A 131,897-nucleotide genomic window follows, 5' to 3' on the forward strand; every position below is an offset into this window, starting at 1 on the left:
CTTAAACATTTCACGCATAAATAAAAACAATCCAGTTCCTGATAAAATCAGTACGAATAGTTTTTAAAAAGTGCAGGTAAAAAAAGTAACATTAAAATACAAGTAGAGAAAAAAAAAACAAAAAAAAAACACACTGAACTTTTTTTCTCATTCACTATTGTGTTCAGTGTACTATGTTTACATATTCTGTATATATATATGTATATATATATATATATATATATATATACAGAATATGTAAACATAGTACACATATGTTATATATATATATACACACACACACAGAACTTTTATTCTAGTTCACCATTGTGTTCAGTGTACTATGTTTACATATTCTATATATATATATATGTACACACACACACAGAACTTTTTTTCTCGTTCACTATTGTGTTCACAGTGTACTATGCTTATTCTGTTGTGCTGCTGCAAGTACGAATGTCATTGTTCTATCTGGGACATATGACAACACTCTTGAATCATGACCCCATCCCGAAGAGACTCGGCTGTTTCCGTCGCTGCCAGTGACAGAGCCGAGCCAGGTGCCGAAGGCGCTCGGGTGTTTCCGGCGGCGAGTGCGAGTGCGCCGAGCACGCCGGCAGTGACCGTTCAGCCCAAAGCCCGGGATGGAAGGGAACCGAGATGAGGCGGAACGCTGCACGGAGATCGGTTTGAACGCGCTGAAACACGGCAACAGGGAGGAGGCGCTCAAATACTTGCGGAAGGCCCAGAAGTTATACCCGACGGACAGAGTTAAAGGTGAGAGTGGCGGAACTACGCGAGAGCTAGGATAAAATGCGGCCTGTCTAGCAAGCCGCTCGCCAGTGCGCATGTGCCGGGGCCCAGGTGGTTTGTGGGAGTTGTAGTCCGGCTGTGTATCGGGTCTTGTTGTCCGGCGGCCAAGAGAACTACAACTCTCGAGATGCACCTCTCCACCCCTGACAACAAGCTCCCCCATCCAGATAGTGTCTCAAGTGTAATTACGGGGTAAAGGGCTGGTGAACATTGTAGGCCGGAGGTGAAGAGTTAATACACTTTAAACTTGAAAATAAAAAGAACCCCCCTCCAAATCACATGCCTGACAAGTATCACTTTACTCTGGACTTTAAATGTAGCTGTCAATCTTCAGATACACAAATGTTTATATCCCATTCACTGATACTTTCATCACCTTCTTGCCTTGAGGGTCGAAGGTCCGCAGATGATTAGTTATGTGGTTTAGGTTTTAACTTTAACATGAGGCAGGCACTCTAATCATAAAATCTAGAAGGTTCTTAATGCCATCCTGATGTTATTCTGGGTACTAATATGCTTTTCTGGGCTGTACAGTAAGAGAGAAAAAAAGCTAAATAGTTTAGGGTGCATCGTTTTCTGCTCTTGTGCTGAACACATTGTAGGTGCCTGAGTACAATGCCCTCTGTGTGGTTAATTCAAGGGCAAAAGGAAGTACTGGAGGAACTCAGTGGGTCAGCAGCATCTGCTGAAAGAAATGGACAGCCAGTGTTTTGGGTCGGGACCATCCGTTAGACTGTGAAGAAGGGTCCCCACCTGAAACATGGTTCGTTCATTTCAGGTAATTGATGCTGCCTGATCAGCTGAATTCCTCCAGCAGTTTTATATTTTACTCAAGATTCCAGCATCTTCATTTTCTTGTGTCTCATGTGGCCGATTAAAGATGTTTTCAGAATTCTAGAACCATGGGGTGGGGGATACAAACAGTCTCTTCCGCTCATTGTGTTCATGACCAACATCAAGCGCCCATTTTTACACTGATTCTAACTTAACTCATTCCCATCAACAACACAGATTCTACCATTTCTTTATCTACACTAGGGCCAACTTACATCGGTCAATTAACCTACCAACAAGGAATGGAAGGAAATTAGAGTGCTTTGGGGACATCCGAGTAGTCACAGATCTAATCGTTTCGGGTCGGGACCCTTCTTCGAATGGGTGTTGAACAGATAGTTATTGTAGCATATAAATGCCACCATCAGTCTCACCTCAGTCACATTCACAATTCTAAGAGTTCGTAGTTTTTGCATTGTGCCGTGAACTTTGTAACAGAAAGGTGGTGCAGCTAGTAGACCCACTGCCTCACAGTTCTAGTGACCCAACTTACAGATGCTGTTCAACACCCGTTCGAAGAAGGGTCCCGACCCGAAATGTCACCCATTCCTTCTCTCCAGAGATGCTGCCTGTCCTGCTGAGTTGCTCTAGCTTTTTGTGTCTACCTTCTCAAAGAAACCTCCTTTATTCAGGGGCAGTGGATAAAATGAATTAACACCAACAGAGCAACAAGTGATTCACACAAAACGCTTCACTTGTCCCAACCAGACAGTTCTTGGATTCCCAGCAAGGCTAATCTGATTCACGATTCGTATATAATCAATATTCACTGTCTTTAAAATACAAAAATATTAAAGTTGATTGGTGCATCTCTGGAGAAAAGGAATGGGTGACGTTTCTGGTCAAGACCCTTTCCTTCCCGCCAGAGATGCTGCCTGTCAGTTCCTCCAGCATTTTGTGTCTTATCTTGTATTGAAAGGCTTTACAGTCTGATATGATCCCATTGAAAGAAATATAGCGAGACCTTTATTTTTTACATAGTGAAGTGATGCCTAGAAGCAAAATTAGCCTTTTAGACAAATTTCTGCTTTAATATTTCGGCTTGTATTTGAATTGGTGTTAGTGCCTTCCATAATGTTTGGGAAAAAGACTCATCATTTAATTATTTGCCTCTGTACTCCACAATTTGATATTTGTAATAGAAAAAAAAGTCACATGTGGTTAAAGTGCACATTGTCAGATTTTAATAAAGGCCATTTTTATATATTTTGGTTTCACCATGTAGAAATTACAGCAGTGTTTATACAGCGAGTAGTTCTCACACACACACAACCAATTTCACATCACAACACCTGTCGACTCACTCTCTCTCCGTCCCTACCCTCCCATCCTCTCTTCCATCCTCCTGACCACCCGGAGTGAAAGCGCCCCCCACCCCGGTGCCGCGGCATGTGTGAAACTGAAGCGGGCTGAGAGCGGCTTCGGCGAGGCGGTGCTGGAGCGGTTTCCTCGGGAACCCAACGGCGGGCGGGCTGGAGGAAAGCGAAGCATCAGTGGGGTCAGTGAGGAATCCGCTCACAGACATGGATCCTGGCTCCTATGCAGGACAAGGTTGCCGACCCCCGCTTTAGCAGTATGTTTGGGATCATTGTCTTGCTGTAGAATGAACCACCGGCCAATGAGTTTTGAGGCATTTGTTTGAACTTGAGCAGATAGGATGTGTCTATACACTTCAGAATTAGTTACGCTACTACCATCAGCAGTTGTATCATCAATGAAGATAAGTGAGTCAGTACCTTCAGTAGCCATACATGCCAAGGCCATAACACCCCCACCACCGTGTTTCACAGATGAGGTGGTATGCTTTGGATCTTGGGCAGTTCCTTCTCTCCTCCATACTTTGCTCTTGTCATCACTGATACAAGTTAATTTTCACCTCATCTGTCCACAAGACCTTTTTCCAGAGCTGTGGTTGCTCTTTTAAATACTTCTTGGCAAACTGTAACCTGGCCATCCAATTTTTGCAGCTAACCAGTGGTTTGCATCTTGCAGTGTAACCTCTGTATTTCTGTTCATGACGTCTTCTGCGGACAGAGATCATTGACAAATCCACACCTGACTCCTGAAGAGTGTTTCTGATCTGTCAGACAGGTGTTTGTTTGTTTTCTCTTTATTATAGAGAGAATTCTTCTGTCATCAGCTGTGGAGGTCTTCCTTGGCCTGCCAGTCCCTTTGCGATTAGTAAGCTCACCAGTGCTCTCTTTCTTCTTAATGATGTCCTAAACAGTTGATTTTGGTAAGCCTAAGGTTTGGCTGATGTCTCCAACAGTTTTATTCTTGTTTCTCAGTCTCATAATGGCTTCTTTGACTTTCATTGGCACAACTTTGGTCCTCGTGTTGATAAACAGCAATAAAAGTTTCCAAAGGTGATGGAAAGACTGGGGTAAAGACTAGGTGCTGAGAGCTCTCTTATACCTGCATTAAGGAGGCAATTAAACACATCTGAGGAATTACAGACGCCTGTGAAGCCATGTGTCTCAAACATTATGGTGCCATGAAATGGGGGGGGAGACTATGTTTAAACACTGCTGTAATTTCTACATGATGTAACCAAAATGTATAAAAATGGCCTTTATTAAAATCAGATAATGTGCACTTTAACCACACGTGATTTTTTTTCTATTACAAATCTTAAATTGTGGAGTACAGAGGCAAATAAATAACAGAGGCTGGATAGGTTTAGTCCCTTATCCTTGGAGCATAGGTGAATGTGGGAAGTCCTTATGGAGGTATATAATATTATGAGGGGCATAGATTAGGTGAATAGCCACAGTGTTTTTCCCAGGGTAGAGAAGTCTAGAGGGCATAGTTTTAAGGTGAGAATGTAAAGATTTATATAGGATCTGAGGGACAGCTTTTTTATACAGTGTGGTGTGTGCATGGAACAAGCTGCCAGAGTGAGTGGTAGAGGTGGGTACAATTTTGCCATTTAAAAGTCGCTTGTTCAAGTACATGGTCAAGAAAGGACTGGAGGGCTATGGCTCAGGCGTAGGCAAGTGGGACTATCTTGATTAGGTCACGATCAGCATGGGTGAGTTGGGCTGAAGGGCCTGTTTCGGTACTGTATAGCCTTATAACTTTAGTGGTTACATACTGACCCTTATAACTCAGGTCTTGAAGTCCCTTTGGAGCAAGTTGGAAAACGGTTAAATTACGTTTGGTGATAGAAATTAAACCATAAAAGTTCTGGATTGTTTGTTTTTAAATACAATTTATTTGCCAATGAAGCACACAGGAATCTACCTGCCTCGATGGGGCTAAGTTACTTGGCTGTCTTTATCGTGCTTGGGATGGTCAAAAAATATAAATTCCCCACTGGAATTATCAAAATTATTTTAAAATGTTCCTGGTTTTGCTGTGCCTTGTCACTCTGGCCTATCCCAGGTCCCTATGCCTCCACGTACTCCATCCTTGTGTTTTCCTCTGCTCTAACCCTCAATTCACCCGTATTCAGTCTTCCCTTCGCCTGTTTATGTCTTTTAAACAGCAATTCCCTTCCCAAACCACTCGCCTTCATCATTTCCCTGTACTCCATTCTATCAAGTCCACCTCCGTGCGTGGCATTTGAGACGTGATCTAACATAACAACAAAGGATAGGAGAGAAGTAAATCCTCAATTATACCTCCAAATAATTTGATCAGGGACATAGGGACAGGTTCCTAATAAAAACAAATCTAATTTAACTCTAATGTAAGGAATCTCCACACATTATCTTCTGATTTTTACCCCTTTCGGATCTTGTGAGGCGTCTTAGCGTGGGACTCTTTTCATGTCAAATGTATAACATAAGTACAATTTGTCATTTTCGTTAAGTAGGGAATCTTCAATGATATTTCTGTGTTTCCTGAAATAGCTTCAAATAGATCAGGGAGTTCTCTGTGGAAGGACATTGTCAATGTTATTGTTGGAGAACCCAGAGAATTTGCTACTTGTATCATTCTTTACACCCAGTGATGCAACATTGTAGTTAGCTTTATATTCAGTCTATGTTGTATGGTAACATATTAACAAGAAACTGTGACAATTTATCTTGAGCTGCTGGTGTCTGTTCAGATGTTATTAACCACATTACAACAATATGTAACATAGTATATCAAATGTTGACATAATTTAGTAAAAACTAACAATATTTGAAAAGTGCTGCTGTACCCGCTGAGTTTCTCCAGCATTTTTGTGTACCTTCGATTTTCCAGCATCTGCAGTTCCTTCTTAAATATTTGAAAAGTGCTGGGATTATCAATTGTTGATCTTTAGAGGCACAGTGTGAAAACAAGCCCTTCGGCCAACCGAGTCAGCACTCACCAGCGATCACCCCATACAATAGCACTACCCTATGCACTAGGAACAATTTACAACTTACAGATTGACCACCAAACCTGCATGTCTTTGGAGCGTGGGAGGAAACCAGAGCACGCGGAGAAAACCTCCGCGGTTACAGGGAGAACGTACAAACTCCGTACAAACTCGGTACAAGTCAAGATCTCTAGTAATGATCGAACCCGGGTGTATGGAGCTGTATCGTTGATGAGCATGTCTATGAGCAACTCTACCGTTGCGTCACTGCGCCTCCTGTTTTGTTGGAGATGCTGACTTTGGTCAGGTGCTGAAACCGTCCACAATTCAGATGGAGATCATAGATCCTGTGGTAGTCACAAAATGCTGGGGTAACTCAGCGGGACAGGCAGCATGTTTAAGAAGGAACTGCAGATGTTGGAAAATGGAAGGTAGACAAAAATGCTGGAGTAACTCAGCGGGTGAGGCAGCATCTATGAAGCGAAGGAAATAGGCAACGTTTCGGGTCGAAACCCTTCTTCAGACTGGGTATCCTCCATCAGTCTGAAGAATGGTCTCGACCCGAAACGTCACCCATTCCTTCTCTCCAGAGATACTGCCTGTCCCGCTGAGTTACTCCAGCATTTTGTGTCTACCTTCGATTTAAACCAACATCTGCAGTTCTTTCCTACTCATACGTCCTGTGGTTCCATTTGAAGAAGAATAAGAACTTCCCCACATTTCTGGACAATATTCCCTTTTAACCCCAACTGCCACAGAAGGTAGTTGAGGCCAGTTCATTGGCTATATTTAAGAGGGAGTTAGATGTGGCCCTTGTGGCTAACGGGATCAGGGGGTATGGAGAGAAGGCAGGTACGCGATACTGAATTGGATGAAGAGCCATGATCATATTGAATGGCGGTGCAGGCTCGAAGGGCCGAATGGCCTACTCCTGCACCTATTTTCTATGTTTCTATGTGTCTAACCCATATGACCAAACAAAAATTAATACTTTATGAAGACCACATAACTTGTCTTTAATGTACAATATTTTGAGTTATGAAGAAAGACTGGAGAGCCAGGAGATAGAAGTTTCTCGTGCGTCACAAACAGTAACGTAACATAGAGTCATATGTATTGTAACATATTCAGACAAACAGAATTTCAGAAAAAAAGTTCAACTAACATAATTAATTATTAGTGTTTTTTTAACATATGTAACGGAGGTCAAATTTCGACCCTGGACTCATTTCACCCTTGGAAAGGTATGCTTGAGAAGTGAAGTCCATTGTACAGAATAATTAAGAGTACAATATGTAGAGGTAAATCCAGAATATTACTTCCAGTTAAAATTTATGGAGGGAGGACAAGAATACGTAGATACACTCCAGTCTTAAGATTGCCTTTCGCCTCTAGGAACTTTTCACACAATATATATAATCCACTCTTGTATCAGATTCCCTGATTATCAACACAAAAACAGAATGAGATTCACCTCCTGAAACTACTCCACCATTCACTTGGATCTATATCACGTCTTTGCTACATGTCCATTGATTACCTATCCATAAAGCATCTATTCTGCAGTCTTTTCGGAAAATATGTTCCTGCTTTCCACAACCTTTGTGTGGAATATGTCCCTGGTTTCACCCCAAGGCACCCTAACTTTAAACTGGTTCATGACATGTATTCGGAATTTTCTTTAGGTGAAATTGTTAATTCTGTATCTCCCCGATCCAGCTCGTTGTTTATTTAAAATACCCAGATTAGATCTTGCCTTCAATTTTGAACCTTGGGTAATACAAGACATGTTTTCCTTAAACGTGGGTCAGCGGAAAGAGTGGCTGTGGAAGGAGAACTAGAATTAATGTTTTAGGTTGTAGATCCTTTCTTACAACTAGATTTTATAAATGGTTCTCATAAGTGATAGGAGCAGAATTAGGCCATTCGGCCCAACTCCATCATTCCATCATGGCTGATCTATCCTTCCCTCCAAATCCCATTCTCCTGCCCTCTCCCCATAACCTCTGAGACCCGTACTAATCAAGAATCTTCATATCTCTGTCTTAAAAATATCCATTGACTTGGTCTCCACAGCCTCCTGTCTTAGGCCTTTAATCATAAAAGCCATGGAAGCAAAAGCAAAGAAAGAGTTGCATTCTTTTCCAGCCTCTGGAATCCCAAAGTCTTTCTGAAAGTGGAATCTCTGTAGTAATGTAGAGAATTCAGCAGCCAGTCTGCTCACAGCAAGCTGCCACAGTGGCAATGTGAGGTTTTCTGGATAATTTGCTGTGGTGCTGATGTTTACATGATTTTTGGCTCACCAGTTCCCTGTTTGTCATCAAACAAGTGCCATTTGATATTTTACACCACCCGAGATTAAATGGAATCCGGGTAAAACTGGTTCATTGAAAAGTTGGACTATATAAAATATCCCATTCCTTCAGTATAGAAGTATCAGTCTCTGAATTGGAGCTCACAGCCGCTCCCATTTGACACAATTGTCACACCCAAAACTGCAGACTGGAGATGAATTCCATATCATTGCAAACATCGCTAATTTTTGTTGAATGTGGAATGTTTTTAATAGAAAATAATTTATTTATGAATGTTCTGCTCTGGATGCTGAACCAAAAGTCTAGACTAATAACAGGGTTTCAGATTAAATAGAGATGCAGATTAAATAGAGATGCATCAGCTGCTTTCATCTGACAATGATATTTGCTTCAATGCAAGCCTCTGCTCTCAGTACATGGTCTGTGCAGTCTACAGAATCAGCACTAAGTCACACAGGATGCTGGGAATGTGAAACAATAGATGTCTTTATTTTGGAAAGTATATACTTAAAAAAGTAATTTCCCAATTGGAGCCAAGGCTTTGGTTTATTTGTAACTAAATGGAAGCTGTGTGCATTACTCAACGCATTCCTAAGCGAAACTCCTGAACTGGTTGTTTTTCTTTTCCTGCAGTGTCCTAACCCATATTGCATGCCTCAAATTCTTAAGTCAATGAATAGCTTAGTTTAGCTTAGTTTAATTTATTGCCACGTGTACCGAGGTACAGTGAAAAGCTTTTGTGACTTGCCAGCCAGTCAGCGGAAATACAGTACATGATTACAAATGAGCCATTCACAGTGTACAGATAAACCACAGCTGAGGTGATTTCTCCTAAATATTTTTATTTTCGGAAACCTGTGTGAGCTTCATTGGAATCTAAAGTGGTTCACCTGCACCTTTCAATGGGAAGGGAGGGTTGCTAGATGTTAAAATTCAGATCTGATGCAAATTGTTCCTGGTCTACAGTAGCCCCTGGGATTGGACTCAAGCCCAACTCTTCAAACGCTGACATGGGTAGATTTGTTCACTCCATGCACGCTCAAATGTCTTGCTATTTAAAGGACAGTCTAGATTCCACTGTCTAGGCTGTTCAGAATACTGCTCGAACTCTCAACTTCTGATTCACGCAGAAATTGTTCATGTAGGCAAAGTGCTCATTGTTCCTGTGCACAGATGCAGTTCATTTGGAAAAAGTGCTTGTAGCTATTTTACAGTAGTCCTCGCATTCCCTCTCTGTCCATCTCTTCCCCACCCTAGTCGTCTCGCTAGTTTCAGTATTTGTGTCCCTTCATTATTTCCTCTTCCACAGCTAACAATGGCCCATTGTGGGCTCCACCTTTCTTGAGTCATCGGTGCCGGCTGTGATCTGTTCTATACCTTCTCATACTTCTAGCTTCCCTCTCTCTCCTGACTCTCAGTCTGTAGAAGGGTCTCTGCCCAAAACTTCACCTATTCCTTCCAGAGATGCTGCCTGACCCGCTGAGTTACTTCAGCATTTTGTGTCTATTTGCTTGCTACTGAAGATGGAACAATCACGTTCAGTGATGTCAGTCCTGGAGGAAGAAAGATATCTGAAAGGGTAGTAGGATTAGAGGTACATGTAACAAGGACTCTATTATTAATCTATTGTGATATATTGGTTGAGTAATCATTTATTTATTTGCCTCTGTACTCCACAATTTGAGATTTGTAATAGAAAAAAAATCACAGGTGGTTAAAGTGCACATTGTCAGATTTTATTAATGGGTATTTTTATACATTTTGGTTTCACCATGTAGAAATCACAGCAGTGATTATATATAGTCCTCCAATTTCAGGGCAACATAATGTTTGGGACACAGCAATGTCATGTAAATGAAAGTAGTCATGTTTAATATTTTGTTGCATATCCTTTGAATGCAATGACTGCTTGAAGTCTGCGATTCATGGACATCACCAGTTGCTGGGTGTCTTCTCTGGTGATGCTCTGCCAGGCCTGTTATGTAGCCATCTTTAGCTTATGCTTGTTTTGGGGGCTAGTCCCCTTCAGTTTTCTCTTCAGCATATAAAAGGCATGCTCAATTAGGTTCAGATCGGTTGATTGACTTGGCCACTCAAGAATTGACAATTTTTTCGCTTTGAAAAACTCCTTTGTTGCTTTAGCAGTATGTTTGGGATCATTGTCTTGCTGTAGAATGAGCCGCCGGCCAATGAGTTTTGAGGCATTGAGGAATTGAGTTTTTCCCCACTGTAGAGACTTCAGAGATATGCTGAATGAATGTGGTGTTAAATGGTTAGATCTTGATTTAATCTCTATGGTGTCCTTGCACCACAATAGAGAAACAATTGTAATTAGTTAAAAGCCTCCCCCCCACCCTCCCTCCTGTTGCGTTATATGACTAAATATGGATTGGGTAAATGTATTTTCCAAGAAAGAAGGTCAGGTGTCATAATATTGTTATGTGCCGTGTGATTAAATTTCAATGTAAAAAATTAATTGGAGAGATTATTTGTGAAGGTGCTGGCAGTTCCACAAAGCCAGAGGCTTGAAGACATGCATCGCCCTATAAAGAGGCATTATAGTCAAAACTTGTAACTGGGTTTTTGTAAATCAGTGAATTACTATACAATGAAGAAGTCAAGGGAACAGTTTTGGAAAATGTTCGATAGGTCAGGCAATGAGTGTAGAGAGAAAAACCAGTACAGTTTCAGATTGATGACTTCACCAAAGTACAGAAAGCTTTTCATCTTAAAGGCTGCGAGTGTAAAACATTTCCTTGTTTTAATAATCTAGTGCAAATGAATTTTGACTCACTTCCTCTTTGTTCTGCTTGTGACAAAGGAGTCTCCATTTCTTTGTTACCAATTCAGTATGGTGATAAAAATCTAGCATTATTTACTTACCAAAAGCTTTCATAATTTTGAAGAGTTTTGTAAATCAGCATTTTCAGTTCCTTGTTTCCAAGTTTTCACATGTACTTTAATTGCCTTTGCAGATGTGATAGAGTCTTTGACACAGAATGGCTATCCATCTGGTAACTTCAAGCCAACAGAGGCCTCAGAGTCATCAGAATGTCACCAAAGGAAGGGAGGCAAGTTTGCTGGCTCCAGACCTGGAGAGGCGGCAGGAGAAATGGGTAAAACCTATACAGTCGACCAGCTCGAGGCTGTGAAAAGGTACAGGCAAGAGCTGGAATGTCCCGCTAAAATGCACAAATAATCCTGATGGTTGATGATGTGTAGTTCCCCAGGTTTACCTTTTCCCTCATTGAAACATTGCAGGAGGCCACGGACAGAAAGTGGGTATGGGATGGAGAATGAAAGTGGCAAGCTTGGGATTTCAACTGGGCACTTGAATGTGCATACTCCACAAACTTAAAATCACTTTTTATCTCTCCCACTCCTGATGAAGCATCTCTCTCTTTCTCATTCCACAGATGCTGTCTGACCTGTTGTGTATTTTCCAGCACTTCCCATTTTTATTCCCAATTTCCAACATCTGCAATTTTGTAATTTTCTTCAAACAATGTTTTATGGAAGGGTTTATTTTAGATCTGGACTCGTGCAGTGAAATATGATTAATTGATAATTCAGTGTCAAAGATCCTCTGAGTAGAATAAATATATTTTGATAAAATTCTGTGTTTAGTTGCCAAAACTTTGATCTGAACTTAGTGCCTTAAACTTAAAACCAATCAAAAAGATATTAAGGTGGTCTGGAAAAATAAATGTTTTATAAACTGTTGCAGACAGAGATTAATGGTATGAAAGGTATTAATGATGTGTATGAAGGGACTGTGTCTATGGAGCCAGATTTGTTAATGACGAGAAGAGAGATGGGAAAGCAGGTTGTGAGGAGAATATAGCGTCTGCGAAAAGGTCCAGGAAGTGGCCAAAGATTTGGCAGGGTAAAATAAAATGGGATATCTAAGATTATTACAATGCTAGGAAGATTAGATAAGTAGAATATTATTTAAGCAGAGGGAAACTAAATGCTGCACAGAGAGAAATGTGAGTAGCCCCGCAGTTGAACACAGGATGTTAGTATGTAAGCAAAGCATATCATTAGGAAGGCAGTGGCATGTTATACGTTATTGGAATGAAGTATGATACAAGATACAAGATACATTTATTTATCACATGTGCCAGTTGGCACAGTGAAATAAGATAACCGTACAGCCATACAATAAAATAAAGAACACAACACACGATAGAGTTAAACATAAAACATCCCCACACAGCAGAATCAAAGTTTCCCACTGTGAGGGAAGGCACCAAAGTCAGTCTCTTCCTCTAATGTTTCCCCAATGTTCACCCGTGGTCGGGGCCTCCCCGAGCCCTCCTCAGTCGCTGCTACCGGCGGCCCAATGTTCAATAGGGAAGTCTTGCCACAATTGTACAGGGCTTTGATGATACCACACTGCACACAGTTTGGATCTCCTTAGTTAAGAAGGGATGTACTTGCATTGGAATGATCACAAGATTCATTCTCAGGCTGAAGGGGTTGTCTTGTGAGAAGTGTTAGAACAGGTTAAACTTCTACACATTGGAGTTCAGAAGAATGAGGGATGACGTTCGTGATTCTTGGTTTTGAAGTCCACTATAAAATCTCCTCTTCATTTTCTTTCCTCTCAGAGAAACAATCCTTGCTTCTCGACTCTCTCCACATGACTGGAGTGCCACAGTCTTGATGCCATTCTAGAATCTTTCTAAGCCTTGATATTATTCACTTAGGAAGAGATCATAAAGACCTGGCGTAATCAATGATTAATGAGAGTTTAGCATATCTTGATCATTTTTTGTTGTCCAACCGTCTTTAGAATAGTCTTCCAAACCTGTCCAACTAGTTTCTATTTTTTTGTGTGTTCATTCAACATTTTTGTTTCTCTGCCATTCTTAAAAATGCGTCATTTAATTTATACTGCCGCTCCTATAAAATTGCATCATTCCTATCAAATTGCTTTTGATCATTGTGCAGATAGATAAGATTAGTTTATCTTGACAATATGTTCAGTGTATTGTGGGCCGAAGGGCCTGTTCCTGTGCTATGTTCTACGTTGTTCACATTGAGCATGGAAGTGTTTACTTACTGGAAACTGACAAGTTGCTCTGCGTTCTGTCCTATGTGCAGAATAAAAAAATGTAAAGATTACTATGAAATCCTGGGGCTAACCAAAGAAGCCTCAGAGGATGACTTGAAGAAAGCCTACAGAAAACTAGCTTTAAAGTTTCATCCCGATAAGAACCGGGCACCAGGAGCAACAGAGGCATTCAAAGGTAAGTGCAATGGCACTATCGTGTCACATAGGCAACTTAAATTGACTCCAGAAGCAGAATAAATGGATCTACTGGACTGAAACATCATTTAAGTTGTCAGGTCTCACAAACATTTCACAGTAAATTACTTGAACTGTACTAACCAGTAGATGGAAACAAACGTGGTATTGTCAAAATTCCACAAACAGGACAGGGCCAACTGGTTCTTTCAGTTTTTCCGTCCATTCAGTAATATCATGGCTGATCTAATCTCGGCCTCAACATTGCATTCCTACTTTTTCACCATACACCTTAACTCCATCTTGAATATTTTCATTAACACTGCCTCCAGAGCTCTGAGGTAGAGATTTCCAAAGAGCCATCACCCTCTGAAATAGAAATCCTTCCTCCTCATGTCTTAAATGACATATTCTTTAACTACACCTCCTGGTTCTTGATACCTCACAAAGGGAATCATTCTCTCAGCATATACCCGGATCAATCCCCGTTAGAATATTTCACGCTTCAGTAAGATCAATAAGATTGAACTGAACTGTTCTGTATTTTTGTTTACAATACTCTGTTGTGCTGCAGCAAGCAAGAATATTGTCATGTGTCCCAGATTCTTCCTATCTGGGACACATGACAATAAACTCTCTTGACTTGACTTGACTTGACTTGAAGATAGACACAAAATGCTGGAGTAACTCAGCGGGTCTGGCAGCATCTCTGGAGAAAAGGAATAGGTGGCGTTTTGGTTTGAGAATTTTCCTCAGACTGAGAGTCAGGGGAGAGGGAACTAGAGGTATCATCTCTCATTTTTCTCAACAAATAGAGATGAATGATGAGATTATCTTTTTTTAATGGCTCATTAGAAGGAAGGCTACTGATCAAGGGCATTGGAAGAATCCGTTATTGACCTCCAGATAGTGCTGTGGAATCTCGTCCACCAGAACAAATAGGGGGACTTTTTAATGTCTAATCCAAAGGCGGAATCTCTGACATTGCAGCATTCCTACTCCACCACGGATTTGACAGCAGTGTGTCAAAATCCTGGAATGTTGCCTTGAACAACAACCTTCTGGATCAGATAGACATGTATTTCCCAGTGAACTAAGCTGCACAGATCCACACTTCTTTCAGGTATCGTCCGGTGTAAGATGAAAATACTTCTTGACGATGATCGTTTAGATAGATCTATCATTCAGATTTTACACACCAGTTCCATTGAAGTGGAATATTTGCTTTGATTTGAATGGGTGCTGCTTGTTCCAAGCGCAGTCACCTGTAACAGTATAGGAGAGAGAGAACCTGAGAGATCGGACCGTAATATAGTGTGAGAACAAAAAGGGGGCTGCAGAATTTTTGATGTTGGATATTTCACTCGTTTTTTTCTCATCCCTGAACAAATTTACGTGTGATGGTTAGGAACACACACAATTCATGGGTGTAAAACAGACCAAGATTTACTACCGTGGACATGGTGTATCGTGGTTCAACGATAATGGAGGTGTTGATTAAATGTACCATTTGTTGTCGATTCTTCAGTGAATAATAGATCAAGCTATGAGTTGATGTGAAACCCTACTCCACTGCCCCAGTATTGGAGAGATTTGCGAACTTTCCATCCAAACTTGCATGATGCCTTCAAACGCACTGCACAATACACACATCGTGGCTCAGATGACTCAAATAAACCACATTTCATTCATCAAAGGAATAATCTTAAAGGTTATGAATTATAAGCACATTTTTAATGACACTATTTAAATACCACTGGTCAACCTCATTAAAACCTGAGTTGAGACAAATTAATCGTCTTCTCCTGAGACATCCACTCATTTCAGTTACAAAATGTTAAAGCAAGCAATTATCAGAAATCTTTCCCCCAGGCTTTTAGGATTTGCTGAAAAGCACTACTAATTTAAAGAATATGTTATTTCTAATGTAGTACGCCGGGTGATGCGGGGACTTTTGATTTTCTAATTCTTGCACAAAGGATTTTTCTGATTTAGTAATTAGTCCAGGAGTATTTGGCCCATTAGTTCCCACTCTTTGCCATCAGTGAGTCAATGGGAGTCTGAAGTGTGTTATTCTTGTGGAAGAAGTACCTGATATTGAAGCTGCTCCCTCTGTCCAGAGCAGCAATGCCAGTATGCAGGAGCCGGCATGTATGTATAATTACACTGGAAACTGGTATATTGTACCTCTGGATGCAAAGATGAGATGTTAACCTACTCCCAATTATTTTCCTTAATTTAGAAACTGTTAGGTGCCATGATATGGGACACCAGTATGGTTTCTGCCCAGATTCTTTCTCATTCATATCCATTTCAAGGTCAAGGACAATGGGGATTCGGCAGACTTAGTAAATAGGACACTTTAGTAACTTTGTCAGTGCCAAAACGTGCCACACTTGTGTATTGCCCAGATTGTCTGCAACACAAAGCATTACCCTGTAATTAGGTACATGTGACAATAAAGTAGCATTCATTCATTCATACATTCACATCTCTGCTTCATAGTTTGACTGTTGGAAGAAACATGGGGCAAAACTGCTCAGGTGCCATTTCATAATAGGAAAGAAGCTTTGCAAATTATTTTGCTAAATCGCATGGTTTACGAGAAAAAATGCACCTGGGTAGTTTTGTTCCATATTTATTCCATCAGCCAAATTATGAAGCAGAATTGTTTGATCTTGAAAGGTCATAAGCCTGTTCTGAAATTCAATCCAATTGTTATTTAATATTACATTTCCTCCCAAGTACCTGAGAGTCAATTCATGAACAACAACTGACCATTCACGCTGCCTCGGAAAAACAGCCAACGTAATCAATGACTTGTTCCACCCCGGTTATGCCTTCTCCCTGTTCCTGTCAGGGAAAAGGTGCAGAAGCTTGAAAGTACACACCACTAGACTCAGGAACAGCTTCTTCCCCTCTGTTATCAGGCTTCTGAACGGTCCTTCCATAAGCTAGGGTACTGTCCGATTCACCTCAACCCCATTGCCGACATTGGACTTTGTCTTTGGAACTGATGCGCTACAATGCTGAGAACTATATTCTGCACTGTATCTTCCCCTTTGCTCTACCTATTGTAATTGAGTTTGACATGATTGTATTTATGTATAGTATTATTTGATTTGAGTGGATAGCATGCTAAATAAAGCCTTTCATTGTACCTCGGTACACAATAAAATAACAAACAACCTGAACCGTTTTCTGAAGTAGAAATGTAATTTGAAAGCTTACTATTATAATAAATCATACTCCTAATACATCGATAAAGACTGTTCTGCCCACCTAGTCCATGCTGAGCATCAAGCACCATTTATTCTAATCCCATTTTCTTTCCCCATACTCTCATGAAGTACTCCCTTCTCCTGCCATTCGCCCTACAACTAGTGTCAATTTACAGTGGCTGATTAACCTCCTAATCTGCACGTCTTTGCCATGAGAGAGGCCACCGGAGCACCACGAGAAAACACATATTCTCAGGGAGAATGAGCAACCTCCACACTAACAGCTCTAGAGGTCAGGTTTGAGTCCGGGACACTGGGCTGTATGATGCAGCAGCTCTACCAGCTGATCCATAGTCGTTCCAAAAATGTATCAAATTCTGCAAAGTTTTTTTTTGTGTGGGATTCTAGCTGGTGCGCACAAAATGATGATAAATTAATGGGATGTTTTGATTTGAATGTGAATGGCTGAATGCTGATGCCAAGCACAGCATGGGCATGGTTTGGTCTGAAGGCACTGTGCTGTTTCTTGCATTTGTTCTGATTCTACCCCTGTTCCTGCAGCCATTGGGAATGCATATGCAGTGCTCAGCAATCAAGACAAGAGGAAACAGTACGACGTATATGGCGATGAACGACAAGCTACAAACAGGCACAGTCACGGTCCCACGGACTATCACAGAGGGTTTGAAGCAGACATCTCACCTGAGGACCTCTTCAATATGTTCTTTGGTGGCGGATTCCCCTCTGGTATGTAATATTTGTGGTTCAGAATGTATTTCCAATAACTTCAGTAAATAAATACTCCATATATTTCGCTTGGGAAGCTTATACCCCAGCGGTATGAATATTGACTTCTCTAACTTCAAGTAACCCTTGCTTTCCCCCTCCCTCCATCCCTCCCCCCTCCCAGTTCTCCGACCAGTCTGACTATCTCCGAGTTCATTTTATCTCTGTTTACTTTGTTCTAGCCTTCTCCCAGCTAACAATAATCTATTCTACATTTTCCTTGATCATCATCCCCCTTGTCCTGGTTTCACACCTCGCACTTCCTTATCTACGTATCTCCCTCTCCCCTGACATCAATCTGAAGAAGGGTCTCGACCCGAAACGTCACACATTCTTTCTGAAGATGGGTGGGTTGGCTACTAGAAATTGCCCTCATTGTGTAGAAGAGTGTTAGAATCTGCGACATTGATGGGAATGTGAAGAGAATAAGTTACAGGAAAAATGACTTGGGCTCATGGGATTTTTCTGTGAGCTGGCACAGACTCAATGGGCTGAAGTGGCCACTTTCTATGTCATAAAGGTGAAAGAAAATCCTTACATCTTACATACACCGCAGAACGTTAAGGTGAGGAGGAAGTTTGGGGAATTCAAATAACAGAAGAAACTTAAAACTTAAGTCCTTTTCAGTTGGAAGTGTTTCAGGCTGATTTATAATGAAATCACATTTGAAGCAATTAGGCACACTCGTCACCCACAAGGTTCAGCATGAAGGAGATTATCCGGCCAACATTAATATGCTCATTCTAACTTCTCTATTTAACTGACTAATCATATTAGTTTGCTCGTCCCTTACCCTTCAACATTTTTGCCTCCGAGTCTTTATGTTATTACTTTTTAAACGCTAATTGGGCTTCAGTTCAGTGCAGAATGTCAATTATGCAAGTCTAGCTATAGGTTACTAGAGCTGGCAGAAAGTTGTGGGTTGAATTCTGCTTGGGTGGGAGTAATATTACCTGAAGGGGATTAGGTTCAAAGCTGTTTTCAAAAGTAGGAACTTTATTAGCATAATATTCAAATTTTAAATGTTACTCAACTTATTAGGATCTAAATTGCTGGTATTAGTTTTATTTGATTCAATGTTCCAGATATTTATTTTGTTTTAGGATCGAATGGGCTTTAGTATTCGATTCTAATCGGGTATTCTGCATTCAGAACAGCTTCTTAACTGAGTTGGAGTTGATTTTTATTTCAGCATCTTCTTGGTTTCCTTCCCACCACTTCTTATGACATGCATCCATCTGAACCCCGGGTCTCAACTGCTGAATGTTTCCTCTGTCTCAAAGGAATCATATTTGAAGTGCATTTTTTGGCAGTTCCAGCTTGGTTTCCAGGGAACACGGGCATTTAGCCTAAGCCAGCCTTGGTGCTGATTGACATTAAATTGACATTGTGACTTGGGAGTGCATGGGATTTGTGGAACGGTAAATAAAGATATAGCTGTTGCTCTATTATTAGAGGAGCTTTATTGGACAGATTTGTATGAAGATATATAGTTGGGTAGACTCATGCTACATCTGAAGTAAGATCACTAGCACCAGGTTCATTCTGCATCTGATGTAAGATCACTAGCTGGCAAAAACAAAAGCATGTTTCATTATCCAGCATTACAGTTCTTCACTTTAAAGACCCGTAATACATTGTACAAAATTAGTTTGCCTGGATTACCTAATGTTTTTGTACCGTTCTACTTTATTGCAAAGAAAAAAGGCACCTTAATATCTTATTAAGTCTCTGCAAAATACTCAAAGCAGTTCACAATGAATTACCTTTGAACTGCATGTGCACAAAACAAGCTGTTGTACTGTTTCTTTTTCCATGTCCTTCCTCTCTGGGACTCCTTACTCCCTCCTTGGCCTTGGTTCTATGATCGTGCAGGTTTTGGAAAATCGGTATGGAAAGGCAGTGATCAAAATGAGGGTTGATACACAAGAGTGGCCCACTTGTTCATGATAACCACTTACAGTAGGATTAAACTACCTTGAATTTGGAGCCTTAGCTGTTGCTTTGCAAATCTCCTCTGGTAACAAAGCAACAGCATTGTCTCTAGTGTGGCCATAAGAATGAAATTAAGAATGTATAACTATTACTGAAAATCGAAACACAACCATGTGAGAAGATTCACATAACTGTCCAATCTCTGATAAATAGGATTAGATGCAGATATGTTTCTCTATCCAATATCCAGCTTCGTGTTTGTTGTAAATATACCTTTTGTAAACTGTAATTTTATTTTTGTTAGAAATATAGAAATAGCCGCTCTAATTTCACTGCACGTCTGCAAGTTGAATGTCCTCTTTGTATTAATTGATTCTGTTCTGTCTACCCCTCCCAATCCCTGCCTCAGGTAATGTACATGTATATAGTAATGGGCGAATGCGTTACACATACCACAGACCTGAGCGACGAGAACAACATGGCGACGTGAGTATATAGAACTGTACGGTGATTCAGCTACTCAACCTGTTTTACCTGTGCTGGCTTCCTGAAAGAACTGTTCACCCAACCCCGTACCATTTGAGATAGACACAAAATGCTGGAATTACTCGGCGGGACAGGCAGCATCTCTGGAGAGAAGAAATGGGTGATGTTTTGGGTCAAGACTCTTCAAGGGTCTCAACCTGAAACGTCACCCATTCCTTCTCTCCAGAGATGCTGCCTGTCCCGCCGAGTTACTCCAGCATTTTGTGTCTTTTGCAAATGGTCTATTCTCCAGAAGAAGGGTCTCGACCCAAAACATTACGCATTCCTTCTCTCCAGAGATGCTGCCTGTCCTGCTGATTTACTCCAGCATTTTGTGTCTTATTTTCGATGTACACCAGCATCTGCAGTTCCTTCTTACACATACCATTTGAATATATCTTTAAATAACATTTTCATCGTACTTCCTTAAGAAGCTATTATGGCTTTTGCTTCTCCAATATATTTGTTCAGTTATTCCGAGTACTAACAATTTCTGCATAAACCAGTTCATACTCGCCTCACTCTTTTATCTTTTAAATTAATACCATACCAGCACCCTGGACAGTTTTCCACCTCTTATGTTTTAAACGAATAATCTTGGATTGCTCTAATGTCCAATTTGTTTACTGTGTGTTCTATTTCTTTGGGATTTGATTAATACATCGAGATGTTTCTCTCTTTAATTTTTGCACAACCGCTCAGGAAAGACTAGCTTCTATATTAAGGCTATGAAATCTCACCATTATCCAACCTACTTGTGCCATTGAACCCATTTCTCTCCTCCTTAGAGAAGCAGTTCAGTTTAAGAGATAAAATATGGGATACTTTCTCCATGAACACAGAAGATGATCCAACAAACTCTAGTGCATCAGTTTGCACTGTCATCCCCATCAGCTTTGTGTACTTAATATTTATAAGAATGCTCTGTTTTGTTATGAACATTTCTGCATTGGAAATAATTGAGTAGAAGTTAATAATACTTTATTTTTGATCAACCAAAATAAGACAAAATCTTGCTTTTCATCTGCCATGTATTAAAGTTATTTCTGATTCTTGGCATGCCTTGCCGTGTAGATTATTGGGTTGCAGTTGAAAGTAATACTCAAATTCACCACAACCCTGCTAGAATATGTTTTAGCTTTTCAATTATCAGATGTTCATTCATTCATTCATTTGTAGGGAATTATTTTTTGCATTCACCAGCACTGCACAACAATCTACTGATCTAAGTAAAGGGTAGATTAAATGCATTACCTAAACGGGGATTTCCACATGCTGTGGATTTAGATTAACAGAGCAGATGTCCAAATGCATTTGTTTCATATGATCTGTAGTTTTGTTTCTTTACAACAAAACTACACTTTGACTGCACCTCAACGTATTTTACACGGTACAGGGAAACGACAGGATTGGGTTTAAGGAAAGGTCTTAAACTGGTGTCATGGGAGCATATTTGCTTAAGAGGACACCCCAACTGCACCAATTTGGTGTAAAAAAAATGGACAATGTGGTCGCGTCTTAAAGGTTTTGTATTATCAAATGACTGATGGTATATACTTTTCTACACATCACAAAGTCTGTTATAATAATTAAAAATGTAAAGCATAGCTAAATCTCACAACATTCCCTCATGACCAGGTTGCATTTAGTAGTGGATTAGCAGCTAAAATCCAGTGGCCAAGACTGACAATTTTGAGACCGGGGTTATAATCACACCCTGGTTCTTTTGAATTTAGAATTAGGATGATATTGGAGGATATGATAACCAATTAGTAATAATGACCATAAAAACTACTGGATTATCATCACAGTCCATTACTAATTCGTCAGAGAAGAACAATTGCTCTCTTTACCCTGTCTGGCCTGTATGTGACTTGAGACCCACTTAGAAACATAGAAAATAGGTGCACAAGTAGGCCATTCGGCCCTTTGAGCCTGCACCGCACTTCATGTGGTTGACTCTTTAAAGGCCTCTGAAAAGGCCCAGTTGGCCACTTGGTCCATTTAGGAATAGGCAATAAGTACTGGCCTCAAACACAATGTTCAGATCCTTAAATGTGAATTTTAGAAAAATGTACGGACATTGCAGGAATTTTATTTGATGTGTTTCCTTAGATTCACTAATGCTCTTTTTTAGAAGGAGACATTACTCGTCCTGGGTAACATAAACCAGTCTCATGTAAGTGTGGCTGACTCTTAATCTCACTCAGGAACAGACCTGTGAAGTACTCAGTCATATCAACCTATCTAAAGTAACTAGTAATTTCCAATCATTGCTTGTCTTCCCACGACCTTCAGCTACTTAGAATTAATAATGAAACAAAATAAATAATCATGGAATTCTAGATGGAACTAACTGGTTCTTGTCAATAAATGGATAGAGCGTTAATAGAAAAAAATTCCCAACAAATATTATGGATAATAAAATGTTGTCTGTGCTGAGTTAATGAAACGTGATTTACAAAGACAGAGAGTTAACATTTAATGTCACCAAACTTCTGGTAGAACTCTTGATACCATGTAGAAATAGTGCAGTGCCTATCTATGTGTAGTATTGATAGTACATAAATGTTACCAATCTGTGTGCATTATCCAGTTTAATTCTGTGTTCATTTTTCCAGGGTGGGTTGGCACTCTTTGTGCAATTAATGCCAATCTTGATCCTGGTCATTGTCTCTGTGATCAGTCAGATGATGGTATCAAGCCCTCCCTACAGTCTGAGCCATAGGCCGTAAGTACATCCTGAATTCTTTGCATGGGGTTGCTTCGGGATAAGAGTGAATAAATTGCCCTCTCAAACAAATGTGGTCACAACACATGGAACAAGAGATCAATTATTTAGCTTGAAAGCTTTAATTAAAGTGAATAGGTTTATGAAGAAGCATGTTTAACAGGTAAGAGGATTAAAGCCATTTGATCTGGCATCCAAACAGTTGACAATGGAGATCTTCACATTGACAAACATTCACATAAGAAATCTTCAGTAAACAAAAGTTTTGGTTTTAAATTAATGATATGGAACCTAGTTGGAGACTTTTTTGATTTACGCACCATATAAAAAACAGTAATAGCCATCTTTATGGTTGCATTAGTAGGAAGGAGTCTGTGGGCGGGAAAAAAACCCAAGCTATTTAAAGTGGTCTTTGTAAAGGAAGGGTTTTGAGAAATGTGTCAGTTCAGAATGAGAGAGGTTAGCAAGGGTTTTCTCATGGCAACAGGTCATCAGGTAGAACAGAATGGAGTGGTAGAATTTTAGACAAAGTGCCATTTGAAGAAATCAGAAGGGCAACAAGGAGTGCGAGGAAAGTCAAACAAGTAACACAAGCAACAAGTGGGAAATCAGAAGCCTTAGAGGCTGCAACGGTAGTGCTATGGAGTACAGAAGATATGAGAAATTAAGACCGGGTCAGGATTTTGTGTCACTGCAGAAACTCCACTAACACACAACAAAATAAGTTGGGTATGAAATGCTTTTCCCTCCTTTTAAAAAACTTTTCTTTTTTTTTAAATTAAATAATTTATTTATTATAAATGTACTCGTATGTGAATAACTACCAGCGGGTTCTCCAGTTAGTAGTAGTACAAGGCGAGTTCACACCTATTATTGCCCAGAGTTACTGGTGAAACTGACCGAAGATGGCCATGTGGCAGAGCATCATAAGCCAATTGCTTAAGATTTATCTCAAAATAGATATGGCAAAATAAAATGATGAAAATGCACCGTGTGTACACCAAGACCCGCTTGTAGCAATAATACTTAGCACCTATGAGAGCATTCTAATTGCAGGCTATTATGGTTTCCAGGTCCATTGGTCACATTCACAGAAGGGCAACGGAAGTACTGAACGTGCATTATTTTGTGGCAGAAAAATTTGCAGAAGAATATACAGGACAGAACTTGAAGATGGTAGAACGGAATGTAGAAGAGGACTTTATTGCAAATTTACGGAATAACTGCTGGAAAGAGAAACAACAGAGTAAGTAATAGTGGAGAAGATGGGATAAGGAGGTTGGTTGGAAAATTCAACTGGAGGGTGGGTGGGCGACTGTAAAGGAAGAAGGATGCTTCAAGCAAGGATGATGTTCTTGACTTGGTCAATCAGATTATTACCTCTGAATCAGAATCTCAAAGCTTCAAGCTGCACCAAGCATACTCCAGTGTTGGGAACTGCCGAATTTTGGGAGATGCCATACTTCAGCTGAAAGGTTCAATGGCTTTATTTAAGAGGGAGTTAGATGTAGCCCTTGTGGCTAAAGGGATCAGGGGGTATGGAGAGAAAGCAGGTACAGGATACTGAGTTGGATGATCAGCCATGATCATATTGAATGGCGGTGCAGGCTCGAAGGGCCGAATGGCCTACTCCTGCACCTATTTTCTATGTTAATTGGAGATTAACACCTCGTATTCCACATGGGTAGCAGACATCCCCAGGGTATGAACGTTATTCCAGTTACAGGTAACCCACACCCTCAGTGTTCTCCCAGCCACAATCACCCTTGCATCTGATTTTCTTTTCCTTTTGTTCACCTCTCATCCTCCTCTTCTCATCTATTTACATTTGTCCACCATCTCCCCCCCATCTGGTTGCACCTGTCTCTATCCCACCCAACATCATACTGCTTTCCTCCTCCCTCGGTTCTGATGCAGTTTCAACCAAAAACATTTGACTTACCACTGAGTTCTTCCAGCAGACACAAGCAGCTACAGATGTTGTTATATTTAGTAATTTAAAAAAAGTACTAGCGTAATTCAGAAGGTCAATCAACATCTCTGGAGAACCTGGATTGAATATGTTTCAGGCCCTTCTTCAGACTCAGATTCAGAATCCGAAGAAGGGTCCTTACACAAAATGTTGCGTATCCATTTTCTAGATGAGTTTAGAGATACAATGATTCAAGCCCTTCTGACCATTGTATAACTTATTCCATACCTTTGGCTACTGTTGCTCAATTAAACAAGTCAATCCCAAAGCCACACTGATTGGTGGGTACCTTTGTTGCAGCGAATACTTTTCTGCATTTATTCCCATACTTTGTCATCCTAGTAAAATCAGTCATTTCAATCGTAACCTATCTCTGACAGTAGTCGTCTTACTTTTCCAAGACTTTCTCTCCCACACCATGCTTGATGGTGTCGGTAAAGGCACTCTCCCTTAATAAGGGACACCAGTTACAGACTCGTATCTAATATTTGTAGACACAAAGTGCTGGAGTAACTCAGTCAGGAAACATCTCTGGAGAACATAGATAAGAAAAGTTTCAAGTCTGGACGCTTCTTGCGTCTGAGTCTGAAGAAGGGTCCTGACCCAAAACATCATCTATCCATGTTCTCTAGAGATGCTGTCTGAGCTGCTGTGTTATTCCAGCTCTTGGTGCCTTTTATTTGTAAACCATCATCTAGATTTCCTTGTGTCTCGAACACTGTTTTTACATTTTGGTGATAATGTTCGCTTATATAAATAATGATACATCAAAATCTATAATTTCAGCACTTTAATATATTGTGATCTCATTAAATGAATGGAAGTATATTTTGAGTTCTTCCTAATTTCTTATTAAAAAATTACAATGGATTTTAGGAAACATGAATGGACTAAGAAAACTTATTTTTCTATAGAAGAGGGATTGTTGTACCGTGCCCGATATTTTGGAGACGTCGATCTTTACCAGAAAGCCCAGAAAATGAGCACACCAAGCTGTACCAGACTATCAGAAGTTCAGGCATCACTACATGGATAGGATGGAGTCTACCACAATAATAACCAGAGACCAGGTATGTACAATATGCACCATTATTCATTTACTACATCTGCTAAGGTATCCGCTATGAGAAACACAGTAATACATTGAAAAGACTCAAAAACAAGCTCGTGAGATTACCCAAAACAAAAAAAGGAAAATACTGGAAGTATTCAGCGGGTAAGGCAGCATCCATGGGGAAACTTTCTTTGTCTGCAATTTAATGTTTGGATCAAATTATTGTAACACGTATTCTGCTTATCTTGATTATAGAAGGACTGATAGAATAAGGAAAAGGCATCTTCAAAGATATTTAAAGGATTGAATTGAAATAACAGTTTGTTTAGAAAGTTTGAACGATATAAGTAATCTGGATTTGTGGAATGAATGCTGTTCTGTTTTCAAATTATCTCTGTTCCTTTTTTGTCTTTTCACTTAATTTAGCGATAGAGACGATTACTAAAAAAAAACTTTTGAAATTTGTCTTAACACTGGATTTTGATTAGCCAGCAACACTGCTGAAAATACTCACAGCCTAGGAGCTCCCAAATACTGAACTGTTTCACATGAACTGGATCAAGAGGCCCCGAGATCTCTTGGACAGCACCCTGCTGTGTAAACTACAATACAGTGGATTTGGTCAGAGACTGAGTCAACCAAGAGAAGAGATATGACTACGCATGAACCAAGTTTGTACATGTGCACTAGTCACTTCTAATGGAACAAATCAACAAATGTGTTAAATTAATGATTTGGAAATTATTTATAGTTGTATATACATTGTACTTTATGCGGGGGCTGAAATCAGTTGTAACTTATTTTGCTCTTCTATAGAAATAAATCTGTACCGTGACAATTGCCCTCGTCTCTGCATTAATTTGCCCACATCTATAACATTCAGTCCCTTGAGCCTGTCCAACACTCGAAAGGGTCTCAATCCAAAACGCCGCCTATCTATTCCCTCCACAGATGCTTCCTGATCCTCTGAGTTAGCGCAGCACTTTGTGATATGCTCAAGACTGCAGCATCTGTAGGTTGCAGTGACTATTCTGTAGTTACTGGGAGAGTTCAGAGTCTAAACTGCCTTATTTAAAAGCTGGGTTTCCTTTGTAACCTACCAGGATGCAAACCCAGACTGTGTGCTTTAGTTTAGTTTAGAGGTACAGCGCGGAAACAGGCCTTTCGGCCCACTCAGTCCGTACCGACCAGCAATCCCCACACATTAACACTAATCTGCACATACTAGGGGCAATTTACATTTACACCAAGCCATTTTATCTACAAACCTATACGTCTTTGGAGTGAGGGAGGAAACCGAAGAACTCGGAGAAAACCCATGCAGGGCACAGGCGAAATGTACAAACTCCGTACAGACAGCACCCGTCGTCAGGATCGATCCCGGGTCTCCGGCGCTGCAAGGCAATAGCTCTACTGCAACGCCACAGTGCCGCACTACCTTCACTACAGTATCTCGTGTTGAGTTTAAAACAGACATCAGAATTTACTATTTAGCTCAGGAAATTAATCTGTAAAAGTAAAACCAGAATGTATTCACTTAGTGTACCATGTGACATGAAAAAGACCATTTCAAATAAATCTCGAGCACAGAATTCCATGTACAGTATGTCTAATAAAAACAACATTAAAAACGCTTGTGTACATTTTTTACAGGGTTAATTTTTGTCTATTTGTCCCATAGTTTTAACTTGCTGAGAAGCATAAAGCTTTCATTGCAACTCAATGTTTCATCTCATCCAGAGGAAGGTGTAAATCCCAGCAACTGTTCAATCGGTTTGTAGCGCCATTCATCTGCCTCCAATTCTTCAACCAAACCGGCCAGCTTCTCCATCCGTGAGCACTGTTGCTCTAAGGGGGAAGAAAATTATATTATGATTGGAAAAATCGAGGTGGCGCGGTGGCACAGCGGTAGAGTTGCTGCCTTACAGCACCAGAGACCAAGGTTCGATCCTGACTACGGATGCTGTCTCTACGTTCTCCTCGTGACCTGCGTGGGTTTCCTCCAGTTTCCACCCACACTCCAAAGACGTACAAGTTTGTAGGTTAATTGACTTGGTAAATTCGAGAGAAAAAATTGTCCCTCGTTCATGTAGGATAGTGTTAATGTGCAGTGATTGCTGGTCGTTGCGGACTTGGTGGGCCGAAGGGCCTGTTTCCGCGCTGTATCTCTAATCTAAACTAAATGTTTCAGTTGTAATTTCACAATGCTTCCCAGCAGGCAGCATTATTCTGCAAACAAAGTTTCAGATGGTCGCAGCGATACTTTTCTCCAAAAATTCACTATTTAATCCAAATGACAATCTGCACAACACTGAATGTCACATTACATAGAAACATAGAAACATAGAAAGTAGGTGCGAGAGTAGACCACCAGGTCCGTCGAGCCCGCACCGCCATTCGCTCATGGCTGAACACTAAACAGACACACTTACCCACAAACAGTAGACACAAGACACAGAACACAAGACACTACCCTCCCCTTTATACCGCTATCACCCCTCTCCACCCCAAGAACCTCGTGATCTCCTGGGGGAGGCAAAAAAACGGATAAAAACCCAGGTCCAATTCGGGAAAAAAATCCGGGAAATTCCTCTCCGACCCCAATCCAGGCGATCGACACTTGTCCAGGAGATCACTCAGGTCTTACTATACTAACCATACCTAGGTCCATATCCCTGCCCTCTCCCCGTAGCCCCTTATCCCCTTGGCAGCTAAAAAACCATCTATTTTAGTCTTAAATATATTTAAAGTTTCTGCTTCCACTGCTCCCTGGGGCAGTGAATTCCATAAATTAACCACCCTCTGGGTGAAGAAGTTCTTCCTCATCTCAGTTTTAAAAGAGCCCCCCCTTATTCTGCAACTATGTCCCCTAGTTCTAGTTTCCCCGATCATTGGGAACATCCTCGGTGCATCCACCCGATCAAGGCCCCTCACGATCTTATATGTTTCAATGAGATCGCCTCTCATTCTTCTAAACTCCAAAGAGTAGAGTTCCAGCCTACTTAACCTTTCCTCATATGTCAATCCCCTCATTGCAGGAATTAACCTTGTAAACCTTCGCTGCACTGCCTCCAGGGCTAGTACATCCTTTCTTAAGTATGGACCCCAGAACTGTACACAGTATTCCAAATGTGGTCTCACTAATACTGTGTACAGCTGCAGCAAGACCTCCGTGTTTTTATACTCAATCCCCCTAGCAATAAAGGCCAAAACTCCATTGGCCTTCCTGATTGCTTGCTGCACCTGCATACTAACTTTTAGTGATTCATGTACTAATACCCCTAGATCCCTTTGCGTTGCATTACAACGCAGCTCCTCCTCATTTAGAAAATAACTTGCCCTATCATTTTTTTTCCCAAAGTGAATGACTTCACATTTATTAGTATTAAATTTCATCTGCCAAGTTGTTGCCCACTCACCTAGCTTATCTATATCCTTTTGCAGACTCTTCCTATCCTCCTCATCCCCTACTTTTCCTCCCATTTTTGTATTGTCCGCAAATTTTGATATATTACACTTGGTTCCCTCCTCCAAATCATTTATATAAATTGTGAACAACTGGGGTCCCAGCACCGACCCTTGCGGAACCCCGCTAGTTACCGGTTGCCATCCCGAGTATGAACCATTTATCCCCACTCTCTGCTTCCTATTTGTTAGCCAATCCTCTACCCATGCTAATATATTACCCCCAATCCCATAATTTTTTATTTTTAGCAATAGTCTCTTATGTGGCACCTTGTCAAAAGCCTTTTGGAAGTCCAAGTATACCACATCCACCGGTTCCCCTTTATCCACCCGGGTTGTTACTTCCTCAAAGAATTCGAGCAGATTCGTTAAACAGGACTTCCCCTTCACAAAACCATGCTGGTTCTGTCCGATGAAGTCATGTTTATCCAAGTGCCCCGTTAGTGTTTCTTTAATAATTGTCTCTAACATTTTACCCACCACCGATGTTAGACTAACCGGTCTATAGTTACCCGCCTTCTGTTTACTTCATTTTTTAAATATAGGTGTTACATTGGCCATTTTCCATTACCACATTCCTTTTCTTGGTTCTTGGTTTCTTGGTCCTCCACAATATTCCAAATGGAATTTAAACTGGAGGTGGTGAAGGGAGGGCTTAACAGGATACTTAAGGAAATTGAGGTTTATGCCAGTATTCTAGCTATCAATCCATTTTCAAATTATAGTCTCATCCCAAATCGTCACCTATTCCTTCTCTCCAGAGATGCTGCCCATCCCGCTGAATTACCCCAGCATTTTGTCTACCTTCAAATTATACACTTGCTGCTCTCACATCACACAACTTCATACAAATTCCACTGAATCACTGTAACGCAAGAACTGAAAACATGCATTTCCATCAATAAAAAGTATGTTTTTTTGTGTATGTTTTCTAAAAGAGAAGTTACTGAATAGATTGATTGACTGAAAGATACAGCATGGAAATGGTCCCTTCACCCCACTGTCCATGCCAACCATTGATCACCCGTTCACACTAGTTCTACGCTATCAAACGTTTGCATCCACGCTCTAGACACTAGGGGCAACTTTACAGATGCAATTAACTTACAGACCCATGTCTTTGGGATGAGGGAGGAAACCGGAGCACCCGGAGAAATCCCACGCAATCAAAGTGCGAATGTACAAGGACAACAGTCAAAATCAGGATCAAACCCAGGTCTCTGTTGCTACTGTGCCATCCCGATCATTTTCTTCAGAGTGCAAAAAGCATACAGTACAGTAGTCTAGTTTAAGAAAGAACTGCAGATGCTGGAAAAATCGCAGGCAGACAAAAATGCTGGAGTAACTCAGCGGGTGAGGCAGCATCTATGAAGAGAAGGAATAGGTGACGTTTCGGGTCAACCCGAAACGTCGCCTATTCCTTCTCTCCATAGATGCTGCCTCACCCGCTGAGTTACTCCAGCATTTTTGTCAACCCAGTACAGTAGTCTTAGTTCTTTTAGCTGCAGTTAAACTGCACTGTGACTTACCTCGTTTGACCTGCCGTAATGTGTGAGCCACCTGATAGCTGAAAACCGCTTCACACAGGAACCTCTCTGTGGCATCTGTCAACACAGAAACAAGGCATTTAGAATGCAGTTTAAATTATTTAAGCAACATTAAATATCACACCATTAGTATTATATTATTATTTCCACACTCTATTCCTCAACTGTTATTTTACAATGGTGAAGCTTTAGGGGTTAATCGTATATGGTACACCCAGTAATATTGCATTTACATTTTGGAACCCATAGTAATGAAAAGTTTGATAAGATGTTTTTAAGCAGAGAGAGGAAGGATTAAGAAGTAAATTACATAGCTTTAGGGATGTTTGCCAGTGGTGTGGTTTTGGAAACAGAGGACATGCAAGAGTTTGGTTTAGAAATACTATATGGAAACGGGCTCTTCAGCTCCCTGACCATCAATCACCTGCTCATACTAATTCTATGTTATCTCACTATCTTATTCACTCCCTACACTTTAGGGGCAATTTACAAAGGCCAATTAACCTACAAACTGCATCTTTGGGATGCGAGAGGAAACCAGAGATTCCAGAGGAAACCCACAGGGTCACAGGGAGAATGTGCAAACTCCACTCTGATAGTATCCGATGCCAGGATCAAACCGTGTAACCTAGCACTGAGAGGCAGCGGCTCTACCGGTTATTACTTAGCTGGACAAGAATCAGGTTGAGAAGCAAGAGGATGAAAACATGGTCAATATTTTTAAATCCAGGTAAAACAAGGGTGCTAGAGGAACATGGTAGGTCCAACAACATATGTGAAGGGAATGGACAGATGACATTTCAGATCAGGACGCTTCAGAGTGATTCAGAATCTGGGCATTGCTCATTGCAGGATCCAGTGTAGATCCACAACCGGTATGAGAGGTAAATGGAGCTTGAGACTCAGCGAGACAGGCAGCATCTCTGAAGAGAAGGAATGGGTGACGTTTTGTGGTCGAGTCCCTTCTTCAGATTCGGTCTATCTTTGGTGTAAACCAGCATCTGCAGTTCCCTCCTACACACTTGGATAGGCAACGTTGCGGATTGGGACCCTTCTTCAGATGATCAGTTGGGATGATCAGCCATGATCACATTGAATGGCGGTGCTGGCTCGAAGGGCCAGATGGCCTACTCCTGCACCTATTGGCTATTGTCAGACTGACCGTGGCAAGGGAAACGCTGGAAAAGAGAGAAGTGGATCAAAGCCAGGCAAGTGGATACATGTGGTGGTGGTGGAGGGTTGATGGGCAGACAAAGGCTGGAGATGAAATTCACAGATGCTGTCTGTCAAGTCAAGTCACATTTATTTATATAGCACATTAAAATAAAAAAAAAACTCGTTGGCCAAAGTGCTTTACATTTGTTATAAGAAAAGTATAAATAGTCTGGCCTCTAGAGGGTCCCTCTGTTAGACCCATTCCTTCTCTCCACAGATGCTGCCTGACCTCTGGTCTCCTGGTTAGACCCATTCCTTCTCTCCACAGATGCTGCCTGACCTCTGGTCTCTCTGTTAGACCCATTCCTTCTCTCCACAGATGCTGCCTGACCTCTGGTCTCTTTTGACCCATTCCTTCTCTCCACAGATGCTGCCTGACCTCTGGTCTCTCTGTTAGACCCATTCCTTCTCTCCACAGATGCTGCCTGGCCTCTGGTCTCTCTGTTAGACCCATTCCTTCTCTCCACAGATGCTGCCTGACCTCTGGTCCCTCTGTTAGACCCATTCCTTCTCTCCACAGATGCTGCCTGACCTCTGGTCTCTTTTGACCCATTCCTTCTCTCCACAGATGCTGCCTGACCTCTGGTCTCTCTGTTAGGCCCATTCCTTCTCTCCACAGATGCTGCCTGACCTCTGGTCTCTTTTGACCCATTCCTTCTCTCCACAGATGCTGCCTGACCTCTGGTCTCTCTGTTAGACCCATTCCTTCTCTCCACAGATGCTGCCTGACCCGCTGCGTGGTTACTCCAGCAATGGTGTGTCTATCCTGGGTGTAAACCAGCATCTGCAGTCCCTTCCCCACACTGTTTGTCTGCAGCAACAACAACAGCAGCAGCAGCAGCAGACGGGGACAAGCTGCAATGTGCTGGAGGGCCGGGGCCGGGGCCGGGGCTGCCCAGCGGGTCGGTGTAGGCGGTGACTGATGCCACGTCTCACCCTCCAGCAGCTCGCCCGCTCCCTTGGGCGAGGTGAAGAGAACCTTCCGCGGCGGCGACAGCTCGGACACGCCGAAGCCGCCAACTCCAACTCCCCCACCGCCGGCCGCCGAGGACGCAGAGGAAGACGCCGAGGTGGCCATGGCCCATACGCTTTACGGCGGAAGGTCGACCCTCGCCACAGAACTTTACCGCAGAAGGTCAGTCTTTACGGCGGAAAGTCCCACCTTTACGGCAGAAGGTCCTTCATGCCCAACATGACACACTGCCGTAAGTGGGCACGTGGTGACGCGCTTAGTTTACGACAGCCTCTGTGGGACGTGGAGAGAAGGAAGGACAACACTTGCCTGGGGAGTGGATCATTCATGTAAGGATAGTAGCTACTAGATCAAATAGTTAATATACTGATCTGTCACAAGGGGAACCTCTCATAAATAGGACCCCGAGTCTGTCCTTGATCCCACATTGCTGGTCCTATTTACCTTGCACTAAAGTTTATTCCCTTATCATGTATCTATCTGTACACTGTGTGTGTGGCTCCATTTGTAATCATGTATTATCTATCTGCTGAAAGTACACACACACACACAATGCTGGAGTAACTCAGTGGGACAGGCAGCATCTCTGGAGAGATCAATAGACAATAGGTGCAGGAGTAGGCCATTCGGCCCTTCGAGCCTGCACCGCCATTCAATATGATCATGGCTGATCATCCTACTCAGTATCCTGTACCTGCCTTCTCTCCATACCCCCTGATCCCTTTAGCCACAAGGACCACATCTAACTCCCTCTTCAATATAGCCAATGAACTGTGGCCTCAACTACCTTCTGTGGCAGAGAATTCCACAGATTCACCACTCTCTGTGTGGAAAATGTTTTCCTCATCTCGGTCCTAAAAGATTTCCCCCTTATCCTTAAACTGTGACCCCTTGTTCTGGATTTCCCCAACATCAGGAACAATCTTCCTGCATCTAGCCTGTCCAACCCCTTAAGAATGTTGTAAGTTTCTATAAGATCCCCTCATTTATCATGTATCTATCTGTACACTGTGTGTGACTCCATTGTAATCATGTATTGTCTTTCTGCTGAAAGTACACACACACACACACAATGCTGGAGTAACTCAGTGGGACAGGCAGCATCTCTGGAGACAATAGACAATAGGTGCAGGAGTAGGCCATTCGAGCCTTCGAACCAGCACCCGCCATTCAATGTGATCATGGCTGATCATCCCCAATCAGTACCCCGCTCCTGACTTCTCCCCATATCCCCTGACTCCGCTATTTTTAAGAGCCCTGTCTAGCTCTCTCTTGAAAGCATCCAGAGAACCTGCCTCCACCACCCTCTGAGGCAGAGAATTCCACAGACTCATCGCTCTCTGTGAGAAAAAGTGTTTCCTCGTCTCCGTTCTAAATGACTTATTCCTTATTCTTATTCAGGTCGACACCCTTCTTCAGACTGAGAGTCAGGGGAGAGGGAAAAGGGAGATGAAGATGGTGATATAGAGAGATATAGAACAAATGAATGAAAGATATGCAAAAAAAGTCACGATGATCAAGGGAACTGCTGGCTGTGGGCTAGGTGATAACACATTATACACTCATGAAACTCCCAAGACGACAGTGAAATTAGTACAACGACTGGGGTCCACTAATAAACTGAACTGAACTAGGGTGGGAGAGGGATGGAGAGAGACAATAGACAATAGGTGCAGGAGTAGGCCATACTGCCCTTCGAGCCAGCACCGCCATTCAATGTTATCATGGCTGATCATCCCCAATCAGTACCCCGCTCCTGCCTTCTCCCCATATCCCCTGACTCCTGGGATGCAAGGGTTACTTGAAGTTAGAAAAATCAATATTAATTAATTAAGTAGGCATACCTTGACATCCTGTGCTTAAGAAGGAACTGCACATGCTGGAAAATCGAAGGTAGACAAAAATGCTGGAGAAACTCAGCGGGTGAGGCAGCATCTATGGAGCGAAGGAAATGGGTTCAGAGAGAGGAGGAACTTCTTCAAAGTAGGCATACCTTGAGGGATTTCCTTCGCTGCATAGATGCTGCCTCTCCTGCTGACATCCTGTGCAATGTGTTTACAAAGCATGTCGTTGTGAGTTTGCCTTCCAGACAAATCACCAGCACTGCACCACAGATGATGTGTTCAATATCTTTTAATCCGATGATTAAAGATCAGATGTTTAATCTGCAGTTTTGATGCAGTGCGAGTCTTGTTTTATTGATCAACAGAGCCTGTATCGCATTTTGCCCACTGCCAGCTGTGCCTTTAGGGTGAGGAGAAACTACAATGGAGGTTCTTCGTCCAACACTCATTAATATCCATGGAAGGATTTACCGCAAAAACCATGTGAAAGAACAGGTGTATCCAAATGAGGAAGAAGATGACTTTACCTACTCAGGTATTTGCAAGCATTGATTATATCTGTACCTGTAAACACTGACAGATGAAAGCATTGCTGTTTTTCACTATTGACCAAAGAAGGAGGAATGTATCATATTATAGTTCTGCTATATATGTGTTATTGAAATAAATCACAATTATTATAGTTTTGGCTAAAGAAAGTCATTTTGCTTACATCTGTAATGATTTGGCACAGCCCTCTGTCTCAGTTAGAATCACAGCACAGTATTGGGCCTTTTGACCCATCTTGTCCATTCCAACTAAGGTGTCTTTCTAAGCTCGTCCCAGGTTTGTTGGTCATGGCCTATCAGAAGAAATATTTGCATACATCTGTCCCAAACCTTTCTCCCCTGAGCCTGTGTTTTTCCACTTTGTACCAAGCACTTTCTCAATGGTCTGACTGTTTTTCAGCATTGAGAACCAATCTGGACACTCCTTTCTAAGAATGGCATACTTATTAATTTAATCTCTAAAAGACAATACCTGTTATTATTAGACCAGTGACTTAGAACTACTGAAATAATCAACAAATGCAGAATAATTAATAAGAAAGACAAGAAATAGAGCTTGAGATAAAAAAATGGACTGAAATATGTGGAAAAAGTAAGTCAACAAAGTGAACAATGATCTTCCAGAAAGTGAAATTAATTTCTAGGAAATTAATAATAGAAAGCAAGGAAATGGCAGAAGACTAAATACTGTAGGTATATTAGGTAGACAAAAATGCTGGAGAAACTCAGTGGGTGAGGCAGCATCGATGGAGCGAAGGAAAAAGGCAATGTTTTGGGTCGAGACCTTTCCTCAGTCTATAGGCATTGACTGGCATAGCTTTGATCTTATTTAAGGAAGAATGTTAATGCATTTGAAATAGTTCAGATAAAGTTTATTAGATTAATATGTGGAATAGGCGGGCAATCTTGTAAATTAATGGTTAGATGGGCTAGTTTGTATCTGCTGAACTAGAAAGATATGTGACATTTTATCTTTAAGAAGGAACTGCAGTTGCTGGAAAATCGAAGGTAGACAAAAGTGCTGGAGAAACACAGCGGGTGCGGCAGCATCTATGGAGCGAAGGAAATAGGCAACATTTCGGGCCAAAACCCTTCTTCAGATTTTTATCTATTGACATTTTAACTGTAGGAAGTATGAATCAAAATGTTGGTAACATTTCCATTTGAGGATTATTACAGCTGCCCAGTTGGAACGGGAGAGAGATGTGGAGCACTATATGATGCTTAAGTACCAAGAAAATAGTGTTGCTTTATTTAACTTTGCATTCTTTCAGTCCATGCAGTGGCATGATTCCAAAAAGTCAGCCATCCTGTTTGAGATTCATGTGGCTAGATGTTGCTAACTTAACTGTGAAGTGGATGTTTGGCCTTTGTTTCAATGAGTTATCTTCTGTCTTGCAGGAGTCGTGGACTGTATGGATGAGCCTTGTGACTCTGTACTCATAGAACAGACGGAGCAAGGTTACCGATGCACCATGGATGTGCCCAGTGCACTTTACAAGTGAGTCATGACCTATACAGATTTATCAAGGGTGTTTCTATGTGTGGTTTAAGTTTGACCCTTCCACACCACCTCTGTTGGTATGACAGATAAATAACCAGCTGTGTGATCTACAGACCTGGATTAACTATTGAAGTGAGACGCAAAGTGCTGGAGAAACTCAGCGGGTCAGGCAGCATCTCTGGAGAGAAGGAATGGGTGACGTTTCCGATTGAGATCCTTCTTCAGACTAGTTTCCCTCTCTCCTGACTCTCAGACTGAAAAAGGGTCTCGATCCGAAACGTCACCCATTCCTTCTCTCCAGAGATGCTGCCTGACCTGCTGAGTTACTCCAGCATTTTATGTCCATCTTTGGTGTAAACCAGCATCTGCAGTTCCTTCCTTAACTATTAGAAACTGGCTTCAAATCCCACCACAACAAGCTGAGAAGTTTAAATTTAATTAATGATCTGTAATTTCAAATAAAATGGAAGCCTTTAGGGAAATAAATACAAGGTTGTTGTAAAAGCCCATCAAGTTCATTGATGTGTTTAAGAAGGAACTGCAGATGCTGGAAAATCGAAGGTACACAAAGTTCATTGATGTCTTTCTCGGGAGGAAATCAGCCTGTATTTGAGCAATGTAGCTGTTCTTGAAGGCAATATAGAAAATTGGTTTAATTCAGTCATTGCCATCGTATGCTACGATGTACAGAGGTTCAGCAAGAGTAACGTTCACTATTGAATGCCATGGACAGCGTTAAGATGCCCCACAATGAATTCTAGGTGGGTGTCAGGGAGGTGGAAGCAGAGGGAATTAAGGTAAAAGTGAGGGTAGGTTTTCAAATATAGACTGAGATCAAGGCAGAAATGTTTAGGGAGACAATTACAAAGTTTGAGGTAGTTCCCTTTTTGGTGGTTAGAAGGGCAGTGGGCATGATGTACAATCATGCCTCCTTATTTCCCATAAAGAAACCTAAGGACCAGAGCATTTTGATGTCCAAAACTGCACATTCAGTGCAATGCACTCTATTCTTTCTGACTGGAATGTTGAGTGACCTGCTGATGTGTCGCAGATTCTGAAAACTCGCTCCTTACAACGTTTGAATGAATCTTTAGAGATTTATTAATCCATTGTTCATCGCAAATGCAACTAAGATATTGCATTGGGAGGAGCAAAATGATCAACTTACTGTGTAGGTAGACAAAAATGCTGGAGAAACTCAGCGGGTGAGGCAGCATCTATGGAGCGAAGGAATAGGTGACGTTTTGGGTCTGGACCCCGAAGGAATAGGTGACGTTTCGTGTCGAGACCCGAAAGGGTCTCGACCCGAAACGTCACCTATTCCTTCGCAACATAGATGCTGCCTCACCCGCTGAGTTTTTCCTGCATTTTTGTCTACCTTCAATCTGAAGAAGGGTCTCGACCCGAAACGTCACCTATTCCTTCGCTCCATAGATGCTGCCTCACCCGCTGAGTTTCTTCCGCATTTTTGTCTTCCTTCCATTTTTCCAGCATCTGCAGTTCTTTCTTAAAGTTACTGTGCAGGATCAATTTATGCTTAGGCTAGTTACTGTTGGCATATTATATCATTTTGTCTAGATATTTCTAGCAGTATTATTTTGAATGTTTGGGGGCAGGCATTTGATACATAGATAGGCGCTACATATATCATAGTTGGAGAGGGAGTGGCCAGACATTGAAAAAAAATGAAATTTCCATTACATACTGCATTTTAGGAACAAGTAAATATCATTCATATTAAGTCAAAGGTCATTTACTGAGCTTTGTCTGTTATTACTTCTCCAATTGAAGTGGTACAGGTTTACAGAAAAGGAAAGGTTTTACGTTCATTGATATATACAAGGTTGTTGTAAAATCATACAAACCTGTAATTGAATATAGACACAAAATGCTGGAGTAACTCTTCAAATAAGTCGGAAGAAGGGTCTCGACCCGAAACGTCACCTATTCCTTCGCAACATAGATGCTGCCTCACCCGCTGAGTTTTTCCTGCATTTTTGTCTACCTTCAATCTGAAGAAGGGTCTCGACCCGAAACGTCACCTATTCCTTCGCTCCATAGATGCTGCCTCACCCGCTGAGTTTCTCCCGCGTTTTTGTCTACCTTTTCCAGCATCTGCAGTTCTTTCTTAAACTTACTGTGTAGGTAGACAAAAGGTGGATGTCAAGGGATATGGGGAGAAGGCAGCCACAGGTTACTGATAGGGGACGATCAGCCATGATCACAATGAATGGCGGTGCTGGCTCGAAGGGTTGAATGGCCTCCTCCTGCACCTATTTTCTATGTTTCTATGCTGCCATTTTGTGCCTATTTTGGTGTCACCCAGCATCTGCAGTTCCTTCCTACACAACATGTAATTGAGATGTGTTAACAAGTGGTTAATGTTCTTTCCTTCGTAAAGGTCAAAGTATGGGTACTTTACCATCATAAAAATGGCTGCAATTTAACATGATCTTGCAGTTCCGGAAAATCTTTTTGACAGTTTCATTCTTTTACGATTCAATGCTTCCTTCACTTGACTGTCGAGTGTATGAAAATAATACTTGGCCTTTCATTGCGCTGTCCTTTACGCAGTGTGAAGCACACTCTGCTCAGCTGGAGGACATAGCTCTGTCTCTCATCATCTGGTGCATTCCAGCTGTGTAATGATAATATACTTTTTCTTTATCACAGATATATAATTGGGAAGAAAGCAGAGACCAAACGCAGATTAGAGACTGAAACACGGACTTCCATAAATATTCCCAAACATGGAGTGGAAGGACCGATTGGTGAGCTTCCTTTGGGATGGAGGGAGGTGTTTGTAGGGAGGGAGCGCAGGGAAGGTTCTCAGTGTTGATTCCATTGTTGAAGGGATTGACGTGTAATGATAGGTTGAGCCGGTCATACCTATACTCATTGCAGTATTGAGAAATGAAAGATCTTATTGAATTAAATAAGATTCTGAGGAGGATTAGCAAGTTACTCAGGTTATCTTTCATCCAGAGCGGTTACCTGAATGAGAGGTATTGATTCAGAATAACAAATGTAAGAAAGGGGAGAAGGAGTGGGCTATTTTGAGTCTGCGTTGCCATTCAGTAAGATCGTGGCTGATTGGATCTTGGTCTGAACACCTTTACCTGCTTTCCTCCCATTCCCCAACTCTCTATGGTTTGGATGTTTGCCACACTCTACCCTGAATATATTCATGGAGTCTGCCTCCACAGCCCTAAGGAGTAGAAAATTCCAAAGATTCACAATCCTCTGAGCGTAGTTCCTCCCGCCTCCATCTTGAGTGAAAGGCAATTTATTCTGACAGCGTCCGAGGTCAGGATCAAGCCCAGGTCCCTGGTGTGGTGAGGCAGCAGCTCCACCAGCTACACTACTTGCATGATGATATTGTAAAAATAAAGCATAGCATTCTAGATGTAGATAGATGATAGGTCTATATGTGAGCCACAGTCTCTCGAGGGCAAGGATGTTAATATCACCTCATGATGAATAGTAAATCTCTGAGACTGTAAACATCTCTGGAGAGTTTAACATCATGATGATCAAAGTCCCGAGGCTTGGAGCGCCGGGTCGGTCGGTCTCCAGGAAAGGCCGCCAACTCTACGATGTTAGGCCACGGTGGGGATGGAGAACGATCGCATCTCTGTCGAGGTAAGAGATTGAAGAAAAGTTTCCCCCAACCCCCCCTACTCCCCACATAAAACAGACCAAGGAATACTAAAACATACTTTTTAACACATACTAAAAATAACAAAAAGAAGAAGGGACAGACAGACTGTTGGCGAGGCAGCCACTGCTGGTGGCACCATCAGGTTGTTATGGTTGATCTTAAGTTACAGAGGGTTGAATGCGGGAAACCTGGTGGAGAAGTGGTCAAATTTGGAAGTAACAAAGACATGGATGAAACTGGTTCTTGATTTATTGCTCCGTGTGAGTATTTAAGTGCACGATTTCAATGGAGTGATTGCAGGAGGGATCACATTACAAATGCCTATAAAACTCCGGTGCATCCGATGTTGTGCAGGTTAACGTTACCAGACTCTGGCTGATCCAGTGAAAAGCTCTGCCCTGCCACCGGTCGCAGGGTGCATCGTCTATTCACAAAGTGCAAAGTGGAAGAGATGAATTCTAACCTCGAGCAACTTTGTTTCAGTTATTACCGGGCAGCAGAGAGCAGGCGTGGCATCAGCCCAAACACGGATCGAGGTGATGCTGGACAGCTTCCGTCGGAAACAACCTTTCACCCACTTCCTGTCCTTTGCCATCAATCACCGCACCATTCAGGAACAGTTTGTGAAGTTTAAAGAGGAGGTGTTGGAAGGCCACTCGCAGGTACAGTACACGGGCTGGGCACAAGGTATCATCCTCTAGACTAGGGTCTAATGGGAGAGTTGAAGGATGTAGGTCCTTCGATGTGAAGTGCTCAGGGTCCTTCAAGAGGTTTGGAGGTTCATTTCCCACAGTGCAGTCTTTGAATACCAGTTTGCTGAGAGTGTTGAATTTTAGTTTAGTTTAGAGATACAGCATGGAAACAGGCACTTCGACCCACCAGGTCCGCATCGCCCAATGATCCCCGCACATTAACACTATCCTACACACACTAGGGACAATTTACAATGATACCGAGCCAATTAACCTGTGTGTGGGGGGAAACTGGAGCTGCCACCTATTCGATCATACCTCGAGATTGGTTACACAGTGGCACTGCTGCCTTGTCGTTGCCAGAGACCCAGGTTCATTCTTGACCCCAGATGAGGGTTGCAGTCTAGTTTGAATTTGGTGTTCTCCCTGTGACTGGCTGGGTTTCCTCCAGATGCTCCGGTTTCCTGCCACGTCCCAAGAACAGGCAGGTTGGTAAGTTTTAGGCCACTGTAAATCGTCCTTGGTGTGTAGTTGAGTGATAGAACCTGGAGGGAGGGGATGAGAATGTGACGAGATTTTTAATACTAGGATTAATGTAGGACTCGTGGAAATGGGTGGTTGATGGTCAGTTTGGATTTGGTGGGCCAAAGGGCCTACTTCCATGCTGTGTCATTCTATCCACCAGCCCCAACGCATTCATCATTAATACACAATGGTACAATAAGTAGTTCAGAAGGGTGCTGGAAAGAGAATAACTTGTAGAGAAGGTGGCAGAGTGTGATTAGCAGGATTGCTCTTGAAGAGAGTCTTTGTGCATTTGACAGGCCAAATAACTATCTCGCAGGTTGTAAAGGTTCTGTGAAATTAAGCCCCAGTTTATCCCCTCAAGTGTTCTTCCCTGGTAAGATGAACTTTCCTGAATTTGTGATCATTAAAGCAAAACATTCATTGATGTGGAGAATGAAACTTGCAAGCGAATTACCTTTTAACACAAGCAGCTTGAATACTGTAGAATTAAAAGTATCCAGACATGAGGTGTGCTTAGAATACTGACCTTCAGGGAGACGTCAAGTTAGCAGTTAAATGCCACAGTCGCAGTCCAGACAATTTAAATCTTTCAAGAGGTGATTTGCTCTTATATCTAATTACCAGTAGATGATGATATGAATATTTTAAATCATATCTAGGAAGAAATTAACACTTTGCATATCTCCATGGTATGGAAATAATTACAACTGATCAAAGTTTTTCTGATCAAAAGAGCACCACTGCTAATTGAATCAAGCCTACTACATTAAGCCTTTGATCAAAGAAGCACAGTGATGTGGTATTAATGGAGTCTAACCAATTTGAGCTCTGCTACACGTATGGATTGATCTGGAGAGCCCCGAGGCCATTCTATTGTTGCACAGGTCAAGTTGCAAGAAAACCTGAAGCTTATGTTGTGCAAACTGATATAATCACAGCAAAGCGGCCTGCAATCATGTATTGATAGCTGCCCCTTACATCAGCATTATAATCGGATCTCCATAACGGCAGTGATAAGTACTTGAAGATAAAAGTGCAATCCCTGGACCCTTAACAGTTCAAAGAGGACCCAGAAGAGCAATGGAGAGTTAGATTCCTACCTATCTCATTAGACTTTGGGCAGTATTCATGCCTCTTTCCATAATAATGCTTTTCAGTGCAAATGCTTTTATAATCTGGGAAAGCAGAATCACCACTTCAATAATATCTGAATTGTTACGGCGATAGAGATCCGGGTTTGATCCTGACTCCGGGTGCTGCCTGTAGGGAGTTTGTACGTTCTCCCTGTGACCGCGTGGGTTTTCTCTGGGTGCTCCAGTTTCCTCCCATGCGAAATTCACGGAATTCATTGCCTCAGAAGGCTGTGGAGTCGATGAATGTTTTTAAGGCAGAGATAGATGGATTCTTGATGTCTATGGGTGTCAGGGGTTATGGGGGGACGGCAGGAGAACGGGGTTGAGCGGGAGCGACAGATCAGCCATGATTGAATGACTTGATGGGCCGAAGGGCCTAATTGGGCTCCTATCACTTTATGATCTTCTGAACTTATCCCCTCCAGGACCATGGGATTGATGACAGTATTTTCCAGAACCCCGCAAAGCTACACCTAACAATCGGAACGCTCATCCTACTTAATGACCAAGAAGTGACAAAAGCCTGTGAGCTGCTGCGGAAATGCAAGGAGGACTTTATTGAGTGAGTAAAACCCACGGCAATTTTCAGCGTTCCCGTGCTCCTCCGGCATTAACTAGCGTTACACCGGATAGACGGCACTAAAACCGCTCATTTGCCACAACAGTCTATGCATCGATCGCTAGCACCTACATCTCTCAGCACAGCACTCCTTCAAGCTTGGCCAATCATCCCTTGAAAGTTTCCATCCCCCACTCACTATGATTGAAAATAGCACATTCTCACTATTTAAGTAACTAAGGTATGATCAAGCTTGTAATATCTTCCATACCTTTACTTCCTAAAAATCAAATGTTTTGTTTGCTTACTTTATGATCACCAGTTTAAGCGTTTCAGTGTACGTAATCTTCTCACTCCCTGCACCAGTTGTCAAGGCATGACAACTTTACAAGCAAGTAACCTAAAGTTTAGAACCAGGTTGTAACTTGGAATGCCGGCGGCTTCAATATTGTTTATCTGTTCCGTTTTCCCACTGGGGCTTTATTCAGAAGCTTTATTCCATTTGTTGTTCTAGGGTCACAGATATATCAACCAGACTGACTCCATGTCTGACTTTATGGTGATACAGTGGTGTAACTAGTGGTGCTGCTGCCTCATAGCCCCAGTATTGGGTCATTTTGAGGCAGAGATAGATAGATTCTTGATTAGTACGGGTGTCAGAGGTTATGGGGAGACGGCAGGAGAATGGGGTTGGGAGGGAGAGAGAGATCAGGCATGATTGAATGGCGGAGTAGACATGATGGGCCGAATGGCCTTATTGTGCTCTTATCACTTATGACATAAAGAGCTGCGGTTCATAGTATAATGGAGGGTAAATGTTTATTTGCAGATAGATGGAAACAAAATGCTGGAGTAACACAGCGGGTCAGGCAGCTTCTCTGGGGGAAAGGAATCGGTGACGTTTCGGGTCGAGACCCTTCTTCATAATGAGTCTGGGGAGAATTTATTTTATTTATTCATTCATCGAGTATTGTGGTGTTTATTCCAGATAAGCATATTTAATTAACTGATAACTAACATAATTTAGGGTGGCAATGAGTAGAACTGCTGCCTCACAGTTCCGGTATTCGTGTTTAATTCTTACAAGCATTGAACAGTACAGCACAAGTACAGGCCCTTCAGCCCACAATGTTGCCCAGACCATCTGTTATCTGTCTGTGCATAATCCATATCCTTCCATTCCCTGTATATCCATGTGCCTATCCAACTATCGTATGTGCCTCAACTACCACCCCTGGCAGCATGTTCCAGGCACTCGCCACCCTCTGTGTAAATAAGTTGCCAGGCACATCTCCTTTAAGCTATGCCCACTGGTGCTGTCTGTGTGGAGTTTGTATATTCACTCTGAGTGTGTGATTTCCCCTCCAAGGTGCTTTAGTTTTCTCCCAGATCCCAGTTGTTTAAGAAGGAACTGCAGATGCTGGAAAATCGAAGGTACGCAAAAAAGCTGGAGAAACTCAGCGGGTGCAGCAGCATCTATGGAGCGAAGGAAATAGGCAACGTTTCAGGCCGAAACCCTTCTTCAGACTCGGCGACGTTTCCCCCGAAACGTTGCCTATTTCCTTCGCTCCATAGATGCTGCTGCACCCACTGAGTTTCTCCAGCTTTTTTGTGTACCCAAAGACATGCAGGTTGGTAACTAAATTGGCTTCTGTAAATTGCCCCTGTTGGAGGTGATTGGCAGAATCTGCGAGGCGTTGATAAGTTTGTAGGTTTAGTGGAAAATTAGCAAGGAATGGGATTGCTCTATGAACTGGCATAGACTCGATGGGTTGAAAGGGTCTCTCTCCTTCCTTGAAGTTAGTGTGACCATGCAATAAGTGGTAGGATTTATCCACCACTAGGTGTCATTAATCACTTGAAAATGTTCTGAGCAATGTTAATTCGTGGCATCCTCTTTCTTCAATCTGGATTGGACCAGTTTAGATCTGTAGTGAAATAACTGCATTCTGACTGGGTTCAATAGTGAAGAGATCCTCTACTTCCAATGTAAATTCCATGTTGTTAAATCCACTGATAATACTGGTGGTGAATTATGACTGCAGTAATACATTTAGCTTAAAGAATCGGCAATAATTAGATTCATGATTTTTGTATCGATATTTTTCATACAATGTCTCCATGTCTACCTAAAAATGTCTCCATGTCTACCTTTAGCTACCTAAAAATGATTGTCACCGCCCAAGATGCCCCCTCTGAAAATCAATGGCCTTGTGGACTCCAGTGCATATGTTTTAAATCAGTGGCTTCCTGCAAAGACTAAAAATTTATAGGAATCTCACGGAATTGGCCAACATGGTTTCAGGGACTCTCACAAATAAACAGCAACACATCCTCTAGATTCTGGTTCTAATTTCAGAAAGACAATGCTGGCAAAACAAAGGGAGATACTGCTATTGCAGCAGCCAAATATATTATACATGCATGGCAATAGAACAAAAAGAACAGTAACTCAGTCACAGAAGAACACAAATATTGGAAGCCAATGCATCTGGTATATCCAGAGATTTACAAGGATGATTTTGGAACCGGAAAATTTTAGCTATGAAGCAAGATTGGATTGTTTCGTTTAGAACAGAGGAGCCAGAGACAAAACACAATTGAGGTGTTTGTAAAATTATAATAAATTTAGACAGAGTAAATAGCAAGGACCTATTTCCTTCACCTGAGGAGTAAAAAAGCAGGGACATAGAATAATAGATTTGCAGTGGTAGTACATTGGCCCAGTGATAGAGTTGCTGCCACACATCGCCAGAGATCCGGGTTCAATTGCTCTAATGTAGTATTGTAGACTTTTATGTTTGCCAAATCTACCCATTTTATTGGGTAATGGTGGACGGACTACATAAGAAGATGACTTAAAAATCTAGTGCAAATACAATGAAAGAAATTCTGAAATTGCCAAATCTTATTTGTTTTAAAATCACCAAACCCCCTTTTGTAATGACTTGCAATTATTTATATCCCAACGATAACTTTTAGCAATCCCCTCATTATCATTTATTATCACATAAATCTTTGACAAGGAACCGGGGGCTACTTATTCCAAAAGATCTATAAAGACGGGTGTAGTGTGGTGCTTCTCCCAGTCTTTATTTAATCTCTTCTTCATGTCATTTTCTCCATCGTGGCCTGATGCAGTGGTCAAGAAAGCGCAACTGCATTTTTACTTTCTTAGGCGTCTGAGAAAATTCGGCATGTAAACGATGATTGTCTCGAACTTCTTTCGGTGTGTTAGAGAAAGTATTACGGTGGCAACTGCTTTGCCTGAAGCTGCAGAGAATGGTCAGCAACGGGAAATGGTCAACGGGACCCGATGTGGGGGGGGGGGGGGCAAGAACAATGAGGGACTCGGGGTGGGGATGGGGGGGGGGGGGGGGGGGGGGGAGATGAGGATGAGATGAGATGGAAGAGAGTCCATTGGGACTATATTGAATACTTTTGTAACTTTGTCAGCATCCTATACCTGGCGTCTCTTCGCGTACATGTGCATGGTATGGAAAAGAAAGAATTTCACTCTACCAAGTACATGTGACAATCAAACACTCAATCAACACAGCCCAGTCTATAACATGCACATCATTTCCTTCTATCCAGTTCTTTTCATGGTACACTTCATCTGCAAGTATTAAGGATGCCTACCACCGTGGCCATTCTCTTTTGTCTCTTCTACTTTCTGGGAGAAGACATAGGAGCTTGAAAGCCCAGACATCTAAACAAGAACAATTTCTTCCTAACCTTTTTCACATCCCCTTCTCAGAGGTGCAGTCACGTGGCCTTATTATTAACTCGACCTCATTCAGTTATTCCGTAACTGTAGTTTTATTTGCACTACAACCGTTGCACCATTCTACTGTTTTGTCCTACGTATGGTTGTATCTATCATGGCCAAGTGCACTGTTTATTCTGTGAACGTCATGCAAACATGGAATTTCATTACACCCTGGTGTATATGACAATAAACGCATCTGAATCTGAATCTTAGGGGTTGTGAAAACAATAGCTGAACTTCCTGATGCCATATTGAGTAGAGGGGCAACAGGAAATGTTAATAAAACCTGCAAAATACTCCATTGCCACAACAGTTAATTAGTATAATGGGCAAAAGGAGGGAAGATACATACCATCTTTTAAAAAATGGGAGTATATTCAATTATTAAATTACAATCAATAATATATTAAGTTACATTAGTATGCAATAACAAAAGAAAGATATGTGTTTTAAAAGCTAACAATTTTTCTAGTTGAGAGGAGAAAATAAACTTAGTTTGCAGGTCTACAGTAAAGATAGGAAAGCATCAGAACATACAGTAGGTGCAAGTCTTTACATTTAAAAGCAAGAACAATAAAACCATTGGGAAAGAACAGGGGAGTGAGATATATTTGTCGGAGTAGACTTGATGGGCTGAGTGGCCTAATGATTATTTTATAGAGCTGCCACAGGCGCAGAGAGTTGAATAGGCTCCTGTAATGAATGATTCCAAGCATCTTCAATGTGATGCTCCTAATGGGCCTGTCCCACTTAGGCAATTTTTTTGGGCGACTACAAGCGACTGCCACAAAATTTTAAACGTGTTGAAAATTTTTCGGCGAGAGCGGCGACAATTTTTGATGTCGTAGGTTGTCGTAGGTTGTAGCCAGGTGTCGTAGGTGAATTCCATTAAAACTAGTCCCTGGCCTAAAACATCGCCTAGTGAGACAGGCCCATAATTAAGGGTTACGACTTTAAAGTCATGTTAGGAAAGCTGCAGCTTTATTTCCACAGGAAGTTAGCAGTAAAAATAAACAGGTGAATCAAGTTACCAGTGGGCTGTGATGGAACTGAGAAGTGCTTCTTATTTTCCTTCGCTTGTCAGCAAGCTTTTATCAAGCAAACTGAGCTTCAAGTTGCTGCACAAAAGAAAATAAATGAGGTTATTCTTTGCCTCGAATCATTGTCAAAGCAAAATTTGTAAACAAGCGTAGTTTAGAAAGAGCAGCCGTGGATTACGTGTGTTTTTGAACTCGCACACCGATGTGCAGAGCACTGTGCCAAGACACTCTGTGGCACAACATGTTGTTACAGCCACAGCACTGCCAAAAAATTGACCTTGTTCCCCAGCTCCCCTTGATAGCTGGAAGAACTACATCAGGGCTGATTTAAACTAAGAACAAACCGGGGCTTTGTCTTTGAATGAAAAACTGATTATTCAACAGAAACGATTTGTGCATTTAGTACAATGAGGTGCGAGCTCATCACACTCGTGATAAGGTTTACAGCAAGTCTTTCAGAAACCCTGGGCTGCCTATTAATCCTCTGCCCTGAGCAGCTTTAAAGATTTCCGCTGTTAAGGTAACAGAAAAATCTAATATTTATGTAACTTAAGGAAGTGGTTACTTTACCAAATTGTGCATTTAACTGTTTTGGTAAAAATTGCAGAACTAAATATGGAAATGAAGGTTTGACAGTCGGTTCAGTTCAATTTATTGTCACATGCACCGTGTACTGTGAAAAGCTTTTGTTGCATGCTATCCAGTCAGCGGAAAGACAATACATGATTACCATTGAGCCATTTACAGTGTCTAGGTACAGGATAAGCAAATAACATTTACCAGTCTCTGAGAGAGGAAATGTTAACATTGTTTTCCTCTGAAATGATGGTGGGTCTGCTGCGTTTTAGAAATATATATATTTTCAGTTATTCAACATTTGTAACGTTTTTTAACCTGGAGAGTTATGAAGCTATGGCTCCCTCAAGCATTTTGTCCTAAAATTCTTATGTTTAATTGCCTTCATTAGTTCACGTTTTGAGTTGATGCCCTTTCAGAGCCAAATTGTGTGTTGAATGGCAGGTACAAGAAGTCCTGCAGTCAGCTGTGTAGTTTAGAGGATGTCTGGAAGAGGGTGTGTGTGACCCAGGCTGGAAGGGGGCCTATTTGACTCTGGGAAAGCAGCTTTATGCATTGGTGAATGGGGCTGAATGGCACAGGAGAAACGGAGGCTGGATGGGGGAAATGGGCTGGATGGAGGAGGGGCAACGGGGCCGGATGGTCCAGAGGGAATGAAGCTGGGTGGAGCAAAATGGGGAAGAGGGCTGAATGGAGGAGCAGGGTGGAGGCGGGGTGGATACTGCATGGAGCCATAATGAAGGAGCCAGATGGATTAGCAGTGTGAGCCAGGTGATGAGGGGTAAAGAGGGCTGGATGGAGGTGGATCATGGTACAGCAGGAAGAAATCTGGATGTAGTAGGGGCCAAAGATCCTATAACGAGCAAGATAGTCCACTCGATGAAAAAGACATAGTACGGTCATGGGCAGATGCATGGGTAATTTTCGGCCCCATTTCCGTAACCGGCTTCCGTCTCTGCACCAAAGATCCCATAGGATACTAGTGCGGAGACGGAAGCCAGTTATGGAAACATCCTCGTAAAAATAAAAATTATTTGGGAAAAATCTTCTCCTCATTTTCAGAATTTAAATTTATTAACACAAACTGTTCCCCCGCAACGTTGATTACACTGCGAGTCGGGTCGGGTCGGGTTACGGAAATGGATGAAAAAAAGGCCCACGTTCCGTTGCGTACTACACGTCAGCCCTTTGCATTTAGCAGGAGTGGTCTATCTTGCTCCGCTAAAGGATCTTTGGTAGGGGCTATGATTACCTGGTTGTGAGACAGATTCCAAATCTGTCTACATTTGTTGGGTTTTGGTGATTCACATTTGGTTTGGGGAGGCAGTAATTGTATTCAGCACTTCCACTGAAGGGCAACACGCATTTCTATCACCAGCATCTTTAGTTAGAAATGTTTTACATCCACTCGCTTGTTTCTGTCACATATTCATTGTATTTCTCTCGGTTGAACGTAATGCAATACAACCCCTGTCTGCTGACATTCACCAGTGACATGAATACAAATGAGTGCCAGTGGATTCAGCTTCTACTTGAGTAAACACGTAGCAATAAGTTATTTCCAAGGCGAGTGTTAAGATTGGGACATTGTCTCTCAGGAGATCATGACTCACACTTAGATTAATGTTTGTTAGGAGAGCATCTTTTTGGTTTACATAACAAGTATGTGTGAGATGTGGAGTAGTTTATGTTGGTTGTTCAGTGGATTAAGCATCTTCCTCAGGTGCACTTATCACGGCAGAAGTAGAAAAGGCTTTGCATTGAAGCAGGTTGTGGGGGGTGTTTTTTGAACAGGTTCTCCATTGAAAATTGATGTCAGCTAGCAAGTAAGATGGGTATCTACATGGGCTCACAGCAAATAGGCCATTGTAAAACAAACAAAATCAGCGTGTTCAGAAAGCAGTCTAATTATAAGAGCAAGAGAAACAGAGGAATTGAATGAAGCACAGCATCTCCTCTCAATCCAAGCAAAATATTCTTGAAGCAAAAATAGTACTACCAGATTTTGTTTCATTTTGGTCCCTATCATTTAAACCAGCATGATCACTCGACTTGTTTGACTGTGAAATTACTCAATTGAGTTCACTCGTTCTTAGAATATTGTCACTGTAAAAATTCAAACAATTTAAATCCAGTGGTGAGACCCTGCTTTATCCTCCCATTAGCACTTACAGATTAAAAACAAAAAAACATTACTTTTTGTGGCCTTTCATCTCCCTTCAATCTTGTCTGTTTAATTTGATAAACTTGGCTCAATTGGTATCGGGAAGAAGGGTCCCGAACCGAAACATTGCCTATCCACATCCTCCACAGATGCTGCCTGACCCACTGCGTTACTCCAGTACTTTGTGTTTTGCTCAAGGTTTCAGCATGTGTAGTTGCTTGTGTCTCAACTGGTTTCACAGTCTCTTCCAAAGGCGGCAGGAGTTTAATACCACTTCAGTGCACGCAGTCGAGAATGATGCTGGGGGGTAGTATTAAGAGACTGCTGCACTATCAATAGTGTCCCTCTGAAATGCTTTTAAACACACTTGTGAAAAGATCTCACTGTTGTGGTGACTGTAATGTTCTGAGAGGAAGGGCACAGCAGAAAGCATCTGTAGTGAACTGAAGAAGACACTTACATGGGAAATAGAGTACATAATCCCTTACTGGGAGTTGATGGGTATGTTTTAGAGAAAGTAAGTTAGAGGTGTACAAGAGAATGTGAGAGGGAATGGACCTAATTGGGTCACTTCCCTGGGAGTCAGCATGGACTTGATGGGCTGCTGATCTAAGGTAAGCACATTGGCCATTTGGATGTTAAGATAAATGTCTTGAAGTGAAGGGCTACGAGAGTCAAAGTGCAAAATAACCTTATTATACATTTGGCTATGTCTTTTGTGTGCCATGCCAGGTGATGTTGAGATGAAGTCCATCAAACAATTCATGGCTTGTTGCCTTATTTTAGATTTTTCTGACAATGTATGTTTGCTGCTATCTTCTGCATTTGAAAATTCCATTACATCTGATCTCCCAGCCTCTGGCAGTATCAGAGTTCGAGTGGCTTACATGTCTTTGTTGCTCTGCCTGTCTGTTTCAGTAAACTCACAGATGGAAAGCCGCTCGCTGTGTGGGTGAAAGGGATCGAGTACATGAACGATGACCCAAGTATGGTTGATGTTCTTTACGGAAAGATTGAAATGAAAAATGGAACGGACAAGTAAGTAATGAAGATTCTGATAGCACGTTCTATCTCAAAGTGGTTTCTGAGGGAAGACTACATTTGAGAGAATTAATTCTTCTTAAAGCTATTGCTGTAAAATTTAATAATCCTACTCTATTTCTTATTGCATCCTGTCCTGTCCAGTGAGAACAAAACAAGGCAGTGCCTTGAAAATGACCATGAATAGTTATTCAGATGATAGCTATTTTGGGAACTTTGCTATGCACAGTTATTGTGCATAGGAATAGAGTTACAAACTGAAATGCATGCCTTGAAAAGATGGTGTAAGCATATTGAATATAATTCAATGAGGAACTAGATACATATTTGAAGAGGAATAGTCAGGAAAATGATATTTGGATGGCGTTGCGTAAGACATGATTTTCTCCATATATGCTCCATGGCGATTTTCAGTGCCAATACTTTTCGGTGTTTAAGGGGCCGTGGTGCAGTTGAGATATGGACAAATGAGGCTGTAAAATGTAATTTCTGAAATTACTTGAAACTTGGCTGTTTAGGCACTGATAAACTAAGGCAGGATTGTAGAATACTGGAAGTACTCAACTAGGTGAGTCAGATGGTATCAGAATACTATTGGAATATTACCAATGAAGAGAGTACAAGCTGTGTATGTCCTTTAAATTGTGGTTTTATTTTGATTTTTTTTTTCCATTCTTAATTTTTTTTTTACAGAAATGAATGAAAGTCAATTGGCTACAGAGTGGTCATTAACCAAGCAATTAGTAAATAAAATCTATTGACATGGGCTCCTCACATTCACTCAAGCCACATGTCTCTGGCTTGCTCACAAATCAAGCAAAGCTCCTTTGGAACTGAGGGAAGCTGCAGAGATGAGGTTGATTTGTACCCATGTCTTTTACGATTGTGTTCAGTAAACCCATTATTAGTACCATGTGTCATCAGACCCACCTCCCCCTCCCCCTCCAAAACCCCTGAGAAAGTATGATGATCTGAGCTGAAGATTGCCACATCTCTGCAATTTAATGATGGAGATGAAGCAGGCAAACAATGATCTCATGAGAGTTTTTTGTTGCTTGGAATCATTGCTGTTCTGAAGATTGTCTTCTAATCAATTCCCATCCCTGCTGCTGCCAGTAAGCCAAGGTGGAACCCGAGACTCAAGAGGGTTCAGTGATGAAATGGGTGTTGAGGTCGTAGTCTTATTGCTAATGGTAGTTTAATACTTCAACACTGTATTACTGGACAATGTAAAGATCTACGTTAGCTGTTGCTTACCAATGCAGTCCATTAAATCCTGAGTCATACAACATTAGTCATATTGTTTACAGTTGCGTATTTACATGGAAGATTAGTCCTATTCTCACCTACCCAGGGGACCTGACAGCTATGTATGAGGTTGCTCCTGCCTAGGTTTACATCTCTCTGTACTCCAGGAACCTGTAACTCTACATGTTGGATTGGCTCCTGCCTTGCGGGATCCACGCTGTCAACGTTATCACTGTTGTCTTTCAGAAGCAGATGGTGAAGTTGGTATTTTTTTTAAACTCCACTTCTTTCAGAATTGGAACTCAGATTGTTGTGGATTGTTCCTTCATTATAGCTTACCACAGTTAAAAAAATAATATTCTTCTAAAGTACTTCTTTAGCTGTGGAATGCTTTGGGCTGTTCTGAAGTCGTAGAAGATACCGCATGTTTGCAAGTCTTTGCAATATAGTAAATGAAGGATAATTGCATTTTGAGCAACAAGTCTGCAACCATCCAGTGTTGGTGGAGGTTGCTACTTTGCTGCTTGTCTCCTTATATTGACCAGAAATTCCTTTATGTGTAGATTGCAGCTGATTGTTGATGGGCTGCTGGAGCGATTTATGGCGTCAGGACTGATGGGGAAAGAGTGGGACAGGGTGAAGCTCCATGCGACTATGATGAACACGCTTTTCAGAAGAGATCCAACAGGTGCGTGCATTATACTCAACTCATCTAGTGCTGTATCACTCCATATCACTCCATATCAATCACACACACAGTATGATAGATGCTGGGCAACTTTATAGATTATACTTGTATAGCCCTGATATTAACTCTGCTGAATTATTTGAGATATTTCACAGGGCTTGCGCTTCATTTCCACCAATATGTATAAAGAAAAATAAACACTAAAGGCTGGAGTTACCGCAACCTGTCAGACAGTATCTTTGGAGAAAATAAGTAGGTGACGTTTCAGGTCGAGACCCTTCTTCCAGTTGAAACGTCACCTATTCCTCTGGCCTCCAAAAAAAATGTTAAAATATTATTTTTTTAAAATCTGGTTTCTAGAGTCCTCCTGTTGTGTTTTTGATAGATAGACACAAAATGCTGGAGTAACTCAGCGGGACAGACAGCATCTCTGGAGAGAAGGAATGGGTGACGTTTCAGGTTCAGAAGAAGCGTCTTGATCCGTAACTTCACCTAACCTTCTATCCACAGATGCTGCCTGTCCCGTTGAGTTACTCCAGCTTTTTGTGTCTATCTTCGGTGTAAACCAGCATCTGCAGTTCCTTCCTGCACATAGTTTTTCGTAGCGTTGGAGTGCTCCAGGGTGTTATTTTGGAATGAGAACTACCTTGCAAAAAGCAACACGCGTTCCCCAGAATGGTCTCGGAATAAGCCTGAATGGCAATCTTGCAAATGAAGGATGGTCAAGTTGAATCAGGTGCTGGTGAATGAAACACTTCCATAACAGGTGCTAACATCTGCAGCAGGCAACAAGAAGGTTGACAGGGGAAAATATAGCTACAATATTGATCCTGATCTCACACCATCTGAGTTCAGCTCCAGGGCATTAACTAACGTCAAATCTAGCGTTATTTCTGGCTAGGATTAATTAATCACCCAAAAAAGTGTTGTTTCTAACAGAGGAGCGAATTTTTCGAAGTACATATCAGTGGTCTAAATGACTGAATAGGAGGGACCTGTTCCTCAAGTTAAAAGATCAATGACCAGCGAGCATGTTTAGTGGAAGGATTACAGAGAGTTGAGGGGACGAGAACATCTAAGAGTGACAGGGATGTTGAGGTCTGCCTGATAGGGTATGGAGACAGAAACAGCGGTAGAGTTGCTGCCTTACAGTGCCAGAGATCTGGGTTTGATCCTGACTGTGGGTGCTGTCTGTATGGAGTTTGTACATTCTCCCTGTGACCTCTGTGGGTTTTCTCTGAGATCTTCCGTTTCCTCCCACACTCATATGTTTGTAGGTTAATTGGCTTGGTATAAATGTCAATTGTCCCTACTGCGTAGGATAGTGTTAATGTGTGGGGATTGGTGGTGGGTGCGGACTTGGTGGACCTGTTTCCGCGCTGTATCTCTAAACTAAACTAAACATTTAAAAGGAATCTGGATGAACTCTGGTTATGTTAGCATGAGAGACTGCCAAGTGAAAACTGAGGTAGGTTAGATATAGTTTTATTGGTGGTGTGAACATGAGTTCTGCTCATTTACCTGCAGAAAATCTCTGTTATTCTGTGTTAATAATGCCTTTGTAATTCTAGTTTAATGGCTGTGATGAACTGGCAATAATGAAAACCTCTGTTGTTTTCAGTGGAGGAACGCAGCAAACAGAACGTGCGTGAAAGGGAATCATTTGATGCAAGAAATGTATTGAAGGTCAGTACCAAACCTGATTGGGAAAAGTGCCCTGTGTTCCTCTGTACAGTGCTTTAACTATTATGTGGGATGATGTACCGAGTTGGTAACATCTATGAATCTTGGTCTTTGATTCTAGATTCATTCATGGCTCATGTGATCATCACTCCAAATGCACATGGAGCGCACATTCATTTATAGTACAACATGTCCAGTTGGTAAAATCTTGGGAGAAATACTCAACTATAGCACATTCTCTCAAAGGGATTGAGTTTTTTAATCTCATTCCAGACTAGGGTTGCAAGTCAGTCCTTCAGGTGAGACATTAAACTGAGGTTCCATCATTTGCTGTAAAGCAACCCGTGTGATGAGTTCAGGAGAGTGTTCGCTACTGCCTTGTCAATACTTGACCAGTTAACATCCCTAATCCACTTTGTTGGCGCCAGAAACGTGGCGGCTCTTGTGTACTGCCGAGGTGATGATGTCTGCTGTATGATTTTACCGGGCTGTATGCAAAACAAAACATTTCACAATAAGGCATCAGTGCATCATTGGGATATGGTTATCCTACCCTCCTGTTATTGGGACATTGTTTCCTGAAATATTGTTACTTTGCTTTCTACATTAGAGCTATAGAATCATCTTGTCATACAGAACAGAAATAGGCCCTTTAGACCACCATATTTATGCCACTTATTGTACCTATCCACACCATTCCATTTGTATGCCTTGAGAAATCAAGAACTTGCCGAGGTGCGTTTTAAATTTGCAGCATTGACTCAGTTTGGAAAGTACTTCTTTAGCTGTGGAATGCTTTGGGCTGTTCTGAAGTCGTAGAAGATACTGCACGTTTGCAAGTCTTTGCAATATAGTAAATGAAGAATAATTGTATTTTGCAGTAGGCCGGCGTGGTGGCGCAGTGGTAGTGATCCGGTACAGCGCCAGTTACCCGGGTTCGATCCTGACTACGGGTGCATGACGGAGTTTGTACGTTCTGACCTGTGTGGGTTATTACCGGGTTATCCGGTTTGCCCCCACACTCCAAAGACGTACAGGTCAATTGGCCTTGGTAAAAATTGGAAATTGTCCCTAGATTGTAGGATAGTGTTGGTGTATGGGGATCGCTGGTCGGCGCGGACTCGGGTGGCCGATGGACCTGTTTCCGTGCTGTATCTCTGAACTAAACTAAACTAAAGTGGATGAAAATGAACACCATATCTGACCATGAGAAACAATCCTGTAGGGCATCAGCATGGCTCCATTGATCATATTGTCAGAATATTGTCCATTTTAGCTGTACGGCAAGCTGCTGTACTTCTGAGAGATTGCCTGGAGTACTTATCTTCCAATAAGGTATTAAATATGTTGGAGCTTTTTTCAAAGAGGAAAAAAAAATTCTGATGCCTAGATTAACAAACCCCACTAAATCAGTATCAGCGCTAGGACAGATTCATCGTGTAAATACAAAATATGGTTTCTGGAAATTTAAAGTCCAAACAAACTAAGCAATAAATATTCCAGCATATTGTACAGCTGGGATAATATGTTATGTTGACAACCTTCCATCAGGCGTACCTTTGTATTGGTGCGTGCATCCTTGACTGGAAATCTTCATTCAACCCCAGCCCTACAATGCTCACACATGCCACACCCCGTACCCACGCTACCCTTTCTCCCATCATTGACCTAAACCACTCAAAGTCTGTAATGATATGGAATGGCTGCCATATTTTCTTGCATAATTATCTTTGTACATGAGTAAAATTGTAATGAGAATGATAAGAATGAGGGTTTTAATCTAATTCCGGACTAGAGTTGCACGTCAGTCCTTCAGAGGAGACATTAAACTGAGGTTCCATCTTGCTGTAAAACACCCTGTGTTATAAGAACAGGAGTGTGTTCTATCTGTGAGAAGAATGCCTCTATCTAAGTACATGTGAATAAGCAAAGTAACTTGCTTTCCATTGATTTCTGCTTCATTCTTCAGTTTGTTTAGTTTAGTTTCGAGATACATCGTGGAAACAGTTCCTTCGCGACCAGCGATCCCCATACACTAACACTATCCTACACACACCAGGGACAATTTACAATTATCCCAAGCTAATTAACCTGTGGGTGGAAACCGGAGCTGCCGGACAAAACCCACGCAGGTCACGGGGAGAGAACGCACAAATTCCTTACAGACAAGCACCTGTAGTCAGGATCGAACCCATGTCTCTGGAGCTGTATGGCAACAGCTCTACCACTGCGCCACCATGCTGCCCCTAATTCTCCCCCATATTTCCCTCCTACACCCCGTCATCCACTAGCCGAGTGGATGAACCAACCACCTGTTATGTATGATCTATCTTCCCTTGTTGTCCACAAGGAACTGAATGAGAGCAGCTATGACTGGGCATTGGGACTGACCAGCGGCGGTGGGAATTCCAGATGTGCCATCTGGCAATTGTAAACATGGATTCTCTTTTTACATGAAGAAGGGTTTCGGCCCGAAACGTCGCCTATTTCCTTCGCTCCATAGATGCTGCTGCACCCACTGAGTTTCCCCAGCAATTTTGTGTACCTTCTCTTTTTAACTGCTGGTCCATGGAAATCCTTGGTGATGGAAATTTTATATTACAGGTGCAATGAATCTGAGAACGACACACTCACTATCACTTTATGTGTTGCAATAAAGTTTATGGTGCCCTGCTTAGCGCACAGGATCTCGGCACTGAACGCTAAGCAGTAATGAAAGTGCTAATGGAATCAGTGCTAAGAAGCATTGATATAGCATCATGTATAAAAAGGTGCACTTCTGACAGCTCTGTTGTGCCGGGAAGGTGTCTGGTATCTCTGCCTCCCTGCTGCCGCACACTGCTGTGCTCGAAACAAGCTATCATTCCTGGCCCTTCACTGGTACCCGTGCACAATGAATCCCCCTCGGCTTGGTGTGGAGAGGCTGCCGGGTGATAGTAGGCTCGTGCAAGTGGAGTGGCCACTCAGTGTGAGGATGAGGAGCCGAGGGCTGGTCGGGCACTGCCCTCTGTGTGCTGACAGATCACCAGGATGGTCAAGAAGGAACTGCAGATGCTGGAAAATCGAAGGTAGACAAAAGTGCTGGAGAAACTCAGCGAGTGAGGAAGGAAATAGGCAACGTTTTGGGTCTAGCCTTCCCCCATCACTGCCTCTCTCGGTGCTCGTCTCCACTACCCTCTCCCAGCCCCAAGGTTTCTCCACAGTAACATGGGTGAACAGTCAGCGACCACCCCACTCATCATGCCAGCTCCACATTATAAAGCTGAGAGGGTGCAACACAAGCAAGTCTCCCCACACCCAGTCCTGGATCATTGCTGTGAGAGCCCCATTGGAGGCCAGAGAGATTCAGTCTAGAGTCTGAGTCACAGCGTAACAGCATGCCTCTGCGCTCATCGGACAATACGGAACCAGGCCCTTCATCCCAACACCAACCCAACCTGCAACCACACATTTACATTCATCACACACTAAACCCATTTTATTCTTCCCGCAGTCTCATTATCCCTTCTAATTCTATCACTCACCTACACACTGGACTCTAGATTTTAGAGATACAGTGCAGAAACAGGCCCTTCGGCCCACCGAGTCCACACCAACCATCGATCACCCGAACACTAGTTCTATGTAATCGCACTTTTGCGTCCCACACACTAGAGGCAATTTACAGAAGTCACTTAATGTACAAACCTGCTCGCCTTTGGAATGTGGGAGGAAACCGGAGCATCCGGAGAAAACCCTCGCGATCACAGGCAGAACATATAAACATCGCACAGACAGCAGCCGTAGTCAGGATCGAACCCGGTTCTTTGGAGCAGTGAGGCAGCAACTCTACCGCTGTGTCACTGATTGCGGTGGATGACTCCTGCTGTAGTCCGTGTACACCAGTGGTTGAGGGAACTAATGTTTTGGTTGAAGGATGGAATACCAATCAAGCAGACAACTTTGATGGTGTGAAACTTCTTGTTTATATGCAGGAAGGTGTTTCATCAAACTCCCAGCTTGTGCCTTCGAGATAGTGGAATTGCTTTGAGGTGTCAGGAAGTGAGTCATTCCCTACCCTATACACAGCACCTGGCCTCCTTTTCTATTTACATTAGTAATGTGCTGGATCAGTTGCGATCTGGTCATTGGTGAACCTCAGGCCTTTGGGCACTGGGCAATGGTCAACATTGATGACCTTTGATGCATGTATCCCAGAACAGTCATCAGACTGAAAATATTTTGCCCTTTTTGTGACGTACAAGAATGCAAATGTTAGTGGTTTCAAGAAACCTCCATCACAATTTTGTGATTCTCAAGCTGTTGCTGTGTCTATACAGCCCTACTCAGTCTGAAGTCTGCACTACAGCACTCTGAAGAAGGGTTCTGACCCTTATCATCCATCCTTTTTCTCCAGAGATGCTGCCTGACCTGTTGAGTTACTCCAGCATTTTGTGTCCCATCTACTGTATAATCCAGCATCTGCAGTTCCTTCCAACACTACTCCCCCTGTCTTCTCTCTCCCAGACCGAGCAGAGACACCGATCGTTGCTGGGGTCTCGTTCAGCAGAGGCATTCCTCCAATCCTCCATCATCTGCTCGACTATCAGCCAAATTCCTCCCCTCACTGATCATCTGCTAATCAGAACCTCTGACTCCGCTCTCTGAATGATCTGCCCCTCTCTAAGATGCCCTACTGTAAATAAAACATTTAACTTCCTATAAAATGCTTGGGTGCATAATTGCCCATCTAGTTTTTTCTCCATTCAGACAAGGAATTCAAGTAAGCTACCTGAAATGCATCAGATCCCCTCCGTTTAATCTTCCTCCATTTGCTCCAAGACAAATGAAACTATTGCCAAGACGATGTTATGTTTGAGGTAGCCAGTCCATTAAGTACACCAGAGCCAAAATCTGATTTCTGCCCGCCTATCCCATCCGTTTGGAGAGATGCTATAATTAGAAACACACTGAGGTCCTATTGAGGCTAATTGCTTTCAGGAAATTTTAATCTAGTTTTGAGCTTGTGTAAAACTAATCTTCCCTTCGCTTTGATGTGGCTGTGTTGTGAAAGTCAGAAAAACCAGCAGGAACACCTGGCTACTTTTAACATTTAGTTTTCAAGGTTATGATATTTCTTATTAGGTTTCCTAATAATGAAATGTAATACACTCGTCTTTATAGCACATGGAACAGGATAGCATAGGAACAGGCCCTTCGGCCCAAAATGTCCGTGCCAAACCATGATGCCAAGTTAAACAAATCTCTTCTGTCTCAACATGATTCATAGTTTAGCTTTCCCTGAAGCATGAATTTAATCAAACTGAGTAACAAACAGTGGGAATGGCAGTAAGGAAGGGCTGCTGCCTCATGGTTCCAGCAGCCTGGGTTCAATGCTGACCTCTGATGCTGTCTGTGTGGAGCTTGAATGAATGAATTAATTTGATCATTCATTGATGCTGTCTGTGTGGAGCATGCATGTTCTCCCTGCAACTGTACAATTTTCTCCGGGTGCTCCAGTTCCTCACAAATCGGTTGGTAGGTTAATGGGCCACAATAAATTGCCCTAGTATATAGTTGAGGGGTAAGGTCTGGAGGAAGTGGCGGGATTGTGGTGAGAATAAAATAGGCTTGTGTAGGATGAGTGTAAACGGGTGCTTGATGGCGACATAGACCTGGTGGGGCAAATATCTGTACGTTTTGTCTCTATACCTCTAACTTGAGCTGGAGTTCCTTTACCTTCCTGGGGTCTCATTCACAAGGGCCTCCTGCTGTTCAATGGTTGAGGTGCACATAGAAACATTTTCAAAATCTGGTGTTCAAGGTTGTCCAAAAATGCAAAGTCGTTGAGGGTTCCAGTTTTTATTTACTCAGGTGGCTGGTTTTACCCTGAGCAAGCGGCCAGAAGAATGGGGGTTAGTAAATGCCTTCAATGAGGTGCACACCTTGCAATCCAGAACTCAGATTAACACTGGTAGTTAAAGCAGTGACTGCTGGCAATGGGCTAGACACTCAGTCTGTTATTTTATTGATTATATGGAGTCGTGGGATCCATAAGACCATTATGTCTAATTCCTGGAAACTGACTGGTAGTGGAGACAATTACTTTCTAACGTACATCTACGTAAACAACTACTTATTTATTCTACACTATTTTGACGACTTAATTATTGAAGTTTGAACCAGCCACAGATATGCTTAACACTCAAGGTAGAAAATATATCCACACAGCTTTTGGTAAAGGTGAGAATTTAGGATGAAGAAAGAGGCCATTTTGCCCTATAAGCCTCTCCCTCCTCATTAAGACTGTGGTTTAGTGCTGTACATGCTACATTTCCCAAAATGCCATATTATGTTTAGTTTACAAAAGTCTATTAAAATCGGATTATAAAATTAATAATTGATCCAACATCAATTGCTGTTCACAGAAAAGTTTTCCAAATTACAGTCAAATTCTGCACGTAGCAGCTTCTTAAGTTCAGAACTGAAAACCTGTTTTTTTTTTTAACTCTCTCCTCTCTCTCCGTTTGTCTGTGAGTCTCTCTCTCGTTGTCTCTCTCTCTATCCCTGACTTTCTCAAAGAACATAGAAACAGAAAAAGAGATGCAGGAATAGGCCATTCGGCCTTTCGTGCCAGCACAGCCATTCAATATGATCATGGCTGATCATCTAAAATCAGTACCCCATTCCTGCCTTTTCCCCATATCCCTTGATTTCTTTAGCCCTAAGAGCCCTAATTCTAACTCTCTCTTGAAAACATCCAATGAATTGGCAACCGCTGCCGTCTGTGGCAGAGAATTCCACAGATTCACAACTCTCTGGGTGAAGAAGTTTTTCCTCATCTCAGTCCTAAATGGCCTACCCCTTATTCTTAAACTGTGACCACTGGTTCTATCTCTGTGTGTCTCTCTTTCTCTGTCTGTACCTCTATCTCATGCAGTGCACTTAACATTGTGAATTGGCCAATCAACTCATCTATTAACCTTCCGTGTAGATAACCTGGTATTACTTTATGGTTACGCATGACAAAAAATCACTAGTACTCATTAGATTAGCAGAAGCGTGAAGACTTTTATTCCTAATGAAGAAAAGGATGTATTACATCAATTAAATGGCTATGGTTGAGAACAAGTTGACCTCCAAGCTGTGTGCGGAAGGCTTGCTGATGTGACTTCTTCTGGCTATTTTACTTGCTCTCCCATGTCGGTGGCCCCACACTGGCTCAGTGGGAATGTGTCGCAATTGGCTTTGAATTTGTTCAGGCATCACAACACCACTTTAGTCTCAAATTGGCCTTGAGTTTAAATAATATCCAGTTGAAATTACAGTTTGAGCAGGGTTCATCTCTTTCTACCTCTGTTGTGGATGGCATTAACCTGTGGTTTATTTTAAAAAAACACTTCTGTCAGATTCAATAAACGAGTGGAATAAAGGCACAGAATTAAATTGAGAACCTTACAGAAAGGCCACGGAAAACAAACACGTCTACTGACAGTGTAAAGGCAGAACAGCATTTTAGAATTACATTCCAGACCTTCTAATTATATATCGATTGTCCAGAAATATATCTAGTTATCTGTTTAACCTCTATTTAGCAATGTTACAAAATTTTGAGATTTTAAAAATCAAGTCTGTAATTTATCCCATCAGATAAAGCATAAAAATAAGTTTAATTTGACACCTAATTCACTTTCATATCTCAAGTATTAAAAAAGTTATGGCCATTTTCATACTGGGAAATGAGCATCTTGTTCCCTATTGATTTTCTATGGACATAACAAAAAAGCTGTGATCGTGAACAGTCAAAAGCCCATAACTTTCTTAAAAATTAAGAGAACTGAATGAAATTTTCAGTTATCATAGATTGAAGCATTCTGAAACAAATATAAAATAATCTTACTTGGATGACCTGAAATTAAAGCATATAATTAGTTAGTTACCTAATTGTAGCTAATTTCAGACTTCAATTACTAGATCTAAACATCTATCCATTTCTTAATAAATTATTAACATTTTTAAATAGCCTAAATGTCCAAATAATATTCACAAATAATTCACAATAAAACATGATTTTTAAATCTCATTTACATTAATTTATAGGCCAAATGGAAGGAATTTAGTGTTTAATTGCTGTAAATAAATGCCCATTTAAATCAGCTTTCCAGTGGGTCCCTGTGGAACGCGCTGGTTTAGAACGTTCACATTGCGGCAGATTTGTGCCCCAAATGCCGAGAAAAATACTGCGCGATATAATGGGCCCAAATTGAGCTACTCGCAATATTAAACTTTGTATAAAGGGATCTTTAGAAGCCCTTTTTAATGTAAAAATATACAACCTAACTTCTGTGGTTTGCTTTATGAGACCCTGCGGTTGCTGGCGGTCGCGGGTTTAGAGATTGATTTTTAAACTACTATAACTATTATTCAAGGCCTTTAAACCTAATAATAGCTTTTGCGACGGGGTCTTTCAGCGATTTTTCGTTAATAATTAACTAGGCTGAACATTTTCGATTGGAACAGCTTAGAGAAAATCGCGTTTTAAACCCGCCCCCTCTAAACGGCGCCAAAATCGCGCACACCCTCAGCAGCAGATCTTCAACGACGCTTCAGGTAGGCTTTGCAACATACCTACTCTATTTAAATATTATTGATTAATAGTAAAATCTTAATACCCTTTGGGTAATCTCCTATTAGACTTCCAAATTCCGCATTTTAATTCTTATCACTTGGTATCTGAACGCTAATAGTGTTTCAATCATCAAATCATTACTTTTCTAAAGGATCCATCCCATATAACGTTGTCTGAAATTGCCAGCTGGTTTTTCCCAAATCAATTCCTTCATTATTACTTTAAAAAAATTAAATGTAATGAGGTTTTTTTTCCATTCTATGAGCTGGTAGCTAGTAGATCGATGCTCGCCTGTTGTGTTTCTCTCCCTTGCTTTCCGCTATGTGATAGAAACATAAAAAATAGGTGCAGGAGTAGGCCATTCGGCCCTTCAAGCCAGCACCACCATTCAATATGTTCATGGCTGATCATCCAAAATCAGTACCTCGTTCCTGCTTTCTCCCCATATCCCTTGATTTCGTTAGCCCAAAGAGCTATGTCTAACTCAGGAGATAGCAACTAATTGATGCTGCTTTACTGAATGATGTTTAATCGCCATGTACATTTTACAAACCCAAGAGCAACCCTTTCATAGAACCTACAACACAAGATGACTTGTTAATGCACAAAATTGGTGAACAAACGCAGTCTGCTGCATAGAATTGGGCCACTTGGGAAAATTGGGAAAGTTTTAGTAAGAACTAGACGGGCAGCTTTGTCCCACAGAGGGTGGTGGGTATATGGAATGGAAGTATTGAGGTAGTTTAGAGTGATATAGGCCAAAAGTGGGCAAATATGAAGAGCTTCGATGGAGCATGTTAGTCAGCATGGAAGAGTTGGGCTGAAGGGCCTGGTTCTGTGCGGTATGACCTAAATACATGCCTTTATACAGCACCTTTTGATCTCAGAACAAACAAAACCACTATACAGTTAATTAAATATCTTTGAAGTGTGGTACTTTTTCAGTTTGTCAAATGTGTCAAATAATTTTCACACTTCAAATTCCCACTAGCAGCAGCTTGCTTGTGTTTTGATATTAGTTGACAGATAAATATTTGCCAGGGAGTAACATTTGTGTACTTAGTAATAGTCTCTTGGAATCTTTTGCATCCAAAGGGAAGAGACAGGATTAGGGTTAAGCATCTACTCTGAAGGACAACATATCTGATGCTGGGGTACTCCCTTAATAATGCACTCATCCCACTTGGGCAGTCTGCACCCTAGCGGCATAAACATTAAATTCTCCAATTTCCGGTAGCCCTTGCTGTCTCCTCCCCTTCTCAGCTCTCCCTCAGCCCTCGGGCTCCTCCTCTTCCTTTTTCCTTTCATCTCCCCGCCCCCCTCCCCCCACCCTACATCAGTCTGAAGAAGGGTTTTGGCCCGAAACGTTGTCTATTTCCTTCGCTCCGTAGATGCTGCTGCACCGCTGAGTTTCTCTAGCACTTTTGTCTACCTGGCTGGACTCCCATTCTCGGGTCTGAAGAGTCCCGTCCCAAAACATTACCAGTCCATTTTCTCCAGCCTGACCCGCTAAGTTACTCCAGCATTTTGTGTCTATCTTTGGTATAAACCAACATCTGCAGTTCCTTATTATTATAGTCGGATCTCCGAGCATTGATTGCAATACTTACATAGTTGTAGAGTTCATGTTAATCTTTCTTTCATCACAATTCCACGTTGAGATAGGCCAAATTAACAGAGCTCCAGCTAAAGGAGAAATAACCCTGCACCTTGTCACTAAAGCATTAATATCTTCCTTTCCTTTGCAGAAATTTGAAGACTACTTTTTTGGTGAAGTGGAGCTGAACACGGTCCATATCTCCCAGAGGTTCTCAGCTGACAGTTCTGGCTTTTATTCTTCTTCAGGATCCATCAACTTTTCTTAATTGTTGAGCCCTGACGGACAAGATATGTGCAGAATCACATTGCACCCCCATCTCCACCCAAAATACAACGACAATAGATACGTCTGCTCAACTTGGAAACCACCGCAGAATAGACTTGAGTGATGCTTAATTGCAAATGAACCAGTGTTTCAATTTGATCCCCTTTTAACCCCCTTTTTCAGAAGCAATGATTGAATTGTTATGACTTCTTAGCCTTGGGATGAGATGCTGACGTTGAACAATGGAGTACTCTTGCATGTGACAGAACCAGGTGCTCCCAGGTCATAGGCAACAGAGTCAGATGGTCGGTAGAGATCCCTGTTCTTGACCAGCATTGTTCCTCCGCAGGATATGTCCTATCGTTCCAATCTGGCAATTTTCCATCCCCTTGCCAATCATCGTGTGCTGTCTCGGGCAGATTGCCATATTTGTGCTGACATGTGTCACCACAGACCTGCTCGCTCATACACCTTTTGTAGATGAACCATGAGGCCAGCAGGCAGAGGAGAATTCCATGGTCACTCCAGCCCTAGAAGCGAGAGGCCAGCTTGCTGACATTCTGCTCCACCTTGCCCTCTGATTGCGGTGAATGGTCTCAGTCTGTCAAACATTCACAGGGAATATTTGGTTGCAACATGTTGCGGTAAGTTAATAGTAGAACAGAGCAGATGTGCTTTATCATGTAACGAATAAATCATCACACACAGCTAAAGCCTGATGTGCCCAGCAATTCCCTGCAGAATATAGTCTGTTTGGATTGTATTTTTCTTTCCTTGCCTTACAACAGGCACAGTTGAAAATCCAGGGTAAAATGCAGGAAGTAGCCATTTGATAAATGCAGCATTATGCAGCCCTGGAGGCTATTCATCGCACCAGGCTCTGATTGCTCATTGGTAATTCATCTCATTCCTTGGCTCTTTCCCTAAATCTCTGTAAATATTTTCCCTTGAAATATTTATCTTGTTCTCCAATTGAATGTTGCTATTGGATTTGCCCTTTAGACACTGTATTCTAGTTCACAATAACAAGCAAAACCTATAAAGGTTGCTTGTGACTTTTATTTATTTTACCTCTTGCCTTCGGTTACTGACAGTTAGCTGTTGCTCTGTCAAAGCTATCTATGATTTAAAGCACTTTTGCTCCAGGTTTTCCAGTCTCCTACCTATGTTAGGCAACTTATGAATATATAGTGTGCAGGAAGAAACTGCAGATGCTGGTTTACATCAATAATAGACACCGAAAGCTGGAGTAAGTCAGCGGGTAGGGCAGCATCTCTGGAGAAAAGGAATAGGTGACGTTTTGTGTTGAGTCCCTTCTTCAGACTCAAATATATCTATATATATATAGAGAGAGATAGGTATAAATATGTGTGTGTATATATAGATATATATGGATTGAATATATAGATGCAATTGTGTATGGAGAAAACAGAAGTAATTAAATGGTGAGTATTTTTCAACCAGCAAGTCTACACAAACTGTAGACATAACCAAAATATCTATAGAAACATGGAAACATAGAAAATAGGTGCAGGAGTAGGCCATTCGGCCCTTCGAGCCTGCACTGCCATTCAATATGATCATGGCTGATCATCCAACTCAGTATCCACTATTTAACTATTTAAGTTATCTAAGCACCGTTACCCCAACTAACCTCACTCCTCCCACCCCACCAAAGATCCCGTTTGCCAGGACTACACAATGCATAGTACTAACAATAAGATCTATAATTGTAATGGAAACACAAGAGATTGCAAATGCTGGAATCTGGAGCAAAAAAATAACTGCTGGTGATCTCAGCAGGTCAAGCGGGATCTGTGGAGGCAAAAGGATAGTCGATGTTTTGTGATGTGATCCTGCATCACCATCGAGCATGAAGGGTAGGTGTAAAGAGGTGAGAGGGAGGGGCTGGCTCACCTTTCCTATAAACCTTTGAGCACCTTGTGGGTGTATGTTAAGGAAATTAATGTGCCAGCATCTTAAACATTACATCAAATTTCTGACAAGCTGAAAGCTTTGTGCCCTTTTGTGTCAACCAGCATCAGCCGAACCTTGTTTCTACAAGCTGAAAAAAACTCCCAGTTTTTCTACATTGAGGTAGAATTTATTCACCATGGAGAATTTGTTAAAACATCCCTTTCTAGATCAACAGGCTTAATTTTTTTTAACTGGACCATCCAATGGTAAGAAAATAATCGATGTTCAGTGTGGCACAGTAGAGCAATGGTAGAGTTGCTGCCTTACAGCAGGGACCTGGCTTCAATCCTGACATTGGGTGCCGTCTGTTTGGAGTTTCTGCATTCTCCCTGTGACCTGCGTGGGTTTTCTCTGGGTGCTCCGGTTTCCAAAGACGTGTAAGTTTATTGGCCTCTGTAAATTGCCCCCCTTGCCTGTAGGATAGAACTAGTGTGCTGGTGATCATTGGTCGGCATGGATTTGATGGGCCGAATGGCCTGTTTTCACTATTTTTAAACTAAACTAAAATTAAAAATCCTTATGCAATAAAATGAAAAAGCTCAACATGTGAAATGGAATTTGTGGAGAAAGAAACCAGGGTTAATGCTGCAGGCTGGGAACCCCTTGTCAGAACTGATAACTATTGGAGAAGCAGAGAACAGGTTTTAAGCAATTCAAGAAGCAGGGTCATGAGGGAGGAAAGTACAAAAAGCAGCCTTTGTGGAAAGAAAGAGATTTCATGACAAAAGGCCTGATGCTTCAAGGCCAAAGAGAGGTGTATTGAAACACGTCTTAAACAGCAAGAACACTATTACCAGCAGCTCAATTCTAAAAAAGTGAGAACTGTGCTCTAATCTGCAAGTGCTGAATGCATTCTCAAGTGAAGAGTTTAATCAAAAGGTGATGCTGTATTATGACCTTTTATTGAGCCTGATTGGAACAGTAGGTATTCAGTGACGAAGGTGGATAGAAAATTAAAATGGTAAATGATCAGAAGCTTGGGGACAAACTGAATAGGGGAGTTCAACAAACTAATTACCGGAGGAGGATGAGGGGCGATGTATAAGATCATGAGAGGAGTAAATAGGGTAAATGCACAGATTTACCCAGAGTAGAGGGAATCAAAAACCAGAGGACGCTGGTTTAAGTTAAGGGGGGAAAGATTGAACAGGAGCAACATTTTTTACACAAAGGGTGGGAGTTAAATGGAATGAGCCGCTGGAGGAGGTAGTTGAGGCAGGTACTATCACAATGTTTAAAAAAAAAAAACATTTGGAGAGGTACGTGGATAAAACAGGTTTAGAGGGATATGGGCCAAATGCAGTTAGGAGGGGCTAGTGTAGATGGGACGTGGGCAAGTTGGACCGAAGGGCCTGTGTCCATACTGTACTATGCTATGACGACTTTCACAATGTGAGCAGTTAATGCACTAAATCAGTGCAGATATATTGCTGTATGATGGGGAATTGAAATGACTGATGTGGCCTCAATAAGTTGTCCTTGCTCTCTGTCTGGTTCTTTGGCGATGTAGATGGGTGCATCCCACAATAGCCTGCAGTTGCATTTCATGTAGTTGGAATCATGGGTCCGTACACCAAGGAAATGATACCTCAAAAAAACTTCGTTCTTTGATCATTGCAAAAATGGCAGAAAAGTGCCAGAGGGAGTGTGCAATAAAGAGCCATGTGCCCATGGATATTACTGTAATGGCACATTGCTCACAAACTCATCGGTGGACACTGGCCTTGTGTTCATTTTGCAATTACTATCCATGCTGCAATTCTTCACTTTGTCTTTAAATACTTTTTCCTATCTCTGGCTTCCTATCGTTCACTATCAATCATATAAATCTTGCCACTGGCGACATCTGAATACCCTAATATCTGAAACCCACTCCCTTAACCCCTCCACCTCACTACCACTCCTCATTTAAGACCTTCCCTAAAATCCCATTGCGGACTCTTCTTGGTGTCAGGTTCTCGAGCATGCAAGACCAAGCAGGATGAGTGCATTATTAAGGGAGTACCCCAGCATCAGATATGCTGTCCTTCAGAGTAGATGCTTAACCCTGATCCTACCTGTTCCCTGAGGATGCAAAAGATTCCAAGAGACTATTTCAAAGTGCACGAATGTTACTCCCAGATTCCTGACAGATATTCATCCGTCAACTAATAACAAAACACAAGCGAGCTGCTGCTAGTGGGAATTTGAAGTGTGAAAATTATTTGACACATTTCACGACACGAAACATCACCTTATCTACGTTCTCCAGGGATGTTGCCTGACCCGCTGAGGTACTCCAGCACTTTGTGTCCCTTTTGTCCATTTAACCAGCATCTGCGGTTCTTTGCTTCTACCTTGTTTTGGTAGTGTTCCTCGGAAGTGTCTTGGGAGGCACAATTATGTTGAAGCTGCTGTACAAATCAGTTTGATGTTGTTTTTTTTGGGATTGAGGCAAGTTTGAGGGCCAGAGACCAAGTTGGGAATCGCAAGTACATGGCTCATTCTGGTATGTGGCATTCTTTATCTTGAGAGCTCCAGTGTCTAATTGCTTGGCGACAATGTGTGCCTTAATGATGCATTTGAATTGCAAAACTCCACCAAGAGTTGGCTCTGCAATGGTGCATCTGGTGCCAGGTGCTGTGAAACCACAAAGAACCGCAGATGCCCGTTAATGCACAAAAGAGCACAAAATGCTGGAGTACCTCAGTGGGTCGGGCAGCATCCCTGTGGAGAACATGGATAAGGTGATGTTTCTTCAAAAGCCTGACGCCAAGAAGAGATGGGATTTTAGGGAAGGTCTTAAATGAGTCGTAGTGAGGTGGCTTGGATTAGGGAGCGAAGGGCTGGGGAGGGTTTTACAGCACCAGGCACCAAATGTACAGAGAGTCGGCTGAGCCCATGCCATCTTGTTGAACAATTCAGTCATTTTCATCCCTCTGACTCTTTCCCTGTCGCACTTCAAACCATTCTTCTTTCTGCCTTCCTAATTGTTGGAAACCGATCAACTCAGTGTCTGCTCACCTTACATGCAGGGATTGAAGATGCTATATCCACTCTCCTTGGAAAGATTTACCTTCGCTTCTTGCTTTGGTTTTTTGTCCTTCCCTTGCTCTTGAGCCTTCCATTAACAGGAGTGGCGTATACCCATCGACATTGAGCTCTCCGATTTTCATCCTCATATCTATTTATCTGGGTCTCCTCTCCCTTGGCGTACCTCACCTATCCACCCCCCTACCTGGTTCCATCTGCCCGTTATCCCTTCCTTATCAGCTTCCACCCATCACCCACCAGCCTCTGTTCCCTTCCCCTTCCTCTCCCCTGCCTGGCTCCATCTGTTCATTTTTTCCTTTGTTTCCATCTACCATCAGCTTCTGTCTTAACACTCTCTGCCACAAATCTGGTTCCACCTGCCGCCAACCAGCCTGTGCCTCACCCCTCCCGCTCACTTCTACATCACAGCTACATTCCCTCAACACTCCCAGTCCTGATGCAGGCTCTAGACTTGAAACGGTATCATCCCTTTGCATCCACAGCTATTTCTGACCTGCTGAGTTCTTCCTGCAGTTTATTTTATTTTTTTCTCCCTCTGTGTTTTAACTCAACCAGTATTAATCTTGTATAACCCTCCCATCCTTCTTTGAACACAGCAGAACTGTCCAGGCTGCTACATTTTAATCTTCTCTCAAAAATCCTGCATCCTTGGAACCCTTCCAGTGAATATTTGCTGTACCTTCTCTAGAATCGCTGTATGCTTCCTACAGTTGAAGGACTACAATTGGCTGCAATCCGACAGTTGTGGCCTTTCTAGAAAATATCGGGAATGACAATTATTTTTTTTCAGCGGATAAGGTAATCTTTGAAGTAATGTGTAGTCTTTCTGCTGACTGGTTAGCGTGCAACAAAAGCTTTTCACTGTACCTGTACACGTGGCAATAAACTAAACTCACCTCAAGGTGTACAAAAATGCTGGAGAAACTCAGCGAGTGAGGCAGCATCTATGGAGAGAAAGAATAGGTGACGTTTCGGAAGAAGAGTCTCGACCCGAAATGTCGCCTATTCCTTCTCTCCGTAGATGCCGCCTCAACCGCTGAGTTTCTCCAGCATTTTTGTCCCTTCGATTTTTCCAGCATCTGCAGTTCTTTCTTAAACATGTCAAGGTGGTGACCATTTGTTAATCAGTGAAGTTACTACGACTGGTTCTGTTCCTGCCACTTCTCTGACAAATGCTGGCCTACCCCCTTCCCCATAGCATGCAGGGAAGTAAGAGCTGCATTTTAATGCCTTCAACCCCAAGGGCGGAAAATTAAAACTCGGCAAATTGACAGTGTGTCAGGAAGCTGGCTCCTACGCACCGACTTCTGGATTTAATTCCAGTGTTCAGCAGTGTGTAAACCTCTGGAGGGACGGCTTGCCAGTTTCAATATTGCTATTCTGTCAGTCGCAAGGATATTAACTTTTTTTTATAGTTTAGTGGAGTGTTCACAATTCGATAAATCTCCAGGAACTCACCAGTGGAAAGCAAGATGAGAACATGGCCAGAACTGAGGACGCAAAGGCGATACAAGCAAACGTGTGAATGGAGTGCTGACATCTGCCATCTTTCAACCTCTGTGAAAGCCTCTGTCGCGGTCCTTGTGCTGAGCAGTTAATGTGACACTTATGTAGGTGCGTCTACTGGATCTACACAAGGGAGCTTTAATCATATTGAATATAACCATGCCATACTGCCGACCTTTCCCCTCTACAGCCCTTTATCAATCTTTTCCCTGCTTCCGCATTCACTCCTGCCCTTCATCCGTTCACTTCTTGCACTGGACAGCGCTTTGGCCATTTTTATTCCCATCGCCCATTTGGACTGAGATGTCCAGTGGTATCAGCTGCTCGCTGACTTTAGCTCCACGTGAGAGGAGATCTGGCCTGCAGCATCTCTGCTTCATGGAGATATCAGGCCACCAGTGTGGGGGAAGGCTCAGGATGTCAAGGCAATTGTAGCCTGTTGGAATGAGATCTGCTATCAAGTTGTTCTGGTAGAATAAGATTGTTAAGGGCTTGGACACACTAGAGGCAGGAAACATGTTCCCAATGTTGGGGGAGTCCAGAACCAGGGGCCACAGTTTAAGAATAAGGAGTAAGCCATTTGGAACGGAGACGAGGAAACACTTTTTCTCACAGAGAGTGGTGAGTCTGTGGAATTCTCTGCCTCAGAGGGCGGTGGAGGCCGGTTCTCTGGATGCTTTCAAGAGAGAGATAGATAGGGCTCTTAAAAATAGCGGAGTCGGGGGATATGGGGAGAAGGCAGGAACGGGGTACTGATGGGGATGATCAGCCAAAGGCGGTGCTGGCTTGAAGGGCCAAAAGGCCTACTCCTGCACCTATTGTCTATTGTCTATTGAAACTCAGCGGGACAGGCAGCATATGCCACTGAGTTACTCCAGCTTTTAGTGTCTATCTTCGGTTTAAACCAGCATCTGCGGTTCCTTCCTACACATTTTGTCGGCTCTGGTAGACAGGGTTGACCAGCGGCTATAAATATCACCAGGTTATAATTTGTTCTCTCTTACAGCTATTCTCCATCAGCCAGAACTCAAGGCTCACAGAGCAACAAATACTGAACACTTAAAAACTGAACTAACACCTCACACAAAATGTTCCAAACACTGCAGCAATGGCATAAGGTGCTACATGAAATTACCAAATATTATATGATGGAAATGGTACAAAGTTCTATAAACAGATTTGACATCTGTACTCTACCTCACGCAGATTTAAACTTTAATTGTAGGTTAGTTTAATTTAGAGGTATAGCGTGGAAATAGGCCCTTCAGCCCATTGAGTCCTTGCCGACCAATGATCACTGTACACTAGTTCTATCCTACACACTAGGGACAATTTCTAGAAGCCAATTGACCTATAAGTTTGCACATCTGTGGAGTGTGGGAGGAAATCGGAGCACCCGGAGAAAACCTACGCAGTCACAGGGAGAATGTACAAACTCCATACAGGCAGCACCTGTAGACAGGATCAAACCCGGGACTCTGGCGCTGTAAGGCAGCAACTCTGCCACTGTGCTGTCCTGTAGTCTATGACATACAATGACACATAACTCTCCCTGAGTCAGTGGAGAGAGAGAAGCAGAGCTAGCATTACAAGTCCATGGCCATTCTTCAGATGTCATCTGACCTGTTGGGAATTTCCAGCATTTTCTGCTTTATTTCACACGCGTGGCATCTGAATTATTTTTGCTTGCATCAACTCACTGAAAATGTGTTGATAACATTTGTCAGAACCCAACCTGTCAGGCCCTGAAATAATTGAAAACTGCATGTGTGGTTGAGAATGTTGAAGATGGGCAGAACAGTTGGAGACAGCTACGACTTGGGCAGTCAACGCACAGGGCAGATACAAGAACATACATTCAAGGACCAGGATACTGCTGGAGTGACAGAGGTCTGGCAGAGGCTTCAGCTGCACCCTATGTGCTTGGCCCTGGCATAATTGTTGGCGAAGGTAAGGATTTGAAGGGATGGGAAGTGGCTTTTTACACATGTTGTGGGAGGAACCTAAGAGAACCTGCAATGTTCTGTCCTGATGTAAGCATCCTGTTCTAATCCTTCCTTGTTGATGGAATTGCTTAAAGAAATTAGGTTCCTCCGGCACGTCCAGTGTCTTAACCTCGTACAGTGTTGCTCAGAATATGTAAAAAATTGCAGAAATGACCCATATCATAGATATCTGCAGTAGCCGGCTCTGCCAATCAATAGGTCATGTCTGGACTGTGCCTCGTCTACTTTCCTGGCTGATCTTAATATTCCCAATGCATCCACAGTCATCTGGAACACAAGGTTTACAATCCTCTTGTGGGAAGAAAATTATCTTCGTCTCAGTCCTAAATGGCCAACCGTTCTATGCCAAGACTCTGGGCACCGAGCAACTGAGTCAACCTCTCGACATTAACTCTGCCTTTCACACTCACCATTCCAGTTCCTGCCTCCACCATCTGCTCAGCATCTCTTGTGATGAATGAGTCATCGAGTGATAACCCAACCTCCTTGTCTGTGCCCAACCAAAGAACATGCTTGGTGCCTCTCTTGAAAGGTACTTGAAAGAACCATTTGGACTTTTATGAGCCATTTCACTCGTTAATGGTTGGAATTTACTAGTGAAATGGCTCCGACACAAAAATGATACGATCCATATCTCCTAACCTCCGTTTTTCTAATTCAATAGTTTAGTTTAGAGATACAGAGTAGAAACAGGCCCTTTGACCCACTGAGTCCACACCTTCCAGCGATCCCCGTACGCAAGCATTATCCTACACACTAGGAACAATTTACAATTTTACAGAAGCCATTTAACCTACAAACCTGGAGTGTGGGTAAAAACTGCAGCACCCGGAGAAAACACACATGGTCACGGGGAGAACGTACAAACTCCGTACAGACAGCACCCATGGTCAGGATCTATGTACAGTGGCGCTGTAAGGCAGCAACTCGACCACTGTGCTGCCCTAGCGTATATAGGGTATAGTGTAACCTTATCACTAGATAATAAGGATCATAGTATTGAATTTATATTAACATGTAACATTTATGTTACATCCTCCATGAATGAAGGACAGTCTCTCCAAAGTTCATGATTCTAGAACGATCTTGCAGAACTGCCTAAAATATTGTCTTCATTACCACTGTAGAGTCAACATCAATTAATTCCGTGCCGTATTTAACTACTTGTGTATAATAAAGTCTGCTGAAAATCTCTATCAAGGCCATTGGAGCCAATGATTGCCTGGAGCTGTCTCCATATCCACAGCAGTTGTAAAGCAAGTCCCTTTCCAGCACTCCGCTAGTCTTTTCAGTTTGATGTTTACCGGAATCAATTATTAAGATTTAAATTACAAGAGAATATTGGCAGGAAGGGGGGGAAAAAATAAAAAAATTGTGCCTGAAGTAATTTGAAGTATTCTCTGCGCTGTACCAAAGGATGACAGCCACAAGCAGAAATATCATGTTCCACTTAAAAAACATAATTATTATGCATCTCCTTGGCCTGATGAATGGCAATGAGGTCACTGGTTTAGGTACACGACCCATGGGAGTAGGTTACTAACAGAGCACATTTTGGCCCATTGGCCTTCATCAGTCAGAGTATTGAGTATAGAAGTTGGGAGGTCATGCTGCAGTTGTATCAGACGTTGGTGAGACTGCATTTAGAGCATTGTGTTCAGTTCTGGGCACCATGTTATAGGAAAGATATTGTCAAGCTTTAAAAGGTTCAGAGAAGATTTACGAGGATGTAGCCAGGACTAAAGGGTCTGAGCTATAGGGAGAGGTTGAGTAGGCTGGGTCTTTATTCCTTGGAGCACAGGAGGATGAGGGGTGATCTTATAGAGGTGTATAAAATCATCAGAGGAACAACTTGGGTAGATGCACAGAGTCTCTTGCCCAGAGTAGAGGAATCGAGGACCAGAGGACAGAGGTTCAAGGTGAAGGGGAAAAAGATTTAATAGGAATCTGAGGGGTAGCTTTTTCACACAAAGGGTAGTGGGTCTATGGAACAAGCTGCCAGAGGAGGTAGTTGAGGCAGGGACTATTCCAACGTTTAAGAAACTGTTAGACAGGTACATGGATAGGACAGGTTTTGAGGGATATGGACCAAACACAGGCAGGTGAGACTAGCGTAGCTGGGACATGTTGGCCGTGGTGGGCAAGTTGGGCTGAAGGGCCTGTTTCTACACTGTATCACTCTATAACGCTATGACTGAGAGCTCCACACTATGACAGGGTCGCACTTCAAGTGAGGCATTAAATTCTTTGGAAAATGATGAATCAATTTCCACCCCTACAACCCTGGATTTTGTTACAGAGACAGATCCTGATTGTCTTACTGTCAGAGTGAGGCCCAAATACAATTGGAGGAACAGCACCTCATACTGCTCGGGCAGCTTACAACCCAGCAGTATGAATATTGATTTATCTAATCATATCTCTAGTCATAAGGTCATATGGAGGGAGACCGCTTTTCAGGGCTCCCACAACGGCGACTTCTCCCGCCCAAGTTGCGGGGTTGAAGAGCTCCTGGAGCGGGGCCTTACATCATCGCCCCGCGCGGCTTGGAATGGCCGCGGGACTTTGCGAGCGCACGCCGGGGGCTCTAACACCAAGAACCTGGTGCGCGACCTTGCATCACCCGGCGTGGCTTTAATGGCCGCGGGACAATTCGCCATCGCCCGCCGGGGGCTTTGACTTTGACTCTGACATCGGGGGGGGAGAGTGCAGTGGAGAGATAAGTTTTTTTGGCCTTCCATCACAGCAATGTGATGGATGTTTATGTAAATTATGTTGTGTCTTGGGTCTATTTGTTTGTAATGTATGGCTGCAGAAACGTCATTTCGTTTGGACCTCAAGGGGTCCAAATGACAAATAAATTGTATCGTATCGTATCGTATAAATATTAGGAGCCGAATTAGGCCATTCGGCCCATCAAGTCTACTCCACCATTCAATCATGACTAATCTATCTCCCTCCTAACCCTAATCTTCTGCCTTCTTCCCATAACCTCTGGCACCCGTGCTAATCTAGAATCTATCTGTCCCTGCTTTAAAAATATCCATGAACTTGCTCCACAGCCTTCCTCTCTCCCAGCCTGAAGAAGGGTCTTGACATCCATTCCTTCTCTCCAGCGATGCTCCCACTGAGTTACTCCAGCGTTTTGTGTCTATCTTACGTCAGTGCCTGCCGTTACCTGCTGTTTCTCCGTATCCTTGTACACTGTAGGCAACCACAGAACTTTCCAAACTTTCTGAAACCTCACGATTCTACTTGCACATGTTAAAATGTCCCAAGGTGCTTCATAGGAGTGTTAATTGGACAAACCTTGGCACTGAGCCATCTGTTGTCATTTGGCTTTTACAAGCAAAGTTAATTGCAACTTTTGTTCTGTAAAAGGACCAACCCCATGGCAACAGGCACAAGGTAGTTGATCTGCTCTGCATGGATCAGTCTGTCTAATATCACTGACATTGACAAAGTGCTTCTGTCGAACGTAAATTGGATTATATATTTGTTTCCAGGGCTCTACAGGAGAGATCTCAATTAAAGATTACTCTCTAACAGTACAACCCTGTCTAGCGTGGGAGCTGCGGATTTCAGGATATGAGATGCTCAGATGGAGGAAAGAGCTCAATAAACAGACAGAAAAGAATTAAGGCAACGAGAAGAAGTATTGGAAGGATTTGAGGAACATTTAATTGATAAATCTGAAAAGCTGGAACTTCATCACATTTACAAAGAACATTTTATCGAATCTTAGAAATGTACTGCACAGATACAGGCCCATTCAGCCCGATGAAAGGGTCTCGACCCGAAACGTCACCTATTCCCTTTCTCCAGCGATGTTGCTTGGCCCATTGAGTTACTCCAGCTTTATATGGCCATCTTTGGTTTATACCAGCAACTGCAGTTCCTCCCCACTCATTCAGCCCACTTCATCCATGCTGACTGATGCCTACCCCATAGCAGAAGCCTCCACGCCGTGGGGGCTAGAAACTGGAAGTATCCCGAGCTAATTCTGCTCCCACCATCATCTACTGCAACAAGTGATGGCTCCCACTGATTCCCGCCGGAACCTTGTGTCCTTTTCAGGACGGATGATGACAGCGATGTGAAGATTTGAAACATTGGAAGATGGACACAAAAGAAGAAGACTGTGATGCCGATCTATTCTAAACCCATCTTCCACAAATTAGGCTCATATCTCTCTGCACATTTCATCTCAAAGTGTCTGCTTCCACTACCATCTTTGGCAGCTTCTTGCACGTTACCACCTTAAGGGCCTGTCCCACTTTCACGACTTAATTCTTTTATCCCAACCATTTTTTTACTCGTGGACATTTATTATAGGGCTGGAAAAGACGTCCCGACTTACCTGATGCCCCGAGTACCTACAGCTGGCATAACGAGCCGCTACGATATATCTACGAACTCCTACGACCACCTGCGGACTCGTTACGAACATTTTAAGAGTTTGAATCAAGAGAGAATCTCGGGACAAAAACTCGGGACAAAAACTCGGGAGTATTTGTGAATAACTCGTGTAAGTGGGACAGGCCCTTGACTCTGTGTGAGAAACTTGCTCCTTAGCTCCTCTTCAATTTTCTCCTTTCTCACATTAAACCCGCACCCTCAACTTCAAAACTCCCCTGCTCTGGAGAAAAAAATCTGGCTCTCCATACTATGTATGCTCCTCTATAAGGCCACACTGCAGCCTCCTATGTTCCTGTAAGAACAAAACCAGCTAATCCAATTTTGCCTAATAACCACAGTGCCCCATTACAAGGTGAGTCTCTTCTGCACTATTGCTTCCACATCCTTTATCTTGGGGGCCAGAACTGTACACAACATTCCAAGTGCAGTCCAAGCAACGTTTTGTGCATGTGGTAGGAAAGAACTGCAGATGCTGGTTTAAACCGAAGACAGACACAAAAATGCTGGAGTAACTCAGTGGGGCAGGCAACATCTCTGGATAGAACAAGTCTGAAGAAGGGTATCGACCTGAAAAGCCACCCATTCCTTCTATCTCGAGATGCTGCCTGTCCCGCTGAGTTACTCCAGCATTTTGTGTCTGTCTAATGTCTTGTACCTGTCATTTCTGCAAGCCTGGAGCTGTGTATCTGAAATTGGGATTAGTCTCAATTGCACTATTCAGCTATCATAGACATGATGGCTCCAATGGCCACATTTAAAAAAAAAATCCCTACGATTCTTTTCCTAGCCATTATTTCTCCAGCTATTCCTGCACCATCTTCCTTGTCAAAAACTCTAAATATATTCATTTCCATTGCCAACATCCTCCCAGAAGCAACTACACAACAAGAACACTAATCTCTTAGTGCAAAGTATATGTTTGTGTTGGGTGTTATCTGTTGTTTTTGTATAGCGTGGATTTTTGAATGAATGTTAAGAGATTTGCCGTGCGAAGATTCACTAATTGATCAATTTCAGTTGAAGTTTACAGAAATCCCGATCCAATGTCGTTCAGTGCCAAGAGCACATTGCATTTCTTGGCAAAAAGGCTGTGTGTTCAACAACATGATCATAATTTGTATAACAATCGGAAACTCTGCTCAGTCTTGGGATTTTTGCCATGCTTTTAAATTTTAAATCAAGACGGCACCATTTTCAAGCTTCCTTTACAAGCTTTTCGAGCTCCTTTTAAGCTCTAAGTAAAGGCCGGAAATTGGTTTTGCAAGGACGATGTTACGTGGTCTAACAATTGCTGCAGCTGTTATTAGGCAGGTAAAAGATTAGCTCTGCCTTCCTGAAGGATAATATATTAAATTATACAGTGCTCTGATCAGGCTACACCATGAGTGCTGTGTTCATTGGGTATCACTGATACTGGAGCATCATTTAAGCCATGGGGGCAATGTGTAGATTAGTGTAGAGAGACAGTTTTGAAACAGTCACACCAAGTCCAGCTTCAGGTTTCTGGGGGTCAACATCTCTGATGACCTCTCTTGGACCCACAATACCTCATCTCTGGTCAAGAAGGCTCACCAGCGTCTCTTCTTCCTGAGGAGACTGAAGAAGGTCCATCTGTCTCCTCAGACTCTGGTGAACGTCTACCGCTGCACCATCGAGAGCATCCTTACCAACTGTATCGCAGTATGGTATGGCAACTGCTCTGTCTCCGACCGGAAAGCACTGCAGAGGGTGGTGAAAATTGCCCAACGTATCACCGGTTCCTCACTCAACATCCATTGAGTCTGTCCAAAGCAAGCGTTGTCTGCGGAGGGCGCTCAGCATCGCCAAGGACCGCTCTCACCCCAACCACAGACTGTTTACCCTCCTACCATCCGGGAGGCGCTACAGGTCTCTCCGTTGCCGGACCAGCAGGTCCAGGAACAGCTTCTTCCCTGCGGCTGTTACATTACTTAACTCTGTACCTCGGTGACTGCCAATCACCCCCCCCCCCCCCCCCCAGACACTCCTTACACCAGAAAAAAAATTGCATTTCGTTGTCTCTGTACTGTACACTGCACAATGACAATAAAGTTTGAATCTGAAATCTGAATCTGACCATTGATCACCCGTTTCATACTTGCTCTATGCTATCCCACCTTCCCATTTACTCCCTGAACACCAAAGGCAATTGTACAGAGGACCAATTAACCTACAAAGCTGCATGTCTCCGGGATGGTGGGAGGAAACCGGAGCACCCGGCGGAAACCCACAGTGTCGCGGGGAGAGCGTGCCAACTCCGCAGAGTCAGCAGCTTAAGATCAGAAACGAAACTGGGCCTCTGGCGTGGTGAGGCAACAACTCTGCCAAAACTTGCAAGAGGATTCAGGCTTGAGGGAAGACTGACTAAGGTTGTACTATCTACCCCCTGAATGCTGGCAACTGAAAAATGTATGCAAGATGATAAGCTACAGAGAAAAGTGAAATGCAGAGTAAAATTAGAAAATGGCAGACTCAGTCAATATTTGGAAAGTTATTGGGAGAGTCTAGGACCAGAGGTCATGACCTCAGAATTAAAGGATCCTTTAGGAAGGAGATGAGGAGGAATTTCTTTAGTCAGAGGGTGGTGAATCTCTGGAATTCATTGTCACAGAAGGCTGTGGAGGCCAAGTCAATGGATATTTTTAAGGCAATCAGAGATAGATTCTTGATTAGTACGAGGGTCAGGGGTTATGGGGAGAAGATAGGAGAGTAGGGTTAGGAGGGAGAAATAGATCAGCCATGATGGAATGGCTGAGTAGACTTGTTGGGCCGAATGGCCTAATTCTACTCCTATCACTTATGAACATGAAAATCCCCTACTATTGCAACTCTATTACTCTTGCAGCCATTTCCTCCTCTAACTCCCACTGACTACAGAGTTATTTGCCCACGGGATATTTTACAAGATGGGGCCTCAGTTTAATGTCTCATTGAAAAGGTGGCACCTCCAACACTATAGAGCCTCCTCGGTGAATGCACTGAAATATCCAAGTTGCAAGAAGCAGTCATGAAGACGATTAAGTTGTGATCTTTTACTGCTTGCCTTGCACTGAAAGCATTCATTTGTGTTAAGCTATATAACACAGGCATCTCCTACATTTTATCAAAGTGGCCATGCTTTGTGACTGAGCCTGAATAGCCAGTCAGCAATTTATGACGGTGGATGGCAACACAGTCAAGTTCTAATCGTTCTTAGTTCCAAGCCCACAAATATATTATTTTATTCCAGTCACAAATCACAAGCAGAAAGAAGGCATTTTTTTGGAAATGTAGGAGCTTGACCTATCTCTAAATCACAGCGCCCTGCAGAAGGACAACTCGACAGCCACCAGTTTTTCGACTGCGAGTATTGCACACAGTCCCCAGTCAATAGTGCGTACATGATCAACTGTTCGTTGTAAAGCGCCCAGAGAACAGTGGCAAACACGATTCAACAAGGAATAAGCTTGGATAACCTTGGGCTTCATTGTTGCTGTGGGAGGGAGACTTGCTTGCAAGCTCTGTAACAATGGACAGTCAATGTGAATTAAAGACAAGGAAATTGTTCAGCCTGAGAACAAAGATTGACAATGCAATCACCAGATTCACCGCCCTTGGGCAGTGCCGAGATGTAAGTACTTTTCCCCCAAACAATGCAGCAAATTCCCAGAAATAGTTTGATGTGGAGTACTTCTGCAGTTCAAAAAACAAATCTGATATTCATAGATCTACTTTGCTCGGCTGGGGGTTTAGCAGAGTGTTAGGCTGGTGGTGGAATAACTTGTTTTTGAGGTACTCATACAACATCTCGTATTTACATAGCATCTATGTAGCATCCTAAAACTTGTTTAAACATTTCTGGAGCGCATTAACTGCAGAAGTAATTTCCAAACAAAATTTAACAATAAGCCCCCTGGTCTTGTATTATGTATAATAAATAAATATATACATATATAGAGTGTCATATATTACATTGTATATGTTATTATTATATATATTATACTGTACATAATGCAAGATAAGGGTTATAGGCTTATATGGCTTGTTGCTTATTGTTCAATATTGTTTCGAGTGCATTTACATGGCACCTTTCAGAGCTTAGACTATAAAGCCACACAATGCTTTGTATACATTATTGGCACGTGGAAATATTGTTGCCGTTTTGTACACAGCAAACATTCACAAATAGCAATGACATAATAAACAAATTCCTGCGTGGCTATCATCAGATTAGAGTAAATTCTGTGGTTTTTGATACCTTAATATTTTCTAAAGTGCTTCACAGCTAATTGAGTACTGTTTGTAGTGCAGTTACTTTTCCAATGGAAGAAAATTAAACATTTTCACTCCAAAGCCATACAGGTTTGTAGGTTAATTGGCTTGGTGTATGTGTAAATGTGTACCTAATGTGTGTAGGATAGTGTTAATGTGCGGGGATCGCTGGTCGGCGCGGACTCGGTGGGTCGAAGTGCATGTGTCTTCGCTATATCTCTAAACTAAATGAAATTAAACATTTTATTTTCAGACCTCCTTAATCCAATAACCCAGTGAGATGAAAGAGCCGAGCATGATAATGTACAACTCTAACTGCTTCTGGATAATATATTGTCCAGGACACGGTCTAATTATGCGCAGTCCTCCACAGCAGATGGTATAATATTTAAATATAAAACATAAAGCCAATGGTACTCATTTCTGATCAATGTCCCGTTTTTAAAACATTTTAGAGTTTTTGAGTTAGTGACTAAGATCAGAATCTTTCGGCTATGCAGCGGTGTAACCCAATGCCTATGAAAGTTACCACAGCATGAATCAGCATCAATGTAATGCTACCTTAAATCATGTCTTCATCTGTGCCATTGTATACCAGCGTGAATCAGCATGCATGCCAGCACGAGTCAGCCCCTAAAACACTGAAGTACAATTTGCAGGGCAAAATCTCCAAGCATATCCATGTAATATTAAACATGTTATAATGAGATTCTAAATATTGCATTGTTTTAGTTGGAATATCATGTGGTGTTCACCTCCTGGTCTCACCTCCCGCCATTTTGCCTCCAGATGACACAGAGTGAGCACTTTGCAAGTGGTTGAGCCCATTCCTCCCGTAGTCACCTCTGAAGGCTGGTGAGAAGAGGAAAGTCTTGTTCCAGTGGCTCTAGTCAGCCAAGCTACACATTGACACAATATCAATTATTTAGATCCTCTCTCTCCATATTTACATATTCCTGACTTAGCTGGAGTATTTCAATAAGAGTGGCGAGCATGTCCATTGCCATAGACAGCGGGTGGAGATAGATAGGTTCTTGATTGGGAAAGACGTCAGAGGTTACAGGGAGAAGGCAGAAGAATGGGATTAAGAGGGAAAGATAGATCAGCTATGATTGAATGGTGGAGCAGACTCATCAGCCTAATTCTGCACCTATATCATGTTGTTGTGGTCTGAACCGTGATGTAAATAGCTTTCAAAGATATATTATAAGAATTAATTACTCACCATTCAGAGGAGTGATTCACAATCAACATGACATGATATGTAATATCATATAACATCATATGATTATACACTGTGGAGGCATAGTGGCACTGCTTGTGGAGCTGCTGCTTCACGGCACCAGAGTCCTGGGTTCAATCCTGACCTTGGGTGCTATCTGTGTGTGGTTTGCACATTCTCCCTGTGATCATGTGGGTTTCCTCCGGGTGCTCTGGTTTTCCCCCACAACCCAAAGGCCTGCAGGTTTGCAGGTTATGCCCCTGTCCCACTTAGGAAACCTGAATGGAAACCTCTGGAGACTTTGCGTCCCACCCAAGGTTTCCGTGCGGTTCCCGGAGGTTTTTGTCAGTCTCCCTACCTGCTTCCAATACCTGCAACTTCCGGCAACCACCTGCAACCTCCGGGAACCACCTGCAACCTCCGGGAACCGCACGGAAACCTTGGGTGGGGCGCAAAGTCCCCAGAGGTTTCTGTACAGGTTTCCTAAGTGGGACAGGGGCATTAGTTGAGTGCTGCAAATTGCCCCTCGTGTGTAGGTAGGTGAATGGCAAAACTGTGGGGAGTCGATGACAATAATGGAGAAAATAAAGTTGAGATATTAGTGAAGGACAAAGATAGACCCAAAAAACTGGAGTAACTCAGCGGGACAGGCAGCATCGGGTAGTTGATGGTCAGTATGGACTCGATGGGCCAAAGGGCCTGTTTCTATGCTGTATCTCTCTAAGATAGTCAAAATAAAAAGAACCATTGCAATATTTACAATATAATTTAGATATTTTTTTGTGTTACATGGATATTGGAGAGTTTGTCCTAAAATTTGTACTTCAGTATTTATCCGTTGTGTTTGTGTTTTCTGCTGACTCGTGCTGTGGCATGTAATGGCATAAGGTGCTGACTCATGCTGGTGTACAATGGCACAGAATTTGACTCGCACTGAGGTACCGTTATTTGGCAACTGATTCATGCTGTGGTAACGTTGATGGGCGTTGAGTCGTCCTGCTGTTCAGCTGAAAGATCATGATGCTGAAAATGTTGCATTGCGCTGACCTATGCTGGAGCACAGTTACAAAGTCACAGTTACATCCTGGAATATAATGGTGTAGGGCCTGGCTTGTGCTGGGTTACAATTGAGTGTGTGTGTGTGTGGTGCATGTGTATGTGCGCAAAGATTATGTCTCAACAAAAGGGTTTACAGGGCTATGGGCCAAAGGCAGGCTAATGGAACCAAACCATTGACTTCATCAGTACGAACATGATGGGCCAAAGAACCTGTTTCTGTTCTGTACAGATCCATGGCTCTATGTACATGTCATGAGTATATATTTAGAGTTATAAGAGTTATAGAAACATAGAAACATAGAAAATAGGTGCTGGAGGAGGCCATTCGGCCCTTCGAGCCAGCACCGCCATTCATTGTGATCATGGCTGAGCGTCCCCAATCAATAACCCGTGCCTGCCTTCTCCCCATATCCCTTGATTCCACCAGCCCCTAGAGCTCTATCTAACTCTCTCTTAAATCCATCCAATGATTTGGCCTCCACTGCCCTCTGTGGCAGGGAATTCCACAAATTCACAACTGATTTTTTCACAAAAAATATTTTTTCTCACCTCGGTGGCCTCCCCTTTATTCTAAGACTGTGGCCCCTGATTCTGGACTCGCCCAACATTGGGAACATTTTTCCTGCATCTAGCTTGACCAGTCCTTTTATAATTGTATATGTTTCTATAAGATCCCCACATCATCCTTCTAAACTCCAGTGAATACAAGCCTAGTCTTTTCAATCTTTCCTCATATGATAGTCCGCCATCCTAGGGATCAATCTCGTGAACCTACGCTGCACTGCCTCAATCACAAGGATGTTCTTCCTCAAATTAGGAGACCAAATCTGTACACAATACTCCAGATGTGGTCTTACCAGAGCCCTATACAACTGCAGAAGAACCTCTCTACTCCTATACTGAATTCCTCTTGTTATGAAGGCTTTCTTCACTGCCTGCTGTACCAGCATGGAAACAGATCCCACGTCCCATCTTGTCCATGCCAACCAAGATATCTGACAGGGAGAGATGGGGTGTTATCACACACATGTCTGAATACATGTGTATGTGTGTATACATGTATGTGTGTCTAAGCATATGTGATTGTGTGTATGTGCGTGTAACTGCTTTCATAATCTGTATTATGTGAATGAATAGTGTGCACACATGTACTTGTATGTAGGAAAACTGCAGATGCTGGTTTACATTGGAGACAGACACAAAATGCTGGAGTAACTCAGTGGGGCAGGCAGCATCCCTGGATAGAAGGAATGGGTGACGTTTTGGGGCGAGACCCTTCTTCAGACTGAGAGTCAGGGGAGAGGAAGACACAGAGATATGGAAGGGTGTGAAAACGAGACATCAAAGGGGATGGAGGTCAATGATAATGTAGGATAGATCATTGTTAATATGTATGTAAATGTGTATATGCAAGGTGTATGTATGTGTAGTTTCATAATATGCACATTGACGATGTATGTGTGTGTGTGTGTGTAGGTAGATGAGCAATAACTGTGTTTCTATGTATTGGTGATAGATACGTGGGGATGCATGTGTATATATTATAGATTTCTGGGTTTGTGTGTGCGTCTGAGTGTGTGTGTGTGTCAAGTGATGTGCGGATGGGCTTGTGGCGCAGACTCACAGCGCCTCAGATGAAGGAGAGGGGGTGGGGAGTGTGATTGGAAATATAATCAGCTCGCATTTCACAGCAGCCAAGCTGCGGGATAAGTCGCATCAGTGCGGCCTGGCTGGGAGCTAGACTCGATACCTGGCTGGGAGCATGTTGCGGACAGTAAACTTGCTGCTGACCCCCCTGCTGCTGCTGCTGGCGGCGGCGGCGGAGGACAAGGAGAGTCCGGAGAAAGGGGGCAAGAAGGGGAATTTCTTGGAGGATGAGGAATGGCTGGCAAGTGTCTCCCCGTACAGCACGCAGATCAGAAACTGGAACCGATTCCGAGACGTGAGTTTTCGCAGAAGCCGAATTGTTGCAATTTTAAAATACCGCAGAGGGGATGAAAAATAACAAATGACTGATGATGTCCGGGGCTGGGCATAGTGTAGCGGGTTGCAATGGAAATGATATTCTTATTTGCTTTTCTACACCTGTCGTCCCAGTGAAGACATTTCACCATAGTTTACCCTGGGCTTCCTACTGGGGTACATTGCTGATCGATTCTAATCGATTTGGTGATCAATTCTGTCAGATTAGCAGTTGTGAAAACGTATGTCTCACCTCCTGCGGCAGTAAAATGTTCTGCATATTTTGTATGATGATATTTATTTTCCCCAAAATGCGTGGGTTCTGGGGATGAATAACTGATCCCCGCAGAGAGAGACAGAGGGAGAGACAGAGAGAGAGAGAGAGAGAGAGAGAGAGAGAGAGAGAGAGACAGAGAGAGAGAGACAGAGAGAGAGAGAGAGAGAGAGAGAGAGAGACAGAGAGAGAGAGAGAGAGAGAGACAGAGAGAGAGAGAGACAGAGACAGAGGGAGTGAGACAGACAGAGAGAGACAGAGAGAGAGAGAGAGAGAGAGAGAGACAGAGAGAGAGAGAGACAGAGAGAGAGAGAGAGAGAGAGAGACAGAGAGAGAGACAACTATAGAGATCCAGAGAGAGAGACAGAGAGAGAGTTAGTGATGAGAACGAGAGAGAGTAGAGACAAGATCGAGAGGGATAGAGATCTATGCGAGTACAGAGAAAGAGAGAGTATAAAAAGAGAAGAAGAGAGTAGAGACAGCGACAGAGTGAGAGAGTGAGACAGACAGAGAGACAGACAGAGATGGAGAGAGACAGACAGAGACAGAGAGGGACAGAGAGAGAGAGACAGGGAGAGAGACAGACAGAGACAGAGAGAGAGGGATGGAGAGCAAGAACGGTGGTCAAGAAGGAGCATTCACAGGGGAGGGAGGGGCACTGAAAGGATTCTGGCAGCCAGGAATTCCTCACTAATCTGCGTCAATGGATGGTCCACCATGCAAAGCTCATCATGGGCCCCGTCCGTATATTTTTATCCCCCACCCCCAAATCCAACATTACTTATTGGCCAGGATAGGTTGAGTCGGGCTGCAGAGAGGCTGAATGACCGGAGCAAATGTTCCCAGAGGTTGAATCTGTATCCAGGATTGTGGTTGATTTGAGTCCCCTCTGGTTTTGAGGATAGACACAAAAAGCTGGAGTAACTCAGCGGGTCAGGCAGCATCTCTGGGGGGATTTCCAGGGTATCGCCTCGGCGCAGGGGGAGAAGAGGAGGGAAGAGACAGTAACTCTAAGACTTTTGCCTCCATCACAGTGAGGAGGTGTTTGGTGAACTCACTGTGGTGGATATTAATTTGTGTTTATTGTGTTTTGTTATTACGTGTATGGCTGCAGGCAACAGCATTTCGTTCAGACCGAAAGGTCTGAATGACAAATAAAGGATTCAATTCAGCATTTCTTCACCTATTCCTTCTCTCCAGAGATGCTGCCTGACCCCCTGAGTTTCTCCAGCATTTTGTGTCCATCTTCGGTATAAACCAGCAACTGCAGCTCAACCCAACGCACCAGGTTTGAGGATGCCTGTGGGTGAATCACAGAGTGTAGTCTTGGTCCATTGGCAAGGAGGTCCAAGATGATTGGAGATCAGAGCTCAGAAAGCATATGTCATGTGGATACATACTCGCACCCACACTCTCTCTCTCACACACACACACACACACACACACACACACACACACACACACACACACACACACACACACACACACACATACAGTGATCACATGGAAACAAACACGTGTATTTTTTGAAGACACTAGAAACTGCAGATGCTGAAAATCTTGAACACAAAGTGCTGGAGAAAGATAGGGGTCTGGCAGCATCTGCGGAGGCACATCATCTTTGCTGTACCATTTGCAGCTGTGCTTTCACCAGCATGGCCCCTTAATTTGATACCCACCCATCCAACCTGTTTCTTCTTTGAGAGGCTGCATTAATCTCCATCTTTGGACAAGGCCTTGACCATCAGTCCATTATGGAGATGGGAATCGGGGTCCTTTGTTCAAATTGGCTCCTGAACAACTCTGAACTTGGAATGGTACTGGAAATGTGGTGACACATGCACACTGACTCAGTGCAAACCACTATCTTACAATCTTGCCCTTGCTTATGATTGTGTCTGATGCATAGTAAGATTGTTACTGAACTATTGCACTGAACCTTTGGATAGGTATATAGATATGCAGGGAATGGAGGGATATGGATAATGTGGGGGGCAACTTATTTACACAGAGGGTGGTGAGGGACTGGAACACGAGTGCCTGGAATGGCATTGAAAAGGCCTTTGGATAGGTACATGGATATACAGGGAATGGAAGGATATGGATTGTGTGCAGGTAGATAAGAGATGGTCATGGCATCATGTTCGGCACAGACATTGTGGGCCGAAGGGCCTGTTCTTGTGCTGTTATATCTATGCAAAAAATAAATGTCACACCACCTACAGTAGGTACACGTGACAATAAAATACCATGAAAGCAATCGATTCTGACCCAAGCCTGAGGTCTTGTGACGATTTTGTTAACCACCCAGAGCTAACCCCAACTTGTGTCTGTGGTGCACAAAAAAGCTGGAGAAACTCAGCGGGTGCAGCAGCATCTATGGAGCGAAGGAAATAGGCAACGTTTCGGGCCGAAACCTGTGGTGTTTGGGTGGTTCGGCCTCAGTGGTGGATCACACGTTGAAGGACAAGAGCCCCTTCCTGCCTGGGATGTGGTCAGTCAGACCTGCCGCACTGCACACAACCAGTGCATTTATTTATAGAGCCAGCCTGACCCATCCCAGCCTGAACCCAAGGGCATACATTTTTTCACATATCTCCTTACAATGTAAGAGACCGTTTGGCCCATCAAGTCTATGTTGGGTCTGGGAGTAAGTCCCATCAGTTCCACAACCACACTTGTCTTCTCAGTAACCTATTCTCTCTCCACATCCCCTGTTCCTCCCACCATCCACCCTCTCCTGAGGTAACTTATTGCCAACAATTAACTCGTCAATCACCAGTCTTCGGGTTGTGGGAGGGAACAGAGCACCCGGTAAATTCCATGCAGTTACGAAGAGAACATGCAAACTTCACACAGCCAGCTCTGGAAATCAGGCTTCATCCCAAGCCAATGATTTGAACCTCAACCAGCCCAAACCTCATAACAGAATTGCTGACCTAAAACGCCATCTGTCCATTCCCTCCGCAGATGCTGCCTGATCTGCTGAGTTCTTCCAGTACTTTGATTTTTGTTCAAGGTCCCAGCATCTGCAGTTTTATGGGTTTCCTGCGGGCGTTTCTTCCTTTGTGAGGGCATTACTAAACAAAACTGCTGAAAGTATACAATGGTTCAGTTATCACCAGTACCTTGCTTGGTGCATTGGGACATGAGACCCTGTCCATTGCCTTTAGAAACTGTGAATGCTCCACAGTGTATCACCAGGGTTTTTTCCCACACTGGCTGCGTTTGATAGCAACCTAACTGTAAAGAGGTAAGTACATTTTTAAAAAGTATTGTATTTATAAAGTCGTTTTGATGAGCTCGGGACATTGCAGGGAGCTTGAGGCCAATGGGATGTCTTTGAAGTGCAGTCGTTGTTGTAACATGCTCTCAAAGTGAAACAAAGGAAGTTCCGTCAAATAACAATATGGTTTGGACTGCGCAGTGTTGTTGTGACAATGATGTCTCCTCCCCTTTATCTTGAAACCAACATGTCTATCTTCGGTTTAAACCCGCATTTGCTATTCCTTCCTACTCATTTTGTCTGCTCCACTGCAAATCTCCACAAGGTATGCCTACTCTGAAGACATTCTCCTCCTCCTCTCTCCGACAAGCTCTGCAACATCCTCTCTGGCTGCTCCCCCTCTGTGATTCCACCTGTTCTAAATCATTTCATCTATATATCTCTACATCACCATCTGTATCTCCTGTTTCCCTTTCCCCTGATTCTCAGTCTGAAGAAGGGTCTCGACCTGAAATTCTTTTTCTCCAGAGATGCTGCCTGACCCGCTGAGTTACTCCAGCTTTTTTTAGATTAAACCAGCATCTGCAGTTCCTACATGATAGGAAAAGTTAAGGACTTGAAACAACAGATAGTGGATGTGTTGCTAATCCAGGGTAAATTTTCCAACTTCAGCTTTGATTCACCTAAAGATTAGGAATGCAATTCAAACCTTTTGGGTTGGAGTCGGGAAAATGCTATGTTGGTTTAGCACGGACTTTGAAGGGACCTATTTAAAGGGCCAAATAGCCTCTTCTCAGTGTGGTTTACATTCCGACTGATTTTCAGTTGCCAAGGTAACCGCTGGGAAAGATCAATAGTGAGGATTGTATCATTGTCATCTGTACCATCAGCAGAACAATGAGATTTTTAGTTGCTGCAGCTTAACAAGCCTGTGAACACAAACATACACAGATAATATATAATAATCAAAAACACAGTAACCTAATAATACTGTAACCAAGCATGTGTAGGAAGGACCTACTGATGCTGGTTTATTCTGAAGATAGACATAGACACAAAGACTCAGCGGGTCTGGAGAAAAGGAAAGGGTGATGTTTTGGGTCAGAACCCTTCTTCGAAGTAATTATTATAGTGCAAAGGTCCACTGGCACCAGGGGGTGTGAAGTGAAGTTGAGATGTACAGTTCTGCTCAACTTCATACTCAGTGGTGTGATGGGCAGTCTATGGTGCTCCATGTGGATGCAAAAGACACCATTGCAAGTTCTGGCTGACTATCAGTGATGCTCGGTGGGTTGGGTCAGTGCAACTCACCTCGTTACTCAGCGCATGCTAATTGCCTTTACTGCACAGCAGAGTTTCAGAGGCAGTGAAACTGCTGGTTCCTCAATCGAAGGTAGAGGAACTCGACCGTCTAGTTGCCCAGCTGAGTGCAGGGATAGTACCTCGAGATACAAGGAACTGCAGATGCTGGTCCAGGCCACAAAGTGCTGGAGTAATTCAGCAAGTCGGGCAGCGTCTCTGGAAGACATTGGATAGGTGCCATTTCGGGCCAGGAAACATCACCTTTCCATGTCCTCCAGAGATGCTGCCCAATCTACCTTCTACCCTTCTACGCTCAGCATTGCAACAAGGCTCAAGCTTAAAATTACAATAGATTTGTACTTAAATGTTCCGGACAGAATATTGTGTCCTACACCAACATCTTTAACCTCCAAACCTTGTTTATACACAAGTTAGTGGTTGAAGATGTCTCATCACTGGTCCATTATTGTGGAGCAGATGCAGAGATCTTTGTTATAAAGGTGCTGCTCATGACCTCAGCAGCTCAGTACACTTTACTACTCATGAAGTGGTTTGAAAATGCAGGTTGACAAGGCAAGCCGCCTGTACCTGGTGCAATGGATCATGGAGACCAAGGATGAGTTTTCCTTTCCTCATCCCCTCAGACTCTCAATGGCTTGGCCAGAGACGCAATGGATAACGTGTCTAACTACAGATCGGAAGATTGGGGTGGCACGGTGGAGCAACGGTTGAGTAGCTGCCTTACAGCACCAGAGACCCGGGTTCGATCCTGACTACGGGTGCTGTCTGTACGGAGTTTGTCCGTTCTCCCCGTGACCTGCGTGGGGTTTCTGCAGGATCTCCAGTTTTCTCCCACACTCCAAAGCCCTACAGGTTTGTAGGCTAATTGGCTTGGTCTAATTGTAAATTGTCCCTAGTGTGTGTCGGATAGTGTTATTGTACAGGGACCGCTGGTCGGCACAGACTCGGTGGGCCGAAGGGCCTATTTCCGCGCTGGAACTCTAAACTAAACCAAATTAAACATTTTATTTTCAGACCTCCTTAATCCAGAACCTGTGACATGAGCCTGATAATGTACAACTCTAACTGCTTCTGGATAATATATTGTCCAGGACACGGTCTCATTATGTGCAGTCCTCCACAGCAGATGGGATAATATTTAAATATAAAACATAAAGCCAATGCTACTCATTTCTGATCAATGTATCATTTTTATAACATTTTAGAGTTTTTGAGTTAGTGACTCTAAGATCAGAATCTTTCAGCTGTGCAACGGTGTAACCCAATGCCCATGAAAGTTACCACGGCATGAATCAGCATCAATGCAAGTCTTCATCTGTGCCATTGTATACCAGCGTGAATCAGCATCCATGCCATCTCTAAACTAAACTAAGCTCTCTCAAGTCTGCTCCCTGCGCAACTGCCAAGCCTCTGCCTCCAAGCAAGCACCCTCTCAGCAGACAGAAAAATGCGACCTACGTTTCCTGCATGCAATTAGTTGCGTTCGAGATGCACTACTGGGTGAGTGCGGCTTGGCTGCAAGCACTTTACTTACAAATCTTTGTGACAAGAGCTATTCCCAGAGCTCCACCATTCTGACACAACCCTGGAAATTACTGAGGCCGATGTTAATAGAAGAACACTTAACTCATTTGTGTGGCAATCTCCCACTTGCTAGCTTAATGGGAAGCACATTGTAAATATTAAGAGGGTCCACTGCTTGTCATCTGTGGTTCATTGGGTAGCATCGGGGCCAGGTTGTGTTCCAGAAGACATGAATGAGCACATTATCTCGCCTCATGATCCAGTATCGTACATCTGCCGTGCTGCTCTGCCAGAGATGCTTCCTATCGACAGAGTATTTAATTGGAGTCCCGTCTATCCTCTCGGGTAGATGGATGGACCTGTATTAACAAAAGTTTGGAGGTAATTCTCGCTCGTGATCTGACAATGATAGCTCGACAGTCTACAGCAATAACAGAGTGAAGGAAGGAACTGCAGATGCTGGTTTATACCAATGGTCGACACCAAATGCTGGAATAACTCAGCAGGTCAGTCAACATCTCTGGAGAAAAAGGATGGGTAGAGAAGGGTTCCGACCTAAAACGTCACCTATCCTTTTTCTTCAGAGATGCTGCCTGACCCGCCGAGCTACTCCAGCATTTTGTGTCCACCTTCATCAGTAAAATGGGTGTCCTGGCCACTTTCAAGTTGCTGTATATGAAAGTGGGTGCTGTAGTTTCTTGGGTAGACACAAAACGCTGGAGTAACTCAGCGGGTCAGGCAGCATCTCTGGAGAGAAGGAATGGGTGACGTTTCGGGTCGAGACCCTCCTTCAGACCGACCCGTTTCTTCACCTATCTCAAAGACACGCAGGTTCGTAACTAAGCAGGACGCCGTATATTGCCCTGAGTATGTAGGTGAGGGGTAAAGTCTGGGGGAGATGATGAGAATCTGAGAAAATAATATAGGTTAGTGTAGAATCGGCATAAATGGGTGTTTGACAATCAGATTTAACAGGGTGGAAAGCCTGTTTTCATGTGTGACTGATTCTATGAATCTTGCAGTATTTAAATGAGGTGAGGTGTTCCATTGACAGCTCCTCGGGCTATAACATATTCTGGGTCATCCTCAGATCACCAGTGGTGCCATGTTTAATGTGGAGCTTTTATTAATTAAAATAGTGGATGGCAAATGACTGTGTATGCCACAAGTGTCATTATTTGCTGCTCCCATGAAGCAAATAATAGCGAACAATAACAGTAAAAATGGGATAATAACAGAAAAACTGGAAGAACTCAGCCAGGCAAGCAGCAGTTGTTGAAGGTGAAACCAGTCAACGTTTCAGGTCGCAGATGTCTCCGAGGAGTCTTCACAGTAAATGTGACTTTCATTAAATTTACTGAGCCATTTGGTTGTAGCAGCACAGAGCTGTGCAAGATCCTAGAGGATCCCACGGGCACTTGAGACAGTGAGGGGGGGGGGGATTCGTTTAAACTTGTGTAATGTTGAAAAACTTTAAGGTGCCAGTTCAGTCGCATCGGATTTTCTCATGAAAAATGAACGCAATTTCGGCCACAAATCTAAAATGGTGACCTCCTGTTGTCATCCATAATATCGTGCCAGGCATTATTCCCCTGCCAACAGTCCACAAACTGCAAGGAATACATGGATCTCTATTGCAATTTTCACTTTATTTCAGCACTATACAGTAGCTGGTATACAACAGTGACCCCACGTTAAAACGCAACCAGGCCTCATCCGCTCCTCAGTGGAAGCAAGTCATCGCTAAGAAGAAGAAGTGAAGATGGTTCTCAATTAAGAGCGATGTTTAAGAGAAAGCACTTTCTAAACCCATGAGGGTTTGTGGGTTTAATTGGCCTGTACATTGTCCCTAGTGTGTGGGGAGTAGATGAGGAAGGTGGGATGTCATGGAACAAGTGTGAACGGGTGATGGATGGTCGGAGTGGGCCGAGAGGCTTGTGTCCATGCCGTATCTCCAAACTAACAGGACAGCAGGCACACGGGAACACCATCAGTAACAGGCTCCCGTACAAATCACAAACCCCCCTGATTTGGAAATATATTGTCATTCATTCATTCATTAGACTGGAGCTCAGCATGTAACAGCATCTTGAGGCAACTTCCTCATATCGACCGCAGAACTCATGAAGATGCTTCAGCACCACTTTCTCAAAGGGGTGGCCAAGCTTGCAGCGAAGCCCATATCCCATGTATGAATATTAAAAAAGACTACTTTACAGTAAATGTCAATGTTATTTCCAATATCCACTTAGAGGAACAGAAATACTTGCATTGTCTGTCTGAAGTATCACCAGTGGTGAAGATAGGCACAAAATGCTGGAGTAACTCAGTCGGGACAGGTAGCATCTCTGGAGAAAAGGAATGGGTGACGTTTCTGATCGAGACCCTTCTTCAGTGTGAGTTCTGTTCAGTCTCAATGATTGTGGTTGGATAGGTAAAGTAGCCATTTTTTTATTATGCAGGGAAAACCCATACCAATTATGTAACTGATTCTGCTTCTACGTTTGATTTGTTTCCAGAGAAGGGGAATGGTGTTTACATTGAACATAGAACAGGTCCCCATGCTGAACATGATGCCAAGTTAAACCAATCTTGTCTGGTGTACCATAGTTAGTACACATGATATAGTCTACAAGGTGCCGCAGGATATTTAGCATAAGTCAGGAGTTTGCTGTAATATCTCATCTTGGACGATGTCTCCAGAGAATGTAGATAATTCATTTCTTGCTGAGAACTGGCAGAAATACTAGAGGCGTATAGGACATTTTAAATAGCAAGTCATTGTGAATTGAAATGTTTGACCTGAAATGTCAATGGAAGCAGATCCATTTGTCAAAAAACAAGGGGAGAAATATTTTAAAATGTTGTCGAGCTATGAGGAAAGATCTGAGTATTGGGACTGTTGGAGATACTGGCCGATGCTGGTTTACAAAAAAAAAAACACACAAAGTGCTGGAGTAACTCTGTGGGTCAGGCAGCATTGCTGGAGAATATAGACAGATGACGTTTCGAGTCGGACCCCTTCTTCAGATTGGGGAAGGGTCCCAACCTGAAACATCATCTGCCCATATTCTCCAGAGATGCTGTCTGACCCACTGAGTTACTCCAGCACTCTGTGTCTTCATTTAGGGAAATGGGACTGATTGTGGAAAACTCTGAGAAATATGAGCTTCCTTCTCCCCTCCCACAAGTTGGCTGCCGATCCTCAGAAACAATAATATTTGCACTTGTATAGCTCTCTTGGTTCCTAAATACACTGATTCTTCAACCAGCACTCCCCTGATGCGGTCTCTGATTATGGATTGTTGGATTAGAATTGCAATACCTTGAGAGAAACCCTCCATCTTAACCTCAGAAGAGGTGACCAGTTTGCTGCTATCACTATTCTCAGTGGCAAACTGGCAGTCGTACACTTGAACCTGGCACTTCCCCAGTGTGTATGTCAAGGCAATTTAAAAGAAAATATATTTGGGAAGGGAAGGGGATTCTGCCAGTGAATGTATCCTTCTGCAATTGTCCTTCCCTGTTGGGCATCAGCACACTATGCTGTCAGGTTCCCGTGGTTGTTCTCATCTTCATGAGTTGGGCAGTCAGGAGTAATCATTAGTTTTCGTTGCAAATCCATGTCGTATTATTCTTGGACTCCATCATTTGTGGAGCTGATCCTCCAAGGTCACCCGCGATTTGCTGCCTCTGCACCAATGCAGCAATCCCTCCACAGCAACGTGAAGAAAACCTTTGGATTTCTTAAAATAACGTGCGCTAAAGGGCACAGCAGTGCTTTGTTCCCCACTGCCACCCGGGGTCTGATGTTTTGGAAATGTGCCGCAGGCAAGCAGCTGTGCCTGTTGTTGCCGCCCCCATTGTCTCAGCCACTTCCATAGCAACGGGTTGTACAGGCTCAATGCCACAAGCAGAGGCTCGATCTCAGCTGAAGCTGCAGCGAGCGACTCCCTGAACTCACACGAAGGAATGGACAACACTTTGGTGTTTTCACAATCTGAGAATGAACACGATTTCAGCCACGCATCTAAAATGGTGACCGCCTGTTGCCATTCGCAATGCTGTGCCAGGCGCTATTCACATGGCAACATGCGTGGATCTTCATTGCAATTTTCAGCACCATAAATACAGTGACTGAAATACGACAGCTACCCCACGTTAATACACATGTATACAGGCTCCTTCCGCTCCTCAGTGGAAGCAAGGCATCCTCAATCCCAATGGAAAAGACGAGAAGATGGTTCCAAGGAGCCTTGCAAACAGTTCGGAAGTGTGATGATGTTGTAATGTAGGAAACGCGGCCACCAATTCACAGCAAGCTCCCCACGAGCAAGAACGGGCTAAATGCTCAGATAAAGACTTTTTCTCAGATTCCGCCATTGTCTTGCCCACATCACCACCCCGTCAGATTCTATCTCCACCCTTCTCCCCTCCTTCTGACTCATCTGCAAAATACTACAGGTGGAGAATAAAATACAGATGCTGGAAGCTTGAAATAAGGACAAAAGGTGCTGGAGATGTGTCTGGCTAGTTTTTTACACAGAGGGTGGTGGGTGCCTCGAACGCACTGCCATGGTTGTGGTGGTGGTGGTGGTGGTAGATGCAATAGTGGTGTTTAAGAGGCTTTTGGAAAGGCACATGGATAAGCAGGGAATCGGGGGGCATAGATCATGTAGTTTAGAGATACAGCACGGAAACAGGCCGTTCGGCCCACCGGGTCCGCGCCGACCAGCGATCACCCCGCACGTGAACACCATCCTACACCCACTAGGGACAATTTTTACATTTACCAAATCAATTAACCTACAAACCTGCACGTCTTTGGAGAGTGGGAGGAAACCGAAGATCTCGGAGAAAACCCACGCAGGTCACGGGGAGAACGTACAAACTCCATACACACAGCACCCGTATTCAGGATCGAACCCGGTTTTGTGTGCTTTCTCTGTGGAGTTTTCACATTCTCCCTGTGAGCGAGTGGGTTTCCTCCAGTTTCCTCCCACATCCCAAAGATGGGCGGGTTTGTAAATTGATTGGCCTCTGTAAATTGTCCCTGGTGTGTAGGGATTGGATGAGAAAAGGAGGGATAACATCGAACTAGTGTGAATGAGGGATTGGTGGTCGGCATGGATTCAGTGGGCCGAAAGGCCTGTTTCCTTGTATCTATCAATGATTTAATGATTCAATCATGGGGGAATAGACTGGGTGAATGCACAGAGAGTTTTACCCAGGGGAGGGGAATCAAGTGACATGGGTTTAAGGTGAGAGGGGCAAGATTTAATAGGAAGCTAAGGGGCAACATTTTCACTCAGAGGGAGGCTATTGTGCTGCAGCAAGTAAGAATTTAATTGTCCTATCTGGGACATACGACAATAGAACACTCTTGACTCTTTGAGTATATGGAATGAACTGCCAGAGGAGGTAGTTGAGGCTGGTACTATAACAGCATTTAAAAGACACTTGGACAGGTACATGGATAAGAAAGGTTTAGAGGGATATGGTGGGCAGGTGGGACTAGTGTAGGGACGCATCTTGTTCATGGACGAGTTAGCCAAAGGGCCTGATTCCGTGTTGTATAACTATGATTCAATATATACCAGCGGTACTTCATTGATTGTAAAGAGCTCCAGGATTTCCTGAAAGGAATGTGAAGAGCACAGCAGGTAAACCTGCACCGATGGCGAAAACAAGAGCTTTACAGGCAAGATGAACTCTGAAACCTCTTCAGATGGTCGCAACAGGGGGTATTTTCAAACACAGAGGAGATAGTTGCCAGAGGAGGTAGTTGAGGCTGGGATTATTTAAACGTTTAAGAAACAGACAGGTATATGGATAGGACAAGTTTGGAGGGATATGGACCAAACGCAGGCTGGTGGGATTAGTGCAGCTGGGACATGTGTGGGTAAGTTGGACTGAAGGGCCTGTTTCCACACTGTATCACTCTCATGACTCTATGACTATGACACACCTCCGCCTCCAGAATTTATCTTGGGTCAGAGTGAGCCTTGGTGGGTCGGTGAGTGCCCCCCGAAGACGACGTTGCAGTTCCAGAGGCGGCTGACGTGGCCGGCATCTCCCGTTGATCCGGGCTCCTGTGACAATCAGCGTGCAGCAACAGCATTGCACACAGCAGCTAATTACTTTTCTTCAACCACATTAGTGTCTGCACCTAATTGTCTGTAATACTGCTGCAGGAGATTTAATTAAATTGTCTTTCACCTGCATAAATTTGCAATTTTCACTACCATTGAGTTAAATTGTTTTTGAGCAATGTACTCTCCCACAGGCCACAGCTATCTAATCATTTGCTTTCATGTGACACAAGGTGCTTACCATGGAGCCAGAGGGCCATATTTGATTATTAAATCTGTGTTTGCGTTAATTCCTGTGTATCCCACACACCTCACACTAACAGACCTTGATGTTTTCACAGATAGACAGACACACAGAGCTGGGTTAGCCCAGCAGGTCAGGCAGCATCTCTGGAGAAAAAGGAATAGATGACGTTTTGTGTCGGAACCTTCGTCAGACGTCTGAAGAAGGATTCCGACCCAAAATGTCACCTATTCCTTTATTCCTTTTACTCCAGAGATGCTGCCTGACCCGCTGGGCTACTCCAGCTCTGTGTGTCTGTATTCCGTATGAACCAGCATCTGCAGTTCCTTCCTAAACGCTTGATGTTTTCACTGCAGTTGACGGAAGGAAAGTTCCAACATATTCCACAGTACTTTTTGGAGTGTAATCAATGTTGTTCTGTAGGAAATGGAGCCAATCATTTATGAGTAGGAAACTCTCACAGTAAGAAGTCAGATAATGAAGAAGGGTCCCGACCCGAAACTCCGCCAGTCCATTCCTCCCACCGATGCTGCCTCATCCGCTGAGTTCCTCCAGCACTCTGTGTCTAGATTCCAACGTCTGCAGTTACTTGTGTCTCTCATCAGGTAATGTAGTGATGTTGGCTGAGCTATCAATAGTTCAGAATATTAGCAAGTATTCCCACACTCTTATGGAACCATTGAACCCATTGTGTGTGTAGGATAGTGTTAGTGTGCGGGATTCGCTGGTTGGCGCATACCCGGTGGGCCGAAGGGCCTGTTTCTGCGTTGTATCTCCAAACTAAACTAGCGATTGATGTAGATCGAATGGCTCATTGAGTCTGTACTTGCACTTTGTAAAGCAGCCTTGAGAGTTCCAACCCTGTTTTTTTCCCCCAATGGAAACTGTTGCATTCATCAGTGAAGGGAGACAAGGCTTTGAGACGAGAGTCTCATTTGAAGACTCATTTGGAAGTCTTTACCTCTGACTCTTCTGCACATCTTGGCATTGGCTTCTCTAGAGATTGTGAGTTCAAGACCCACTCCTAGACTTGAGGATAGAAGTCAGGCCTCCAGTGCTGCACTGCTGAGGGTGTTACCATCTGGGTGAAATATTATTTACCAACACGAGTGGCTGTAAAAATCCCCATGCCAACATTTCAAGAAATAGCAGAGGAGTGTAGCGATGAATGCTATCCATTAATCAACATCACCAAAACGATATTTAATCATTATTACTCTTTTATTTGTGCATAAATTGTTGTGACGAGCTCTCCCCATTATTAATTGTCTGAAACCTTGCCACAGGAGATTTAATTAGCTCATTGGCTGTGATACAGTTTGGAAAGTTGCTATGTATGCGCAAGTCTCTTTTCCAATAGTGTGGCGGAGTTTCCCCCTCAATCACTGTCAGAAATCCATTGAATTCTGGCCCTTCCAGTTCACAAGTGATGGATTACGCAGTGAGCCAAGGCTGAGATCCAGATGCTGACGATCTGATTAACTCGCTAATAAAACCACCGCAGTTAAAATCCCACCCTCGTCTCCAGAAAATAGAGACTTGGCATGGCAGCAAGTGGGATTAAAGGTGCAGCAAGCCAAGCACGAGGTGGAGAGGCAAAGAGAGATCAGATGGTCCAAAGAAGGATCTCCACCCGAAAGGTCACCTATTCCTTTTCTCCAGAGATGCTGCATGACCCACTGTTACTCCAGTGTGTCTATCTTCAGATGGCTGGTACACGCCTAGCAACAACAAAGGGACCCCCATACCACCTTCATTAATGCTTGTGAGGAACTTCTCCCTGGGGTTTGCGAGGTACCTGGGTTTTCAGGCGGCTAAGATTGGAGACATCTCAATGTTAATGGCCATACTCCACATTTGTCTTCCACCTTGGAAGGAAATGCATTGCAACATGCATCTACGCTATAGAGAGATTATACCAGATCATGCAAAAGCAAACACCCAGTTCTCACTGCTGCTTTGGGATTCACATTTACGTAATCCTGGGCGGAATTGCCATTTCTCTCAAAGTGTGGAAGTTGGGCTCATCAGAATCTTCAAATTCCCTTTAACGTTCGACGTGCCCCTGTGAGCTATTCCTCCACAATCAGTGGAAGAAACTGAGCCAAAGAATGTCCAGAGTATGAAATCTCCCTTCAATTCTTGGCGACACCACACTTTGTTACTATTGACCAAACCTATTGGGGATAGAATGGTTTTGTTTTGAATACTGGAAATCTGAAATAAAACCAAGAATGTTGGAAACACTCAGCAGATCAGACAGCATCTATGGAAAGAGAAACAAAGTTAACATTTCAGGTTGATGATGAAGGGTCTCAGACTATTAAACCATTAAACTATTTCTCCTTCCGCAGATGCTGCCTGACCTGCTGAGTGTTTCCACGTATTTTTAGTTTGAGAAACGACCCTAGTAATTTAAGGGAGAATCATTTTTTTTAAGACAAAAGAAGATACTTGATGCTCATTCCCTTGAGAAATTAAATTCTAAGTCATGACCAGTGTTAAATGTCATAGAGACACATTACTCGATATCTTAATGCACACCACATCTAATGAGTTACTGTAAGGTGCAATTCCTTCAGCTTTGAGCAGTCACTGCATCCATTCTGGCCACAGCTAGAACCTAGAATAGATAAACAGGGGAGTGGTCAGTTAGGCTACTTTTTGTGGACTTGATTGTCCAAGCAATGGTGACCCTCAAGAAGTGAGAAGAAATTCAGCTCTACACAAAGTGATGGAGAGACTCAGTGGATCAGGCAGCGTCTGTGGAGGGAGTGAACAGGCGATGTTCGGCTTGAGGGATCTTCTTCAGACGGGTGGTCAAGATTCTAGTCAGTCAATCAATCTGAAGAAGTGTCCCGTCCTGAAACGTGACCTGTCCATTCCCTCCGCAGATGCAGCCTGACCACTGAGTTCCTCCAACACTTTGTGTTTTGTTCAAGATTCCAGCCTCTGCAGTTCCTTTTATCACTACTAATTAAACTCCTGTGATAGTTCAGTTACGGACAATGGCAATTATCAGACCGAGAAGACATAAATGAAATAACCATCGCTCTTCTTGCGGTTGGAGGCTGCTGTTCAACCATTACTTTAATGGTCAGTTTATTGGCGATTTTGTAAGCGTTTCTATATTAATAATTTAAGATCTGCTTGAACTTGGTTATGCTCAAGAGGAACGCTCTGTATGGCTCCCAGCTCAAGGTGAAAGCAACTCTAGTTTAAAACAGAACGAGACCTGGCTTCTTCATCAAAGATTAATTTCCGAAGTCTATTTCTTGTGGTTCCCTGCTGATGCGCAGAGCAGTGACATCAAGCCACATCAGGCAGGAACACTCCAGCCTTCTGTTATGGAAGGAGATGCATTTTTTTTTAATGGTCTGGGCACCTCGAGTGTGAAATGAGGAAGGTTGTTCTCTCATGCGGGGGGTTGCAAACCCAGAGAACCTGTAGCTGCACAAGCAAGTGACTATAATTGTCAAGATTATCAAGTCATGATTAGGGGGAGACATAATCTGCTTCAAAGTAAATGGCAGGACAGGTATGAGGGGCAGAACGGCCTACTCACTGACTGGATAGCACACAAAAAAAAAGCTTTTCACTGTACCTCAGTACATGTGACAATAGTAAACAAAACTAACTTGAAGAGCCATCGCAATATTAGATCTAAGCTACTTCGGATTGAAGCCAGGAAGAGGTGGATTCTCTCCCTGAAAGGTTTCCGGGGAATGCTGGGGCACTGAAGAGTGATAGGTTTTTGCCAGGTGAATGTGGATTAATTGGGATAGAATTGAATGGTGGAGAAGGGTTAGCAGTAGGGCTGAGGGACTGAATGGCCTCCTGATTCATAATCTGATCGAGGCTCTGGTAACAAGCATGATGATGGCATATAGTCTGATTCACATGAATGGAATTGAATAGATTTCTTAAATATAATTCCAGAGGACAAAATCCACCCACAGCAAACTATGTGGCTTTTTTTTGTATGGATGACATTGTTATATTTTTTTACCACATGCAGACCGATGAAATCGTTATGATCTCGTTGCAACTTTACCTTATTTTGTTCCGTACCCCCCGTCTATTCAACCAACCCTGGCAAAGCTTCTGCGGGGCCTGAACTTGCCACCACAGGGCTCCTGCCTGAAGGCGAGAGAGTTACTCATCTGCCCAAGGCTCCTTGTTCTAGTCATAGACAGACAGGGAGACAGGCCCCCCCCCCCCCCCCATCTAATCCACACCAGCCCGCCAGCACCCCTTCATGCAAATCATAGTTTCATTCTTTCGAATATCCGATGAATTCCCTCCAGACTCTGCCACACACATGCGCACTTCAGCCGGTGAATCCACCAACCTGCACATATGTGAGAAGAGGGAGGAGTCTGGAACACCCTGCTATCACAGGGAGAACTTAACCAATTCTGTACAGACGGCAGCGGAGGTCAGGATTGAACCAGGGTCACTAGGGCTGTGAGGCGGCAGCTCTACTGGCTGCAGCACGGTGCAGTCTCATGTCCTGGACAGAGGAGTGGATGGCCTCCTCTCATGTGGTCCAGGCACCTCCTCGGCAACAAGTTGTTGTTTAACGCCGGCCTGTGCTCGTGTGTCCGTGCTGGGAGCATTGCTTGCTGCAGAGCCAAGTCTAGACCTTGACCCGTTGAAGGTCAGGCTGCAGTTTGGTCCTCCACTCTCATGGGCACTTCACTCTCAAGTGGCACAAGTGTGGGCTTTCGTGCTTTAAAGGGATAATTTCCTATGAGATTGGGCTCTGGTCCTGGTTTGCATTGAATGGATTACTGATACAGTGTTTGGTTTAGTGTCAATTTATTTCACACTAACATACTAATTGCATTTTTTTCCAATCTTCTTTCCCATGTTCTCTCTCTCTCTCTCGCTCTCCATCTCGGGTTGCTCCTCAGGAAGTGGAGGTTAGTAGTAGTTTTATTTTGCTACATTGTTGAATTTGGGGTTACCATTGACTCATTGATGTTTATTATAAATACTCCGGTATTTGGTTTAGTTTAGAGATGCAGCTCGGAAACAGGCCCTTCGGCCCACCGAGTCCATGCCGACCAGCGATCCCTGCACATTAACACTATCCTACACCCACCAGGGACATTTTTTACATTTACCAAGCCAATCAACCTACAAACCTGTGCGTCTTTGGAGTGTGGGAGGAAACCGAAGATCTTGGAGAAAACCCACGCAGGTCACGGGGAGAACGTACAAAACTCCGTACAAGCAGCACCCGTAGTCGGGATCGAACCTGGGTCTCCGGCACTGCATTCGCTGTAAGGCAGCAACTCTACCGCTGCACCACCGTGACTGCCTGGTATCTTGCCAGTTCATTTATCATAGTTATAGGCCCTGTTTTATTTAGATTATCTGTTATTTATTTCTATTACCTATTAGTTTGATTATTTGTTCCATTAAAAATACTAAATATAATGTAGTAGAAGGGAGAAATGGAATCTGATTTAGATTTAATATCAAAATGGAGACATTTGAAAGAATGTTTTGATTGCATATTTAATATTTTCATAGAAGCAGGTCATTTAGCCCATCAAGTCGCAGAGAAATTCCATCAGTCTAATTCCACGACCTTTTTCCTGTAATCTATCCTATCTCACAGATACATGGAAAAAGGTGCAGGAGTAGATCATTCGGCCCTTCGAGCCAGCACCGCCATTCAATGTGATCATGGTTAATCATCTATAATCAGTACCCTGTTCCTGCCTTCTCCCCATATCCCTTGATTCCACTAGCCCTAAGAGCTCTATCTAACTCTCTTTTGAACGCATCCAGTGAATCGGCCTCCACTGCCTTCTGAGGCAGAGAATTCCACAAATTCACAACTCGCTGGGTGAAAACGTTTTTCCTTATCTCAATTGTAAATGGCCTACCCCTTATTCTTAAACTCTGGCCCCTGGTTCTGGACTCCCCCAACTTCGGGAACATGTTTCCTGCATCTAGCATGTCCAATCCCTTCATAATTTTATATGTTTCTATAAGATCCCCTCTCTTCCTTTTACATTCCAGTGAATATAAGCTCAGTCATTCCATTCTTTCATCATATGATAGTCCCGCCATCCCGGGAATTAACCTCGTGAACCTACGCTGCTCAATAGCATGAATGTCCTTCCTCAAATTAGGAGACTAAAACTGCACACAATACTCCAGGTGCAGTCTCACCAGGGCCCTGTACAACTGCAGAAGGACCTCTTTACTCCTATACTCAAATCCTCTCGTTATGAAGGCCAACGCATCCAATCCACAAGAACTGATCCAGTATCTATAGAACATTGAGAAATGATCACCAATGCATCCACGATTTCTAGAGCCACCTCCTTGAGTACCCTGGGATGCAGACCATCAGGCCCTGGGGATTTATCAGCCTTCAGTCCCATTCTACCGAACACCATTTCCTGACTAATGTGAATTTCCTTCAGTTTCTCTGGCACCCTAGGTCCTCTGTCCCCTAGTACATCTGGGAGATTGTATGTGTCTTCCTTGGTGACAGAACCAAAGTCTGAAGAAGGGTTTCGGCCCAAACCGTTGCCTATTTCCTTCGCTCCATAAATGCTGCTGCACCCGCTGAGTTTCTCCAGCATTTCTGTCTACCTTCGATTTTCCAGCATCTGCAGTTCCTTCTTAAATACCTGTTCAACTCGTCTGCTATTTCCTTGTTCCCCATAATAAATTCACCTGTTTCTGTCTTCAAGGGACCCACATTGGTCTTAACTGATGTTTTCCTTTTCACATACCTAAAGAAGCTTTTCATGTGTTTTAACAACACACCCTTACTGATTCTCCGACCACCCACCGACACTCTGGGCAATTTACAATTGCCGATTCACTTCCAGGTGAGGAGGCAAAGATTTAATGGGAACCATTTTGTAAACAGGGTAGTGGATGTATGGAACGAGCTGCCGGGGGAGGTAGTTGAGGCAGGCAGTATCGCAGCGTTTAAGAAACATTTAGACAGGTATATGGATAGGACAGGTTTGGAGGGATATGGGCCAAATGCAGGCAGGTGGGACTAGAGTAGATGGGACATGTTGGCCGGTGTGGGCAAGTTGGGCCGAATGGGGCCTGTTTCCACACTGTATGACTCTATGACACTTAACAATGGTAGGTTCCTGGAAAATGCTGCGGGGCAGGTGGTAGAAGCAGATGTGATATCAGCATTTAAGTGGCATTAGACAGGGACAAGAACCGGCAGCAATGGAGGTACGTAAATGATGAGCAGGCAGATTGGGTTACTTTAAATTGCCACTATGGTTGGCACAGACATGGTGAGCTGAAATGCCCATGGTTTCTTGTGCTGTAGTGTCTCCGGAACTGGTGCACTACAATGCTGACAATTATATTTTGCACATTGTATCTTCCCCTTTGTTCTAACTCTTGCACTGACGTTTGGCCTGATTGCATTTCTGTATGGAACTATCTGATGTACAGCTCTTCACTGTGCATTGGGGCATGTGATAACGATAAATCTGAACCTGAACCTTATGTTCTATATTTAAGACATAGATTCTGGATGAACAAAGGGGTGAACTGTTACTGTGGATAGGCAGGAAAGTTAACTTGTACATCGGGGAGATTTGCAGGCAAGAAGGAAACTAGGCAGTGGTGATTGATGAGGAAATGGAAAGCACTGTAAGAAAATAGCATTCATCCAAGTGGGGCAAAAATGTGGTGAATCATATGTAACCCATAGACATGCAGAGTAATGTGATGGGGAGATGATTGAAACCTAAGAAACACATAATAAATGGGAAGATACTGGTTAGAGATAGAGCATGGAAACAGGCTCTTCACCCACTGTCCACGCCAGCTTGGATATGCTCGTGTCGTTTTCTTCCCGTGTACACGGGACTTCAAAAGAGTAAATAGAAATGACCTACTTCCCTACGCAGAAGCATAAAAACTAAGGATATAGCTTTGAAGTAGCTGGTTGAAGGATTAGAGAGGAGATAAGGAAGTCGTTTCACTTGGGAGATGATTAGAGTCTGGAACTCACCTCTGATCAGGCGGTAGAAGCAGAAACCCATATCATGTTTAGATGGTGTTTGGAGAGATGACTTTCCCAGAGAGACTCGGGTTGCTGAGAGGTGAAAGAAAGGATTTCCAGAACATGGAGCCGAGTTTAAAAGATTTCTGGTGCAGGAGCTTCTTCTTATCGAGTTCCACACACAAGATTAGAAGTTGTTCAGCCGGAGCTGAACACACGACTTGGCATCAGCATAGAATGGTGTCTGTCTTGTGCTTCTTATGCTTGGTGGTGGAAAGATTGGTGAAAACAGGGCCGTGACATGAATGCTCTTTCCTTGACCTTGCTCCTTGCAGGAGCTCATAGTGCAATAGGTGGTTATATTATGCGGTAAAGCTGGGGGAATTAGCCCGAGTGGGGCTTTGTGTTACCCTGTTGCTGTTAAAGTGGCAATGTTCAACCTGGCTACTTATGTTCCTTTTGTCCTGCATCCTATTTCCCAGAGATGGGATACCCAGTCACCACTGATGTCTGTCCCCGCATCGCTGCAGTCCTGTGTTCCCCACTCGCTCGAGGCATTGTCTTGCTGAGTTCATGCATTCCACTGGTGCCTTCCTCCCAGGGACCTCTTGACGGGTTTACCAACCCAATGCAAAAATGCCCTCAGCTACTTCTCCCAGTCCCAATATTGAACAAGCCTGCAGTCTAGTAACGACTGTAGCTGCAATATCTCATGCAGGTTAAAAAAAGAACCATATCAATAATACAAAAATGATAGCCAACTTAAGAACAGGTGGTGTAATGTAGGATTATGGAAACCGGAATAGACTAACTTGAGACCACTTTGTTGAAGTTATGGCTGGTGTGGGATCTGATCTGTACACCTGCCATTTACCCATCATCTCTTCATCATTTGATCTTAGTTTTAAAATCCACAATTACCATTCAGGGAATCCAGTACCAAACATCTACTGCGTAGGAAGGAACTGCAGATGCTGGTTTAAACCGAAGATGGACACAAAAAGTTGGAGTAACTCGGTGGGACAGACAGCTTCTTTGGAGAGAAGGAATGGCTGGCATTTCGTCTTGACCCAAACGTCACTCATTCCTTCTCTCCGGAGCTGCTGCCTGTCCCGCTGAGTTACTCCAGCTGTAACTTGTGTCCAAACTTCTACCACCAGACAGCTGTGCCTGTGATGGTCCGGGCTGAATCCACCGCTCTCTGCAGCCTGTGTGTTGCAATTGCCATACCAGGCCATGATACAACCAGTCAGGGTACGTTCTGCAGTGCATTCATAGCTGTGTTATTCAGTCATGGGATCTGCACAGGGTATTTATTTCCATCCACGCAGCCCTGGAGAAGGCCGTGGTGAACCACTTTCTGAAACCAAAGTGTATTTAAAAAGGAAGTCATGATCTGGTCTCAAGAGTGGGATATTTGTTATACTGATTGTATTGGGAAGGGTGATTATAGGGTGATGGGTTGTATATATGACTAAGTATAGTATATGAGGGTTTTTTCTTTTTTCTTTTTTTCTCTCTTTTATGTATGGCTTTGTAAATATTTGATTAGTGTATAAATATAAATAATTTGGTGTACATATAACTGCTAAATTTGTATAAGAAAATTATAAGCAGTTGAATAAGCGGTGGGAATTAATAAGCTTTGGTTTCTTCCTGCTCCTTTTCGGACACATACGATTTCATTTATTTATAAATATTTCTTTCTGACACTTTCTAAATTTTGTTTTTTGTGTGCTGTTTCACACTTGCTTTTTATTCTTTTATTTTGTTCGAAAAATGAAGAATTAAATAAAAAATAAAATAAGTGTGTCCTCATTCAGGGGATTATACTGTGAGTTTCTGCTGCTGATGGCTTTATCAGCCAGCGTTCACTGAGTAACTGCACCAAAACGGGTCAGTTATCAGCCCTGGCGGGTTCTCCACAGATAGGACTGGGATCAATAAACACACTTTTCCAAAGAGGTGTCTTGACCTGGAGGCCCACTGAAGAACAATGCAAGCACTCCGGCCCACCAACAGCACTGGTTCTCAGAAGCAGAGTCAATAATATTGATGAATGAAACACTGTCAAGTACCACTGCTTGGAAAGAGTATGCGGCAATATTGGCACGCACACAAGCGATTTTTTTTGGGTTCTGCCATTTGAACAGGGTAACGCACACCCACTATTTCAAGAATTTAATTTAAATTATTTTAATTAAGTTATAGTATTTAAATTTTAAAATGTCGAATAAAGTCCGAAAGGTCTTGTCCCGAAACATCACCCATTCCTTCCCTCCAGAGATGCTGCCTGTCCCGCTGGGTTACTCCAGCCTATCTTCGGTGTAAACCAGCATCTGAAGTTCTTTCCTCCACTCCCTGTACCTCATATTCGATATGGTTCCCCAGACCTGTTTTGCCCCTACCATGAAGGCAGTGACAATTTTTGTTTGACTCCAGCAATGAATTAGAGAAATGTTTATCAAAAATTGGACAAATTATGTAAACTGAGGTTAAGTCAGCAGTAACAACTTTATGCCCAGATTCTCAATGACTTTTGTGTGTGCTTTGATGGTAAAGATGGTAAGGGCACAGCAGTAGAGTTGTTGCCTACATCGTCAAAGATGCGGGTTCGATCCTAACTACAGGTGCTATTTGTTTGTACGTTCTCCCTGTGACCTGTGTGATTTTTCTCCGGGATCTCCAGTTTCCTCCCACACTCCAAAGACACACGGGTTTGTAGCCTAATTGGCTTGGTATAATTGTAAGTTGTCTCCGGTATGTGTAGGAAAGGGTTAGTGTTGGGGGATTGCTGTTTCCGCGCTGTAAATTAAACTAAACTAAAGATACTTTTTATAAATGCGTGTCCTTGTTGTAAACTTGCTTAGTGTCCTTACACAACAAAATAGGAACAGCCATGTAGCTCTAACAGCTGTGTTTAAGAAGGAACTGCAGATGCTGGAAAATCCAAGGTACACAAAAATGCTGGAGAAACTCAGCGGGTGCAGCAGCATCTATGGAGCGAAGGAAAAAGGCAACGTTTCGGGCCGAAACGTTGCCTTTTTCCTTCGCTCCATAGATGCTGCTGCACCCGCTGAGTTTCTCCAGTATTTTTGTGTAGCTCTCAACAGCTGCAAGGTGATTTGTAACTTTAAATTTTTTTTAGTTGGTTATTAAGGTTTTTAAATTTCAAAAATAAACTTTCTTCCTAAAAGATCTGTGCATGTATCCAAGCACGGTGCGGGCACAATCATCGATGTTCTTCACAAAGCTTGATCGAGCCCGTTTAGCTGGCTGTCGGACACGTTTGTTTCTCCTTGCACTGCAGCGCTGAAGCTCATTGTAAATAGACTCGGACTACATTTATTGCACTTAAAAGTTAATTAACCTTAGGCCTCAAATTATGCTGTGCAAATAATAGCTCAATGAATGCTTGACCCTGTTCATTGCAAGTCCCCCCCAGCCAGTTAGTTTAACAGAGTGAATTGGTTTACTTAAGGCCAATCAGCACTGTTGAAGTTTGCTGAAGCATATACCTGTTGCTATTGACATAACATGGTTTCAGGTGCAACATCGATGAAGTGTTGTGGACTTATCGACAAAGCATGGTTTAAGTTGCCGGTATCACCTGGGACTGGTTCTCTGCTTCACCTTTCCACCCATTTAATTAGCCGTTTGGTGCCGAATGCCCAAAGAGGTTATCTCCAATCTTCTCTGGCCCACACGTCCATTGCCTTTGCTATCTCAGCCCTCAGCTCCCTCTCCTCCACCTAACTCCACACTCTCATGATTCAGAACCAACGGCAGAGATAGAGTCACCATTGTAGATGGGAGTGTCTCTGGGAGTTGGGAACAGGTGTTGACAACCACTGCCTAAGATTTGTCATAAGGTCATAAGGAATAGGAGTAGAATTCGACCATTCTGCCTCTCAAGTCTATCAAGTCATTGCCATTCAATCGTGGCTGATCTATCTCTCCCTCCTAACTCCACTCTCCAGCCTTCTCCCCACAACCTCTGACACCTGTACTAATCAAGAATCTATCTATCTCTACCTTAAAAATATCCACTGACTTGGCAAAGAATTCCACAGATTTACCACCCTCTAAAGAAATTGCTCCTCATCTCCTTCCTCATCAAGATCGTCCTTTCATTTTGATTCCTCTAGTCCTAGACTCTCCCACTAGTGGAAACATCCTCTCCACATCCACCCTATCCAAGCCTTTCACTATTCTGTTCAAAAAGGAACTGCAGATGCTGGAATATCGAAGGTACACAAAATTGCTGGGGAAACTCAGCGGGTGCAGCAGCATCTATGGAGCGAAGGAAATAGGCAACGTTTCGGGCCGAAACCCTTCTTCAGACTGAAGAAGTCTGAAGAAGGGTTTTGGCCCGAAACATCGCCTATTTCCTTCGCTCCATAGATGCTGCTGCACCCGCTGAGTTTTCCCAGCAATTTTGTGTACCTTTCACTATTCTGTTTGTTTCAATGAGGTCTCTCCTCATTCTTCTAAGTTCCAGCGAGGACAGGCCCAGTTCCGACAAACGCTCATTATAGGTGAACCTACTCATTCCTGGGAAGTCTTGTAAACCTCCACTGGACCCTCTCCAAGGGCCAGCACATCCTTCCTCAGATATGGTGCCCAAAGTGGCTCACAATATTCCAAGTGCAGCCTTACCAGCGCCTTAAAGATCCTCAGCATTACATCCCTGTGCACTTGAGATGTACCCGCTGACACAATCTATATAGTCATGAAACAATTGTTTATTTTCAATAGTGCTGAGAAAATTATTGACCACAAGTCTTTCTTCCTACTCCTATTTTTGAGCCTATTTCTGAGCCTACTCCTATTTCTGAAGACGGCTCTCGACCCGAAACGTTGCCTATTTCCTTCGCTCCATAGATGCTGCCTCACCCGCTGAGTTTCTCCAGCATTTTTGTCTACCTTCGATTTTCCAGCATCTGCAGTTCCTTCTTAAACAAAAGCTATTTTTGATCTGTTGTTTCAGTGGGTAGAAAGATATTCAGATAATTGCAGCATATCAGGATGTTCGAGAGACAGCGCAAGACCCAGAGTCATTGTCAGTGCTTTATTGGCACGAGTCAGGGGAAATTAATTTTATAACTAACTCCACGAATAGACAGGGCAGCCGCCTGCAAACCTCCACATAACAACGACAGTCCAATAATAACTAATTATTGCTGAGACCTAATGGTCTTTCATCCTTTCAAAGCTCCAGGTAGGAACTTGAGGAGGGACGTTCTGTTTAAACGATGATGATTTTGTTTGTGTTTTAATAGTTTTCTTCTCTTGTGTAGGATGATTACATCCGGACATGGGATCAGCATCAGGCCTTCGATGAGGGTGAGTTTTTCCATCGAGGCTTTTCTTTTTTGTGAGACTGGGAGTTTCAAACCGAGTTGTTTCATTAGATGATTTAGTGTTTCTGTAACTCTGTCTCAATTCCATCCATGGACACTCACGTTGTCCCTATTTCCGTCCCATTTTCTCCATCTTCCTATTTACCTCCCTCTCCTTTTATTTCCCTTTCTCTCCCTCTATATCTGTGACCTTTCTAAATGAAATTAGTCTGCTTTTTTTTTTCAACAGGACTTGAGCCTTCTGCTTGCAATTCAGATTTCATTTAATACCAAGGTGTTAGTGAACAAAGCAAAGGTCATTGTTAGCCCAGGGTCAGTAGCTACCAAACTCACCTCAGAAGGAAGTGAGATCCAGTCCCTCACCAAATATATAGGAGTATATTTATAATTTATATATATGGGCTGTTAGTCTGTGAGAGGGAGACACTGTTGGAAGTGCTATCTCTTGGAAAAGATGTTTTAGTTTTAGAGATACAGTGCGTAAAGAAGCCCTTCGACCCACTGAGTCCACACCAACCAGCAATCCCCACACATTAACTCTATTCTTACACACACTAGGGACATTTGACACTTACTGTATAGCAAGCTATTTAACCTACAAACCTGTACGTCTGTGGAGTGTGGGAGGAACCCAAAGATCTCGGAGAAAACCCACGCAGTCACGGGAAGAACGTATAAACTCCGTACAGACAGCACCCGTAGTCGGGATTGAACCCAGGACCCCGGCGCTGTAAGGCAGCAACTTTAACGCTGTGTCACCGTCCCACACTATGGTGATCTTAATCTCCCCCACCTCGCTCTGATTCCAAGGCCCAATTTCAAGCAACAGTAAGATTATCCTCAATAAACAAGCCTCGCTCATCATTACTAACAAACAGATTGTCTGATCATCATTAACACAATGCTGTTTGCAGGAACTTGTTGTGCAAATTGCATGTTATTCTTACATTATAACAGTGACTGCACTTTGAAAGTACGTCATTGACTGTAAAGTATTCCAGCAAGGGATGGGATAGGTGCTAGAAAAATGTAAATCTTTACCCCTTTACTTTTCTGGAGATGGAGTGTCGTGAGGTACTAGTTTATTGTCAATAGTGCCGTGAACATTAGGAGAAAAAAAAGTTTTCCATTAACCAGTTGTGTAAAACTTTTTGATGTAAAACATTCTCAATGGCGTGCTGCTTTGGGAAGTGACTAATACTGACCCCACTGTTCACCTGTCACTGTAGTGTTTGCCTCACAGCGCAAACAAAATATGTCACTGGGGGATATGTGTAAATAAAGACTCAAAGTGCATTTGTGCTGCTTTTTCACCTTAGTCCAGGGAGGGGCAAACCAGCTAAATACTATTGAGATGTAGTCTGCAGAACCACATAGCAATCAGTCTCCATGCAGTAAGTTTATATTATTGAATTGATGGAAGGATACAACATGGAAACAGGCCCTTTGGCCCACCAAGTGCACACTAGCCATCGATCACCTGTTCACACTAATTGTATGTTGCCCCACCTTCGCATCTGTTTATAAGTTACAGGAGCAGATGTAGGCCGTTTGGCCCATCGAGTCTACCCCACCGTTGAATCATGGCTGATCTATCCTTCCCTCTCAACCCCATTCTCCTGCCTTCTCCCCATAATCTTTGACACCCTTCCTAATCATTTACTGACACTCCCTGGATAAAAGAGGGGCAATCCACAGAGACTAATTAACATACGAACCCACACGTCTTTGGGATGTGGGAGGAAACGGGAGCACCCAAAGGAAACCGGCACAGTCACAGGGAGAATGTGCAAACTCCAAATATGGCCTCAGTGACTCCAGATGTGGACCTGGAGTCTCTGAAACACAAACATTACCGGGACATTGCGAACTCAACGTGACTGACTGTGTAGATGCTGGTTTACTCCGAAGATAGACACAAAATGCTGCTCAGTAACTCAGCGGGACAGGCAGCATCTGGGCAGAGAAGGAATGTGACCATGTGCAGGTTTTTTATGTTTAAGAAAGAACTGCAGATGCTGGAAAAATAGAAGGTAGACAGAAATGCTGGAGAAACTCAGCGGGTGAGGCAGCATCTATGGAGCGAAGGAATAGGCGACGTTTCGGGTCGAGATGCTGCCTCACCCGCTGAGTTTCTCCAGCATTTTTGTCTACCCCAGCTTTTTTATGTGGTCAGTTCAAATTGGCGGATGCAATTCTGAAGCCTGCAATCTGTGGCTTGAGTGGTCCCAGTATCATTTTTGGTGGAAAGGTTCCAGTGTTTACCAGCTGCCACAAACAGCCGTGACCAGGCAATCTGTTTCAGCCAGGTTGGATGTGGTGAGGGCAGAACCTGATCAGTAATCCCGCAAATGGAAGGAACAAAAGGTAAGACAAATGTGGGAAGCACGAGCATGTACCAGCTTAGTTTAGTTTAGGGATACAGTGCGGAAACAGGCCCTTCAGCCCATCTCACCCGTACTCTATTTCTATCCTACACACTAAAAATAAATTCACAGAAGCCAGTTACAAACCTGCACGTGTTTGGAGTGTGGGAGGAAACCGGAGCACCTGGAGAAAACCCTCTTGATCACAGGGAGAACGTATAAAGTCCATACAGACAGCACCTGTAGTCAGGATCGAACCCGTGACTCTGGCGCTGTAAGGCAGCAACTCTACCGTTGCGCCACTCTGCCACCCAAAAGCGCTGGAACATAGTTTGCGAAAGAGGTTAGAGGTTGGTGTTTTATTCTTGTGTGGGGCGGCATTGATTAAAGGTTGTGTTGGCAGGAATTGCAGATGCTGGTTTACACCGAAGTTACTCAAAAAGTTACTCGACCGGAAAGGTCACCTATTCCTTCTCTCCACAGATGCTGCCTGACCTGCTGAGTTACTCCAGATTTTTGTGTATTAATCATATGGGGAGAAGGCAGGAACGGGGTACTGATTGTGGATGATCAGCCATGATTACATTGAATGGCAGTGCTGTCTCGAAGGGCCGAATGGCCTACTCCTGCACCTATTGTCTATTGTCTATCATATTGAATGGCGGTGCTGTATCGAAGGGCCGAATGGCCTACTCCTGCACCTATTGTCTATTGTCTATTGTCTATCATATTGAATGGCGGTGCTGTATCGAAAGGCCGAATGGCCTACTCCTGCACCTATTGTCTATTGTTTCCATGAATCAGGGGGGTTCCGTCTGAGAGGGGAGTGGAGAGAATGGCAGAGACTGAAGAATAACCTTGAGCATGGGCAGGGACAGAGCAGGGCATTGTGTCCTTCCTCTGTCAGTCAGTAGGCTGCTTCTAGGCTCAACAGAGTAACGGAGAACAAACAGTTGAGGTGAATGAGTGGTGTCAGCTGGCTACTGGGCCGTGTCATGTAGCCTGGTGTTGGTGCAGCTGTCAGCCATCAGCTGTAAGCATGTGTGAAATAAATCAGCTGAGCTGCCAGAGATGGGAGATGATGCCAGAGTGCTGGAGCCCCTGGGAACATTGAAGGCAGCACAGAGACAGAGCAACTGAAGCATGCATTGAATTAGTTGCAGAGACACAGACTGACGCAGACATGCTGGGAGAACAGGGTTTTATCAATTTTAACAACACTTTAACAACTTCAAGGCTCCATCCAAGAACTCAAACAGTCCAGGTGAGGCAGAGGTTCACTTGCATCTCCCCCAACCTCATCTACTGTATCCGCTGTTCCAGGTGTCAACTTCTCTACATCGGCGAGACCAAGCGCAGGCTCGGCGATTGTTTCGCTGAACACCTCCGCTCAGTCCGTCTTAACCAACCTGATCTCCCGGTGGCCCAGCTCTTCAACTCCCCCTCCCATTCCCAATCTGACCTTTCTGTCCTGGGCCTCCTCCATTGTCAGAGTGAGGTCCAGCACAAATTGGAGGAACAGCACCTCATATTTGGCTTGGGCTAGTTTATACCCCAGCGGTATGAACATTGACTTTAGATAGCCCTTGCTTTCTCTCTCCATCCTCTCCCCCTTCCCAGTTCTCCCACTAGTCTTACTGTCTCCACCTCCATTCTATCTTTGTCCTGCCCCTACCCTGACATCAGTCTGAAGAAGGGTCTCGACCTGAAACGTCACCCATTCCTTCTCTCCAGAGATGCTGCCTCACCCGCTGAGTTACTCCAGCAGTTTGTGTACACCTAGGCTTTACCAATGCTGGTTTAACCAGGCTATGATTCCTTAACTATAGACCACATAGACAAAAAAAAGCTGGAGTAACTCAGCGGGTCAGGCAGCATCTCTGGAGAAAATGAATAGGTGACGTTGCGGGTTGGGACCCTTCTTCAGACTAACTACTGAAAACAGTCTGAAGAAGGGTTCTGACCCGAAATGTCATCTATTCCTTTTCTCCATTCTCCAGAGATGCTGTCTGACTCGCTGAGTTACTCCAGCTTTTTGTGTCTATCTTCTGTTTAAACCAGCATCCTTCCTACACTATAGACCGCGTACCAGGAGTCAGTCTTCCTGAGCTCCATGAATTTTCTACATATCTGTTAATGAACTGTGGGGACCCAGCATGTTTAACATATTATGAAAAGCGCCTTGGTGCTATTTTTATTCTTGGTTTTAGTTTGCTAATAACGCCACTCAACACATCAGCGTTTCAGATATGTGGCAATGTCAACCAGTATAAAGTGAACATGTCGGGTCACCGCATCTAAAGAGACATTGAAATAATACAGAATGGGGGCAAGTCAAGTTGAGTTTATCATTATATGCATGTGTACAGTGAAGTGTAGATACAATGAACATCTAGCTTGCAGCAGCATCACAGGCAAGTAGACTCAACCAGCACGCAAATCATTAATTATGAATTATCCATAAATTCTACAAGGCAGTGAAAAGAAAAAGACTGTGCAAAAACAAGACATTCAGAAGTGCAAAGCGCAGTTAGAAAACAAGTCCATGGTGGTGCAAAGGTGGTCCATAATGCTCGGTTGATGAGGTAGGATTAGGGTTGTGCAGTAAAATGGAGAACCAAGGAACTGCTGATGCTGGAACCTTAAGCAAAACACAGTGCTGGAGGATCTCGGTGGATCCGGCAGCATCTGCGGAAGAAGTGAAAGCACATTCCCTCCGCAGATGCTGCCTGACCCACTGAGTTACTCCAGCACTTTGTGTTTTGCTTCGGGTTGTGCAGGTCAGGTCAAAAACTTGATGGTTAGAGAAAAGTAGCTGCTCTTGAACCTGGTGATGTGGGACTTCAGGCTTCTGTACCTCCTGCGCGACGGTAGCAGTGAGAAGAGGAACGGCCCGAATGGTGGGGATTCTGTATGAGAGATGCCGCCGTCTTGAGGCAGCACCTCGTGTAGATGCTTTCGATGGTGGGAAGGTTGGAACGGGGTGAGTCCACCACTCTGCAGCCTCTGTGCATTGGAATTGCTGTTGCAGGACATGATACGACCAATGAGGTCCCACGGTACATCTGCAGAAGTTTGGTAGATGCCGGGGGGGGGGGGGGGGGGGTGATTGGCAGTCACCGAGGTACATTGTTTAGAGATACAGTGTGGAAACTGTCCTTTTGGCCCACCGAGCCTGCGCTAACCAGCGATCACCCCATGCACTAGCACTCTCCCACACACTAGAGACAATTTTCAATTTTACAGAACCCATTAACCTACAAATGTATACGTCTTTGGAGTGCGAGAGGAAGCCGAAGCACCCGGAGGAAACCCATGCGGTCACAGGGAGAACGTACAAACTCCATACCAACAGCACCCGCAGTCAGGATCGCAACCGGGTGCTGTAAGGAAGCAACTCGACCGCTGCGATACAGTGCCACTCCTTCTATTTTGTATCACCTTCTGAAGAAGGGTTCTGACCCAGAATGTCTTTTTCCATGCTGCCTGAACCAGTGAGTAACTCCAGCACTATGTGCTTTACTCACGAGTCACAGATCCTTGTGCCTCTTGCATTATATTCTGTTGCTCTGTAACACCACCTAATGAAGAGTTGATGCAATTACTAGCCTATGATTATACAAATTAATAACATCAGTTTCAAACCCAGGTGAACTTGATAACATAACAAAGAATGTAATAAGTAGTAAAGCTAATAGCTATTCGGAGAAGTGGGACAAACTTGGATTGTTTTTTCTGGAGTGTAGGAGGTTGAGAGAGACTTCAGAAATATATAACGTAGATAGTCAGAATGTGCAGGAAGGAACTGCAGATGCTGGTTTAATCTGAAGATAGACACAAAAAACTGGAGTAACTCAGCGGATCAGACAGCATCTCTGGAGGGAAGGAATGGGTGACGTTTCGGATCGAGACCTTCGTCAGAACCTTTTTCCCAGATTGGAAATGTCAAAGATCAAGGGAAGAGGGAGAAAGTTTAAGGGAACTTTGCAGAGCAAGTTTTGATAAGGAGAGTGGTGAGTACCTGGAACACGCTGGTGATGGAGGCTGATAAGAGGCTGATAAGAGTGGCATTGAAGAGGCTTTTAGATAGGCACCGGGACATGCAGTGAATAGAGGCAGAGAGGATTAGTTTATCTTGGCTTCATGTTTGGCACAGACAATGTGGCCTGTTCCTGTGTTGTTCTGTCCTATGTTCTTTAGGTTAGTTGAAGGATCTCCTGCTGCGTCACCCAATGCAGCACGGCCCTGAGCCTTTGATAATCAGGCAGCCTTGGGCCTAATTGTTGCTCTCCTCAAGGACACCAAACATAGCCCTCTTTCAGTTGTTGGAAGGAACTGCAGATGCTGGTTTAAACCGAAGATAGACGCAAAATGCTGGAGCAACTCAGCGGGACATGCACCATCTCTGGAGAGAAGACGTTTCGGGTCATTCACACTGCTAAACCCCAACTCATGTTGTAGGGATAGTGCGTTACTTCTGCTTTCTGGTTAACCTACACCCAATAACTGGACAGTTCGGATTTAACCCCTTGATCGCAAGGGAGATGGTAAACACGACGTGCAAGTGTATTTGAAGAAGGGGCTCGACCCGAAACGTCTCCCATTCCTTCTATCCAGAGATGCTGCCTGCCTGTCCCAGCTGAGTTACTCCGGCATTTTGTGTCTCTCTTTAGCACACTTGCAGTCCTGGGCTTAGAAACCAATCTGTGAGTCCAGGAGTCTCCGCACTTGAAAGTTGTAGGGGAGATGATCAATGAGATGAGATACGGGTGAATCCCTCCCACTGACAGGCTTGAAGAAGACGTGTGTGGATTGCACAAGCAAAACAGTTAACAGTTGGTAGACGTGACCCAGCCAGTAACTCGTGGTGGTAAACTGTTAATGTTTATCTGACTTTATCCAGTGGATTTGAGAATCCCTGTGGCAAGAACAGTCGGAGGCAGACATCAATAATATGCTACCTTGCTTCTTGCGTGCAGGTCCAACACGCTAAAGATTTCTGATGTAATTAAATAGATATGGTCGTGCGCACTGAGCAAAAACAGTGAGGCAACAGTGTGAGTTGCCTCTTAAGTCCCAACTCAGAGGCCACAGTGATTTTATTTGCTGCCAGGTTCTGTGAATATGCATGCTGGCAACAAGGCAGATAAGAAAGTGCTTCGTTCTTTATTGTCATTGATCTTAGGGCCTGCAGCCCAATAAATTAATTGTGTAGGAAGGAACTGCAGATGTTGGTTTAAACCGAAGATAGACACAAAAAGCTGGAGTAACTCAGCGGGACAGGCGGCATCTCAGGAAAAAGAGTCTCGACCCGAGACGTCACCCATTCCTTCTCTCCAGAGATACTGTCTGTCCCGCTGAGTTACTCCAGCACATTTTTTTGTGTTAAATCCAACCCCAATCTGTTCTCTGTGCTGAAGGAACTCGGTGACTGGCACTGTTCCTCCAGCACTTTGTGTTTTGCTCAAGATTCCAGCATCTGCAGTTCCTTCGGCCCATTTCTGTTTTCTTATGCGTCATAAAAATTCCCACGGCACAGTTTTGAAAAGAGGAGGCCAGGCTCTGTTCACTGTTGTCCTGGCTGATAATTATCCTCCAAGGAACAGCAGTGAAACCAGTTATCACAGTCCACTCCTCTAGTTACAAATTGTCTGATGTCTCCCATATTATTAACACTGACCTCAATGCAGAAGTAGGGTGTTGGTTGTAATTTGGATTACTGAATATGAAAGGCGCTATGGAAATGCAAACTCTACATGTTCCAAGAGAAAGTCTTCTGGATTATAATACCATGTTGATACACGATTTGAATTTAGGAGCAAGGAGGTCCTTCTGCAGTTGTACAGGGCCCCGGTGAGACCACACCTGGAGCATTTTGGTCTCCTAATTTGAGGAAGGACATTATTACTATTGAGGGAGTGCAACGTAGGTTCACAAGGTTAATTCTCGGGATGGCGGGAATGACATATGATGAAAGAATGGGTCAAATTGGGAATTAGAAGGATGAGCGGGTATCTTATAGAAACATATAAAATTCTTAAGGGATTGGACAGGCTAGATGCAGGAAAAATGTTCCCCATGTTGAAGGAGTCCAGAACCAGGGGTCACAGTTTAAGAATAAGGGGTAGGCCATTTAGGACTGAGATGAGGAAAATCCTTTTCACCCAGAGAGTAGTGAATCTGTGGAATACACTGCCACAGAAGGCAGTGTATGTCAATTCATTTGATGTTTTCAAGAGAGAGTTAGATTTAACTCTAAGTGTCTGAAGAAGAGTTTCGGCCCGGAACGTTGTCTATTTCCTTTGCTCCATAGATGCTGCTGCACCCGCTGAGTTTCTCCAGCATTTTTGTCTACCTTCGATTTTCCAGCATCTGAAGTTCCTTCTTGAACAAAGTTAGATTTAGCTCGTAGGGCTAACGGAATTAAGGGATATGGGGGAAAAGCAGGAATTTTGGATGACCAGCCATGATCATATCAAATGGCGGTGCTGGCTCGAAGGGCCGAATGGCCTACTCCACCTATTTTCTGTTTCTATGACTTCAATCCTGCAAGACCTTCATCAACAACAGGCCCACATCAATAAGAAAGACTCCTAATTGACCTTGCTAGTTTAGCCAGGGTGAACATTAAATTATTATATGACCCTGGCACTAATATGTTCCATGAGAGTATTAAGAGGGCTCTGGTACTTTTGAAAATCGAACCTGTGTAAAATTAGTGTAAATTTGGAAAAGCAAAGTTGCATTGCTCAGTGCACTTTGGGATATCCCAGAGCACTTTGAAGGCAATTAAATACTTTTGAGATGCAGAGACTCGTACAGCCTGAATTACAGCAGGATGTTTGCAGACCAGCAAGCTCCTACACTGAACAACATGGCAATGACCAGACTGTCTGCATTCAGTACATTAATTTTGAGATAAATGCTGACTGGGATAACCAGAATTTAAAAAATAAAACCCTGCAGATGCTGATTAATCTGAAACAAAAACAGAAATGCTGGAAGCACTCGGTAGATCTTCCAGGTGAGAGACAGGTTCACGTGCACCTCATCTACTGCATCCGGTGTTCCAGATGTGTCCTCCTCCACATCAGCGAGACCAAGCGTGACCATTTTCTGAACATCAGCATCGCGAAGGCAAAGGTTTCTGGATCACCCAGTTGCTGATCATTTTAACTCCTCTTCCCATTCCCACACTGACCTTTCTGTCCTGGGCCTCCTCCATTGCCAGAGTGAGGCCACTTGCAAACTGGAGGAACAGCACCTCATATTCCACATGGATAGCTTATAACAACACAGAATTGTCCAATTTTAGGTAATTACAACCCCCTCATTCCATTCTCTTCTCATCTCCCCAGGGCCCCTCCTGTACTTGCATCTATTTCTCCCCTGCCCCTTTCTTCCCACCTACTTCCTTTCCTCTCAATTCACAACTCTTCAAACCTTTTGTTTCACACCTTCTGTCTTTTCAGCTCTGGCCTTTGTCCAACCACCTGGCTAACAAATAACCCCCTCACCTGTATCTACCTGCCTGCTTGCCAAGATGTGTCTTACCTCTACACTCTTCCAACTTTCTTCTCCCCCCACCCTCCCTCCCCCTTATCTGAAGAAGGGTCCCATCCCAAAACAACACCTACCCATGTTCTCCAGAGATGCTGCCTTTACCATTGATTTACTCCAGCACTTTGTCTTTTATTTTGGAAACCAGTATCTGCAGTTCATTGTTTTTTCCCAAGAACAGAAATATTTCAGAATATGGAAGTGTCTTAGCCCAAATCCAGCTGTCCTCTCAGACAGTGGAAGACACGGGAATTGCAGATGCTGCAATCTTGCCTGGACTCTGCAGGTCAGGCAGTATCTCTGGAGGACAGGGTTTAGACAAACCCTACTTCAAAATCCCACACAGTCACAGGGAGGACATGCAAACTCTGCAGAGAGAGCACCAGAGGCCAAGATGGGAACCAGAGTCACTGAAGCGGTACTGCCAAATGAAGCTTCACCTTTCTGAGTCACAGCCCTTCGGTCCTAATACGGAAACAGGCCCTTCAGCCCAACCCATCCATGCCGACCAAGATGCCCTGCTTAAGCTGGTGCCATTTGCCTGTGTTTTGCCTTTATACCTCCAAACCCTTCCTATCTAAGTATCTGTCCAAGTGCTTTTCAAATGTTATTATACTATCTGCCTCTACTACCTGCTCTGGCAGCTTGATCCACATACCCACCGCTCTCTGAGTGAGACCAGCCGTTTAGAAAGCTTCAAGAAGAGAGGCGGTTGACTCGTGCAGTTGTAATGTGGCAAACACAGCAGCCAATTTGTGTGATGCCGACCAGCCAACTTTTAATAAAAGGGATAAATATTAGCCAAGATATTGGAGAAGAACTCCCTGTTCTTTTTTTATTAATGGTGTTGTGGTGAGGGTATGTGACTCAATTAGTGTTTTATCCAAATGAGTTCACACCCTGCTATGTAGTATTTCCTCGGTAATGCAGTGGGAACAACGGACTGGATTTTGTGACGTGGGTCCCTGGAATATGTGCAGCAGGCAGTGAAGAAAGCGAATGGTATGTTAGCTTTCATAGCAAAAGGATTTGAGTATAGGAGCAGGGAGGTTCTACTGCAGTTGTACAGGGTCTTGGTGAGACCACACCTGGAGTATTGCGTACAGTTTTGGTCTCCAAATCTGAGGAAGGACATTATTGCCATAGAGGGAGTACAGAGAAGGTTCACCAGACTGATTCCTGGGATGTCAGGACTGTCTTATGAAGAAAGACTGGATAGACTTGGTTTATACTCTCTAGAATTTAGGAGATTGAGAGGGGATCTTATAGAAACTTACAAAATTCTTAAGGGGTTGGACAGGCTAGATGCAGGAAGATTGCTCCCGATGTTGGGGAAGTCCAGGACAAGGGGTCACAGCTTAAGGATAAGGGGGAAATCCTTTAAAACCGAGATGAGAAGAACTTTTTTCACACAGAGAGTGGTGAATCTCTGGAACTCCCTGCCACAGAGGGTAGTCGAGGCCAGTTCATTGGCTATATTTAAGAGGGAGTTAGATGTGGCCCTTGTGGCTAAGGGGATCAGAGGGTATGGAGAGAAGGCAGGTACGGGATACTGAGTTGGATGATCAGCCATGATCATATTGAATGGCGGTGCAGGCTCGAAGGGCCGAATGGCCTACTCCTGCACCTAATTTCTATGTTTCTATGTTTCTAATAGGAGTCAACTCCATCGTATGTCTCAGTCACTTGAGTGGCTCTCAGATGATAACGCTGCTGAGGACCTGAAATGGTCTTCAGTTTCTGACGTGCAGAGGGATATATTCCTTCAGGCAGCACAGGGATATGGAAAGATGCATTAAATATCTACAATCTCTCAGATGGGAAATATATTCCCAGCAACTCTGCCATTAGTGAGCATTTAATGATTATTTAATGAAATCATTAAAGGTTTTAGACTACAGTTTCTCTCTGGCTTTTAGACAGCTTCTATATTTAGTGTAATGCTTTTTGGACCAGCAACTTGGCTACAGACGGAGAGCTAATGTGCTTTAGGAAAATACACTGTGGTGATAGACTATCCAGGGGAGTTTAATAACAAGTTTGTGACCCTACAGTGCCCTTCAGCCACTTAATAGGCATGAAAATGGGTCGGGGGAAAACTGGCCATGGACAAAGAACGAGGTGTTAAGACTAACAATTTGGTCAGGAGGATTGGTTGCAAGGAGTAAGGAGAAAGATGGAGAGATTTAGCTCAAGATTCCAGCATCTGCAGTTCTGTGTATCTCACTGAAAGATATAGTTACTGGACCAGGTCCATAGCAGGTAGTCAGCATCAGGGATAAACCTGTCTTCACCTTGTCTTCAGGCTGACTGCCTGTGGTAGTGGCAGGTGTCCGTCACAGTGTTGATGGAAGTAAACACAAAATAAATGTCTCTGGCAAGAGATGCTGCCTGTCCTGCTGAGTTACTCCAGCTTTTTGTGTCTATCTTCAGTTTAAACCAGCATCTGCAGTTCCTTCCTACACAAAGTAATGGGTAAACACCCCCCGCCCCCCCTTTCTATTGCATTCAATTCTTGTGGGAAGAAACTACATTTTGTTAGTGTTCCTAATGACCTCGGGCTCTGCAGCGGTGAAGCAGGTAGTGCCGCTGCATCACAGCTCCAGTGACTGGGGTTGAACACTGACCTCCGATGGTGCCTGTGTGCATTTAGCAAGTTTTCCCTGTGACTGCATGGGTTCCTCCCGCATCCTAAAGGCATGCAAGGTTCAATGGGTCAATGATGCCAAGTGCTAACACAGTGAAATTAATCTTCTTACAAAGAGCCCAAGAGAGTAATGCCACACTGTGTTGAAATACCGTTGCAATTGGCTCGCCAATCTCCCCCAAAATATAGATGTAGATGTTGATAAAATCAAGGGGGGGGGGGGTTAATGAGCATTTGAGAGGGGAAATGCTACATGGAAATAAGTAGAGAAGGAGGAATGATGAGATTGCTCAGAGAGCTGGCATGTTCACAATGGGCTGAATGGCCTCCTCTATCGGAAATACGAAACCGTGTACTTTTAGTTTAGAGATACAGCTCGGAAACAGGCCCTTCGGCCCACTGAGTCCGCACCAGCCAGCGATCCCCGCACATTAACACAAGCCTACACACACACACACACTAGGGACAATTTTACATTTATACCAAGCCAATTACCCTACAAACCTGTACGTCTGTGGAGTGTGGGAGGAAACCGAAGATCTTGGAGAAAACCCACGCAGGTCATGGGGAGAAGGTACAAACTCCGTACAGGCAATCACCCATAGTCAGGATCGAACCCGTGTCTCTGGCGCTGTAAGGTAGTAACTCTACCGCTACGCCACCATGCCACCCTACATGCACTAGCCTTCATTGAATCATGTACTTGGATACCCAGGTCACTCCGCACCTCAGTCCCCTGTGTTCTCTCACCATGTGTTTTATTTTCCCTGCTGTAATGTACAATGTCACGTTCACCATATTACGCTCCATTCGCCACATCTTAGCTCAGTTACTTAACCGATCTGCGTCTCTTGGTAGCTTCCTTACAACAACTTCACATCTTACTTGCCAGTGACCTGATGAACCAGACTTCTGTAATCTACTCCAGCATTTTCTCCTGGGTTGGATCTCAACAGCCGCGTGTAATACTGACAACTCCCGGCTCACCCCTGGGGTATTGGCAATTCCCATTACGCACCAGTGGTTTCACTGCAAAACAAGGCTGACCTTAAGAACTGCTCCTTCCCTCAGGGGGGGTTTAACCATGACTTGAAGCATCACATAGAAAAAGTGTGTAAAATTGTCCGTGGGGTAAAGCGTTTTGTCCCTTGCAGCTACGCAGTGACACTCAGAGGTATAAAACAACACGAGGAAAGTGAGAATGAAAAGCTCAGAGCGTAAGCCATAGAGGGAGTACAGAGAAGGTTCACCAGACTGATTCCTGGGATGTCAGGACTTTCATATGAAGAAAGACTGGATAGACTCGGCTTGTACTCGCTAGAATTTAGAAGATTGAGGGGGGATCTTATAGAAACTTACAAAATTCTTAAGGGGTTGGACAGGCTAGATGCAGGAAGATTTTTCCCGATGTTGGGGAAGTCCAGAACAAGGGGTCACAGTTTAAGATTAAGGGGGAAATCTTTTAGGACCGAGATGAGAAAAACATTTTTCACACAGAGAGTGGTGAATCTGTGGAATTCTCTGCCACAGAAGGTAGTTGAGGCCAGTTCATTGGCTATATTTAAGAGGGAGTTAGATGTGACCCTTGTGGCTAAGGGGATCAGGGGGTATGGAGAGAAGGCAGGTACGGGATACTGAGTTGGATGATCAGCCATGATCATATTGAATGGCGGTGCAGGCTCGAAGGGCCGAATGGCCTACTCCTGCACCTATTTTCTATGTTTCTAAGACAAATCCATGAAGAAGCTAAGGTGGAACTTATTTATCCAGTGGGTGGTGAGAATGTGGAAACCATTATCATGGGAGATGTGTGCATCGGTGCGTTTGAAGGGGCAGTACATGAGAGGGAGACGGAATGACTGTCCTCCTGATTACTTTTTATCTTTGTAAGCCTCATTGTCACCTTCTCCTGGCTAACAATGATCTATTCTACGTTTTCCTTGTCCACCTCCTTTAATCTCTCGCTTTCACACCTTACCCTTCCATATCTCTCCGTCTCCCTCTCCCCTGATTCTCAGTCTGAAGAAGGGCCTCGACCTGAAAGGGCACCCATTCCTTCTCTCCAGAGATGCTGCTGCCTGTCCCACTGAGTTACTCCAGTATAGTGTGTCTACCTTTATATAAAATACCAGAGCAGGTAGAGTCGTATGGAGCTCTGTCATTGGTATGGGCTAGATGGGCTGAAAGGTCTATTTCTGTGTCAGAATACAACGCAGTCTCTGTCTTGTTAATGGGGCGATTGGGGAGATGGGGGGGGGGGGGGGGGGGGGGGCTTGTACATCCACAGTCACACAATTTTTACTGGCTGAGAACCTTTGTCAGTGGCTGCTTTGTATCCAGCTACCGAAGGTCTTAGAATGAGGACCGCAAAACTTGGCGTTCCTCAAAGGGCCTTGACTCCACCCCCACCCCATGTTATAGTAGCGTCTTCAGTCAACCCAGAGAATGTTGAGGCAGGCAGGGATATGATTAGTATTTATCCCTGGGGCAATGGGTGATCTGGTTAGCAAGGTGAGGTATACACGTGACATGATTAACCAAGCTAAACCTGTTGTTATGGCAACGCGTGTTGACCTCTGGAGCTCGATAGGCTTTTGATTAGTAAGGGTGTCAAAAGGTTACGGGGAGAGGCAGGAGAATGAGGTTGGGAGGGGAAAATAGATTCGCCAGTTTTGAATGGCAGAGCAGACTCAATGGGCCAATTGGCCTAATTCTGTTCCAATGTCACTTGATCTTATATGTAAGAATGAACTACAGATGCTGGAAAAATCGAAGGTAGACAAAAAAACTCAGCGACAAGGGTCTCGACCCGAAACGTCACCCATTCCTTCTCTCCAGAGACGCTGGCTGTCCCGCTGAGTTACTCCAGCATTTTGTGTCTATCCTCCCCCCTCCCCCCGTACCTTTGTTTGATCTTTTTCCCCCTCAAGGTATTCGTCCAAACCCCTTCCAAATCTAGTTCCACTGACCTTTCATTCCAGAAATTCACTGTATGAAAGTATTAATCTGCCTCTTGGAGTTGTTGCCAACAGCAAGAGCTTGTAACATCTTGTACTGCTCTCCTGACCAGAATGTGACTCAGGCATCACAAGGCATGCCTCAGACACACTTATACTTGAACCCTGGCAGAAAGCCAAGGGCTCAGAACCTTCTAGAAGGCAGTCATCGTGAGATGATTGCGTTTCATACTGTGAATATCATGAGTTCTTTGTGGAATGTTGCCAGTGTTTAAAGTTAAGGCCCATTACAGAACATTCCTTCAAGTTTGGTTCGAAATGTTCAACCACGGCTCGAAATGTACCCGCAGTTAATGTCAAAGGGAGTCATTGAGGGGGAAGCCAGTGAAAAAAGAGATTACAGAGGCTAGAGGAGGAAGAGAGGAACAGAAGAGAGAGGATTTTGATTACAAGAGATACAGAGCGGAAACAGGCCCTTCAGCCCATCGAGTCCGCACTAATCAATGATCCCCATACACGAGCACTATCCCACACACTTGGAACAATGTACAATTATTACAGAAGCCAATTTACCTACAAACATGTCCGTCTTTGGAGTGTAGGAGGAAACCGGAGCACCTGGGAAAAAACCCACGCAGGTCACGGGGAGACGTACGAACTCCGTACAGACGACACCCATGGTCAGGATCGAACCTGGGTCTCTGGCGCTGTAAGGCAGTAACTCTACTGCTGCACCACCGTGCCACCCTACTGCTCTGGTGTAATGCTAAGCTCTTTGTAGATTCGTAATACAATCTCAGTAAGTATTATCTGTGTCTTTGTAGGATCGGATGCGGGTATAAAAACCACTTTGTCAATTTTCTCATCTGTCGAAGAGTTAGATCCCCTAGAGGGAGCCAGACCCTGGAAAATATATTGCCTGCTGCAGAACTAAAGCTGGAATAACTAGCGGTCAATGCTTCAGTTGCAAGGGTTCTGTCAATGATACCACAGCACACACCCACTGACAGACCTCAAAGCTCCAAGTGGGTAACCACGGCTCGAAATGTACCCGCAGTTAATGTCGAAGGGAGTCATTGAGGGGGAAGCCAGTGAAAAGAGAGATTACAGAGTCTAGAGGAGGAAGAGAGGAACAGAAGAGACAGGATAGACACAAAAAGCCTGAGCAACTCAGCGGGTCGGGTGGCATCTCCCGAGAAAAAGGATGGGTGACTTTTGAGGTCTAATGAAAATCTGAAGGAAGGGTTCCGACCCGAAATATCACCCAGCCTTTTTCTCCGGAGATACTGCCTGGCCAGAATAAATCCTGTTGATCAAATGGGAGCCATGTGCAAACACTTCCCCCTGTGGCACGGCTGGGATCCCTTCTCCACCACTCCAGCTCCCCTCCTCCACCCTGCCCTCTGCCACCACTTACTGCCATCAGGAGCGGACCAGGAGATTGGGATGGGGTGTGGGAGCGGGGGGATGGAAGCTTGATCAAAATAATGTGGGAGGAGAGGTCTGGGAGTATGTGGAGGGGACAGGAGAGTGTGCGAGAGAGTGGTGCTCGCTTCACCCTCAAACTCCACCCAACGCCCCCGCCCCCAACACACGGGTCCCACTTGGTCTAGTAGATAATAATACTTGGAGTCTTGTTTTGTGAGATGACTATGGCGGGTCTGTGACGTTAAAATATAAGGTGGCACGTGAAATATATCAACTGATAATAATGTTACATTATACATTACAATTATATTAAAATGATATATTCATATTAATAATTATATTAATTGGAATTAAATTGAGCCTGGAGGGCAAGGGCAACGGAAGGGAGAAGTTCCTGACTGGTGTTAGATACAAGTAGCACCAATCCTGAATTGCACTCATTTTCACAGGTTGACTTCAGTAGGCGGTGGATATGAATAGTGGGTGTCACCCACACATGCTTTTAATGTCGGTGACCAGGCTGGAACCCATCTCCTGTTGCCCACACACTCAGCTCACGTTGCCACATAGGCCATATTTCTTTCCTATTGTCAGCAACTTGATGTCAGCTCGTGCCCACCGTGAGATTGGGACTGGGGGCAAGAAGCTGGCTATGAGTCCTTGATTAGAATGAATATGAGGGGGAGAGCAGGCTGACTGAATGATGGAAGAGCACTGGGCCTGGGTGTTTGCCTCATGGTATCAACTTCTGGAAAGGAAAGAAATGCCTGGGTTTGTCTGCGCCATTTGCTGTACGACAAACAAGGACTTAAATTGTTGAAACTCTTTGCAGCCCAGATTCTGTTTTGCTTTTTTTTTCTTCTTAATTTAGGGGGGTTTGGTTTTTTTTGTTTTTTCTCTTTTTTTTTCTTTTTATCTTTTGTTTTTCTACATATCAAGTTCTCTTTTAAACACTTAACTATATTTCAGAGACCGGGAGGCCTATATTCATGTGTATTTGACACTGGGCTCATATTTCGGTTATACCTGCCGTTAATGTAACCCTGATCCCGATGTAATCAATATCCGGTTATTTATCTAACTTTTTTGTTCTTTTGTTTTTTTGCTTTCCAAAAAACTAATAAAAATATATATTTTTTTAAAGAATGAATATGAGGGGCTGGGGGAAATTTGCTGTAATTTGGAAGTAGCTGTTGTACTTTCTCCCCCGAGCATTGGATCCCACCAAGGAACCCGTTCAGAAGGTGAAGTGCAGTCGACACAAGGTGTGCATCTCCCAGGCCAGAGGAAGGCCATGTGCATCAGCCGCAAGAGCTACAACACAGGTCAGTCATTCATGGTGTCACACCCAACCCAGCCC

The 131,897-nt window shown here is 43.5% G+C and overlaps 4 protein-coding genes across 5 annotated transcripts in view; 3 read left to right on the forward strand and 1 right to left on the reverse strand.

Moving 5' to 3' along the window:
- Positions 1–554: 554 nt before the first annotated feature.
- Positions 555–26,554, forward strand: dnajb12 (DnaJ heat shock protein family (Hsp40) member B12). Of its 2 annotated transcripts, none has more exons than XM_033012841.1 (9): positions 555–759; positions 11,214–11,394; positions 13,348–13,493; positions 17,275–17,460; positions 19,844–19,920; positions 22,581–22,690; positions 23,764–23,936; positions 25,577–25,732; positions 26,205–26,554. In XM_033012841.1, the coding sequence occupies exons 1-8, from the start codon at positions 627–629 to the stop codon at positions 25,696–25,698; spliced, it is 1,128 nt and encodes a 375-aa protein (XP_032868732.1). In that variant the 5' UTR covers positions 555–626; the 3' UTR covers positions 25,699–25,732; positions 26,205–26,554. The 2 variants fall into 2 exon arrangements, with proteins under 2 accessions (XP_032868732.1, XP_032868731.1); XM_033012840.1 differs by having other exon boundaries at positions 26,143–26,546.
- On the reverse strand, positions 25,438–33,061 carry anapc16 (anaphase promoting complex subunit 16). The gene is made up of 3 exons (XM_033012844.1): positions 32,880–33,061; positions 30,711–30,785; positions 25,438–27,564 (listed from the first exon to the last, which is right to left on the reverse strand). Exons 1-3 carry the CDS (start codon positions 33,019–33,021, stop codon positions 27,449–27,451), a joined length of 333 nt encoding a protein of 110 aa, XP_032868735.1. The 5' UTR covers positions 33,022–33,061; the 3' UTR covers positions 25,438–27,448.
- Positions 33,062–33,165: 104 nt separating this feature from the next.
- Positions 33,166–66,809, forward strand: ascc1 (activating signal cointegrator 1 complex subunit 1). Its single transcript, XM_033012842.1, has 10 exons — positions 33,166–33,245; positions 35,155–35,295; positions 36,710–36,809; positions 39,486–39,583; positions 40,957–41,135; positions 43,252–43,388; positions 51,856–51,975; positions 53,790–53,914; positions 55,536–55,600; positions 65,954–66,809. Exons 2-10 carry the CDS (start codon positions 35,184–35,186, stop codon positions 66,068–66,070), a joined length of 1,053 nt encoding a protein of 350 aa, XP_032868733.1. The 5' UTR covers positions 33,166–33,245; positions 35,155–35,183; the 3' UTR covers positions 66,071–66,809.
- Positions 66,810–87,204: 20,395 nt separating this feature from the next.
- The window catches only part of spock2 (SPARC (osteonectin), cwcv and kazal like domains proteoglycan 2), a 104,996-nt gene continuing 60,303 nt past the window's right edge, over positions 87,205–131,897 (forward strand). Inside the window, exons 1-4 of the mRNA XM_033012548.1 lie at positions 87,205–87,502; positions 105,122–105,130; positions 113,517–113,562; positions 131,750–131,876. Coding sequence (XP_032868439.1) covers positions 87,323–87,502; positions 105,122–105,130; positions 113,517–113,562; positions 131,750–131,876 — 362 coding nt within the window. The 5' untranslated portion in view covers positions 87,205–87,322. The remainder of the gene's footprint in view (positions 87,503–105,121; positions 105,131–113,516; positions 113,563–131,749; positions 131,877–131,897) is intronic.

The sequence above is a fragment of the Amblyraja radiata genome, chromosome 37, assembly GCF_010909765.2.
Source record: "Amblyraja radiata isolate CabotCenter1 chromosome 37, sAmbRad1.1.pri, whole genome shotgun sequence".
Taxonomy (NCBI): Eukaryota; Metazoa; Chordata; class Chondrichthyes; order Rajiformes; family Rajidae; genus Amblyraja; species Amblyraja radiata.

Excerpts from the sequence above, each read along its gene's own strand:
- anapc16 (XM_033012844.1), bottom strand. The coding sequence starts at position 33,021 with ATGGCCACCTCGGCGTCTTCCTCTGCGTCCTCGGCGGCCGGCGGTGGG. Across the intron at positions 30,786-32,879 it reads AGCGGGCGAGCTGCTGGAGG|ATGCCACAGAGAGGTTCCTG; the intron begins GTGAGACGTGGC and ends CTGTGTTGACAG. Across the intron at positions 27,565-30,710 it reads ATTACGGCAGGTCAAACGAG|AGCAACAGTGCTCACGGATG; the intron begins GTAAGTCACAGT and ends CTTCCCCCTTAG.
- ascc1 (XM_033012842.1), top strand. The coding sequence starts at position 35,184 with ATGGAGGTTCTTCGTCCAACACTCATTAATATCCATGGAAGGATTTAC. Across the intron at positions 35,296-36,709 it reads AGATGACTTTACCTACTCAG|GAGTCGTGGACTGTATGGAT; the intron begins GTATTTGCAAGC and ends TCTGTCTTGCAG. Across the intron at positions 55,601-65,953 it reads ATGCAAGAAATGTATTGAAG|AAATTTGAAGACTACTTTTT; the intron begins GTCAGTACCAAA and ends TTTCCTTTGCAG.
- dnajb12 (XM_033012841.1), top strand. The coding sequence starts at position 627 with ATGGAAGGGAACCGAGATGAGGCGGAACGCTGCACGGAGATCGGTTTG. Across the intron at positions 13,494-17,274 it reads AGCAACAGAGGCATTCAAAG|CCATTGGGAATGCATATGCA; the intron begins GTAAGTGCAATG and ends CTGTTCCTGCAG. Across the intron at positions 22,691-23,763 it reads TACAGTCTGAGCCATAGGCC|GTCCATTGGTCACATTCACA; the intron begins GTAAGTACATCC and ends TATGGTTTCCAG.